We start from the raw sequence: 141024 nt of genomic DNA, 5'->3' as shown, positions 1-141024 counted from the left end.
AAGCATGTCGTATGTTGTGCTGGCAGTGGCGTAACCAGAAATTAACCAGAAATCATTATTGTTTTTCTCATCTGTACAATTAAACTGGTAAGTGTGATGCACTTGCGCATTTAAGATGGATGTCAGACAGCAGCAAACTCTACCATCAAATAATCTTTCCATATTCATAATGTTGCCAAGAACTACATTTATGACACAGAAAAAGGTTAAAATTAAAATAATGTTAATAATAGGGGAAAATTACATCATCGAAGGTGGTAATTCAATAATTCAACGAGGGTGACCCTATAAATAGTACACCATCTTCAGTACTATTTTGACCAGACAGCTGTCATCCAATCCTCAAAGCAACTGTCCATCTGTTACTATGGGGCTCCCGTAGTCTAAGCACACACTGGCACACTGGGTAGTGGACATCATCACCTTGGCTTATAGATGTCCAGCCGCTGTGATATGTGACTGTAATCTCTTTCACATCGGCCTTATTTCGAGGCACACTGCTCCAGGAACTCTGGTGTTGTTACCTAGAAGTTACCATGCACTCTTTCCAGGTACAACAAGGTTAACATCACCCCTCCCATTGTTGTAATTGCAGGTGGTCATTCTAGAGCACCTTTTGGGGGAGTCCTAAGTATGTTAAGTATGTAAATGTGGGAACCTTGTGATTTGGAATCAGCACCACTTCTGAAAAGAAGGATTGAGAGAGAGGTGACTGCATCACAATCTTATTTACTGCGTATACTGAATCGTGCATCATTATGTGATTTTGCTGGAAGATCAAAGCAAAATTAAAGTAGTTAGCACCCTTTTTTTTTTTTTAAAACCAGAGTTTTGGTTCCATTTATCTTGTGCACATAATTATGATCTTCCTATGACACATCTATATTAATGATGTGCAGTTTTTGTTCTTTCTTTCTTTCTTTCTTTTTTTTTTAATATTTAAATTGTACTGGTTGTACTGTCTAAAAGATTCTTTTGTCCAAGTTTAAAGGTTCGATTAAGATTTAGTCATTCCCACGCTGCTAGCAGCTAAAACTAAAACCTTCCATTACAGATGCATTTGTCTTCTCAAACATGGTACAGTTTTTCAGCACTTCAATTTAGCTAAAAAGTCTTTAGTACAGTATAAGACAGGAAACATGTGATACATGTTCAAACGGAAGGTAGATTTTACAAATACCAACTTTGTCACAACGTATTTATATTATAATTATTTGTAATTATAATGATGCCCATTATCATCACACAATCTATTGTATTTTTATATACACAAAAAGTATATAAAAATAACACAAAAAGATGGTCCACACAGTTTATTTTCTAATAATCATTTAAAATTATTTCAATTTTTATGTGCCCCTCCTCCCTCCATAAAGACCTGAAGAGCAGATCTCCAATCTGCGTACCTTTAAAGTCACAATCTCATTTCAGACAACTGAGTGCCAATGAAACTGCAAAAAAGGGGGAAAAAACAAAACAAAAGAATACTACCAAACCCCACATACTATGTACAGGCCTTAAGCAATTGTTTATACAATCAAGAAATAATCTTGCCTATCATTATTAAGAAGATCTTGGCAAGATCATTTGTAATAAAAGTATGTCTAGGTAGTGATCTGGGATTTAGCCACGGTTTCACTATTTAATGTAAGTCTGTTTGATGTTGTGGCAATTAAAAAAATGCAGGAAATAAAAAAAAAGGTTTAATAAGAAATTCAGGTCAGGCATCTCCCACATTTGATGAGGATGAAAACACAACCACTGGTGAAAAATCCATCATCTGGCAGTCTGTTCTTGACATTTTCAATATATACAATTGAATATTTCCATATCCTTTACTTCATCTTTTTATAACCAATTGAATATTTCCATATCCTTTACTTCATCCTTTTAGTAGTTTATTTATGAGACTTGCTTTAACTGGTCATTTTTATATAGAGTTTTTTCCTGTTCCTTTTCCTCTTAGATTGTTTTAGATTCCTTTTCTTTCAAATGTACCTTTGTTTTTTTTTTCCCTTGTCTTTCTCTTTACTGTAACCGAGAGTTGTGTGTAATGAGAGGAAGAAATCTGTATCCTGTCATCCTCTCATTTTACTCATTCCTCTGCTGGTGTAATATAAGTAGTATAGTAGTATTATAGAGTCTAGGGTGAAAGGCAAACAGCCTACAGGTATAAGTTCAGTGTAATTACATGTACCTAAATAATAGGTAGGATTCTTTTTTCATTAAAAAAAAAAAAGTTGTTTTAACAAAACATAAAACATGTGCTAGTTCTCACTTTCCAGAAGATGGCGCACAATCTCACAGGTCTGACTGACTGGCAAGAGGTGCAGTATTAAAAATAACTTAGAGATAATAGTTTTAGGCATTATTTTGTGACTGGAACTTTGTAAACATGTTAGAAAACAGCACTGACAGTGTTAATGTCTCCATTGTTATTCTAAATTTGTATGATTTTTATTTTATTTTAAACTAAAGCACTGTTAGATAGTGTGTCCAAATGTACAATTGTAAGAGGATGACAATTATAACAGGATAAATATTTTCTTTGTCAACAGTCATATTCACTGTGCTCATGTGATATTGTCCTTTCTGCGTATGAAGTATTTTGACTCCAAATTACATATTTGGGTAGTATGAGGGTAACACATGGTGCATTCTAAACCCATAGTGTAACATAATAAAACTATAGTTTAATATAATAAAGCCAAACTGTGTCATAGTAAGCCAGTGTGTTATAGTAAACCATAATGTGTCATAGTGAGACCAAAGTGTATAACAGAAAACCATAGTGTGTCATAGTAAAAGCATACTTTGTCAAAGTAAAACTCTGTGTCATAGTGAAACCATAGTGTGTCATAGACAAAAACATACTATGTCATAGTAAAAGCATAATGTGTCACAGTAAAATCATATTGTGTAATAATAAGATAATGTGTCGAATAATGAGTCGGAGTGAAACTGTACTGTGCCATAGTAAGGCTATACTGTCTCCACAGTGTGTCACAGTTACATCACAGTGTGTTATAGCTAAACCACAGTGTCAGAGTTAAACCCGAGTGTGTCATAATGAAGGCATAGTGTATATAGTGTCATAATAAAACTATAGTGTATCATAGTAAAAACACAGTGTGTTATGGTAAAAGAACAGTGTGTCATAGTAAAAGCATAATGTATCATAGTAAAAACATAGCGTGTCATAGTACAGGCATAGTGTAACATAGTAAAGCACGGTGTCACACTAAAAACATAGTGTATCATAGTAAAGCACGGTGTCACACTAAAAACATAGTGTATCATAGTAAAGCACGGTGTCACACTAAAAACATAGTGTATCATAGTAAAGCACGGTGTCACACTAAAAACATAGTGTATCATAGTAAAGCACAGTGTCACACTAAAAACATAGTGTATCATAGTAAAAGCATTGTGTATCAGTAAAAGCACAGTGTGTCATAGTTAGAGCATTGTGTATCATAGTAAAAGCACAGTGTGTCATACTAAAAGCATAATGCATTATAGTAAAAGCATAGTGTATCACAGATAAACCATAGTGTGTTATAGTAAAGTCATAGTGTGTCATAGTAAAGACATAGTGTGTCATAGTAAAGTCATAGTGTGTCATAGTAAAGACATAGTGTGCCATACTTAAACCATAGTGTGTCATAGTAAAGACATAGTGTGCCATAGTTAAACCATAGTGTGTCATAGTTAAACCATAGTGTGTCATAGTAAAGACATAGTGTGTCATAGTTAAACCATAGTGTGTCATAGTAAAGACATAGTCTGCCATAGTTAAACCATAGTGTGTCATAGTTAAACCATAGTGTGTCATAGTTAAACCATAGTGTGTCATAGTTAAACCATAGTGTGTCATAGTAAAGACATAGTGTGTCATAGTTAAACCATAGTGTGTCATAGTAAAGACATAGTCTGCCATAGTTAAACCATAGTGTGCCATAGTTAAACCATAGTGTGTCATAGTTAAACCATAGTGTGTCATAGTAAAGACATAGTGTGTCATAGTTAAACCATAGTGTGTCATAGTAAAGACATAGTCTGCCATAGTTAAACCATAGTGTGTCATAGTAAAGACATAGTGTGCCATAGTTAAACCATAGTGTGTCATAGTTAAACCATAGTGTGCCATAGTTAAACCATAGTGTGTCATAGTAAAGACATAGTGTGCCATAGTTAAACCATAGTGTGTCATAGTTAAACCATAGTGTGTCATAGTTAAACCATAGTGTGTCATAGTAAAGACATAGTGTGCCATAGTTAAACCATTGTGTGTCATAGTAAAGACATAGTGTGCCATAGTTAAACCATTGTGTGTCATAGTTAAACCATAGTGTGCCATAGTTAAACCATAGTGTGCCATAGTTGAACCATAGTGTGTCATAGTTAAACCATAGTGTGCCATAGTTAAACCATAGTGTGTCATAGTAAAGACATAGTGTGCCATAGTTAAACCATAGTGTGTCATAGTAAAGACATAGTGTGCCATAGTTGAACCATAGTGTGTCATAGTTAAACCATAGTGTGCCATAGTTAAACCATAGTGTGCCATAGTAAAGACATAGTGTGCCGTAGTTAAACCATAGTGTGCCATAGTAAAGACATAGTGTGCCATAGTTAAACCATAGTGTGCCATAGTAAAGACATAGTGTGCCGTAGTTAAACCATAGTGTGCCATAGTAAAGACATAGTGTGCCATAGTTAAACCATAGTGTGCCATAGTAAAGACATAGTGTGCCATAGTTAAACCATAGTGTGTCATAGTAAAGACATAGTGTGCCATAGTTAAACCATTGTGTGTCATAGTAAAGACATAGTGTGCCATAGTTAAACCATAGTGTGTCATAGTTAAACCATAGTGTGTCATAGTTAAACCATAGTGTGCCATAGTTAAACCATAGTGTGTCATAGTAAAGACATAGTGTGTCATAGTTAAACCATAGTGTGCCATAGTTAAACCATAGTGTGCCATAGTAAAGACATAGTGTGCCATAGTTAAACCATAGTGTGCCATAGTTAAACCATAGTGTGCCATAGTAAAGACATAGTGTGCCATAGTTAAACCATAGTGTGTCATAGTAAAGACATAGTGTGCCATAGTTAAACCATTGTGTGTCATAGTAAAGACATAGTGTGTCACAGTTAAACCATTGTGTGTCATAGTAAAGACATAGTGTGTCATAGTTAAACCATTGTGTGTCATAGTAAAGACATAGTGTGTCACAGTTAAACCATTGTGTGTCATAGTAAAGACATAGTGTGTCATAGTTAAACCATTGTGTGTCATAGTAAAGACATAGTGTGTCACAGTTAAACCATTGTGTGTCATAGTAAAGACATAGTGTGCCATAGTTAAACCATTGTGTGTCATAGTAAAGACATAGTGTGCCATAGTTAAACCATTGTGTGTCATAGTAAAGACATAGTGTGTCACAGTTAAACTATTGTGTGTCATAGTAAAGACATAGTGTGCCATAGTTAAACCATAGTGTGTCATAGTAAAGACATAGTGTGCCATAGTTAAACCATTGTGTGTCATAGTTAAACCATAGTGTGCCATAGTATAGGTAATGTGTCATAGTAAGAGTATAGTGTATCATAGTGAATACATAGTGTACTATAAAAAAGCACAGTGTGTCATAGTAAAACATTATTCTATCACAGTGTGCATAGTGCATCATAATAAATATATCCTAGTGAAACTGTAGTGTACTTAAACCACAGTGTATTACAGTAAAACTATACTGTATCATAGGAAACCCACAGTGTGTCATAATAAAACCTTAGTATGGGATCCTACGATACTGTAGTGGATTTTGTCCAAGGGAAATCCCTCGCGTGCATGCGGTTACATTACGGAGCTCGGTGCAATAGAACTGTCGCCGCACTTCCTCTGCTGAAATACACGCGTGTCCGCTGCGTCATAATTCAGTTCTGCGCGCGGCCCAATAACGTGAGTTAGTGCGCGTGCGAGTGGGCGAGGGGGAGGGAGAGAGAGAGAGAGAGAGAGAGAGGGGAGAGAGGGGAGGGAGGAGGAGGAGGAGGGGGGATTCTGCCGTTCCGTTGCGCACAGCCGCACTGCTTTATACCGCATCACCACTAAACCACTGACTGATCCCGCTGCTCGCATTCACTCACGCGCCGTGTTTCTCCCGCATCCTCACTTCTAGCGTTTCCTAAGCTTCCAAAACCAAAAAGAAATCAGTGCACTCAGGGGAGCGCAAGGAGAGGAGAAGAGGGGACGACAATAAGAACCACAACAAACTATCATCTCTGCAGAACTCAACTGCACATTTTCCAGCATGAGCGAGGTGAGTGGGAATAATAGGAGAAAGAGAGATAGATAAAGAAAAAAAAAAAAAAATCTATGACTCAGTAGATGAGCCAAATCTAGAGATGCTTACTTGAATGGAGTTCCCAGACTCCCCATGCACAGTTACCACCACTGTATCCTGTTGATATGACATAGAGTCAGAGTGACTGTAAACCTGCATGGCATCCAGGAAGCCAAGGCAGGATTGCACTAAGTGAAACAACTGTGTTAACTTAAAAAAAAAAAAAAAAAAAAGCTTATGTATGACATAATTGCATAAAAGTGTATGGATATGATGTAACCTATAGCTACAGCTGCACAGCGTTTAGTGGGCTACTTTGCGACCTTTGCGCTTGTGCATCTCCTCCTCCACTGCATGATTCAAGGTGCAGTGTAAAGCTGTGGAAATCTCTCTCATCCCTCAAATGCATGAAGGTGTTGCAGTGAAATGCGGAGAAATTCTGCCAGTGCACTCTGTTACACAATCTGCATGAGGTGCAGCAAAAGATCCCAGCTGGTAATGCACGCTTTGCCATCTTTTCTCCTGCACACTGTTAGTTTCTAATCTGCCACAGGCTGTAAGTTATTATGCTTTACTTGGAGATCAGACAGCCTGCTTTGTGCAAATTCTATAAATGAAATTTTATGTTATTTTTTATTCTAGCATCAATTCTCCACAAGCACAAGTATCTCACTTGTAAATTCCCTATTTGTCCTACTCTGTTTATATAAGAAGTTATTAGGGTTATTAGGGTTAGGGGCATGGTTAACATTAAATGTAAGTATTTTTACTTATAAAACATCTGAAATTGAAAACATATAAAATCGTGATCTAGCCATATCACCCTTGCTTGTTGAAATTCGCAAACATTTCTCATTAGATCAGATTGGACATAAATAGCTGCCTAAGAAATGCTTCAATTTCACATGCAGTATTCTGCCTATGGTATGTAACTACAATAGAGAGTTTAGTTTAGGCAGTTTTTCACTTTTTCTCCCAATACGTCAAATATTTACAATCTCAATTTCAATCTAGATTCAAGATTCAAGATTTTATTTATCACATACGCAGTTACACAGTATACTGTATAACTTGTAGTGAAATGAAAACCTGGCCTATTTCAACTGTGCATGTAAATAATAAAGTTAAAAAAAAACAGAAGTGAATAAAACAATTTAAGAAATAAGAAATAATAAGAAATACATCTCTCTCATGCTTGCAAAGCATTCTCAACTATTTGCAGTACTGAATTCAAATGGAAAGTTGAGTTTAAGGTTAACAGTTAAGGTTTTTGTACCATTTCTTATAACGTATAAATTGCTTGAAAATAAATATTTGCTCAGTTTGCTGATTAGACTAACATGCTGCTTCTGAGGCAATGCGGTCTTACACTTGCAAATTTGAAGCAAGGTGTGTGAAAATATCTTAGAGTTCAGGTTAGGGTGAGTGGAGGGGTGATCATTGTACGTTTTTTTTTTACACCTTCAACTGCATCAAATTGAACAAAACCCGACCCCCTTGTCTGTTCAATTGTGTACAAATGCTTCCTAATTAAATGAGGTTGCAAGATACATAAGCCAGCCAGTGCGTCTTATTGAAGTGCTCATGTAATGTCATAATGCAGCTGAAATGCAGAATGCATGCTGGAAGGACAGTGCTAACTGCTCTCTTGCCAATATAAGAGCTAACAGAAACCCACAACTGGATAATGTTGCTCTGATTGACAGCAGAGAGAAAGAGAAGGGCCAGTTATGTTCTCTTGTGGAAACCTTGCATCAGACCACTGTGGCCTCAGCAGGAATTAAGCTTGCAATGATAAGGTGAATTTTTAGCCGTTGACACAATTTTGCCAATATTTTCAGTCTCTCCACTGAATCACGAATAAGTTATTAAGAATACTTTGGTTCAGTGTGGTGTGTTATTACCGAACAGCTTCAACCAGCCAGTCATTAAGTAAGGAATAAAACATATCAGGGTGTGCTGTTATAGGAAAATAATCAATGATGGCGTGGTGTGATGCAGCCACATTTGAAGCAGTGTTTCTGTTACCAACCCAATCAAGGATTAATTATTTTCCTATAACAGCACACCCTGAAATGTTTGTTTGAACTATTACAATTTTTTATTTATTCATCAGTGTTGTACATTTGAACCTTTTAAAGTTACTTTTAATGTTGCAGAACATCCTTGCGACAAGTTAGAGCATAAACAGCCTTTCCCTCACCAGCCGCTTTTATTTCTGATTTATTTTTGAATAAGACAAAAAGAAAACCATCTTGTCATGTGATGGAGAACCAGAAAACACACTCTGGAAACATCCTCTGTCCTGAAGATTTTCCTGTGACAGAAACAACCTGACATCTGGCTCTTACGAGACACTAAAACTGTCCAAGAGATGGTGTTGTAGAAAATTAATCAGCACCTTCTGAGCCATTATAATCAAGTATTCAACAGTAAAATGCAAAATAAACCCTGACAGGGTTATGAGAGGGTGTATTGTTCTGAAGTGATTTATTTTGAGATAACAACTGGCTGGCTCTACATTGTTTTGTTTATGACATAGCAGAGAAGTCACTAATTTGATGCAGAATATTAATTTGAAATGACCTTATTAGCAGTTACAAGCTTATGCTACAATAAATTATGGCATTTTTGTGACATGCTTTAAGTGCTTATTAAAAAAATGCTAATTCAAATATGGGTGGCATGGGTGGCATCTCACAGCTCACAGCTCCAGGGTCCCCGGTTCTATCCTGAGCTTGGGCTACTATTTGTGCATGGATATGAATGTTCTCCCTATGTGTGCATGGGTTTCCTCTGGGCTCTCCGGTTTCCTCCCACAGGCTGAAAACTTTCCAGCAGGTAAATTGGCTATCGAAATTGCTCCAAGGTGTGTATCCATGTGTCAGTGTGTGTGTGTGTGCATGGTGCCCTGCGATGGACTGGCATCCCATCCAGGGTGTAATCTGGTTCCCAAGATGGATCCACCATGGCTACTGAAGATGAATGAATGAATAACTCAAATATTATTTGCAATTGGAATTCCCTTATAAGAAGATAATCTGAGACATAATTCAAATTCAAAGTCTATTTGATATTTTCAATACTAAAACTGGTATGCTTCTGCCATACTGAAAAATTAACAACAATCTCTTCGTGTGATGTTGCACTTTTTCATCATCACACATCAACTCGGCAAAAAATAAAACACTTTTGCATTTTTAATTTGAAATATTAGTTTCCCAAATAATAGTAATAATAATAATAATAATAATAATAATAATAATAATAAATTAATAGAGTTAATAAATAAAGTTAATGCAAATAACAGTGTAACTATTTTTTTTTATGTTTGTAAAAATGTAAATAGTTTATTTTGTAGAATTAGCTACTGTGAACAAATATATGTAAAATCTTGGGTGTAATGATTAAAGCGAATACTGGATTAGCATAACTAATTAATGCTGATGTCAACAGGTGTATTGTTTTTGTTGATGATGACTAATAGGTTGTGTCTTTGTTCCAAGAAGATGCTATGTGGTGGCACACGATATAACATCAGCGTATTTTTGTCAGTCTACAGTATTCGTGGAAGCGGTGTGTTACATTACTGAATATTTGTTACACTGTAATATTACAGAGTGAAGTGCTATGATTGATTTTATATTTTGTTTTTGTTAATGACTTGCTTCTCTAAATAAACCTTGAACCTTGAACCTGGATAAATAATAGTACTGTACACATGGTACACATTCGGGTTTTTTTGGCATCATTTTCATATGTATTGAGTATGATATGCTTGTATCATATTTATTTAGCAAGAAATCTGATTGCTGACTGACTCATGTAAACCCAGAGCTTGCCATTATCTCAATACATAAAAGCATAAGTAAATGGAAGACATGTTGGATGAATTATTGGAGCGGTGGTATAGGAGTCACTAATCTATACCGTCTGGAGCAGATTGTGAAAAATAATATCATATTATAGGTTAATTGAATTGTCTCCCTGTCTGTGCATGCAGGGTGACGCTGCTGAAGATCTCTAAAGGCAGGAAAAAGTCAATGCATTTTGATGAAATATTACAGAACATGAAGCGTTTATTTATTTTATTTATAAAGTATCACCTGAACATTTGTTCGTTTTGATCTCTTGTCATATTCCGTCTCTGCGCTAAACTTATATAGGACTATGCAAACACAGATCTGATGCTGAGTACTGGTACTGTGGCTGCTCCTGGGCTGACATGCTGGGTCTGCTGACGTATTTTATGGTGTGAATGCATGTTATACAGGTGTCAACATCTACGATTTAGCCGTAACATTTACAATTTTTGACTTGTTGCTATGCTGATATGGGAGACACCCGAAAACTACATTTTTAAAAAAAATTTTTTACCTAAAGCAGCGCTCAAACCACACAAGGATAAAATTCCCCTGACAGAAAAGCCTATTCACTGAAGGGGAAAGGACGCAGAATGTGAAAAACTATTATTTGTTTCTAATAGCAGTACCTTCACTTCACACAAATTAATGAGCTCCGGTCTTGAAGTGAAGTGAATTGACTTGTGGCCAAGTATGGTGACCCATACTCTGAATTTGTGCTCTGCATTTAACCCATCCAAGTGCACACACACAGTAGTGAACACACACACACACCGTGAGCACACACCCGGAGCAGTGGGCAGCCTTTTTTGCTGCGGCGCCTGAGGAGCAGTTGGGGGTTCGGTGCCTTGCTCAAGGGTCTCACCTCAGTCATGGTATTGAGGGTGGGAGAGAGCGCTGGTCATTCACTCCCCCCACCTACAATCCCTGCCGGACCCGAGACTCGAATTCACAACCTTCAGGTTCACCTTCGGGTTGCAAGTCAGACTCTCTAGCCATTAGGCCACGACTGTCTCCCTTGTGAGCTAATAGAAAACACAAAGGTGAAAAAAGCCTTGCTGTTTTTGTACTGTTGCTCGGTGCACATCTGAAAAAACAACCAACCAAACAAACAAACAAAAAAAAAAACAATTAGCCACCTTGTTCACTGACATGGGCTAGGGATTTGTTTTTTTTTTCTCTCTCTCAGCTCCGCTAAGATTTTCTTGTAGCAATGTTGTCACCTCTGATGTTATGTTGCCTGATATGACACCGCAAATGAACGTAATATGCAAATTGTCTTAAAGCACTTTGTCATCGCACCTCTGAGGCTTCGTTTACACGACAACGATGTAGTCAAATACAAAAAAGTTTTCAAAACGATTTGCATTTACACATATCCGCGATACCGGCCAAAAACGCTGTATTACGTATGCCAGGCCAGTAGTTGGCGCTGTCACCTTGTTAGTAAACAGTACCTGTAGGAAAGTGACGATTAGCTCTTTGTGGGCGGGAGTTCCGTCACTAAAATCACCAAACCTACTGTTGCTCTAGTCCTCATTCATAGAGATAGCAGCTAGCCTTTTTAAGACTTGTCGTCAGCGCTGATGTGTATTTAGAATTTGTTGCGTGTATATGATGCGTCTCCGCTGTCGGTTGTAATATTGGTGAAGTAAATCCACACTTTGCTGAAGAAGCGTTAGCAAACTTTTGCGCAGCAACAACACTACCATGTACTCCGCCATTGTCGTGTATGTTTGTTTACGCTTGCCTTTACAATAGACACGTACTGCGCATGTCTACATACCTAACACGTACTACACACGCGCATGACGTCACCATTTTCAAAGATTCCCGTATTGGGTGTTTACATGGAGACGATAACGGCGGCGTTTTCAAAAACTTGCACTTTGAAACCCGTTTTCAAAAATATGCGTTTTCAGTCCCCAAAATGCCGTTGTCGTGTAAACGAACAGGCAGAACGCAGAAAAAGTTTCCCATTTTTGGCTGAAAACGTTGTCGTGTAAACGGCCCCTGAGACTTCATCTTCACTGGCAAGAGAACTTGCAAATGTTCGGTTCCTGTTCGGATATCACTATCAGATCAGTATCGAGTATTGGCTGAATATCTCTGGTACTGATATTGTATCAGAATGGAAAAATCAAATCAGTGCATCCCTATTCATGTGTGATTTCTTGGGCACAAAACAAAAGATTCATCCTGAACAGCTTGCAGATTAATTTTTATAATTAACATGTGATTGTCAGTGCCATCCAAGACTTATTTTGTAATGGAATTCTGAGTTTACTTTTTTAATTTAAACAACTTCTCATCGACATGCTGCCCGATTTTTACTTTGATTATCAGTTTCCTGCCATTCGACTGCCTGATGATAGGGGCACCAGTAGGAATTCATTTCTACCTAAACAGAGCAATGCAGCAGCACTTTAATCCTTTGCAGGAAATGTCCGCTGCATGCGAATTCAGTGGGGAGTAGTGAAAAATGCATGAGGGATTGTGGTATAGCAAGCAACAAGAACTTCAGTCGTGGAGCAGAAAGACAAGTTGAGCTGGATCCAATTTTGTGCAAATTACAAGCGACTGCCATCTTTCCTTCTAGCCAACATGGATAAAAAATGAATAACCACACTGAACTGAGCTGTGCGGACGTGTCGATTGCTAACCAGCAGAGCCGAGTCTTCGCTATAATTCAGCGCAACTGCGTCATATAGCAGCACTTCATTCTGGAACATAGAGATGAGAGCATTTACTGTTTCCGCTACTTCTAATCTGGATATTCATTAATATGACAATTAATGTTGTGGGGAAATGCTACGTGATAAAAGAAGCCCTTATTCTTTTGTCTTTTGGAGCTAAAAGCAAAACCTGACCTTTATCTTTACCTTTATGTTATGTTTGAGGTTGTTGATATTTCTTCTCTTATTAAACTCCTGTGTACATCAGCACAACAATCTCTAACTTCTTATGGGAATAACACGAATACAGCACCAACCAACAAATTAGTACCTGAATCATGCCAAATATTTCAATATAAACATATTTAATGTGTTTCAGGATGGATGTTTCCTTTATGGTAGGGATATCAGCCATAGTAGTTTTTTTTTTTTTTTTTTCGACATGTAGGAAACTGATTGGTTCTGAGCATTTTTCATTATTCTGTCGATAAGGAATGAATACTGATGTCACTGTTTAGGGAAGAGCAGTTCATAATGGATCAGGAAGCTGAGCTCCATCTGTTGCAGGAGAGATGCAAGTGTCTGAAAGCAGAGAGTGTAACAGGAGCTAGAAAAAAAAAAAAAGTGGCCTGGAGGGGTGTTGCAGTGCCTAACCATAAACTACGGTTAGAAAATTACAGTGTGCTTCAGTGGCAAGTTTAACTTGGGTAACACTTCTCTCTCTCTCTCTCTCTCTCTCTCTCTCTCTCCCCCTCTCTCTCTCCTTCTTCTCATCACCTACAGCAGCTCCCCAGGGCAGGCAGTTAAATACTGCAATCTGTCTCTGTCTCTCTGTCTTGGAAATGCTCTCTCTCTCTCTCTCTCTCTCTCGCTGTCTTTATCTGTTCACCCATGCCCCCCCTTTCTTTCTCTGTCTTTTTCTCTCCCACTCTATCCATTTTTCTTTCCATCTGCTCCCCTCACCTCCGTTCACCTGTTCATCTGCTGCAGTACTCAGAACATGAAACAAGACAGATCGTTATAATGAAACCATCAAAGAGATGGAAAACTTGAAGGTGGGAGGGAGGGAGGAAATAGATAAAAAAGAGCGAAAGAGAACAAAATGGGATGTAAAAGCTTTAGAGAGCGAGGGAGCAAGAGAATGGGCCTAAGGCAGCGTGTGAATGCGTTAATTGCGTGGGCTTCTTTTTTGCTTTTTTATTCTGCTCTTCTTTCTCTTTCTCTTCATGACCTTGCTTCTTTCCTCCCTCCCTCCCTTCTCAGAGCTTCCTCTCTTTCTCCTGTCATTCATCTCATCTTTCTGCCCCCTCTCTCTTTCTCCAAACACAGATGTCTGTTTTTCTTCTCACTCTCTCAGCCCTTTGTGGACGTCATTTGCACTTCCTTACTGAAAAGATAGGGAAGGAAGGAATAAGCAGAAAATGGAGGGGTGATTCTGCTGACAGTACAGAGAGCATGGAAGGTAGAGGAGTGAGAGAGAGTCTGGGGGGTTTGGAGAAAAGGACAGAGTTGTCTGTTCTTCCATGTCAGCATTTTATAGTCTTTACTGAGGGCTGCAAGAAGCTGATTTGACAAGCACTATCGCTCAAGATGTTGCTGCTCTGACATGGCAGTGTTATACGGATTTCTCTATCTCTTTTTTCATCACTCTCCCTCACTTCCGCTCTCTTTTTTCTGCAGAGCTATTCAACAAGAAAAAGTGTTTTTTTACTGCAAAGCATACTTAAACATGTAGAATTTTTGTGTCATGCTCTGATATGGATTGTTCTGATCACTGGCTATTTCATCCATGGATTAGTGAAGGGAATTGAGTTATGCAGGATTACACACACACACACACACATATACACCCATCAGCCATAATATTAAAAGCACCTGTCTAATATTGTGTACATGTCCCTTCTGCTGCCAGAACAGCTCTGTCCTGTCGAGGCATGGACTCCACAAGACCTCTGAAGGTGTGCTGGCACTTAGCAGCAGATCCTTTAAGTCCTGTAAGTTGTGAGGTGGGGCCTCCATGGATCGGACTTGATGGCCAGCACATCCCACAGATACTCGATCGGATTGAGATCTGGGGAATTTGGAGGTCAAGTCAACACAAAGTCTTTGTCATGTTCCTCAAACCATTCCTGAACATTTTTTGCAGTGTGGCAGGACGCATTATCCTGCAGAAAGAGGCCACTGCCATTAGGGAATACCATTGCCATGAAGGGGTGTACTTGGTCTGGAACAATGTTTAGGTAGGTGGTACGTGTCAAAGTAACATCCACATGAATGCCAGGACCCAAGGTTTCCCAGCAGAATATTGCCCAGAGCATCACACTGCCTTCTTCCCATAGTGCATCCTGGTGCCATCTCTTCCCCAGGTAAGCAACATACACGCACCCGGCTGTCCACATGATGTAAAAGAAAATGTGATTCATCAGACCAGGCCACCTTCTTCCGTTGCTCCATAGTCCAGTTCTGACACTTTCGGAGGCGGACGAGGCTCAGCACAGGCACTCTGACCTGTCTTCGGCTACACAGCCCCATACACAACAAGCTGCGATGCACTGTGTGTTCTGACACCTTTCTATCATAGCCAGCATTAACTTTTTCAGCAGTTTGTGCTACAGGAGCTCTTTTGTGGATCGGTCCAGATGGGCTAGCCTTCACTCCCCACGCGCATCAGTGAGCCTTGGGTGCCCATGACCCTGTCGCCGTTTCACTGGCTGTCCTTCCTTGGACCACTTTTGGTAGGTACTAACCATACCAGGAACACACCACAAGACCTGCCGTATTGGAGATGCTCTGACCCAGTCGTCTAGACATCCAAAATTGGCCCTTGTCAGAGTCACTCAGATCCTTACGCTTGACCTTTTTTCCTGCTTCCAACACGTCAATTTTAAAAACTGACTGTTCGCTTGTTGCCTAATATATCCCACTTGACAGGTGCCATTGTACCGAGATAATCAATGTTATTTACTTCGCCTGTCACTGGTTTTAATGTTATAGCTGATGTTATAGCACACACACACACACACACACACACACACACACACGTTTGCTGTACCATCCTTATGAGGACCTTCCATTAACATATTGATTAATCCAGCTAATTAATGCCATGCCTGCACCCAAATCTAACCTTATCTTTAACCTCAGTAACCAAAAGGAAACCTTTTAGCTCTTAGTTTTTGTTTTCTTAAATAAAAGCTGCAGTAAAAGCAGTTTTCCTTCTGGGGACCAGCCAGATATCCGCATAAGGTCAGAAGTGTCGGAAATTTCTATTCAGATGTCCACACCAAGATGTAAAAGCATGTACACAAATACACACTGAATGCACTTACGCTTACAGCCCCATAAAGACAGGAAGATGCGCTTTGCAATGTGGCATTTTACAGTATGCATTATTCATGGATAAAAGCATCAGCAGATACAGTCAGGAAGACAGGTGAGTGGAAAGTAAGACGGTAAGACTGAGATGGAAAAGTGAGTGGAATGAAAAAATCCAGACAGGACTGAAACAGAGCGAGACAGCAAAAGAGAGATTATAAATTTAGGTCAGTTGTCACACAGGAATTGGCTGGCCATCATGGCTCTTATGGAATCCCTAAGCTCATGCGTGTGTGTTCTGGATGAATCTGTGACTCTGTGTATGTGTGTGTGTGAGGTAGATTAGCAGTTTGGTCCCTTGAGTCTACTCTGGCTAATAGCTCTGCTTTACAGGGAGACGGAATCATTCTCAATATGCTTCAAGCTCTATTACCTCTTCTCTCGATGTTACGATTATGGAGTACGCTCAAGACACAAACACATCTAACATATAGCCTATGTTGAAATGAATGTAGTTTAGAGTTGGATTAGCAGGGGACCCCATAATGTAATGGTAATGGGAGAAGATCTCCTGCCGGGGAAGAAGATAAACTGCGCCACAGCAAACTTTGGCGTCGAGATTGAACTAAATCACATCACACTGAGCAGCGATGTTCCTCGCCGCATGGCTTCGTTCCACTTCAGATATAATATACTAAACCCTCATCTTTCTTCCCCACTAATGTATTCGTGTTTATGCTTAGGAGAAGTGTGAAGGGGTGTAATTTTATTTGTGAGGAACAGCACGGGCTTGCAGTTAAGCTAAACGGCATATTTATCACGCATTAATGCAACTATGCATATTATCCTAATAACGAACGTGAAGGGAAATGATGATATATTTGCCTGATTTTCCTGTTTCGATCATTCTAATTAGACGGTATTTTATCCATTAGTCTACTATGAATCAAATCAAACTTTCTAGTTGTTAACATTATTTATGTAATTACCTTTTTCTATGCAATGATTACCTAAGATTGTAGGAATGCCTTGTGTTGAAGCTTTGGTGAGCTTTTTTTTTAAACAGTGCAGTCCTTCCATTAACTGTCTGAAAATGAACATCAGCAGGGGTGGACAAATCATAAATGCATTAGCTAGCTCACCAGGCAAGAAAAAGCTCCAGTGTGCTACCAAACTACCCTTCGTTTTGGTTGCCTGGATACATAATTGACTAGGCTAATGCAGTATGGTAACTAGTTAAGTGCATTAAGCAAGACTAAGACAGATGAATGAGTATATGATCATGTAGTACATCACATTTGCTTCCTCAAAAAAAAAAAAAAAAAAAAAGGCCAATGTTTTGGCTATAAGCTGTGATGCTGGCTTTATTTTGCTCAGTTTTGTGAGTCTGACAACATGCTTCTGATTCAGAAAAATCTGTAAACTGCATGTTAATTAAGCCTTCTAGTAAATATAGGCTCCCTTGGCCTATGTGTTAAGCTCAGCAGGTGGCGGGATTTGGAAGCACACACTACAGTTAAAGCATCGAGGTGTAACACAATAATCCAGATCTTAGAGACAACTCAGTGTGTTTCAACCATCCAGCCTTTTCATGAAGGGTACCATTTTGAGAAATCCATTTTATGATATTTACTTCACAATATTATGAGCCTTCTACCACTAAAACAACTGGGCACAAATTTATTAGGTCGTCTATCAAACACTCTTATACTAAAAGATGAAACGATAAAGATCTAAAAGGTGAAATGAATTTGCTCAGGAGAAGATCCCTCAGAAGGTTAAAGTGTATTTAAAGTTTGCCTTTTCACTTCTTTTGCTCTTAAGGTCAATCGCTTTCTTGTTTTGCTGAAAAAATCTCAATGTAGATGTTCCTTCTGAGCTTTTAAAGCATTGTTATTAAAGCTAGTAATGTAGAAGCAGCTCTGTGAGGCCTAGAAGAAGCTGTGTGTGTTGGTTTTGATTTCTCTCTTATTTCTCTTCCAGCCTACGCCCACAGGGAACCCAGACAGCAGCCAAACACCCGCCTCAGACACCAAAGGTGAGTGTGTGTCTATGGCTCTAACTTGTCTACTTGTCTCTCTCTGCTTGACCCTTTAGTTTGTTGTGTATTAACTGCTCTTATACCACAGTGATGTTGTTTGCTCGAGTCTGACTGGACAGAAGGTATTGATTATTTTTCTCTAACAGCAGATCTGACAGCAGTTACAGCTGCAAGGTTTATACTTATAAACTCGTTCTAATACGTTATCATTTCACAAGTTGTAGTAACAACGTACACAGAGACTTGTATAGCAATGTTCATAAATGTATCAAAACTACTTTTCTGCGAGAAAGGAGTCTTTAGTGTCACGGCTTTGTAACAGTCAGAGGTACAGCTGAAAACGTAAAGTTTTCAGACACAGAGAACTTTGTGCTTTGCGGTAACATGATAAGCTTCAAGAGAGAGAAAAAAACGAGAGGCTGGTAAGGAAATGACTGTTTTAATGACGACATTAAACGTAACTGTAAACAATGAAAAAGTAGGACATCATTCCTTAATTAAAAAAACACATTGTTAACACTGAAATTGCTGTAGTATAAGAGGAATAAACTACTTAAATAAAACACACCACATTACATCACCATGCTGTTGATTATCGTCCTATAACATCATGCCCCAGCGTGTTTAAGTCCTTACTTAAACACTTTATCAGTAATGATGCCTTGGACTGATTTTGTATAACAGTCATTTTTGAGTGTTATCTGTTATGGATGTCTCTTCAGTAATTTATCCAATTTGCTGCTTCATATATTTTTGGTGAACGATTGCTTAAACACTACAAGTGACGGCAGAGGCTTCACCATGTACGCAATATGTGCTAACCTTAAAATTTACACCATTGAATTAATATATAGTATTTATATTAATAGTTTATTAGCAATCTATTTGTTTAATGTTACATGTTGTGTGTTTTATTAGTGTTCGACCATGGCTGGTCAACAGTTTCAGACGAGAAGTCGAACTTTTACATGGCTTGATATCTGTAGCACTAAATTAGAGGTGTGTGTATCAAGACTGGGATCCCAAATGACCCATAAATAAGTCAGGAGAGTGGGCAGTTTTTACTTTCGTGCAGGCCAGAATGCATGAGAGCATCAAATATGAAGCTTGCGGTACAACGAAATGCCACGTTGATTAACTTGGGAGCATTTTGGACGTGGTGAGTTGTTCTTGGTAAACGGCATTTATTCACTCATGTTCAGTAAATGCTTATTCTGGTCAGGGGCGCTTTAGTTTAAATTGCTAATTTGTCTATATTTTGAAAGATAGAACCAACTGAGTTCCTTAAAAAAATATTACGGGCAGGTACAAACAAAAACAATAACTGCAGGAGGTGAAAGGATTGGTTAGAATTCTTTTGAGAGTGGGTGGAAGTGGGATTAAAAACAAACAGTCTTGTGCACTGACGTTACTCTACTGTGTACTGAACAATCTGTACCAAACGTGTATTCTGGTGCCCTAAAGTCTGTTTACTTGGTTAAGAAATGATTTGGTTAAAAGTCACTGTGCTTATTTAAACCTGATCTGTTTATTCAGTGATTTATTGTCTATACACTCATTCGTATTTCGACTGATTTTTATTATAGGAAAGGCGTCTGCCACAGCAGGGAAGCCGGAGCAGGAGGAGGAGATCGATATTGATCTGGAGGCACCCGAGACGGAGAAAGCAGCTCTTGCTATCCAAAACCAGTTCAGGCGTTTCCAGAAGAAAAAGAAGTAGATCCTTAATCCAACAACTGTAATAAATTAAACAAATCTTAACAGGAATAAGACATAGAAAGAAAGTGGTGGTAGAAGTTTATTTATTTTTAAAAAAAGTACATAGTAAGAAGAAAAACAATAAGATTTCTTCTGCATGTTGTGGAGAGATTATTCGGCGAGGGGAAACAAATATAGACAGGAAGTGGAGTTTATAATCTAGCATGAAAGTAGTCAGTCAGCCATTTGCTTTCCCCTAAAACTTTAAACTCATAAATTACGCAGGAATTGCACAGAGCTCTAACATACATCCCCACAAAATGATCAAAAACTGAAATTCCTGTGTCTCAAAATGGCCCCAAACCCAACATCAGGCCTTGAAATGAATATAGAAACCACCAATATGCCTGAAACTTAAACACTGTGCTTAAATGTGTCCAAATTCAGTGTTCAAAATCATAGACCAACTGAAGTCCCTGCACTGAAAAGGAAGCCATTTGACAAACAAAATTATATTCTCCATCCACAGAGCAAGCACACGATACAAAAGAGCACATGTCTCGTTCAAAAGAGCACATTAGCATTTTCCAGCTCCCACTTCTTGACTTCCTTTTTATTTCTTTCCTGCTCTTCCCTGTGGCATTGATGACAACTTGGGCACAGTCTGCAATTTTGTTCTCGTTTTTGGTTCTGTAGCAGAAACTAGAGGGAAAGTGTGTATCATGTTCCCAGGTAACGTTATAGCTATCCCTGAGGTTGCACTATGCAGTCACACTCGTAGAGGAACAGGCCAGTTAGAGGGATATTCACTGCATCCCCATGGTATGCTGTTTCCATGCCAACCTGAATTATTGATACACCTTTGGTTGCACAACAGCATGCCCAACTGATCAAAAAGCCAAGAACATTTAAGGTGAGAAAGAAATAAGCAGGAAGACAACCGTGGGGGGAAATTATATGAATTAAATTAGCAAGAGAATCCATCAGTACGGAGACCTTAATACAATAGACCTCGACTAAGTAACTCCATTGAGTAACTCCATGAAAAACAAATGAAACAGTATGCTTCATCTGAGGTGCCAGAGATGCAAGTTGTACACACCATCACAAATTAATAGCACTAGACCTAATTTAGACCTTACTTCCCAGTAGCTTACATCCCAACATAGGGGCACGAAATACAGATTGAGGAATAGAATTAGGACAGAGAGGAAATGGAGAGCATAAAAACCAATTGGAACTGAACAATATGCCCAATTTAAACCGACCCCTTGAGCAATGAGCTATTTATAATAATTCTAAGTATATTCTTGTCATTTTTACCACAGACAAGCACAAACACACTTTTTTGTTGGCACGAAAAGGTAAAGTCTGTAAAGTACATAAAACATTGACCTGCTCTGGAAAAGCAGAGCTCTAACTAATTAATACTCTATTACTGGAATGTAACCTCTTTTTCTATTTAAAGGGCTGAGGCACAATTAGCACATTCAACACGTGCTCATTACGCATGGTGAGATATCCCTAAAGCACTACATGAAAGGAGTCTGTAGTCTTATGGATCTTGTTTTCATCATATAGCCATAACAACATTTAAAACCAGATCCCCTTGATGAAACTCAGCTAACTGCAACTGGTTGATTGACCTGTTTGGAGTGAAAATAGTGTTAACTGTTTGAAAGTTTACACATCGTGAGTGTTAACATTCAAATCGTTGAGTGGCAATAAGTTATTCATTTTATTTCACTCTCCCTCCTCGTGTGGCCCTCACCCATTTCTCCCACTGTTACACTTTATGGCCCATTTTAGGCATGACCTCCTTTCACTTTGCCTCAAGGCATCTCAATCTTGGATCTCCCATACATGGCATGCCGGCTACGCTGTTTGAAAGCCAGTTTTAGAGTTCTGTATAATACTCAGTGCAGTTGTGGTTTGTACTTATATCTTAGCAGTTACAATTAAAGTTAAGTACTGTATATCCAATGTGAAGTACTGTATATCCAACCCACTCTATACCTTGGATACTATATATGCTATGTCAATACTCTATTATATTAATACACTTGGGAATAACGTTTTAAAATTCGCCTGGTCTTAGCACTTTCATACCTCCCTTTCCCCATCCCTAATCCAGACTTTTCTAATTTGCTGCATTAAAGCAATGTGGCTTTGCTTAAAATGGAGTTACCACCACTATGTTGCTTTTATGCCTCAAAATAGTACAAAACCATGGGAGAGGAGGAAATCTTTACCAATAGCCATGATACTGAGAGCAAGGATGAGAGCACAAGTCAAGCAACACTGGCAAGGTGCCAGAGCCACAACCTGACCTCAAAACCCTCTTCAGGTGACCTTTTTAAACGGACCGAATTACATCACTTCCTGTCTGTTGAGTACTGATGTGAGCCCAATCAAGAGATGCGGTGCTTCTGATTTCTTTAATTGCGCCTCCTCGCTTCGTTTCCTTGCTTCCCGTCCTCGCTTCTTAGCTCCTCCCTCAGAGGAAGTGGAGAAAGCGGGCATGAAAAGGAACCAAGGACAGGAGGAATCAAGAACCAATGAGATGTTCTTGCTCACTGAATGGTTACCTTGAAGCGACTTTAGCGAATTCATTTATTGATGACATGTTTCCCTGCTGTATTAGCTATAGAACAGTATATACAGTACAGTGATTACACACTAAATTATCCTTACTTAAAACATTATTGCATGTGTACATCACACGCTTAAATGTTGATGTTTTAGCCTAAACAAGATCACCTGACTTCTCTACTTTTAAAGCTAGTGATATTAATTGATTTTCCTGCAAAGGTTTTATTTGTATTATTGTTTACTTAATTAAGATTATTATGTAAATTTTGTATTTGTGATTCTTTATTGGAATTGGATATTTTTGGGAGAGGTGGAGCATTTGTACCATAGGCTTATATCATGCTCTACAACAAGAAGTACTCAAGCATAAGAAACATCTGTGTAGCCTCGCTCTCTGCTTGATTCCTCATGAATTAGTACATCCTTAAAGATGGCAGACTTTGATTGAGTTCCGGCTCATGGGCTGAAGGAAGTAGGATTGAGGAATCAAGGAGACATCAATTAGAGTTTTGGGAAGCACCCGTGGAATCTGTAGCTGCCTCCCACTGGGACACTGCAAAAAGATTTGACTGGATGATTGGTTATCAATAATAGAATCCCATATTAGTCCTTTTGGGGTACATCAAAATGTGGATTGAAATGAATGTGGATTGAATGTGGATATAAGTCACTGATTTCTCACTGAAGGAGGGCCCTAGGGAGGGGCATACGGATGCTTTGGATTGGGACCTGTCCTCTGTAGGGCTTATGTAGTTACTGACCACATTTTTTCCATGTTACCTAGAGAGGGAATATGAAGATGGTTGTGACATCACACTGTGTTTTAGCACCACAGGTCCTGTTTTGTGTTAGGCATTTCAGACATACTTTATGTAATCCTGTGTGGCAGAGAAAGCGCATTCAAACATTCCTGATGTGTTGCTTTGAATTATACACAATTAAAATTTGCTGCAGATTGCTTAAGAAAACCACCTTGTGTTCTTTTTTTTAATGGGTTTTCCATTCACAGTGATTGTGCATAACAATACATTATAGATGACATGAAAAAGCATCAGAAGAAAATGTGCATTAAACGGTATTGACGGGACTTGATGTAAACTGCTGACCTAATTGGTTTTTTTGTTTGACATCACTTCCTGTGTGCTTTGTTGAATCGTCTGCGTCAACCCTGTATGCACAGCGGTATACTGAGAACTGTCATTTTGCTGCTGATTTCAGACCTGTTACATTTCTAATGTAATAATTAAGTGTAGCAATTAGTAGAGGCAAGCTGTTCTTGAATCAGCTGCTAAACAGAGAATTCCCAGAAGATTTCCGTTTCTGTGTTTTTCCTCCCATGGGCCTCACTCCATTCAACTGCTGAGGTGATGAGCCATGACTGAAGCTTCATTAGGACAGCTAGTCTCCTGAGGAAAAGGCTCACTGTCCACAGGCGGTCTCTATAGATAGTCCTCATGGTTAATGTGCGTAGGGTAATAGAGAGCTAAGGAAAGAACTCGCAGCATCACTTAGGGATGTAGGGAGATGCAAGGAAGCAGCAGGACCCAAAGGAAGCAGTGGATGAACAAAGGACATACAGGAACCTTGTGTTTCCATTAGGAGTGGAAAAAATGAAGGGCTCTTTCACGCTGATGTGTAGTGATAGACTGCAGGCTCTGCTCAGAAAGTCAATAAAGTAGTAGCAGTTGAGTTTTGGAAAAAGACAGATCACTCGATGTTTTATATAAGGAGTTATTGGGATTATATTCAGGAGATGACAAAGAGCACTTGAATTATATAATATATGACATGATTTGCGTAAATGGCATGGACAGCGTTTAAAAGAACCTTTGAAAGAGAACCCATTTGCACATTACTGCTTTAGTAATAGAGTTACTGCTATCTACTTAGTTTCCCAAATGACTAACCATAAAAGTTCCCACAGCCTTCAACAGGTAAAAAAAGGTTAACAATACAAGTAAAGTGGTAGACTACAATACAAGAGGTAATTAGAGAAAATGGGCCTATGCAATAACAATGTAGCTTTACAAAACTGTGCTTTAATTAATCCTTAAAAGTCTGTGACTGCAGCTTCACCATAAAAGATAATGTCTTACATATTGCTTAATAATGTAGGAGTTATTTGGTATAGAGACTTACTTTTTGCAAAGATCCTTAGCTTAACATGGGGGAAAAAATCGTGATTGCAAATCTACTCATAGTATCAGTTTATCTGAAAAATAACATTTTTGGTTTGGATTATAAACCAGCCCTCTGTTAAGATGTTGGATTTTTATTTATTCACTATTTGTTAGTAAGTTCGATACTCATCTATATGGTAGTAAGTACTGTAAACATCAGCTCTACAGCTTTCAAACAAGACATTTTAACTAATCAGGTTTTTTGTCATTCAATGCCTATATCAATCATAAGTCTGGCCAGTCTGACACACATCATTCATCAACTATGTGGCCAAAAGTTTGTGAACACCTGACCATCACACCCGTATGTGAGCCTTCTCCAAATTTTTATCAGTGCCTGTCTTTACTAAAGCTCTTGTAACTAAATGAGCACAAATCCCCACAACCACACTATAAAATCTAGGGGAAAGCCTGCCCCTAGTGGAAGGTGGAGGTTATTATAACAGCAAAGGGGGACTAAATCTGGAATGGGATCTTCAAAAAGCACATATGAGTGCTATAGTTAGGTGTCCACAAACTTTTGGCCATATAATGTATCCTTGCTAAAACAAATAATATAAAACAAAACATATTCATTTTTAAAAAGGGGGCATTTTATTGACTTAAACCTAGGAATCCAAATTGGGCAAACATAGGCATGGACTTCTGAGGGTTAAGGAAGGAGCTGCCAAATCAGTAAATATGATCCTGTGGCCTAAGCGAGGAACAAGCATGTCAATCTTGATTGGCAAATACACACTTACAGCAGAAAATAGTGGTTTGGTGGTTAGCTGCATGACCAACTTGCCCGGGGAAAACCAGCAGGGGAACAAAATCCATCAGGCTTCCTCTGGACAGTAAATATAAACAAACATAAAAGAATGGGCCAGTATATCAACCAGGCAACACATCTCTTTACTAGCAATAAACATTTAATCCAACAAAACAAGATACTCAACACTAAGATAACACACAACCACTTGGTCTATGAAAATGAACACCTGCTTTACAAAGGCACAGTGACATTACAGTACTGACACTACAGTATAGGGCTGTAGTCAAGACCATCATTGTATAGTCCAAGACAAGTACAAGACCAGGACTAGCTGAAGTTGAGTCAAGATCGAGTCTTATGTGGGTCCAGACAAAGTCAAAATTGAGTGCAAATGAAAGCAAGACCAAGTCAAGATCAAGACCGAAACCATCAAATCTTTTTCAAAGCCAAGCCATTACTTCAACTAGTTGGCTTCATTCTTGCATTGCATCAATGATTAGGCTGTTTTCCAGAAGAAGGATTTATTTCTTGCCAAACTGTGTGCAGGTGAAAAGAAAAGACAACACTAACATTATTTTTACAAACTCTTAGTTGAGACCATACGGTATTTAGCGAGCACAGTGCCCAAGACTGAAACAAGTCCAAGTCCAAATATCTGTCAATATAGAACATGTCAAGACAGGACAGTTTCATAACTTCCCAACTTTATTTTGATTTTATGATTTGCCAGTTGGTAAAAAGAATTTTAAAATGTAATTACAAAATTTTCTGATAATTTAAATTTGGCCTATTACTTTGTATTGACTTCCCCTTTGCAGTAGCACAACGGCCCATTGAAAGCTATTGTTCTAGAAAACACCATTAAAAACCATCAAAAATAATCATTAACTTATTTCAGAAATAAAGATTTTACATGGGTGAGAAAACCTAATGTAGTCCAAGAAGGTCCTGTAAACTGCCTGTTACATAAACAACACTGAACTGTTGTGGCAGGTTGGGTTTCTTCCAGGTTCTCCGGTTTCCTCCCATCTCCCAAAAACATGCCAGTGGGTGGACTGGTTACTTGCCTATATGTGTGAAAGAGTGTGTGAATGTGTGTGCATGGTGCCCTGCAATGGACTGGCATCCCATTCAGGTCTAATGTGACCCTGACCAGGATAAAGCAGTTACTGAAGTTGAACGAATGAAGTAATAAGTGTTGCTGTATGTAGGCAACTCCAGCATTAGATGGATTATTATTGCATTAATGTGTGAATCAATTTAACATCTCATGCTTGAAACATTCTTTTCCATGGTTCATCCATAATTGCTTATGCTAAAAATGTATGTTAGCTGTGTCCCACAACATTTACTCAACCAGACAACACACGAACACTTTCACCTCTATGAAAAGTTAGAAGTGTTCCACAAGTCACATGTTTAACAGAAGGTTGCATCATCTGAATTCCTTAAAGATCATGGGAAGAAGAAAAGTAAGTTCTCTCATTGTTGTTGTTCTTTATTTTCAGTCATACTGTGATATTGACTTGCAAATTTACAGATTTAAATTGAATTAATAATTAAATTCAAAAAGTAAATCAGTAGAATATCCTTAATGTCCTCATGTCATTAGCATGGATGATGGTTGACCACATTTTGTGTATTTGCTAATTCTATGCTATTCTATTGCCTGAGATTGGATTCTTTGATTTGATCTTGAAAAATGATTAAAAACCTATATTCATTGTTTTAGAGTGTTAAACTTCACCCCAACTGTGGAATCACCCATATAAACTCTTAATTTAGGGTGCCATACCACAGTTCTGGTATACAGTGTCACAACACTGTTTTCCTTTAACTCAACACCTAATTACCATGAAACTGTGTTGAAACTGAAACTATCCAGTTTTGGTGAATCTGTGCCCATTGTAGCCTCAGATTCTTGTTCATGGCTGACAGGGGTGGAACCTGATGTGGTCTTCAGCTGTTGTGGCCCATCCACCTCAAGGTTTGGCATGGTGTGCACCTCAATTGAATTGAGGGAAATTATATTATTATTGTGGCCTCTTCAAATTATTGTGGCCATCTGTGGTAGAAGGGGAAATACTTTGGCTGAGATGTTGGGACTGTCTTCAGTCAGCACCCAAGAAAATACTAGCTAGTCTATGTGTATATATGCAGAAGTGCCAATAATGCTAACAAGAAAATTATATCAGATAAAGATATAAAAACAGAATTTTAGAAAAACAAAGAAAAAAAAAACAAAGAAAAAACAGTATCAATAATTCTCAGGTCAAAGTTTACCTAGATAAAGTTGTCATGAAGAGGAGGTAAGTGCTACCACATCATGTGTCATTTTACTTTGTGCTTTTCCAACAGAAGACAAGGCAAAAAGGCAGAAAATTTAGATTTCAGGTCTACCGTATTGACTTAGCAAGGGGTCAAAAATCATAAGTGCTGCAGCCGTTCCATAGATTTGTGTATCCCTGTACATGATAAAAGAGACATAAGTCATAGCAAGTTACAGAAGTAACTCTAGGGCCAAAGTGGGGTCTGGGGACGTATTTTGTTACAGTGCTGGAAATCACAACCCACTATTATCGAAGTTATTCTGACTGTAAATAATGTCAACTGGAAACTAATGACATTCTTTGATGATCAGAAATTAAGAAGATTAGATTAGATTAGATTCAACTTTATTGTCATTGTTCAAAGTACATATACTAAGCCAATGAAATGCAGTTCGCATCTAACCAGAAGTGCATAAGTGGCATATTTACAATAAATTACAAATAAGGATCTATAGCTATGAGGGTGATATGTACAGGGGAATGGAAGACTTATGTACAGGAGGTGCAGTAAGTATTATAAATAGGGATAAATGTGATCTTTATACGTATGTACAGTGTACAGTGGTGAAGACATGTTAAGAATATAACAGGGATATGAACAGGATATACAATATATATACATCTGCTCACAGGAACCCATCAACCAAGGAATCTCATTAGTTGTACTGATTAAAAGATGAGGCTTTTTAAAAATTACATGTTGCTGCTCATTTTTGAACTCAAAACCTTCACATATAGAAGACAGGCTGCAACAGTTTCAAATCCTATTAAAACTGTTAAATCAACAGCAACACCATCAGCAGTAATTAAAGCGATGTGTATTGCCAGTTTGCACTGAGTATCATGTAATGGTTCTCCCTTGGACTGTTTTATGGCTGACAGCCTAAAGTGTTTCTCGAATCAGGAAAACCCTTATTCATGATGTAAGTGCTATGCTCAAAACCAATCAACTGAAAGAGAACACCTTTTGTATGTGTGCTTTTGTGTGTGTGTGTGTGTGTGTGTGTGTGTGTGCCGTAGCAGCAGTGCAAAGTGCTGTTATGTGGGGGTGGAGTGAGAAAGAGCAAGAAAGTGTGAGATGGAGTGAGTGAGAGAGAGAGAGAATGAAAGGGAGAAGGGGAGGAGAGTTATGTTTCTAATAATAAACCAGAGAGAGAACACAGTGATTGAGGTACAGAACATTGAGAGAGGGTCAGCAAATGCAAGCGAAGAGGAAGAACATCGGGAAAGGGGGGAGATAGGGAGGGGGCAGGGGCTGCAAAGAGCAAGAAAAGATTCGTTTCAGAGTACGGCGTGTTAAAAACGTGACTGTAATTTACACATTGTTAATTGAACACACACAAACTCTAAGGGTGCCAGAATTATAGCCATTTTGATGTTCACTGAAATGAATTTATTTCATTAACTTCCCAGGCAAGAGAAGAAAATGCAAACTGATTTATTATTAATAGTGTTGCTTTGAAGCTATTTTTAATTTTTAATGATGATGTCATGCTTTTTGGCTGACCAGAAAGCTTTATTCCTATGATGCTATCAAATTATAGCAGTGCCTCAAAATACATTTTAGCTGAGGTTGCATATTGTGGAAAGCATTTCAATCACCATAGAATTAATGTAAGGAAAAGGGAGTGTGGATGATTGGTGCGTATATTCTCAGTCCTCTGGGTGAATCATGACCCATTGTTTGACAGAAAGGGAAAGGCTTTGTGCCGTGGTGGAGCATTAAACAGTATCATTTACTGGATTGCGGCACTGCTGAAGCAGCAGCAATGCTTGCTGAAATCTTCCCTCTAGAGGCAGGAAGTGGGTAAACCACACAAGTTCAACACTGTATTAGTACATCTTTGGGTCTATTTTCCCATATATATATATATATACATGTCTTGCAAATGTATTAACCATTGAACTTTTCCACATTTTGTAGTGTTAAAATATCAGGATTCAGATGTGCAAAGCTGACAGAGATACATAGAGATGAGATGGTGGTTCAGTAGTTTCTGAAATTCTCTGACATCTGGCACTAATAGCCATGCCACGGTCAAAGTCACCGAGGTCATAATTTTCCCCATTCTGTTTGATGTTGGATTTGAACATTAGCTGAAGCTGTTGATGTGTATCTGCATGATTTTATGTGTTGCGCTTCTGCCACATGAATGGATAATGATTGGATATTGCATGCGGCTACAAGTGTTCTTATTAAAGTATCCAGTGAGTTATATATATATATAAGCACTGTGCACTGTTCGCCTGCTCATTTATGCAGTTATCTAAATCAGCCAATCATGTTGTAGCAGCACAATACATAAAATCATGCAGATACACATCAAGAGCTTCAGTTAATATTCACATCAAACATCAGAATGGGGAAAAAGTGTGATCTCTGTGACTTTAACACTGGCATGGTTGTTGGTGCCAGATGGGACGGTTTGAGTATTTCAGAAACTGCTGCTCTCCTGGGAATTTCACAACACAGAGTTTACACAGAATGGTACAAAAAACAAAAAACAGAGTGAGCGACAGGAGAGAGAGAGAGTATATATATTTTTATAAACTGTATATATATATATACACAGGGTGTCCCAGACGTCTCCATACGTAGGGGAAATTAACACTTTTCAGCAAAATGTCTTCCGAAATGTATCATACTTAGGTGATATTATATATTTTTTTCAGATAGCCTTTAAGAATGCCTTTGATAAAAGAAGAACGTATTGAAATCATTCTCGTGGCTGGATCGGAAGGCTGCTGCGAGGTTGCGATGGATGTGGCAGTTACATGCCTAACACCAGATGTGTTAACACGAGTTCATCATGAGTGGGAGAGACGAATCTGTGTGTGTTACAAAGACATTTTGCTAAAAAGTGTTTTTTCATTTCCCCTATGTATATTGTGCATTGCGCTTCTGCCACATGAATGGATAAGGATTGGATATTGCATGGGGGTACAAGTGTTCTTATTAAAGTATCCAGTGAGTTTATATATATATATATATATATATATATATATATATATATATATATATATATATATATATATATATATATATATATATGTATGTATAAAATGTATGTGTTCTCAATGTTTTTCCCCTTGTTTGTTTAATCATGTGATGCCGCTAGTGTATCACCACCCACAGCTTAGCCACACAAACCCAACCTCTGAAACTCACGCATCATTTTGCCACACCCAGAAAAAGGTAGGACGACTTTCTTCAAACAGTTTGCATTTATGTGTTTGCCTCTCGGAGAAAAGTGGAGAAACAGGTTTAAATCCCGTGTCTGCCTAGGAACAACTAAAAGCCACTAAAACAGAAGTGAAGAATTAACAGAGCACAAGACAACATATCACCATGCAGAGTAAGTCATCAAGACAAACTTGAATTTTCTGCCTGGTTTCTAGTTATTGCTGTTGCTTTTTTAAATTTTAAAGTGTAAATTGTGGTCTTAGATAGAGAAAATAGAGTAGGCTGTGGTTTGCTAGTGCCGGAGAGATGAATAATTTAATGAAACGACTTAATGAACATGGATTTTGTGGAATACACTTCACAACTTCATAACATTCCTTGCAGTTGTTGAGTTTTAATTAAGAATTGATTACCGTGCTTTATATTAAACACGTTAGATTTTTAGATGCTTCTAGAGAGAATCTTATTTTATACCACACTTAATATATTCAATGAATAAGAAGTTAGTCCCATGCCTTTTCCAAGAACTTGATGAATAAAGGCCAGTGTGAAAGGAATTTATTTTCATTTAGACGTTGACGTCTATCCTGAGCTGCTGCATTCCTAACATGACGTGCATTTCATGGTTATAAGAGGGTTATGATGTTTCAGCAATGAAGCTTGTTTTATTCGGTCTTTTTTAATGACTGTAATTTTTTATAGATATGTTATGTGAAAATGCATCGAGTGCAGGAAGTAGTAAAGGATATGTGTCTTTGAAGCCTCATTTTGTTAACTTTCTGACCATAGATCACTATCCTTTAGTGCTTTTCCGTGTAGGTCCCAGCACTGTACTTGTTTAGTGTTTTAAAAACAAAAAAAAAAGGAGAAAATTGAATTGAAATATGTAAACGAACTGAACTGATTAGGCTTGTGTTTGTATTGCTATGGCATGCAACTATCCAACAACTCATGCAACTATCCAACAGTAACAATAAGATGGGTTTTCCCAGACTGAGACACATTTTTTAACAAGTATCCATGTGCTTTGACAATAAAGAATAAAGTGTGTATCTCGTTCTCCCAGGCCTGGCGTCTAGAGGCCGCACATTGTCTGAAGAGCAGTTCTCATGCTCCATTTGTCTAGAGGTGTTTGTGGAGCCAGTCTCAACACCATGTGGACATAGCTTCTGCAAGGCTTGCCTACAGGGCTACTGGAATCACAGCAACAAGATTCTATGCCCCATGTGCAAGAAGACCTTCTCTAAAAAGCCCGAGCTATGCGTGAACCGTGTTCTTGCTGAGATCGCAGAGCAGTTCCAGGGCCTTTCTGTTGCTCAAGTAGGGGGTGCTGAAGGTGTGGCCTCACCAAGACCTGAAAAAAGAGACGAGGACAGCAGTGAGTTCGCCAAACCTGGTGACGTGGCCTGCGACGCCTGCATTGGAAGGAAGATGAAGGCCCTGAAGTCTTGCCTAAGTTGCCCGGGGTCCTTCTGCGAAGCCCACCTTCGGCATCACAAAAAAGTCAAGGCCATGGCCAAGCACAAGCTGGTGGAACCCATCCACCACCTGCAGGAGAAGCTGTGTAAAAAGCACGAGCGCCTCTTGGATGCCTACTGCCGCAAGGACCATGTGTGTGTGTGCCGCGAATGCGCTGAAGTTACACATAAGACACACAATATAATCTCAGTGGAGCGTGAATATAAGAAGCTATCGGTGAGTGGGTGGAATTGATTCTGATACTTTTGGTGTTCACAACACAACTTTAGATTTCCGTTCCAGACAAAGTTTTCAAACGCCTCTGTAATATATTCTGTACTAATATTATTCTCTGAATTTTGAATGCTAGTCCTAATTTTTTTTTTCCATAGCTCACTGGTCATACAAAAAGATTTTGTCTTTTGCAAAAGTAATCGCAATTACATTTTCTGCAGAGTCAACTGGGGACGAGACGATCTGAGCTGAAACATCTGATTAAAGAGAGAGCCAAGAAACTAGAAGAGATCAAGCAGTCCATTGCAGTTATCAAAGTGAGTCCCAGATAATGCCATGAAAATGAAATAAGACCAAAGATGCAGTTTGTAATTTTAGAGCCATCTGCTGACTGGGGGGTGAATCACCACCCCTTCGGCTGAGACTCCATATGTCTTGTGGGTTGCTTTTTAACCCTGCATGTGATCTTTCTTTCTCTGCAGATACATTTATTAGATATTTTGATATACAATCAAAATATAACTAATAATTGTGCTATTTTTAATTGTAATTAAATAGGACCTTGGCAACAACATGTCTGCTGATATTATACATGATTTAAGTTAACTGGTTTGCTTTAGAATATGTTAGGCTGGAAAAACACTATTCAAACTTACCCACAATCCCTACAGAGATATTATTTAGTAAATCTGAAGCAATACTTTGCCACAAAGAATTTTCCCTACAAAACCAAAAAAAAAAAAACAGCTAATGTTTCACAGCAGGAATTTGCCACTTTGCATCATTTCTCATTTGCATAAAATCTATTTGCAAAACTTTATCACAATGCCCAGTAATGTTGTCCAACTCACTAACAAATTGTTAGTCTGAAACAGAGAATCAGTCAACAGTTTCACAATTCATCACTAGCAAACTTTGAGTTGGATTTACACGATGTTAGGATTATTGATCGAAGAGTTCTAGTACAATTCTAACAATCTAACAATGTAACCTTATTAAATTGTAACACAAAACAGTATTTTGTGTAACAGTTTAATAAAGCTATGTTGTAAGATTGTTAAAAATTGATAAAAATTCTTTATTCACTTATTTATTTATTTTAGAGTTTTTATCCTGAAAGTGGACTAATGGCCTACTGGCTTCCTGTTTATGCTATGTTCTGGGTACTGGGGAAATAGAAACGAACAGATAGAGAGCTGACAACGCACACAGGTTAAACCGGTAAATGACTGCATCTACTCACTCTGTGAACGACAAATTTTCATCAGCCATGTTTAACTAAAGGAGCTGACAACGTCATCAAATGTCATCACTTTGACTGGGGCAAATATCACTAAACTCAATCACCAGTCATACCAGTTGGATGAATTGATTGATCATGTTTGCTAGTATGACACTAGTAAATAGTTTGCTGTAAAGGTGCTAGGCTAAGTAAGAATAAAACACAATGGGGTTTGCCTGAAGCAAAGTTATTGTTGCCACAACAAATTTAATTATTTTCCTATTACTGCACATCCAGTTTTATTCCTCTTATGGCCCAGCAGTTTGCCAACAATTACAATGAACAACATTTCATACTATTTTTTTGTTTATAGTTACATTTAATGTAGTGAAAGTTTGGGAAGCAAGTTAGTTCCTGTTATCACTTAACTTCTATAAACTGTCACTCCTTCACGAGCTTTTTCTTTTTTTCTCTCTTGAAGTTAAAAAGACAAAAAATGATGCTTGTCATGTTTCTGAGAAAACGCAAAGAGCAAAGTCCTGAAGACTTTCCTGTGTCTGAAAACTTAAAGCTGTACTTCTAAAGGTTACAAAACACTGACACTGGAGACTCATTCCAAAAAATGCGAAATAAAATGCCAAAGAAAATTTCACCATATCAAACATTATAAACAATTCTTAAAAATGTGTGCATGTGGAACATCTGCCATGCAAACCTTGCAGCAATGCTGTTATAGAAAGTTAATCAACACCCTCTGACCAATTAGAATTCACTTACAGCACTGTGGTATAGTCTATAGCAGTCTATGACAAATATTAAACACAGTCATATTTCACAAGCCTTATGATTTCTTTATGTTTATGCCAAGAGTCTTAAATTCATAACCATGGACCAAAGTTGGAAAGCTTGAGGCCCTTAATAAAGATACTACACAGCAAAAATTATAAGGGTGTACACTACCAGTATTTTTATTATTGGGTGTTGTTTAGCTACACTGTTGATAGACTATTATAAATAAAAAAAAAAGAGTGTATGTGTAAGAGCTTACACACACACGTACATGGACTAGACTTTTATTTGGCACAAAGTGAATTTGGTCAATTCAGTTATTTCTCTGGGAAAAACCTAAAATTGGTCAAATCAGACATTTGATTCGTTTAAACAGACATTTCAAAAGGACTAAATCAAACTTCCGTTCACTAATGTCCAGCCAGCCGACTTCACTTAGCCATTACATCCTGTCACGATAACTGGGCAACTCTCATTAAAAATGAATGACTCCCGGTGGCTAGAGTGAGGACAGAGTAAGGAAAAAGGTCAGCTCTATTCCAGCTGGAGCTCACTTCCTGGCCAGAAACATTTAAACAGCAGCATGAGGTGAAGAAACTAGGGAGATCCATTTGCTTGGCAATAAGGTGCTTTTTTTATATTATGTGAATATTAAAGGTCTAGAGAAACTTTACAAACTGCACCTTTAATATTTTAATGGATTCAAATGTAATGTTTAGTGGGATGTAATTCAGAAGTGATATCAGTCCATCACAAAATGAGTCTCTAGAGTTCATCTCTTAAATTCTGTTAGAGATGTAGTAGAGCTTAACACTCTATATACAGGTGTACATCTGAAACAACAACAGATCTTTCAGGAACAGAAGCTCATTTCTGAGGGTTAAGCTCTACTCTAATAGAATTTAACCCTTAGAAATAATGAAAGAATGATGGATCTTTGATGTAAAGAAGCTCATTTCTGTCGGATCGTAGCTAAGGTTCTTTTACTGAATGCGTCTGTTTGTGCAAACACATGGCTTTCATAATCTGACTTGCCTAACCAGTAGGACTGCTTCAAATATTTACTTTCCACACCCTACCTTAGTGCCTTCAGAAGACTGTGGGAAGTTAGATAAGTCAAATTTTGCATGAGAAGCATAAATGACACTAAATACAGTATGGAAATTTAGACTTTCCAACCGAACCTGTTTCAGGTCATGCCTGTATTAGTTCTATATAACAGGTATTTTTCCTTTAGACAAAACAAGTTTAATGCTATATTGTGTCAATAATGCGCTGAGGTTAGTGTGGCAGCTGTAACCTGGTGTTGCGACCAAATTGCAAGCTGTTAATGGAGCCCTGCTGGAGCTGTATTCAAAAATACAAGGATAATGAAGTTGCGCAGGGAGGCTAATCCAAAAAAAAAAAAAAAAATCCCTCCAGCAAAGTCTATTACTACAGGGATGTTCACTCTTACACGTGCTGTAATTTTCGAGCCGAAAATTGCAAATTATAGGGAAGTGATTGTGTACACGAAAGCAATAGCACTGTAGATTTGATTATGTTCATAGCCTAAGGAAGCCATGGTGTGTTTATTACACTTTCTTTTTAAACCAGTCAGACCAGTCACTGCCAAACTCATGAGCAAGGTACTGGAGGACAGCTTGTAACCATGTTGTGCTCTAACATAATGCACCACTCACAAATCAATGTAAATCATATCGCTACATAAACGATTTGATAAAACTGTAAACTTCAGTAAACCTAATGAGTCATCTATGGCAAACACAGGGGTGGAGAAGTCATAAATTCACATGCTCACTGGAAAAGTGAGAGCTCCAGTCCCTTTTTTCGGTTGGTTTAAACCCAAATGACTAGGCTAAAATGTACAAGCTAACATAATATAATGCAGAAATATGGTGAGCTAGGTAAGGCATTGCTATAAACCAAGGGAAACAAATAGGATATGAATTCCTGTGTAGCAAGAGTACTCATCCTCTTCGAATCGAATTACTAACGTAGCACATTATTTGCACCGTCAACAAAAACTCGCTAAGCAATGAGATGTGATGTTTTCTTTCTGCATCTTTATGCATCTAATATTGAAGTGCCATGTCGTTTGTGAGGTTAAACATTAAGTCAAAACAAGATAATATGTTGAAATAAGGAGTTAAAATAATGAATATGTTGAAATAATGAGATATTAAGTCAAAATAATTAGATAATATATTGAAATAAGTTATTCAGTCAAAATAATGAGATTATAAGTCATTATTTCAACATATTATGTTAAAATAATGAGCTAATATGTAAATTTAAATAACAGGGTATGTCGAAATAATGGGTTAAGTCAAAATAATCTAATATGTTGAAATAAGTTATTAATTTGAAATGATAAGACAATGTATTGAAAAGTTATTCAGTCAAAATAATGAGATGTGTTGAAATAATGACTTGTAATGTTAAAATAATGAGCTAATATGTAAAAATGTTCTGTGCGTTTGTAGTTAAACAGTCAGCGAGACCTCAAGGATTGTTGGGAAATAGATGAACACAACACAAGGTCACAAGGTCATTACGACTAACAATGTGTGTGCATGTATGTTGTAGACGAGCAGTCAGCGGGAGATCGAGGAGAGCTGGGCTGTGTATGCTGAGCTGCAGAGGCTGCTGGAGCAGAGTCAGGCCCAGCTGGTGGAGCAAATCACGTTCCGGCAGAAGCTGGCCGAGGAGCAGGCACGAGATTTGGCCAGCCGTCTGGAGCATGAGCTTAACATGCTCAAAAACAGGAGCTGTGACCTGGACGTCCTCGCAAATACCCAGGACAAAGTGCTCTTCCTCCAGGTATGTGTGTATACAATTACTGTGGAATACTTGAATCTGATTGGTCAGAAGGTGTTGATTAATTTTCTATAACAGCAGCTTTAACAGAGGTGCTGGCTGTAATTCAATTCTCATTCGAATACATTATTGTTTCTATAGTAACAGCCATACAGGGACTTGTATGCAAATGCTTGACATAATCTAAGGCTAATAATAAACTGTAACTGTCCCAGTGAATTTTTTCAAAGGTGCAAAATCACAAAATAATTTTAGGGGAGAGTCCCTCAACTGAAAACGACAAAAACACAAAAACAAGGTGTTTATATAATAAAAGGAATCCACAGATCGCTACAGCATATGCACGAAAAACAGTCAATAAAGTCTTTTTTGAGTGCAAAACAACCCGTTGCGTTTATCATTTAGCAAAATAAAGGGGAAAAAACTTATCTGGTGGAATGAATGTTCGCCTCTAAGCCAAGGTATGCACTGAATCCGAATACTGAAGTCCTCGATGATGATGATAGAAGGTGAAAAAAATCCAATCGTCCGACAGCAAGAGTATCACAAACAATCGGCAATCCGAGTTTCCTTAAAACATGGCGTGCGTTGCAGTTCTTTTTTTCTGATTTGTCCCGTGTTGAACACAGTTTTGATGAAGTTACTTCTTAGTCCATTGATGAGAAGTCAGGGTAAAGAAGAAAACGGAGAGACAGAAACAAAAAGAGTTCTTATGATTGAGCTGAAAACCTTAGTTTCTCAATCATTTGCAGTGAGGTTATGTAAGTGAGAGCCATGCTTGCTCTTAACCAAACAGGTATATCTTATTCTACTGCCGCACTATGGTCAGTTACAAAACCGACTAACAAATAACTTGTTGTTATTTCACAAAGAAAAACATATGTGTTGGTATGGGGAAGTTTTCCGTTAAGGAGGAATTTCATTAGCGTAGTTCCTTTAAAGCTGTTCCTTTAAGTTCTCCTTCAAGGACAGATGACTTTGCATTTTGCAGTTTCTCAGTAACATGACATTTCCTATTATCTTGAAAAGAAAGTGAAGGAACAACTATTTAAAGCTGCTGTAATGTAAGTGAACAGAAAATAACACGTTTTCCACAACATTAATGGTAACTATGAATGGTTAAAATGTATGATGTGTTGTTCTTTAATAAACACAAACTGCTAGTGTTGGCAAATTACTTTGTTAAAAGAGAAATAAAACACTTACTTGAATGAGTGCATTAATATAAGATGTTCTGACCAATCAGATTCAAGAATTCAGTAGTGCCGGTGTATGCCATATAAATAGAACAGTCAGTAATAATAAATGATTACAGTGAGCAGTGTCCTAAATATTATGCCTTAAATGGTACAGAGTGCTCATGAATACACTATGGTAAAAGGCCAAATAATCATTGTAAAATGTAATATATATAATATGTAATATAAGCATCCACCTAGTTGTGGATGTACAGTCTGTGTGTATTTCTCATGTCTGTGTTTGTATTTAAGTCTGACGTGCGATCTTTTTGTCGTAGCTCTTGCCCGCTCTCCCTCCCCCGCCCGAACCAACTGATTGGACAGGTGTGTCCGTGAACACAGACTTGTACCTTGGCACTATCAGAAAGTCTGTCTCTGCGCTCAGTGAGAAATTCCAGGAAGAAATGAAGCGCCTCTATGGGAAAGGTAACATCTTTAATCAGAAAAAAAAATCATGCTGGCTGACACGAATGAGTCATATCTCAATAAAACATACACAGTAATTTGTTTTATTGTTTTATGTTGATGGTTACTCTCAATAACTCTGACTATTCTTTTTACAGAGCTGAGAAAGATGCAGAATTATGCAAGTAAGTGCTATTTTCACTAAATTCGCTACTTAGAAATGGACATTCCACTGACCTAAGTCGTTTCTTTTGATGAACAGCAATACAATTCTACAATTTATTTATCATATTTTAAAACTCCCAACATATCATATTAATTATTAGCTATTTATATCATTCACAGGGACTTGTATGGCAAAAGCTACCTATGAGTTTTTTTAACTCTAAAAAACAGATTTTTAAAAAATGTTGAATTGTATTGAATGTAAGATTTTTATAAGTGATTGTTTATTGGAATGAACATGAAATTGAGCCAATTCCGATTGAGGATATTCCATGACGTAAACAACATTTTTAGAATTGATGCACTTTTAGAAAAGGAAATTAAAATGCGTTATTTTAACCTAAACAGTTGAGCAGCATGTAAGCATCATCAGTTAAATTTCAACAAAACTTCAAAATTTATCAAGTGACTGACTGTAGTGTGTTTTTTCTTTTCTTTTCATTCTCTATAATGTCTTCATAAAGGCGAGGTGCTTATGGACCCATCCACAGCACAGAGAAACCTGGTTGTTTCCGAGGATGGCCGGCAGGTTCATTATGAAGAGGGCCGTAAAGCCTCATCCCAGTCAGACAACCCGCGTCGCTTCAGCCCGGCTCTGTTTGTTCTCGCTCGTGAAGGCCTCTCCTCCGGCAGGCACTACTGGGAAGTGGACTTGGGACGGAAGACAGCATGGACCCTAGGAGTGGCTCGGGGATCTGCGCGTCGCAAAGGAGACATTCGACTCAATCCTGAAGGTGGTTTCTGGTGCTTATGGCTGAAAAACAACGAGGTAAAAGCTCTGGCCTCCAGCAGGATTCCCCTCCAGTTGCCCACGCAGCCACAGAAGGTGGGTGTCTACCTGGACCACGAGGGAGGACAGGTGTCCTTCTATGATGTGAAGGCACAGTCTCACCTCTACACATTCATGGACACGTTCGACGAGAATGTGTACCCCATCTTCAGCCCATGTGCCAATCAAGAGGGAACGAATGCAGCACCGCTGTCCATCACATCTGTGAAACACAGCTAATGCAGCATGGTTGTTTGTTAACTATGTTTAAAAAGCTGCCTGATTCTCAAATATATTACTCAAGAAAGTGTGTATATATATCACAATTTTAATCATTGTTGGATAAGAGAAAATGAAATTCTATATAAACAGCGATAATACTACATGATTCATGTATTTTGATTAATACTACAGTTTATTAATACTCTCTAGTCAAGAACTACCTTTCTGCCGAAATTACTATAGATGAATTTTGGAAGACTGGAAAATATTATGAAAAAATTGGGTTTTGAACAAAAAAAAAAAAAAAAGAAAAAAGAAAAAAAAAATTTCCTGCCAGTAATATATTTTGACATCTCTATTTTAAGAAAACATAAATATATTTTACCAAATTTCCAAATATATTTTTCTAGCTAAGTGTGATTTTCTTACAGTTTAACCATGTGAAGGGTTTTCTCAGGCCGCTGCACAAAATAAAGATGCTGTGGCAATATGAATTTCATTTCTGACATGGACTGAACATAAACATGCTTCATTTTTGAAGTGGGTGATAATGTGCACCCAAGATTACATTAAGTGGAAAGGACTACGACACAAACACATTATTCACGCTTGTACGTTTTGTATTTGCAAATGCATTGTATTTACAGTTTTTTTTTATTGTGGTATGGTTAAATACAATTACTTATTAGGTTGAAAAATGAATAAAAAAAATTGACAATGGACAATGATGGTAGTATGTTATCATGTTCAGACTACTGAAATTAAACTTACATACGTATATTCTTTCTACCACTTGTACTTTGTATGAAGTAATTTTGAACACTTGAACTTTGAGACTTTTGAATAAAAAAAATCAGTGGCATCAATGACATTATTTTCTCTTTCTTCACATGACCAGACCACTTTAAAATCTTTATCAACTGTACATTGCTCATAGAAATACAGAAGTATAAAGCAAGTAGCATGTAAGGGGTTAACTGTTTTTCTTTATGTCTAGAGGGACCCACTAGCCTGGAAGTTCAAATACTAAACAAGGCTAATGGAAAGGGGAGGGGTTGATATTTTTGAGCAGGGAGTCAGCTGTGTCGCATGTCACTGCTGTCTATAGTAGAACGATCACTTCATACAGGGACTCTCAGCAGTTCCAGCTCACTGGTGAGTCTCCATTTTAAATCTTCATCTAACATTATTATTCTATGAAAAATAACACATACATACTGCTAAAACAAACATAAGTAACTATTTTCATTTCATAATTGGAAGTCATGATTTACTGACAGGTACACCATGCTTGGTAGTCAGTTTTGCATGCTGCCAAAACATCAGCACTTTGCATCAGAATACTAATCAAAATCTCAAATTGTGCACAGTCCACATATAAAGCTCTATTCTGGAATGAAGTTATAGATATGAAATGCTCATTTATGAGTAGAGAGGTGAAGCAGGGCAGTGACTAGACTAGTATATTTGGAAATGTTAATCTTGGAAATCTATGAATAGACAGGCCTTGCCTTTCTGCTCTGCCTCTAAAGCTGTGGCATGCTGTTAAGAGCATATGCCAAGAGGCACAACAGCAGGATTGCTAATCAACTGAACATGCCTAGTTGCACAAGTGTTGCATTATGGTACAGTGCTGTGCTTAAGTATTCACCCACCTTGAGCTTTTCCACTTTTTGTAGTATTACCACCTGAAACTGAAAAGGCATTAACTGGGATATGTCATTAATCTAGCCCATAAAGTTGACATGGAGGTGACATGGATACAAATTCAAAAAGTTGTGATTGCATAAGCATTCACTCCTGTTGCTGTGAAATCCCCAAACTAGTTCCTGCACAATCCGTCGCCATCGGAAGTCAAATAATTGGTTGGAAAAGTCCAACTCTGTGCAATTAGTCTCACATTTTCTCAATAAAAATGCCTGTTCCAGTAAAGCCAGAGTTTGTTAGAGAACACACCTATACAAATAGCATCATGAAGACCAAGGAGCTATCTGGGACAAAGTTCTGGAAAAGTCTCAATCAGGGTTTGGTTATAAAAAATATATATATCCCCAACATAGAAACCCAGACCAGCGAATAAATAACAAATAACAAATATCTGCTTTTTTAAAATTGACTTAAAAATGTACTTTTCTACCTTCATGTACAAATGTTACACATACTGTGTAAATTAAATGTCAAAATTCCAGTCCATTTAAATTCCAGGGAGGTCGGGGTTGGGGGGCTCATACTTATGCAAAGCACTGTACTAACAATACAGTCTAAATGCCAGAGCCCACTACCAACATTTTTTAAAATTATTTAATCAGTTATGAAAGTATTTTTTTTTTACATGTCTGTAATACCTGTAGTTCCATATAAATTATACAGGCAACTGTAATATAACTACTGAGGATGTGTGTACTGTAACAGATTAATTACAGCAGCACATCTTATGTTAATACACATATATCAACAGTTTTGACTGAGTTTGTCTGAGTACACATCTCGATATCAGGGCTCTCTCAGGTGTAACAGGGTGGAGGGGAATTACATTTGTGTGAACTGCTGAATTTGCAGTAAGATTTTCTTTCTAATCATGACAGTATCTGCATACTGACTACACAGGAACACATTTTAAAGCACAATGTTATACAGAAGACATGGAAAGTCCAGTGTAGTTAGGATTTTACCCAGCTGATTCCATTGCGTTTGAATGTTATAATGCATATATGGTGCAGGAATTATAGAAAGTAGACTTTAATATTTTCAGCTGTACTTGTGTACTTGAATTATATATATATATATATATATATATATATATATATATATATATATATATATATATATATATATATATATATATATATATATATATATATATATATATATATATATAGACATAAGATGGGCTGCTGTAACAGTGTACATGCCCAGTACAACAATGTTGTCAGTATAGTTTACACTATATGGCCAAAGGTTTGTGGACACCTGACCATCACACCCGTATGTGATCCTTCCCTAAACTGTTGCCACAAAGTTGGAACAATTGTATTGTCTTTCTATGCTGTAGCATTACAATGTCCCATCACTGGAACTAAGAGGCCCAAACATGTTCCAGCATGACAATGCCCATGAATCCTGACTTCAACACCACTGAACACCTTTGGGATTAATTGGAACGCTGGCATTTATGACTATTACTGTGACTAAGACTATGAGTGTTATGGTCAGCGTCCACAATCTTTTGGCCATATAGTGGATATGGAATTACATAGGTATTAGAGACATTTAATATAAAGTGGGGTCATCTTTATTTGTCAAACCAGATTACATAATTCTTTACTAATGTAAGATTTTAAAACAGCTAAATAGTTACTGGAATTATTCAAACGTTAGCTCAGTCAGTATTAGCTATTGGTTATTGTAACATGTGGGAAAATAAGGCAGGATGCAAGTGCTGGTGGTAGATGTGTGCTTTTTTTAGTGCAAATCTACGAATTGTTGTCAGTGTCTGTTGCGGGGGTCTAAATACATGCAGGCAGAGTTAGGAATAATGAGTAATCAATGTCAAAAACAAGAACTAAGACAGGACTGCAATGCTTCAAAGAAATAGCAGGGTATACTATATATACATACTAATGAAGCAGTAACATAGAACAGGTGGACACACTCAGGTAACAAGGAGACGGGACCAAAACAGAAACAACAACATAAGCACTTGACACTCGGGAACCACAGGAACTGCGTGGTGAAGAGGGAATCTGTGACAGTTGTCAAAAGATGAGAACAATAGCCACAGTGTTTATACTTAAAAAGACACAGGTAAACAATTCCAAATTGTAAAGAGGAACAGGCAAAAGGTCAGGCGATCAGCAAACAGAATAACATGGGCAAATCCAAAATCCAAAAACATAGCAACAGGGCACAATCAAAAACCAGAAATGCGAGACACAATATGCAAGGCTTGGTAAGTCAGGTAAACGTACACTGAGCGTTACTTTGCAAAGAGTCTTGGTGAGGGTCCATGTATATATAGGTTGTGTGTGATTGGGAACAGGTGTGCATTGTTAGAATTCAGGTGAGTGTGAACGTGCCGGTGGAGTGTCGTGCTGAGGATAGTAGTTTGTAGGCCGCAATGTGTTCTGGGAAGTGGAGTTTCGGGTGAATTGTAGCGCTGGGGTGACATTTGCCTATTTGGAGTGTCAATACAACAACAATTTTAAAATAATATACCTCTAAAGCAATCTTGAAGCATCCTATGTAGTAGCTACTAATAGGAAAGGTGTAATTATAAGCATGGGGAATGTAAGGAAGTTTTGAAAAAGAAAAAAAAAAAACAAAAAAAAAAAACATACAAATCAGAAAATTTCCCATTTCTTCAGGAATGGCGTCACCTACAAACATGCTAGCAGAAGAGCAGGTCCATTGTTCCATCTGTTTGGATGTCTTCACCAATCCAGTGTCTATCCCCTGTGGCCACAACTTTTGCATGGCCTGCATTGGTGGCTACTGGAAGACCAGCTCCCTCTTCATGTGCCCCATGTGCAAGAAAACTTTTTTCAAGCAGCCGGACATTAGTATCAACACGGTGCTGCGTGAGATTGCAGAGCAGTTCAAGGAAATGAGAATCAAGCCTGTCCTGAAGCAACAGCAGTCCCAGCAACAACATGAGCCAGAGAAACTACTGGAAGATCTGCCCTTGGAAATACCAGAATTGATTCCACCGAGTGGGCCTTTGATCGAGGGAGTGTGTTGCGACGTCTGTACTGGACCTCAGCAACGGGCTGTGAAGTCGTGCCTGGTGTGCCTTACTTCATACTGTGAGGAACATCTAAAGACACACACTGCAAGATTCACTAAACACAAACTGATCGAGCCGGTGCAGAATCTGGAAGACCGCATGTGCAAAAAGCACGAGAGGCTGCTGGAACTATTTTGTAAGAAAGATCAGATCATGGTGTGTGTCCTCTGCACAGAGATGGACCACAGGGCACACTATACTGTGCCGGTCGAACGAGAATGGAGTGAGAAAAAGGTAAAAAGACAAAAAAAAGATTTGTCAGTCCTTGTCTTGGTGTATCCCTGCTTTGCAAATTTTAGTGCTTTCCCTGTTCAAGTAGACCGACTGAATCGGCCAACTAATTCGCAAGCTCTTTTCAAGCTGCATTAGCTGTGTAAAGCCAGTTCTAGACTGTGCAACTGCAGCAGTCTTTTAAGATTATTACTTGTCACACTGTAAGACATGCACAGTGTACACACATGTAACAGACTGCACAGTAACATGTGTTCTCCATGTTAGATTATATAATGATGATCCTCTAATGACACTTAGACAGTCAAGCCTGTGATTAAAGAAAATTACTACATTTTGCTTAATCAGTGTGATCAGGGCTTATGCAGAAAATGGGGTTGCATAAAAAGAAACATTCTTCAAGTGAGCATGAGGTAATAAAAATATTTTTCTGTCCATTAATATGTTTTCATTTACATTTTGCCATTCCCACGATCGTATATGTAGCTGTCCCATGAATGTTGGCCTCCTATTGGTGGCTTTTAGATGAGCGTTATAGCAGCGGTCAGGAGAAGATTTTAATAAAAAGATTCTTCCACTGGCAGAACCTTTTGGTCACAGTGGCACTAAATCAGCCACCAGGGAACATATCATTTGACACATCCTAATACTCCCAATCTTACTCAAGACCAACGAATTCTTTTCATGATGTATGGTTTTTGTCTGCAACAGAAAAATTGGGCCATAAATTGTACAGTGTAAAGCTGACTTTAGCGCAGAGAAAACCCTAAAAATGTGCAGTATTACAAAATCAAATGTAAGAGACAGAGAGTCTTTGATGAGTGTATTAAATGGCAATTAACAGGCTCTGCTAAGAAAAACAGAGGCAGAGGTCCAGCAGATGATCCAGGAACGACTCAAGAAGGTGGAAGACATCAAACACTCTGTCGAACTGAATAAAGTAAGTTTGAATCATCAGCGTACTGTTTATGTTTTATAAGCTGGCATTGCTAATCATCCTATAATGCTGGATAGAAAGCTAGGCAAACTTGATTGATAACGTCACCCTCTTTCATGCAAACGCACATATGCATTTTCTCTTCTTCCTGTCTTGCTCTCTTCAGCACAGCGCTCTTAGGGAGATTGAGGACAGTATGCAGGTGTTCTCAAACTTGGTCCGTATGGTTCAAAAAGCCCAGGCTGAGCTCGTTCTTGCCATAGAAGAGAAGCAGAGGAAAACAGCTCGCTGGGCTCAAGGACTCATCGAGGAACTAGAACGGGAGATTGCCATGCTGAAGACGAGGAACAGTGAGATAGATCATCTTGCTCGCACTGATGACCACATTTACTTTCTTCAGGTGGAGTCTTACAGTAAAATTTTAAAAGAAAGAGACACAGGATGCACAAGTTAACAAATTAACTTGTGTCAAATTAATTTGGTCGTTTTACTAGTTCGTTGTTCATATTCTTGCAGTCTTCTGCCATGACCTTTAAGTTTTACATGTTTACCATTCAAGAATAGTTAAGATTAGGACATTTGACATCTAATCTAAATGTACATCTCTAGAATCTCCCATCTCTAATCATCCATCCACAAACTAAAGACTGGTCTGAGGCCCATGTGCCCACAGATCAGTGTCTGGGGACAATCAGGAGAGCTGTGTCCAAACTGGAGGAAACCCTGACAGAAGAGATAGAGAAACTTGCAGAAACTGGTGGGTCCTGGATTCTTTGAAATGACAATTGTACTCCAAGGGTGCTTTCCTTCCTATTAGTCTCTTTGCTGAGTCTGAATCAAAGGAAAATTCGTGATTCTGGTTGTTATTTGGTTTGGTTTGCTTTCACACTGCACATAAGTAAAATATTCTACAAATATTTTGCCTGTGGGTGTTCAATCCTGAAAACTCTTTGATTCATTGGTCAGAATTGCATTGCTGTGAAAGCTCCTGAATATATATAATGAAACCCAACATGTATTTTTTTTTCTTTCCTACAGAGCTGAAGACTGTTCAGAAGTACTCAAGTACGGTTTGTGTGTGATTTCCCATACAAATGAAATGTCTATCAAAATATTGTGATTCCTTGTTACATCCGAGTTTGTTGGGTTTTTTTTCTCTTTTGTAAAGTGGACGTGACCCTTGATCCTGACACAGCCAATCCTTGGCTGCAACTCTCCGAGGACAGACGACAGTTGCGTCATCTGGGGGCATGGCAAGACCTGCCTGACACACCAGAGCGTTTTGACACAGTGGTCATCACCCTGGGCCGTGAAGGTTTCACCTCTGGCCGCCATTACTGGGAGGTCCAAGTGGGTGAAAAGGACGACTGGTACCTGGGTGTTGCCAGAGCGTCTGTCAACAGGAAAGGGCGCATTGCTATAAGCACGACTCAAGGCTATTGGGCATTGGCTATGAAGAAGGGACAGGAGTACAGAGTCTCCTCATCCCCACCTGTTATTCTTTCTGTCAACCCCAAGCTGAAGAGAGTGGGTGTGTACGTGGACTTTGAAGAAGGACAAGTGTCATTTTATGATGCAATATCAAGAAGTCACGTCTACACCTTCATGGACTCATTCCAAGAGAAACTTCACCCGTTCTTCTACCTGTACTGCTGTGATAAGGCCTCAGACATACTAAGCATCCGTCCAGTGATGGAGTTAACACACAACAAACAGTGCTGAGCACTAATGCAAGGACAATAGGAACAAGTTTAAGTTGGATTTTTTAAAGACCTGCTCAGTGATTGTCTTTTTTGTGTTATGTAACAGTCAATATGATGTTCTGGTGCTTTAAACTGACACCTAGTGGCTGAAGTGTAGTGACGCATCTATGGAGATGCAATTTTTGTGCCTCAAAGTGTCAATAACTTAGTAGCTGACAGGGCTGTTTTTACAGCTAGGTTTTTAATATTACACTAATAAAAGGTCTTAAATGTAAATGTTACCACAGTGTAACTGGTTTGGGGGTCTATGATTTGGAAGGTTTAGAGAAATTTTAATGAGTTAATATATTTGCCAAATTTATCTAACATTTAAATAGTTGTATTAAATTACTAAAACAAATTTGTGCTGCAATTAAATTAGATTACTTGACTAAAATGAAATCCTCTGTCTAGTCATTTGTCATTTATATGTACAGCATTTGGCAGATGCCATTACAGAGAGCAACTTACAGCAGTGTTTTGTAGTGTCTATCAAAAACCTGTCCTAATGCTAGTACAAATAGTTCAGGGACTAAGAATACTATTAAACTGGAACAAATTACTATGAGGCTACAAACTAAGCATCTTGTGGCCATGACTTTGAGACTTCCATTTGCTTGAAAAAGGTTGTGACATTTTTTTCACACATAACAGGATGGTTTCACAGGCCACCCATCTGAAACATCACAGTGAAAACACAACATGTTAAAAACTGCATATAATTTGCTGAACCGTTACATTTGGGAAAGGTTTTAAGGCTAAGTGTTTAAGCAATGACGATGCTTCCTTGCTGTGTACACTCCTATTCCACTAATTAATATTCTGCAATAAACTAATATAATTGCATACATTGCTATACATGTAAATCATGGATTATTATTATCTTTATGTTTTTCAGAAATGTAAGTAATAGGACTACTCAAAGCCATGTCTGAAGGCATGTTATTTATATTCCCTTAGTTATTGATTTACTCTCATATTTTTGATGTACATGAACACGGTGTTCCATAATCAGTTAAATGTTTCTCAGTGTCACCAAGACAATATTTTGTGGCATCTATAACATCATGCCAGGAACATCATCACTGTGATTAAAGGTAATAAAGGGATCTCATTTGTAAACCATTAGTAAAACCATATAACACCAATGGAATGTTGTTACTTGTAAATGTAATGCTCATAGTGGAACTATGACAGTCAGTGCAGGCTATATATTACTTTGTCTGAAACAAAACATGGCATTAGGTGGAAAAAAGTATATGGCCCCAATGTTCTCCATTTAAACAATCAAATATGACAGACTGAAAGACAACTGAGTGTATGTGTCAGCTGATAATTGAGTGGTTTTTATTCATGTTTTATTTTTCCATGAGGAAGCTGGCACTGTAGTTGCAAATCTAGTTGCAAAACTTAACTTGACCCAGAAACGAAAACCGAAACTTACCGAGAAGTTCATGAAAACACATGCAAACACACACACACACACACACACACACACACACAGTGCTAAGGAAAACATTTGAATAAAAGGACGTGTAGTTTAGATGAAATGAAACTCAGATAGTGCACTAATACAGACGAGTGTGGTCAGAATAAGGAAGGACAGGTTGTCAGAGACGAGGAAAGGATCAGAACTTCACCGAGGTAACTCTGAATTTTATTTTTTTTATTGCCCAATATGGGCCCAATATGACTTTAAAAGCTGCTTGTCTAACTATTTAACTATTAATATGAATATTTAATTGCTGTGTAGATAAACTAAAAAAAAATTAAATAAAAGCACAGAAATCTATCTATCTGGCTAGTGATCCAGGAAATTAACTGCACTAATTAAGAATATGCTCCATATATTAAAAAAATACCTTACAGTAAAACATGCTGTAAATATAAATATAAATATAAATATTTGATAATAAAATAATATCAATAATAATTTTAAGTTATTTCTAGTCAGTGCTAAATTTTCCAAATATTAAATAACTTCCCTAATTCAAACCGTAGACCTGTATATTACTAGTAGCTAACTAGACCCTTAAATTTACATTATGTTGGCACAAAAACTAATTAAAGCATAATAGTAGAAACTAAAAAGCAGAGTTTTTAAGAGATTATGGGTCTGCTTACTCTCTAGGATTGTTCCTCAGGTTGTCCCCACCGTTAACACTGTTAACACAATGCTAAAATAAAATCAGTGCTAATATAAAATTGGCCTTACAAAATCCCTGCACATTCCAAAACCCACCAACCAGCCAAACAAACAAACAAAAACAATCAAACATGCCAATCGTGTATGTGGGATAGCCTTTGCACTATATTTAATAGTGTCATATAGAGATCTCATTTGTAAACCATTAGTAAAACCACATAACACCAATGGAATGTTGTTACTCATAAATGTAATGCTCATAGTGGAATTATGACAATAAATGCACGCTATATACTACTTTGTCTGTATCAAAACACGGCGTTATGTGAAAAAAATATTATAGTACCAATGTTCTCCATTGAAACAATCAAATACGACAGACTGAAAAGCAACTGAGTGTGTACATCAGCTGATAACTGAATGGTTGTATTCATGTATTAATTTTCCATGAGGAAGCTGGCACTGTAGTTGCAAATCTTGTTGCACAACTTAACTTGACCCAGAAATGAAAAAAGAAACTAACCCAGAAGTTCATAAAACTTGTGCAAACAGACAGACAGACACACACACACACACCCCCACACACACAAGGAAAACATTTGAGCAAAGGGGTGTGTAGTTTAGATGAAATGAAACTCAGATAGTGCACTAATACAGACGAGTGTGGTCAGAATAAGGAAGGACAGGTTGTCAGAGACGTGGAAAGGATCAGAACTTCACCGAGGTAACTCTGAATTTTATTTTTTTTATTGCCCAATATGGGCTCAATATGACTTTAGAAGCTGCTTGTCTAACTATTTAACTATTAAGTTATGAAAATTTAATTGCTGTGTAGATAAAATAAAAAGTGAAAGCTCAGAAATCTATCTGGCCGTTCATCCAGGAAATTAACTGCACTAATTAAGAATGTGCACCCTATATACAATACCTTACAGTAAAACATGCTGTAAATATAAATATAAATATACGGTAATGAAATATCAGTAATAATTAATTTTAAGTTATATCTAGTCAAGGCTAAATAAACAAAAAACAAACAAACAGTATGCAGGATAGCCATTGCACTATATATAGCAGTGTCATATATGTAAACTAATATAAATACATATTCATATATATTCAAAAGGTGGCAGGGACAAAATCAGCCACTGAAAACAGATAAAAAATGGAGGACACAGTTCATTCTGCCTATGTTAAGCCATATAAAACCTATTATACTTTAAGTGTTTTGCCTCAAATGGGATGCCAAATATAACAAAATTACCAGCCTGTACCAATTATCAACAGATAACATGGATTCAGCCATGAGTTCCTTCGCATCCCTCACATCTTCCTTCACTTCTCTTCGAGACACTCCTGTATCCATCTTGCAACACCTCAAATGTTCCATTTGCATTGACTTGCTGAATGAGCCTGTCACTACCGCCTGTGGTCACACCTTCTGCAGTGCCTGCCTAAGCTGCCACATGACTATCAATGACCTAGTCTGCCCATTATGCAAGCAGCATCTAAAGATAAAACCAAAGATCAACATTGCCTTTAGAGATATTCTGAAGGACTTCCTTGAATCCCAAAAGCCAAGACAGGATGAGTTCACTGGACAGTCGGGGGAGGTCCCCTGCGACATCTGCCCTGATAATAGCAAATATAAAGCAGTCAAGTCCTGTCTGATGTGCTTGTTGTCATACTGCGATAGACATCTTAAAAGGCATCACAACAAGTTACGTTCCAAAGGGCATAAGCTGGTGGCACCTCTGAATGAACTGGATCAGCGGGCGTGCATGGTCCACGGCAGGCCTCTGGAGCTCTATTCAGTCAGCGAGGGAAAGTTAATCTGCAGTCTCTGTGTGCAAGGAGGCACAAATGTGGTGTCTGTGGAGGAAGAAAGAGACAGAAGGCAGGTAAAAAAAAAATCCATGCTCTGGTTCTTCTTGCTAGAATGTGGTCAGGTGTCTATATTTGTTTTTGAATTTTGGTGTAGAATGAATGCTCAGAAATGCAAAAAAGCATTAATAAAGCTCATTTAAATATGATTTATGAGTTTAAGCAATAAGAACTTTTCAGGTAAGGGTGTTCTTAGGCATGACACTATGTGCAGTGCCTAAAACCCTCATAGAATGACAACAAATGTTGAGAAATGTTGAATCCAGAGTTCACTACATAATTTAGTTTATTATTAATAATATTTGCAATATACAATTCTTCTGCCACACAATGTAGTCTGTTAACAGGAAGATTTCATTGCAAAAAAAACATAACAGGCAAAGAGTAGGCCATTCTGTGATTCTAAAAATCTATGGTCTAACTGACCTATTGGTTCATACAGAATTTAATTACTGATGCAGTCACAGGTGTGAGTATATCAAAGATTTTACAATGGCTTTGAACATTTACAATGGCTTTGAACCCACTACCAGTTATGTCTCACAACACTGGCACAACCCTGTTAGCTGAACATATTCACTTCTAGGAAATATACAAAATATTCCAAAAGTCACAGGCTGCATTATCCCAATTTCCTGAAGATCATGGGAAGAATGAAAAAACCATTTATTTATTTATTTATTTATAATGATATTGACTGACAAGGTCATTTGGAAAGCACAGCCCTTTACCCAATTCTAATTATACGCTTAAAAAAAAAAACATTTTTACTCATATAATAGAGAAATGTAGTGAAAATTAGATACTGTGTTTTTTTTTTGTTTTTTTTTTGATTCGGTTAATGTATTTTTAGAACGCCATTTTTACAATTTTGGAAAGTGATCAAAAAAATAAAGTTTAATTTTACGAAGGAATAAATGGCACCCCAATTGTGGAAGCGCTGTTGATGTGTACAGATATATTTCCTCACAGGCAGAGCTGGACACTGTTATAAGCGAGCTCAAACAGAAAATACAAAAGAGAGAGGAGAAAGTGCAGGAGTTGGACAATTCTGCAACAAACTGCCTGGTGAGTCTCCATAACTAACCTACAACTCAGCAAAACAGCTTAATCGAACTCACAACTACACTTTAAACTGAATTACCATAATATACTGTAATGAATTATAGCTGTGTTTTCATCTACAAGATGACCTGATAGCAGCAAAATCACCACTTGGCAGCAATCTAAACAGTTTTACTCGCACTTAAGCTATCTGTTAATGGGAAAATCCAGTGCTTTTTAAATACCAAATATACAACAAGTAGACAATATACTAATAATAAATAACACATTTATTATTAGTCTTAGATTATGCGGATTATGTACAATATTTGGATCAGTGCATTAATATAAATATCATTTGAACTATCACCTGATAGTACTGTCAGAGATGCACTGTTATAGAAAATTAATCAGCACCTTCTGACTAATCAGATTACAACAGTGCTGTGGTTTAATAATCAGAGAATAATCGACAGCAAATAAACCCTGAAAAAGGAAAGCTACCGTTCACAAGCATATTTAAGAAACAACACTGATGCCGTCCATTGGTTAACTCTTTACAGGCTCTGATTGACCAGGAGACAAAGGAAATTAAAAAGATTTTCAATGCCATAAAGAAGGCAGTTCAGAAGGCAGAAGACGAGGTGCTGAGCCCTTTAGAAGACCGGAGGAGGCAAGTGGAGCAGGAGGCAGAGAAGCTGAAAAAGGATTTGCAGAGAAAGATCTCCACATTGAGTGAAACCATTTCAGATCTACAAATATTGGGGGATGAAGAAGACCCTGTGTTCTTCCTACAGGTCAGCAGGTTTTTAGTTTGAGAAATTCTCAGATTTCTCAGATGTCCCTAATGTCAAATTAATATTTCTATATGTCTACATTTACCCACTTACTACTGCTGTCTATTCATTATGCATTACAGTCACTATGTCCTTCAGTAAATAAAAGCAACTGAGCAAAATAAAGTTGTGAGCAGAGGAATAAAGCTACTTTTAAAATTTTCACATATCTTTCATTCATATATCATGGTATTCCACAGCCATTTGCCAACAGTTACATTTTTTTCATTTATTAATGGGCCACTCTTTATGCTTTTGTCCATCTATAGTAAGATTGTTATGTTAAAACTGTTACATTACAACTGTTATAAATTGTTATCCCTTATCAGCATTTCTTTTTTTCCCCTCTCTCTTGAAGTTAATCTGAGAAAAAAAATGCAGCGTTTCCTGTTACAGAGAAACTGAAAAGCGAAAACTCCTCTATCTTGAAGTCACATGGCAGGAAACTTATTTTTTTCTTTTTTTTTTTTTTTTAAGAGTTATCCCTCCGTCACAATGGTAGATAATGGCAGTGACGGGACTTCTGTTTTCTTGGATACTGATTTGAGCTTTGGCACAATAAGGAGCCTGGCGGTGACCATGATGGCTGATATTGAGGAAGAGTTTGAGAAACTCTCCAGAATTGGTGAGGGAAATGGCTTTTACTGGCTTCCAGTCAAATGTATTACGTACTTGTTTTGTCATCTGTGTGAGAGCCATTTATTTATTTAGTTTCTCACTTGCCTTATAGAAACTGCAAGGATTAAGAAATTTGGAGGTAAGTACAAGATGTTACTGTAATATCAATTATAATGCCTAGGACTGACATATTGAGATATATAGTTAGATAAAAATCTAATAAGTATTACAAGTATACGTACAATAATTACTGCATGAAATAAAATGAGTCCTTCATGGCGGATTCAGACCTTTGGACCCTGCTGTAAGACTAGTGGGGCTTGAAAACTCTATCTCTACTTAGCCAAGCAACTGATTTCATCTATTAATCTGTAATTGTTATACATTATGTTAATCATCATAAGGTTTGAGGATGATTGGTACAGGTTTAGATATCAGCAGTCTGACTGACAGTTGTAGATAACTGATAGCTGTAGATCACTGCTGTACAACGGCATGCTGTAACGCCAGGCAGATCCACCAGAGGGTGCACAATGCCTTACATTTTGTGGCACAGAAGCATGCAAAATAAAGAAAGAAACAATTTGTGGACATTTTGTTAACATCTGAACATTTTGTAAATGGTCACTGATTAGTTTTAACAACTGTAATCTGGCATGGCATACAATTGCTATACTATTGTTGTTAAACACATCTTTAACTTTGGAGCACAAAGCTGATACAATAGCTAATGGTGATCATGTTAAAGCAAATAAATAAATAAATAAATAAATAAATAAATAAATAAATAACAGCAGTTGATAGCTATGATCCGCAACAAGTAGGTTCGGTGATTCATCTCATTCATGATTTCTGATCTTTCAGTGGATGTGACTCTGGATCCAGAAACTGCTAATGCTCAACTCCTAATCTCTGATGACCTGAGAGAGGTGCGAAGCTCTATGGAGACAAGGGATGCATCTGATAACCCTGAGAGTTTTGATCTGTTCGGCAGCATTTTGGGACAGAACTGGCTGACCGATGGCAGGGCCTTCTGGGTAGTGGAGGTTGGGAACAAACAAGGCTGGGATATTGGGGTGGCAAGAGAGGAGGCCAACAGGAAGGGCGCAATCTCCCTCAAACCAAGCCAAGGATACTGGGCCATTGTGCATTATAACAGCGACAATTATGCAGCTCTGGAAGACCCTCCCACCCTGCTGTCTCTTTCAAACAAACCCCGCAAAGTAGGAGTGTTTGTTGATTTCAACGAGGCATTGGTCTCCTTCTATGACATGGAAGCAGAGACTCACATTTACTCATTTACTGACTGTGCATTCGGAGAAGTAATTAGGCCCTACTTTAGCCCCCACCTTAACCACGATGACCCGTTGGTCATCTGCCCTGTTAATCCCAGTGAAATGGGAAATGGGATTTTTGGGCAACTGTAAATCCAAATCAATGCTGTACAATCAATTTCATAGACCCTTATGCAAGAACAGTGAATGACATATTCACTAGAATATACTGTATTCATACATTTATGAAAGAAAGCATTTAAAGATATGAACTTAATTCTGTGTAATACTGTGATTTTACTGGCAATTTATATATAAGCAAATATATATATATATATATATATATATATCACCAGGACTGGTTACTTGCACATAAACAGTCAAAATTTTCAAAAGTCACTTTATAATCCTAAGGGTCCTAAGGCATTTAAGATGGCCGTTACTGTAGTGCAATGTACTGTGCATTGAAATGTCAATGATTTGCAAACCATAATGAAAGAATCATTCTTTTCTATATTAAGCTAGAGTTTGTAGGTCTGACATTTGTTGTGATAATTGATGATTTAGGGGATCATTAAAAATGCATATATATATATATATATATATATATATATATATATATATATATATATATATATATATATATATATATAAACCTAAAAACAATTAAAAAAAAAACATTCAAAAGTATCCAGGGTGCAAGTTGTTCCTAAATACGGTATTTTACCTTGAAATGTCATTATTAAACTATTAATAATTTTATACATTATACTTTATAACATAGCATATGTGTTTCTGTTCAAACACATAAACATGTCTTTCAATTCTTTTGACCTTCAGACCCTAGTTACACTGGAAAGCTCATTACATGTGGCTTGCTAATGTGAGCAGTATTTAATGCTAACTACAATATCCATATTTATACATTGTAAAAACAATAAACCAAAAAAAAAAACTCTCATTGAGCATATGTAGAACATCTACAGCTAAAACTGTAAAACTCTTGAGTCAAGAGGCTATCACATATTGTCCTGGCTACTATCTGGTGAATTTTTAGAGCAACCTGTTTTTTTTTGTTTGTTTTTTTTTTACTGCAGTTGAGGGTGAAAACATAGTCATTCAGCATACATTCAGAGGTGGGTAGAGTATCCAAAATCTGTACTCAAGTAAAAGTACAAGTACTTATGGAAATATTTACTCAAGTAAAAGTAAAAGTAACAATCTTAATAGTTACTTGAGTAAGAGTAAAAAAGTATCTGATGAAAAAACTACTCAAGTAGCTAGTTACTAGTTACTTCGGATCTGATTGATATGAAGCGAAAACCCTGAATTTCAAACTACTTGGAGAGCTTTCACACACCTCTCCTTGAAAGTCTCTCTGTTCTACTTATATAAAACCTAGGTTGAAGTAAAGTAGCCTATCTCAGTCCTGTGATGGGCACATTAACATCACATAACCTGTCATTTGCAATAAAATCTCAAACACACCCAGATGTTTTTCTAACAGTTAACTCTGTCTATATTTTCACATTCACAACACAAACCTGTCAGCATCTGCATTTAAACAAGCTAACAGAGAACAAAAGAGAAGGTGTGTGTGCAGAGTGTGTGTTTGTTATTATGTTTGTGTATGAACTTGTTTATGTGTGTTTGCGCTTCAGTATGTGAATGTTTATTTGGTCATATGTTCTTTCTTGAACAATCTGTTTTTACAGAATTTTACTTTTGAACTTCAGTAGTGCCCATAGTTACCAAATTACCGTTAATAGGGTTCAAATAGGCGTAATTTTGACACTTACCGCTACGTGTTTTTTCAGGTTGGAGTTCGTGCACACAACATGCATCGCATTATGAAACTATTCTTTTTGACATCTTGGAGTGAAAACATAGACTGAACTTGAGGTCACGGGTCTCGCGCACGTCTTCCTCTGCTTCAGCCATCACCTTCCAACTAAACGCGCGCTAAACGTAAGCGGGAAATGCGTAGCAGCCTCTCCAACGTCTCGCGAGACTTGCGAACAAGTCATATAAACTAATTCTTTAACAAATCTCATATTTATTACCATTTGACAGTAACGGAGGAACGCAGCCAAATGTAGCGAAGTAAAAGTAAAAATTTTTCACTAAAAATGTACTTGAGTAAGAGTAAAAGTACACATCTTTAAATATACTGTAAAAGTACAAGTTACCCAAAACATTTACTCAAGTAAATGTAACGAAGTAAATGTAATTCGTTACTACCCACCTCTGCATACAGACTAGCAGCTCATTTTGAGTGGTTTAAGATGTACCTTTGTTTAATTGTGTTTGATGCAGCAGTTGTGTTTCTTTTGTGCGAAATGTACACAGAGGAACTAATATCATAAACCAACAACAGACAGTCATACAGCATACGGTTCGTCAGCTGGTTTTGAGCTGTTTTAGACTTACCTTTGTTCAGCTATGTTCAAGGTAATATCCAGGTTTTAACCAGGGTTTAAATGTTTTAGAAAAATTACCCAAATACATATAAAAAAAAGCCCAACTACATATCAAAAACCATACAAGTAGACCTAAAACAAGCTCAAAACATTTGGGCATTGAAATGGGAGACTTTTTGTTTGCATATATTTCTCATGTACAGACAATAGGCCTCATTTATCAATATTTCAGTAAAGTTGTGTGTAAATGACAAACCGAACTAAAATCTTCCTCCAGATTGACAAATGTTTTGGAAAGGATGACATGTATTTGCGTGCATATATAACATGCAAAGCACGCTCCCAACACAGCTCATTTGCTTGTAGTGATGCCCACAAAACTCCATAAAAGGTCAAACGCACAGACAGCTGGGAGCACGAAATGAATGATCAGGGTAAAGGCTAAAAGACAGAAGTGGAAGTTTTTTGACTCATGTCTACGCCAATAAAAATATTTAATAATATATAATATTAATAACAATAAGCGAGCCTGTAATGATATTCCGCCTTCTGTAAACCTTACCAGGATAGCACACTTGGACACCAGTGACGATCATATGTTAATTATAAGGACATGTAAGACTTTTTCCTTTAATGCAACTGATCCTGCATAAAGGAACCAGCTGGAAGGCCTTATAAGTAAAACCTAATTAATAAAAAACTGAACAGGGATTGATAAACATATACCACAGATGAAACCAGAAACTATTATTTTATTATCAAATACCAAATACTTTTTATCCATTAAAGCATTTGTATTTTTTTCCTGGTGACAAATAAACCAACGAATAGGATTTATTTATTGATTAATTTATTACTTACTAATTACATACTACTCACACCATGTTTGCCACATCACATGTCACTCTTGAAGCCACAAAGTCACTCCCCCGATCAGGACTACAAACAATGTGTCATGACCGATCACACACACATCCTCAGACTTCAAATCAAGCACATCTGTTCCTAATCATACACAGTTCTTATTACCTGAACTCACAACAGTGATGCCAAAATCAAGCTTTCTGAAGCAATGAAGCTTTCCTCCCAGATGTATCAAAAAAAGGTTTATTACTCAAAGCTTTTCAATACAGTGGCTCTCATCTGGAGGCATCTGGTGGTTGAAATGATGAAGTGCAGCTCCTAATGCATCATGCAGCTGTGTTTTGGGTTCCAGCTTTATTTATTTATTTGTGGCATAGGCAAAGGTAAACTCTTATACATCATCAATACAAATTTCTTATAAATAGACAACCTTAATTGTTATATGAGTTGAAATTTTTCCTGAACTTCAGAATGCCCTCATTTTCTTGTTGGTTCCATAACTACAAAATATTTCTATATCAATAATCAGCATAAATAACACACAGCTCTTGACTTTTGACTTTCTTCTTGAGCGCCAGGATTCGCTTGTCTTCTAAATCAATTTCAAAGCAGTGTGCCAAAACGAAGCTTCAGACATCATTGATCACATATTTTTTGGCAGAACAAATCGAGCAAAGGGTTGTGTGTTTTGACACACACCTTGGATTTCAGGATCAAGGGTGACATCAGTAACTCATAACAGATCATTGCAAAGTCTTGTTCTTGCCTTCTGACAATGAAGTCATTAAGTTTTATTGTTTTATGTCTTGTGTTTACTAGTTTATCTTATCGCAGTCCTGCTGGCTGGTCACTTTACTCATTGCCTGTTTCATGGTTTTGAATATTGTTATGCCCTTTGGTTCTGCCTGCCTGCACTTAATAACAGCAAAATGAAGCTTCACAAAGCAGTGAACCTTTCCAAACAACTGTTTTGTTTCATGAAGCTTTATGTGTCCAATAGGGGGCTCCAGTGGTTAAAAAAATATAGGCCTGTATACGTGCCACTTGTACACGCCAAAAAGAAATAACTTCCTGTATCACCTTGATGTACTGATGTATTGCTTTTTAGGTAATTGATAATCATGTCCATAAGATTAGAAGCTACAAAAGAATAGTGTGCTTCGAATAGAGCAGTGATAGGTTTTCTTTAAATGGGCAGTGAATAGGGTGTTGAGATTGCATGTGCTTGTACATGGTTGGAGTATGGCCTTCTCGAAACATCTGACCAAAACTGTGGCTTTGAGTTATTATTGATGACATCATTAACAGAAATCAACACAATCACTGATACAGAGTTTCACCTGAAAGTGCCCTACCTTGACACCCATTTTGAAGCTCAATACTGAATCCTATATATAAAGAGCAATTTAAAATGCTTGTATCTGTCACATTACCTGTCACTGCTGAAGCCATAAATGCCAACTCCCATGATCAGAACTACAAACATGTCACGTTACACATATCACATGGTACATCTTTCTCTCTCTCTCTCTCTCTCTCTCTCTCTCTCACTCACCTTGAAAGTATCCTGCAGAGCCCACCAGTGAAGGACAGGAGCTACTGATGAGATGCTCCACAGCGGAAACAGCCATGAGACTGGTTGACAATGTTCCCAATACCCCAGAACACAGGTGCTTCTTCTGGTCCACCATTCTAGGGCAGGCATACCAGTTCAAAGTTCTGCCAGTTCTGCCAGTTTTTTTTTTTGAGATGCATAAAGACTGCCTTGTCATCTCTGAATCCCAGAGATGTCAAAATCCTATTGGATTCTGGGGGGGTTGGAGGTTGTATTGATCCACAATAAAAGTCAGAACAAATCAACCTACTAGAATTTAGGGTGGTCTGGCCGGCCCTCAGGTTCTTCCTACCTGTTCTGAGAAACCTTCACATTTTGCCATTGGGTCCACTCGATCTGCAAACTCCTCAAGTGGGCTCACTAGTGGCTAGCCTTACTGAAAGAAACTTACCTACTTGTCTCTGACAACAAGCTGAGTCATTGTCGAGCGTATTCTCTAGATAGAGGCATTGTCATCCTGGAAGGGACCACTCCAATCAGGATATTAATGTTTTATCATAGAGTAATATTTTGTATGTAACACGTTACCAATATTGAAATATGTTATGTGGAACAGACTGAAGCATATGCATTTTTACAAGTTATTTTTACAAAATAATTTAAATATTTTTTAAATTAATATTTAAAGACATTTTCATGGATATAGGGATTTTTGTATTGATTTATTAATAAATAAAAAAAAATGATTGATTTAATACATTATCTATAACCTGTTTGTCATGTGGTCTGTTCAAAGTGCTTTGAGGCAGCAAATACACCTCACATTTGGCTAAATGCCAAAAATGGCACACCTGTGTGTACTTGTGAGTGGATTAAGAATGGCTCGATTGTCTTAATATAGATTCACAGAGAATGTTGAGAGACGAGTCTACCACAGGAACTTAGACAAGGACAAAAGGTACAGTATGTACAGTATGTTAAAACTGCTTCATGAGTCATGTCCTACGTAGCATTCACTATTTACCAAGAACTTGTAAAATAGATTAAAATAACTGTTAACGCTAGCCAACTTCCCAGACCTTGAATTGTACACTTCTTGGTTATCTGACATCTGACAAACTTTTGCACCTAACTATGTCTTCCAATCTGTATCTTCTGATGAATATTTATGTTTTGAAATGTAAAAAATTATAGTAAAAACATATATTTTCCTTAGCTGTTCAATGAACCACTGCATAAGGATCTGCACATGGACGACCCATATTCGCCTACTTTTTTCTCCATTCTGCTGAAAATCCACTGTGACTGCATCTTAATGCGCAGTATTAAGGAGCTTTCAGACTGCACACAGTTATTTTTTTCTGCTCGAAAAAAGAAAAACTTAGCAAAAGAAAATGGCATCGCAGTCCTTTCATGGTCTGCCATGCATCGTGACCCCATGGCGGTGGGTAAGGAGCAAAACCCTGCCATAATATGTGTGTGGAAGCCTGGGAAAACCCTTCACATGGTCAAATTCTGACCAATCCATTTTTACTATATTGTCTCTAGCTCTGGAAACTATATGTTTTCCTGAACTGAATTATTTTCTCCTTTTGTATGTGAAAAGAGAGAAAACTGCATGTCAAGATTTCATTCACTTCCACTTATTAAAATAAAACAACTCAATTTGGGTCAAAACCCTTTTTTTTTGTTATTTTTGGCTGTTTGCCAGACATCTGCAAATTGCAGATTCCTCTTAAAGCAGAGAATATACAAGAGTTAGGGCAAGGCCTAATCATCCCAAATATCAACACTTCACATCCCAGTAAAACTTTGCTAATTGTGCCATGCTAATCAAATTAACTTTGTGAAACCAGTGTGATATTGAGATGCCATTCTCTGCAGCAAGACCCACCCTAGAGCCAGTAAACGGTGCCAGTAAAAGGTGTTACTATTTTAATTGCAACAATTACAGTAAGGCATCACTTTATTTTGTTAAAGCCCTTCATTCACTTCAGTATGAATCACTGAATCAAATGTGACACCACACTTCTAGCAATAGTGGGTGATATTTAATCAAATAATTAGACATCACATCCTCAAGAGAAGTAACTGGAAGATATTTGAAATGCATTATCGTATGTTAAAGAGTTTTTGTGGAATGTGCAAGACCATGATACAGTTACTGTAAATTAGAAGATTGTAGAAGCTTCTTTGCTGGCACTGGGCTGTCGTAAAAACTGAAAAAGGTGCATACTGGAGTGTAATATACGGGGCAACTTCATTTGTTATGGCTCTGTTATGATATAGCATTTTGCTGCCATGGGTTTGCTCCACTCGAGCCCTTAGAGGGAACTGTCACTGCAAATGAGTACAAAGTTATTCTGACTAGTCACCTTTATCCTATAATTAAACCGTTTTATCCTAATGCGAGTGGTCTCTTCCATAAGCACCCTGCCCATATCCACAGGGCACGAGGTCTCACTGAATAGGTAATTAAATATGAAAATGATATATAATAACAAATAACATTCACCCCAATTGAACACCTTTTAGAGATTTTGGAGTGACTTGTTAGACAGCACTGTTCATCACTATCATCAAATCACTGAATGAGGAACTATCTTTTGGAAGAATGGTGTTCTATCTCTCCACTACCATTCCAGAGACTTGTAGAATCTATGGCAAGGTACACTGAAGCTGTTCTGGTGGCTTATGGTGGCCCAACACTGTACTAACACACTTTATGTCAATTATAGAGATCCTGACTTACTGAGCCAGCAAGGTAAGGTAAAAGTAGAGTTACAAAATTGCTAGCTTACGATTAAATATTTAAAAAAGGTCATCTTGGAAATCACCTACATATAGACATTTGGGAGAACTTTATTAAGATTGTCACTTCAAAGGAGGAATGATATTAGACCCATGTTTGTATCATCTTCCAACTTATCCATCCTGTTGTGCATTACATCTTGCTTTTTTTGTAATGTGCCTGTAATGTTAACTTCTGTTTGTATTGAGTGTGTTATATCATGTATAAGGAAAACCAATCAAATTGGAAAAAAGGTGATCTTATTCCCCTTTTTTTTAACCACCATCGTATTTGCACTCCCACAAGGTTGGCTGTAAAGGCATTTTGTGTGTCTATTTCTATAAATGTTATTTACTTTGCTGGGATCAGCTGAGATTGACATAATATTGGGTATGTTAAAATTATAATAATTATTAATTACTATAATTAATTTAATATAGTCATTAAAATTAAACTGTATTGTTGTAGAAGAAATGGCCTAGATCAATTGAACATCCATTGCCAATTATTGAACAGAACATGAGGAGAAACTTCTAACAAGTGGCATCTCTTTTAACTTGCTAACTGCAATAGTGGAATTTTCCTTTAAATATCTGACCTGGTATCAACTTCGATTTTGCTTTTGGATGCCAAATTGTACCTGTGTATAAATAAGCCAGCATATGCTGCCTTTCTGTGTCTAGATGAGGTTTCTGATTACATAAGTGAGAAAAACACCTGTTTTGATATTGATGCCTTCAGTGCCAATATGTGTGGGCACTGATTGCACAACTGTCCTTCATCCACAGATGGCTCATAAGTTTCTTTTATATATTTATTTATTTATTTATTTAAAATATGCACAAATTTTCCCCTATTATCATAAAGTCTGCAGGCAATGAGTCACTCCAATTAAATGTATTGAAAAATATGCTTCATTCGAGCAACTCATTGCCTGTGGTCTTTATGATAATTTAGAAAATTAATTAAACAAAAAGGCACAATCCTGTCTTACATAAAAATCATTATACACTATTATTTTTTATGTATTTCGGTAAGAACTCTTAAGATGCCTTCTTCTTGAGTTCATAAACATTTCATAAAGACTATCAGAAAAGCAGACTTCATTCCATGAACTTGAAAATTATCTTTATTTGCTAGCTGTGTTTTTTCCCATACGAACTCACAGCCACATTGCCAGAGTGGTCAATAAGTAACGCAAGACAGCGGGTACCTGTGTGTGTGTGTGTGTGGGTGTGGGTGTGCGCACCTGTGTGTATTTAAAAAGCTACTTTCTTTGTGCTGTTCATTTCTCCTGTCTCCCTATCACTTCCAGAAGCGTAATGTCTCCCAGCATGTTTTATCTCTTCCTTCTGCCTGCTTTCGCTCTGTCTGAGGTTACTACTTTTGCAAAGTGTCCTCAGTTCTTTTCTGTAGGAATTCCCACAGTATTGCAAGATCCATCGGACAACAATCGTTACAAACAGATATGTCAGTGCCTTCTGGACCAAAATGAGAAGCCGCAATATTTCTACGCCACTCTTTATGACACCAAGAACAAAATCCCCGTTTACTCGGCCTACGAGTTCCGCCGTGCAGATGTTAAAAGGGTTGATCGCTGGTATGTGGAACCACAGGTAAGAACATTGATGAAAAAGCTGATTTTATCTTCTCCTGAAAGCCTGCCAATATGGTTCAAATGTTGCCTTTAAGAATGTTATTTTGAAATGTAGCTTTATATTATACCTGTACTTTAATTAATGTTTGCATTTTGGGCCATCTTTAATAGGCTGCTGTAATAATATTCCCTCTATAGGCATATACAGATGTGTAGTTAGTGATGTTTATCAGCAGCTTAGGGATGTAACTAAATATGGATACATTAACCCGGCCTGAACAGATAATGGGTTCTAAACACATACAAACACAAATACGAATAGGAGAGAGAAGGTTTGCCAGAAATGTTCACAGGGTATGTAATTGAGACTAGAGGTGTGCATCAGGACTGGGATTACATGGAATGTAACAAGATAACCACAAAACAGGTTGTGCACAGTTGTGCAGGCAGGGTTTTTTTCTTTTTCTTTCATACCAGTTCAAGTGAGTGCTCAGATATGAAGCTTACGGAACAAACAATGACCTCTACCTCTGCCCATAACCCCATTCATGTTTAATCAGAATGTGAAAATAGATATAGATATAGAGAAAATAGAGATACAGATGTAGATATTTGGAGCACTAAACATCACATCGCCTGCCAATTTAGGTTAATTTCAAAAATTAAACAGTGGGGAGCACTTCCAAAAGATGTCCTGCAGTGTGAAGTGAAGTGACTTGTGGCCAAGTATGGTGACCCATACTCAGAGTTTGTGCTCTGCATTTAACCCATCCAAGTGCACACACACAGTAGTGAGCACACACACACACACACAGAGCAGTGGGCAGCCTTTTTTTTTTTTTTTTTTGTTCTCACCTCAGTCATGGTATTGAGGGTGGGAGAGAGCACTGGTCACTCACTCCCCCCACCTACAATCCCTGCCGGACCTGAGACTCAAACCCACGACCTTCAGGTTCACCTTCGGGTTGCAAGTCCGACTCTCTATCCACTAGGCCACGACTGCCCCCACTGTCTGATAAACTCAGCATTTGGAGGTAATGAAAACTTGCTGTATCATAGTGATATCTTTGACAGTGATAATCATTACTCTGTAACACCATTTAATATTTCAATATTTCAATGTCATTTAATATTCAATTCAATTCAATACAATTTTATTTGTATGGCGCTTTTAACAATGGACATTGTCACAAAGCAGCTTTACAGAAATAAATGGATTCACAAAAATAAATTGTAAATATGTGAATTTATCCCTAATGAGCAAGCCAGTGGCGACGGTGGCAAGGAAAAACTCCCTAAGATGATATGAGGAAGAAACCTTGAGAGGAACCAGGCTCAAAAGGGAACCCATCCTCATCTGGGTGCAACGGATAATGCGATTATAAATAAATCCCTTCTATTATTGTGTACTATAAGGACAAATAGTGCAATTGTGCAAATTCATCACAGTGTTAAAATCTATCCATTGTCCACTGATGGAGTCCTGAGTACGAAGCTGCTCGTGGCAACCGCACGAGCCATCTCCACAGCCCCCACGTGGCGCCATCCCCAGCAATCCAAACAGTTCTTCAGGCCATCCATATGGGGCCACCCCCAGCAGCAGTGAGCGAACTCAACTGATGAGAACTCCAACCAGAAGATATAATATATATGTATATAGAAAAAATTGAATTGTTTAAAATAAGCATTATAAATTTTGTTGTCATGAAACCTTATGAGCACTGTCCCTACTGTTAACCTACATTCTTTCTCAACTTAGCAAATGACGTTCACAACATTCCTACCAAATACACTATATTACCTTTCTACACTATATGGCCAAAAGTTTGTGGACACCAGACCGTCACACCTATATGTGAGCCTTCCCCAAACAAACTGTTGCCAAATGTTGCACACAATTGCATAGAATGTCTTTGTATGCTGTAGCATCACTACGGGGCCTAGGATAAAAATGTTGCAGCATGACAATGCCCCTGCTCACAAAGCGAGGTTAATAAGGACATGAGTGGAAGAACTCGAGTGACCTGCACAGAGCCCAGACCTCAACCCCACTGAACACCTTTGGGCTGAACTGGAATGGCAACTGCACACCAGGCCTTCTCGCTGGATGAGAATAAATCCCCACAGCCATGCTCCAAAATCTAGTGGAAAGCTAGAACCATGGAGGTTATCATAACAGCAAAGGGGTGACTAAATGTTATAATGTGTATATAAACAGGAACTAATGTTGTAACGAGGTATACAATGGGCTCATTATAACTTACTGTACAGATACCATCAGAGTCTGTGTTATACATGGTGTATAGTTAATTACAGCATTAATATCTAGCATATTCTTTTCATTCATTCATCTTCACTAACTGCTCCTGCTCACCTTAACCTACATTATTATAGCAAATGTCATGTTTGACATTCCTACCAAATAAAATTTGATTTTACAAACTGGAATTCTCTATTCCAGTCTTATAAATAGATTATCTGACATTATGAAATCATGCTTTAAGCACAGGCTTGATAAAATTGTTATGCATATGACTGTAACTATTGAGCATTTACACAAGCATATCCCAGACAAAAATGCTACACATCTCACCTTTATTTTAATATATTATTTAAATATTTCCACACACTGCTAATAGCATTTATCCACTTTTTTCTAACTATTCAGTAAATTAGAGTTTAAAATAATTATTGTGTAATAGCATAAGATAGTTAATAGTGGAACTATAATAATAATAATAATAATAATAATTATAATAATCATAATACATTATAATACAAAGTGAAATAATAATGAAACCTCTGCATGTTAATTGCATCTAGTAGTAGAGAATTGATGGTATGCAAAGATAAGGAAATCAGGAAATATTTATTTCATTATTAATATGCTATGCTGCTCTAGTTGGCATTACAAAAAATGTTTTCTAAAGAGTATTTTTTAAAGATCGCACAAAATTGTATATCTGTATACTGATGGCTATGAAGCCATTCTCCAAACCAACAAAAATACCTTAAAAAAACTGATGTTGGGTGGTACAATTAATAAACCATGATTTTATTGTATATAACCTTTTTATATGGTACATAAACTATACCTTAAACTAGCAGCTCCTCTTTGTCTTTACTTTTGAAGCTAGATGGAGCAAACCTTGCGTGTATGGCATCTCAGGGCAACATCCCATCAACAAATCGAGGGCAGCGACAGGCTCTTAACACTGATTATGAAGGCTCTGACTATGACAGGGGCCACCTATTCCCTGTTTACCACACACACAATGAAGAGACCATGCTAGCCACCTCCACGTTGACCAACGCGGCTCCACAAGATCCTAGCTTCAACCGTGGTCAGTGGAAAAAGCACGAGGAAGACATGGCCACAGTGGTGCAACAGAACTGTAACAGGGCTTACATTGTCACGGGTGTAGTCCCTGGGAATCAGGTGATTGGAAATAATGTAAGGGTGGCCAAGTATTACTGGAGTGCTTACTGCTGCTTTGGAAATAGTGGTGCACTAAGCTCAGCGGGCTTCATCGGCCCTGATAACAATGGCCGCGTTCAGCAGCACAGTGTGATGTTGCTGGAAGCTGAGCTGAGCAAGAATTATGGATCTGCCTTTAGTATCTTCCAAGGCTTATGCTAATGCTAATACTAACCACCAAATGTAGTCACTGTGAAATGAATCTGCTATAGATGTGTGTTTCATTTCAATATTTAATATTAATTAAACTGATTTTGGTTTTGACACTTATCACGAAGGCTATTAAATACATAGGTAGGATTATATGGGCTTTGTTCATGGGCCCAATAGTGGTAATTAGATGGCAACATACTTGTTGCCAAATTAAAAACAATACTGTGATTCTGACTGGCAAGCCTTTAGTATCAAACCATTACTTTTTTAACATTCAACAACCAAGCTACCCCAATTCTATTACATAGCATTAAATTACATATACATTATGTGCACACAATAGCACATCACCTACCAAAGTCAGTATTATTAACTGCTATTTGAAAACTGAGGACAAGTTATTAAATGACAGGAATAAGGTTTGGCCCCTGCTGGGAATCAGGTGTGGTCCCATTGGGTACTTTTATGATAAATTGTTATTAAGTTACTTAAACAGTCATCAATCCCAAAACACAAACTGATCTAATAATTAGTTCCAGCAAGTGTGTAAAGTGAATATGTTTCCTACATCCGTCTTGTCTCCACTATAGCAAAACAAGAATAACCTGTGATCACTAAAGTAAATCATTCAGATCAAATGTTCACTGATTCATGGTTTTAAGCACTGTAATGTTTGTGTATTTTTATAAGCATGTGTACAATAATCACCCAGACCATGTGATGCGTATGTTTCTCACACCGACTGTAATTAGTATCACCTTTTCATTGTTTCCAAGTTCCTTGTTTGGCACCTAGTCTTTGCAAAGGCTTGCATATGTTCTGTAATTCTACACTGTAAAGAATTTCTATAATTTCTACAATAAAATACTGGATATAAATCAGTATAGTATTTAAATTTGTTTTACAAATTTGTACAACAATCTACAAAAGTGTAGCCTGTTGTCATGTGAACACTGGAACTGGCAACCAAAAACACACACACACACACACACAATAAATAAGCCATTCACAAACCACCACACACTGTGAAAACTGTAAACCCTGGTTAATGATATTAGCTCGGCCAAGTTGAACAAAGCTAAGTCTAAAACAGCTCAAAAAAGCTGCTATATTGTATGCTGCATGACTTAATTCTCAACTGCCTATTACAGGGTTGCTCTAAAAAATTACTAGACTGTGATTTTGCTAGATTGTGATTGTGCTAGTAGTTTGATAGCCTCTTGATGTCATTGTAAAACTCTAAAGCGCTCTATCCACTCTCATTCTTCGGCCAGTGAACCAGTTGATAAAGTAGGTTAGCTACCTACCCCGTGACATTTTTGTGATTTTCTCATTGTTCAGTTTAGTAGTTTCTTATTATATAATCGTGAGTTTTAGTGGTTTCATATTTTGTAAATTGATTGCTTTTTTTTCTGGTTCTTATTGAGCAATTTGATATGTTTGTTATTAGGTAACCTGAGATGAAATTATTGATTTAATAAACACATCTTTGTCACTCTTTTACATTTATTTAAGATGTACATTTGACAGTGAAAGAGCTCAACAACAATATCAATAAACATTTAGCAATGTTTTTAAAGTAATATGCTGTTATCAGTATGTAGTACAGTAATGTGCTTTTACTATAAGAAAGCTGTAAAAACATTACACTAAGAAACTGTATATATTAATTAATCAGTTATTGTAAATTTTTAAGTGATTAAAGGACTTTTTCACAGTGTAAGTAGCGCTTCCATAATATAGCTTAATGGCTACTTCCTTGGTTTTCCATAAATCCAATATAATGCAATAACATCTATTTAAAAATTGTACACAGTACACACTTAGAATCATTGTTTCAATGACTGATGTTTAAACATGACGGTAAAATTTTACAGAATGTTTCAATTGAATCTTAATTCAATTAGATTTTTCTGGTGACATTTCCGATAAAAAAGTTTCTTCATATTTGCATCAGATATTTTCTATGTGGAAAGATCATTTCTTTGTATATATACTGAAAGGCAGCATAAACGAACTATTTAGAAGTATAGTTAAGATTTTTTTCTTTTAAATATGTATAACCCAAGCTATCATCTATATAATATAACTAAATCAGGAGCCAGAGCAGCCACACACAAACACACACACACACACACACACACACACATACATATATACATATATATTATGTGTCATTTTATATATATATATATATATATATATATATATATATATTTGTATATATATATATGATACATACAGTACATTCACAGGCAGTACTTAGGTGTAAAATAATAGAACATATTAAAAACAAAACATATTAATGTACCTAAAAATATAAAAATATCACATTATAACTTCACTGTCAACCATGTACAGAGTCTGAAAAGGCCTGTTATGGTTACATCATTTGTGTGATTTTTTTCAGTTCATTAATCAGAGATCAGTTGAACGACAAGAAGTTGTTCGCATTTACTGACATGGAGTAGCCGTTGTTATTCAGGTGTCCCCATTGTCCTGTCATTCTCTGCTCTTCTATTCCAGTGTGAAAGTGAGAAATCACATCCTCCTCCGTCTCATCCCGCTTCCTCCAGAATTGTTCAAGTTCACGTTTCATTTCAAGGACTTGCTTTCTCTCCTGATCCATCTCTGCTTTCTGTTTTTCTAAAAGGTCCCACTCCCTCCTCAGCTTCTCCTTCTCTTTTTCCACTTGCTTTTCTTTGCTTTCCAGCTCTCTCCACCTCTCTTCTAGATTGTCCTCCTGTATAAGGTGCACTAATTGGTCATTTTCTTTATCCAGTTCACACATCTGAAGCACTCGGTCTTTTTCTGCAAAGGAAAACATCGGGAGAGTCTCTGGTTAAAAATCTAGTATAAATACATCAAACACAGGCATAGTCAAGGGTTATTATATAACATAAATTCATTAGCTAAGCCATCAGGCAAATCTTCCAGTGTGTTTGAACAGTCCTATATTTTGGTAAGACAATGTAATAACATATTGCCAGCGTTTATATATATATATATATATATATATATATATATATATATATATATGTGTGTGTGTGTGTGTGTGTGTGTGTGTGTGTGTATAGACAGTACTGTGCAAAAGTCTTAGCCACATGCAAAGAAATGCTATATTGCAAAGATGCCTTCAAAAATAATGAAATTAAATGGTTCCACATTAAAAAAATACTATAAAGAGCAGTAACCAGTAATAAATGAAACAAAGTCAATATTTGGTGTGACGATCCTTCGCTTTAAAAAAAAAATAGTAGTCTCAGGTACAGTTTGTGCAGTTTTATAAGGAAATGAGCTGTAAGTGTTACTGAGCATCTTGCAGAAGCAGCCACAGTTCTTCTGGAGAATTTCACTGTCACACTTGCTTCTTATTTTTGCAGCGAAATCCAGCAGCCTTCATTATGTTTTTTTTTTAAGTGTCTTTCATGTAATCTGCTGCTTTCTTTACTGACATACAAACATTTTTCTGTAAAATTTAATTTTGTGCTGGAAAACTAATGTTTGGAAATCTAAAAAGTTTTTGTACTGAATCAGTAATGTAGAAGTCATAAAATAAAAATCTGTGACAAAGTTTGTACTAAAATAGGGTGCCTAAGACTTTTGCACAGTACTGTATATCACTTGGGGGAAACTTCACATAGCCCTAGTCCTGGTTGTTGACCAGGTGATGTGCGTGGTGCAGCAGGTGGTGAAATTCAGAATAAGGAGCTTCTGCTATAGTTACAGCATTGAGGTGTGTTGCAGGACCATAAAGCTTATTAAGTTTAAACATACTGTAGCTATGTAGCAAAGCATGCCAAATAAAAAAAAAAAGTTTTGTTAAAGTACATATGGCGTTTTATTTACTTAAACTGAATTTTCCTCCAGGCGAGCACGAATAAAAAAAAAATAGACTACTGGTTTGTCTGGCCTTGAATTATGTTTCCTTTCATGATGATTATGCAAGTCATGCAATGTATTCACTTATCATCACAAGTGCAAAATCAGTGGAAATGAAAGAGGAATGTCTGAGACAAAAAACATGAAACATAGATTTAAAATATAAAAATTTCCACATAGAATCACAGAATCATAGAATTGCAGTATATTCATCATAAAGAACAACAAAAAAAATCTTACTATGGGGATGTAGTAATACTGCAATTTACTGTATTTAAGTTATTTTAATTGTATTTGGATAGCACTCTTAACACTTGACATTGTCACACAACCACTTTTCAGAAAGTTTAAATGAAGATGGGAGTAATTCTTCTGATACATCTGAGAAACTAGAAGAGGAACGTGACAAACGGTGCTCACTAAAGCACACAGTTAACCATTTTCTTTACCAATACTGATGCTCATTATTCTTTTAATTGCTTTGAATGCACTAATTTAAACCCAGCATTTAAATATAAAACAGAAATTACTGAAATTTCAATCAGAAAAATGTGAAATGGAAATTAAAACAAAATTTTGGGAAAGGAAAAAACACCCAACAAACGAATCTTCAACCTGAAATGCGTTTGACACTGATAAGCCATAAATAAATGGATGGTCACTAAATGCTCTTTAAGAACCTGTGTTCAGAAATGTTTTATAATTCTTAATTCAAGTCCAACAAAGGAAAGCAGCTGCAGGGCTGACTGACCTAGCTCACGGTACAGTAAAGGCTCACAGTGGAAAAGCGCATTGTAGAACCCGTCGCTCTGTTTCATCCCTTGCTGCTCCAAAACTTGGAACATGGCGTACATCCTTGCTTCGCTTCCTTCCTCTTCACACACCTGGAAGTACTCTTCTTCCGTGATCAGGCCCTGGGTGAGCATTCGGTTGGCCACTGGCTCCACTTGCCTCACTGACTGAATGAGCTTCTGCCTCATCACATGCACATATACGGCATGCTCTGAATGGGAGAAACAGCAGTATGTGAGTGATTTTCAATAACCAAGTCCACTTTAAGCATGAATTTAGCTCAAACCGAGGATTCTGTAACTGAGATACCGTAAAGAAAGAGTGCTTAGTAAAAAAAGTTTTATCAAATAGAAATACCATGTTAATAATACTGTTATAATCCTCACTTGACAGTTTATCTAACTATGCTATATATTTGATGATTCATTAATATATATATATATATATATATATATATATATATATATATATATATATATATATATATATATATATATATGTATATATATATATATATATATATATATATATATATATATATATATATATATATATATATATACACACACACAGTACTGTGCAATGCAAAAGTCTTAGACATTTTTCAGACAAAAAAACATAATAATTTGTTTCATTTATTACTGTTTACTGCTCTTTAGAGTATTTTTTTTAATGTAGAACCATTTAATGTCATTATTATTGAAGGCATCTTTGCTCTACAGCATTTCTTTGCATGTGCCTAAGACTTTTGCACAGTACTGTATATATATATATATATATATATATATATATATATATATATATATATATATATATATATATATATATGTAGGTGAACAAGGAAATGGATTAAGAGCTATTAAACTGCAATGTTTGGTATGAACAGAATGCTCTGAGAAATTCCATACAGTAGAAGATAGAGAAATACAGCATACCCATCTGCAGAGTAAGCTCAGGCTCATGTTCTTGTAGTAGTCTGTAAAGGGCATTTCTCCCCTGTTGTCCTTTGCTAGACAGAGCATGCAAGAGCTGCTTCATTCTATCCTGAGAGCTTGGAGCTGCTACAATGGTCCGGTACCTGTCCTCACTCAGCAGACCCTGGTTCAGCAAATCTTTACATATCCGCCGTGTCTCATTCACATTCTCAACCAGCTCATCCATACAGCTCATTACCAAATCTGCACACACAGACATAGGATAACACATTATAACCGGAGTAATGGTCCTGTGGAGTAATGCCATTGAATTTCTCAAGAAAGGAGGGTGAGGAACGTGTCTTAGGTCATGTAAGGTTCCTTACTAATCTGCTTGAGTCAAAAATAAAAATGTAAAAATGCCAGATGTGATTTCTTAAACATAAATGCTTTAAAGTACAGTCTCCTCCAAAAGTATTGGAACGGCAAGGCAATTAGACAATTCTTTTGTTTTTGCTGCACAACTGAAGACATGTGGGTTTGAGTTTATGAAGATGAATATGACACTTTCATAATATGAGAATATGAGAATTTCAGCTTTCATCTCCTAGCGAAAGGAAATCTTAACGTTACAGCATACAAAGACATTATAGACAATTGTGTTTTTCCAGATTTTGATCATTGTAAAATTATTGTTATACTGTAGATGTATTGGCACATGATCATTAATAGAAGAAGGAGAAGAAGTAGTGGTGTAACTATGATTTCTAGGTCTTCGTAGGTACCAGGATGAAGATACAAGCAAAGACAGTCTGCTAGAAATGGGTCATGTTATGAAGATTTTTCTAACATACTAGCATGACTAACATACATTTGAATATCATGGGTTAGGTTTAGTTTCAAACAAAAGTGTACTTTAAACTCCATATTCAGGAGCTATAGCAATCACATTTAATCGGGATTTAATCTTAAATCTTGTTAATCTAATAACAGGGTAACAGTACTTTTTATGCAGTTGACATTCTTTTAAATGTTTTTATTTTTAAAAAAATAATGTGTAATCTCTGTAATGTGTCTGTGGTTAAATATTATTTCAGTGAAGCAAATGGTCATATGTGAATTATGTTCAAATCGTTAAGATCGGAAGGTACTGTTTACTTCTGTGGGAAGAACATCTACAGAAACTATGTGCTGGTTGAATGAAATGTGGGTATTTTTCTTGCACATTGGTTGAATGCTCCTTTTGTTTTGTCTTGCGTCACCAAAAACATGCACCGTCACACATGTTCTTGCTCTCTGCTGTTCTGGAACACTGCTATACATTGTTTTAATGTTTCACAATGTACTGTGCTTTTTTTAGTCTTTTCGTCATTTAACCAACACCTCGCCTGAACTTCCATCAGCTTTGTTACACTATATTTACAGCTATAGGATTTGTATTAAGAAAGCACAGTATGATGAATGTACAATACATCATCATTTGTACTTTTATGTGAGGATAAAACTAAACTTTATAGAATAAGAACAAGAATTTAGATGATTTCGGTAGGGAAACTACTAGTTTATTTATTAAAGCAGATTAAAACTATGCAGAAAAGCCTCTGATTGTCACCTGGACTTTTGTACAAAACTTCCCAAAAATAAACATTAACTGTTAGCATAAAAAATATTTCTGATGTCCTGTTTATATTACTGTGCATGCCCTTAAATATATTGCACCAATTTGTTTCTTAATACATTTTGACTAAATATAAAAAGAGTGGACGTAAGTTGTTTGGCTGGTAATACTCTGACGAACATCTTAGGTAAATGTTATTATTGTTTGAGGAACAGTTGAAAGATGAATGGATTAGCCATTACTTTTCTGCATTACCAAATTTAGAGAATGATTGGTACATTAGCCATGCTATTCTGCTATTCACTTAACTTACCCTGAGGTCTTGCTATGTTCATTCCTGGATACATGATACCTGTTGGAAAACAAAGAAGAACATGTCACTCATATGCAAAACAAAGACTAGTACTAGTATTTCATTACGTGCCATGATGAAATGTTCACTGAGTAATCGGATTACACACACACACACACACACACACACACGCTGTCATTTTACTATTTGTGAGGACCGTAATTTTAATAACCAAAAGTTTGTCTCTTTTGTTGCTTTATTAAATAATTTATTAGATAATTAATTGTAATTATAGAACTTATTAATGCATTACAGAACTTATTAAATACATTGAAAATTTTACTGTAAAATTTACAATAATTTACTGGCAGCGTTACTTTAATAGCAGCAATACTTTACATTGACAGTAAATAACTAACATTTACAGTAAATAACTAATAGCAGCAATTCTTTACATTTACCGTAAATAACTGTAAAACATATTTACAGTAAAGTACTGTGATATCTTTACAGATAATTCCTGTTCTTTTTTATAGTATATTAATATATGTTTTCGGTAATACACTGCAAATGTTGCAAGTAAAAATAGTTGTAAATATAATTATAATATAAAATAAAGAAAAAACAGTACATTTGGCTGATCCAGGATACAACTGAGAAGATAGAAAAAGGTCTTGCTCAAGGGCCCAACAATGGAAACTGGTCAGTGCTGGGATTTGAACACGATATCCTGATCTGTAATGCAAAACCTTAACCACTGAGCCACCACAGCGAGTGCAGAGAGACTGCACAGATTCACCCAGCTCTATCACTGAATTTTTTCTTTTTTACCAGCATAGAAAGTTAAACTGACTGACGTATACAGAGCCAGATTCCCGCGCAGAGCCACCAACATCATACAGGACTGCTCATAAGAGCTAAACACCTGATGCTGGGGATGTGCAATACAATGTCTTCTTGCCGTTTCATCTTATTTATTTCATCTTATTTATTACTATTGAGTTGTTTGTTGTGTGTTTTATTCTGTTTTATTCTGTTACCTTAGACCACAGAGGAGATGACTTTTTAAATTTCGTTGTACTATGTGCAATGACAATAACAGCATTCTATTCTATTCTATTCTAAACTCAAGGTCAACACAAGGAGAATTTTTTACCATTCTCACCCCTTGCAAAAACGTAAGATATCCCACTATGCATTGCATTTTCTGGTATTTTACTCTAAACCAATACACTGCTCTAAGCGCCTAATCGTTTACAGTACAATCCTGTAACACAATAAAACAGTATTTTGCTCTAAAATAAAGACTGGAAATGTACAGCATTTTTTTTTACAGTGTATAGAAAAAAGAAGTTCATTAATTAGTTAATTAATTATTCAAGCTTATATTGTATTTTTAAATCAATCAATTGCTTGACAGAAAATATAACTTAATTAGTTAGCAAATGTATTTATTAATTATAGAACATATTAATAAATATATGAGCAGAACTAAAATGATAAGTACATTAAATAATTAAAGTTATATGTTGCATTAAACAACTTTATTTTAGGTTTAAGATAGATTTTTAAAGTTATTTTGGTTAATTCATTTTTTAATTAAATATTGTTACTTTTTATTTACTTCATTACTTCATTAATTAATTAACCTTAAAATCTCTAAATGTATTTCTATATAGGAATATTTTTAATATTGCAACATTCCACTTTTCATGTAATAATGTAAAAGCTCTAATATGCTACTATTTACACCCTATTGTTTTTGTTGTGATTTTTTTACTCATAACAAAATGACATTAAAATTAAAATCTACTTTTATTAAAGACAGATTTGATTTATAGTAGTTAAGTAGCCTTAAATCTACTTAAGGAAGCCCAAATGTTTAATTGATAGAATAATTTGTACCTGTCACGTTCTTCTCTTGAGCTGTTCTGCTTGCAGTTGGTTGTGGCACTTTAAGCTGCTTCTGTGTCTCTAAGTCTGCAGAAAGTCAGTTTTCTGATTTCTGTTGTGTGCCTGGCTTACATACCCAGAGCAGTGACATTTCTGGGCTTGTAGTCATTTAGCTTGAATTTCCCAGAGACATGATAATTATCTTTATGACAAGCTGATGTACCGACTGTAGCTTGATTTTCCGGTTTCTTGTTATTCCTGTACAGATGTCTGTACAAGTTTCATCACCTTTGTTTGATTTTTAAAGTGAAATGACGTAAACACAATCTCTGCAGCAAACAATTTTAACAAATAACATTTTTTTGCACACGTTAATGGACAGTTACTTTATATTTGAAGGACTTTTAAAAAGAAAAAAAAAACAGTAATTGTGGCAGGTGAAAAAAATTTGTACACCCTACTATGTCGGTAATTAGTAACACCACCCTTTGGCAAATATCATAGCTTGCGTATTTTTTTTGCTGCCAGCTTGGAGATTTTCTAGTAGTATTGTTTTAGGATGTTTCAGTCACTATTCCTGGCAGAACGTTACTAGTTCTGAGATATCCTTGGGCCATTTTGCGTGCACGGCATGTTTAAGACCTATCCTCAGACTTCTGATGATGTTCAAGTCAAGAGAACGTGGGGGCCTTTCCAAAAGCTTCAGCTTGCGTTTTTTATTGAAGTAGATGATGGTGGATTTTGAGGTATGTTTTAGATCATTGTCCTGGTGTAGAAACCAGTCTCACTCTCAGCTTCATTTTCTCGACTGACTGTATCACATTAGCTTCCAGAATTTGCTGATATTTACTGGAATCCATTCTTCCATCTACCCATGCAGTGTTTTCTATGCCACTGGCTGCTACACGGCCCAAAGTATAAAACATTCACCCCCTTAATCATACTTAACAAATGCTGCTCCTTTTTTTTTTTTTTTTTTTTTTTTTTACATACATACCTTTGGAATTCGATTTTTAATTTGTCGTTCCACACCACTTCCAAAAGGCTTATTTAGATGTTTCGCATACATTTTGCATAAACCTTCCTATATGTCCTTGCTGTCATTTGGGGTTTTGCTTTATCTTTCTGCCAAGCAGTCCTATCCGAGCATTTCCTTGGCCTTCCAAATATTGCCTTGACTTCCACAGGTCTCCTTAACTGCCATTTCTTAAAGACAATTCAGACAGTGGAAAGCTGGAGGCTCTTGGATATCTTTTCAACGCCTTCCTGCTTTGTAGGCATTAATTAGCTTCAGTTTCAGCTCCTCAGTCAGCTGCTTCGAGGAGGCCATGGCTGTTGAGTGTTAGCACAATGTTTGAGTCAGAGAATTTATGTCCTGCAATTATCATTAGCTGACAATTCCTAATGACAATTCTTGACCTGCCCAATGAGTCATAAGTAAATTAAGGCCTAAGAAGTTAATCAAGTTCTGAAACTTTACTACTGGAATGTTGTCCAAACATTTGCACATGCTATAATTACCTTTTAATTTTTCTTCTATCTTTTTAAGTTCATCATATATAAAGTAACTGCTCCTTAACATTTGTAGAAAATATATTTTAATACTTTGCTGCTTAGTTCGTGTTTACTTCTTACTTATTTCAAAAATCTCATTATGTGTGTTTATATTTCTCTCACACTCTTACAAACACTCACATACATTGAAATGAAGACCACAGAAAACTGTTTTTGTTTCTCGTTCTTCTTGTCTTTACATGTTTCCAACATTGGACAAAATCTGCTCTTTTACTTCTGTTGTACATCTACTTCTTTCCACAAGAAATGGTCAAATTAAGACATTTTCGTGAATACAGCCTCGTTCCTCCTGAAAAAATAACAAAAATAATGCTAATAATAATATTTTTTTGGTTTAGTATATGTTCACTTTAGTATATTGAAATCGAAAATTTCACCCAATCAAAATAGCTTCTTCTTAAAAAATGGCAGGGTAAGAAACCCACCTCCATGGCAAAGAAATATTAACCTCATAAGGGTGCACATATAAAAAGACAATGCATATACACATAATATTACTAAAACTTTGTAGCTATGTAGCTCTTTTAGACAGCTGAATAACCTCAGGCTTGTCCCCCTTTTTTTTTATTTCAGAGAATGCTCTTAAATAAGCATCAACAAGCAACATTGAGAATTTGGACTTGGACAAGAAGATAATCTACAAAGTTAGGGAACACCACAAGGGCATTATAAAAAGACCAGTCAAATAATGCTGATGAGCCCCTGAAGTGTCAAGGGATTCAGATGGATTCCTGCCTTAGAAAGGCAAAAAGCTTCCAAAACCAGGAAGTGATGACCGTGATGTGTGGACGCTGAAGCCTTAGATCTGAACTTCACATTCACGGTCATTAAAGTATTCGGGCTAGTGCCAGTCAACATGGTGAAATCCCTGAGATGATGGAAGGAATTTATTCATCGTCGTCATCGTCGTCGTCGTCATCATCATCATCATCATCATCATCGTCGTCGTCATCATCATCATCATCATCGTCATCGTCGTTGTCGTCATCGTCGTCGTCATCGTCATCGTCATCGTCGTCGTCATCGTCGTCGTCATCGTCGTCATCATCGTCGTCGTCATCGTCGTCGTCATCATCGTCATCATCGTCGTCGTCGTCGTCGTCGTCATCGTCGTCATCGTCGTCGTCATCATCATCATCGTCGTCATCGTCGTCATCATCGTCATCATCGTCGTCGTCATCATCATCATCTTCATCAGGGTCAATTTTGCCCGCCAGCACATCCTCAATCCAGGTGTCCAACTCATATGAAGTAGGCATGTCCTCTTCATCATCCATCTCCATCCAAACACTGTCAGCCTGTACAACACATATAAAAGAGAGAATTTGAGAAAGACAAAATGGGGAGAAAAAGATGACGTTTTTTTTTTTTTTAGTCTGAAGCACATACAGCAAGGGATCTAAACTCCAGTTCTTGGGACCCCCTGCCCTGCACAGTTTGAAGTTTTCTCCACTGCTAACGTGCCTTGATCCATCTCATCAGTTAATCATTAAGGTTTTAATGAGTTGGGCCTGTTGTGTTAAGGGTAGGGAGAACTTCAAACTGTGCAGGGCAGGGGGTCCTGAGGACTGGAGTTAAGAACTTATATGGCATACATGTTTAAGAAATGGCATGCTGAGATTTTAGGAAAAATCATCTTCAGAAGCATTAAAACCCAGCAAACCAAAGTAACGGCGAAATAGAACTTTTATTGCTAATATAAAAGGGTATAGCATTAATGAGCCAAGAGAAGCAAGTTAGACAAGTTAAAAAATAGATAAAAACAAGCTAAAATAGAATCGCAGGAAAAGAGAAAGCTAGAGAGAGAGAGAAATTCAGGCGAGTAGGCAGGCAGGCAGGCCAGGAGATACACTCTGACGGTTTCAGACTCAGGTAGTCAACTTAAAGGCAACACTCACGAACTCTTACAGAACACAGCCGAGCATTTCAGGCATTGGACAGGCATCTTATCACAGCCCTTCAGGCAACAGACTGGCTTGTTAACATAGGCGATGATCTTACATCCTCCACATCCACCACACCAAATTGTGGAGAGGAAAGGTCAATGCCAAAAGTGTTTTCCCAGTAGGGCACCAACTGAATGAAAGAGACATGGGAAAAATATTAAGATCTTCATGCATTCATGAGACTTGTATAATTCAATATACAGGCTATAAAATGTCTGAGTTAAGATAACAGTAATGTTGAAGAATATGTGGATAGGTTGCCATATTATTCTGTTATGCACATTAAAGCATGAATATTCAGTTATGCATAGTAAAGCATGAATACTGATATGAATTATTTAGTAACTACATAGGAATAGAGGGTTATGTAGTTATGAGAGTGAGGAATGTAGTTGTGGACTGACAATGGGTCCTGGGAGTTTCACTAAAACTCCTAAATGTTTTAAAATCTATATTCGTTATACAACCAGCCTCTGTTCATACAGTGATCACTGTTTAACCTTGTCAGTCACTTCAATGGTTGAGGAAAACATAATTATGCACCTCTTCAGAGGACTGTAATCGAGTTTAGGGTCAGTGTCAAGGATAAGGGTCCAGGGTTCAGGGTTCAGGGTTCAGGGTCAGTATTAGTTTTATGGAGACTCTCACCAGGGGGAAGTCGTCTGGGTCGATCCAGATAATGCTCAGATCAGGGTTTTCTGTGTTCTCACGGGCTACCTCCTTCAGAATCTCCAGGAATTCAAAACCATCTAAATAGAGGTTAAAAGTTAATCATAAGACAATAGAAAACTATTGAAAGATACATGTATGCTGTCTCTCAAATTTGAGAATTAACACATGTTTATTATTCTAACTAGAAGAACAGTGTATTTAATGCTAGTATGCATAAAATCTGTCTTAACATCTGAAAATTTTTCTTTTCAAGTGGTAAAAGGTTTGCATGTGTGAAAACATATGCACAAATGATAATACCCACAAAAAATTTATGTAAGCTAATTAGTAACAGGTCGGAACATTGTGTCTTTCAATAGGAGCAGAATTAGCACGCAAGAGTTTCATGCATACACAACTTATGAAAAGAACATTCATCTTTGACACGTCTCACCGCCCTTAATAGCCAGAGTATTAGTTTCACTTGACTGTTCCAGGTGTGCCTTAGAGATCTAAACTTACCAAAGCTAGTAGCACAAGCAAAAGTGGTAAGGACAAGTAGCAGAAAACATTATTTATGAGTTGTTTCTACATATAATTGTAGCTGCTTATAATGTCACAATGTTATGAGATGTGATCTTCTAGCTACGCTTCTTAGTGATGCATGATATATTTCCTGTATGTACACTCTCTACGCTGTATGCTTCTTACTCTTACGCTGTATCTTCTCTAAAAAGCAGCTTTTCTCTTCTGTAAGAATGCTTCTTATACACTGTAAGAAGACTTAACTGTCTTTAGATCTTACCCACTTGCATGCATTCAGCTTACCAGGGTCTGATTCCTCAGCAAAGGCTACAATGTGTTGCCCATTAATGTCATCCTCCTGAAAATAAATAAATAAATAAGCATCATCAATCTAAAAGACACGAGGCATAATAAGATGTGTGCATGTTTTCTGGCTATGAAAGCTTACCCAGGTCTCATACATGCTGTGGGGTTCGAGTTTTCTTAGAGTTGGTCTGGAGAAAAGAGAAGCAACACAGATTTCCACTTACAGCTAGATTAAATACTAAATAAAAAATTAACGCTCTTACAGGACCAAATTAATGGTCTTACAGGACTTCCTCATATCCTCCTCAGATGAATAAGGCATATTAAAGGAGAGTACAGATTAATCTGTACAGTCACCTTGCTTTAACACTGCTCCTGGAACAGTCCATAAAACTTAATGAATCCCACAAAATAAGTAATCAGGTCTATTCCTGAAATAATAATGTTATATAGTCCTGTCATATAATCCTACTTTGCCATATTATAAAAAGATGCCCCCGTTATTAGGCCTTACCTTTCATGCTCCTCGATGTAGTCAACCAGCTCAGCCTCAGTGTAAGGTTTGCCTGGGATTGTGGTAGGCTCACTCATGAAGGGCTCATAAAAATCAACCTCATTCATTTCCAGTTTTAGTTGTTGGGCAATCTGCACAGATGCAGTAGTCAGGACAGTGAGGAAGCACTCAGAATTCAGATAGAGGTACACTGTGGATGGTCCAGACCAAGCAGACCCTGACTATTTTCATACTATTTTCGACTGGGTATGTTAGATTCTCTGGCTTTGTTGACACTGTGGTCCACATTACATGTAAGTGAAAGGTACGATTTTCTCCAAGTAGATCCATGCAAATAAGGAAATCATTTCGATGACGTTTTCAGTGGATTTGATTGATGTTAACTATTCATTTCATTCATATTCATTTTTGTTGTGTTTACCAGTGGCTGTCGTTGTCACTTCTGTGGAAAAGTCATGATCATTATGAAGGTTAGGGTTTGTCCTATTTGGACAAAATTTGGACAGAATTTAGGACCTGTGTTGTGTCAAGCTGGGATTGAATGTCTCTGGGTAGTGGTTGAATTATCAAAAATGATCAAGCACACTGGAATTAATTTAATTCAACAACTAAAAATAGCAAATTAAATGCATGACAAAGGAGCTTATATCCCATTCAGATTATGATTATGATTTCATTGCCTCAGTTACTCTGAATATAACTAACTTCCTTAACACAACTTTTGGACTTAAACAACCAACTCGCTGCAAAAATGAAATATGCTTTAATGTATTGAGCAATGCATCTTGTATTTTAATGTATTGAGCAATGCATCTTGTATTTTAATGTATTGAGCAATGCATCTTGTTTTTTAATATACTGTATGTTATAGAGCTTATATTTGAGTATGATGGAAAGAGGTATTTTACAGGCTGGTGCTTGTCTGTTGCCGTACACAATTTGTCAACCTCTCTACTGCCTCCCAGTGGAAAAGAACCACAATAGAACCACCTCTGACGTTAGTTAGGTTGTGTATCCATTCTCAGCACCCTGCCGTGACACCTAGAGTGACACTGATATGGTGGATCTGGAAAGATGTATTGGTATCAGAAGGAATCGGAATGATGGGAATAGCATTGATTCTATTGATGTAGTTTTACTAACCTCTTGATTACACCTGATTAAATACTCAACCTAATGCAAAATCTTCACATTTGTAAAATATTCTTAACGGAAACTATCAAAATTTTATATTGTTAAGTCACAAAGGGTCAAGATTCTTATAAACCATAAATAAATCAAGAACAAAACCTCAAAACCACAACAGTAACCAATGTTTGTGTAGTAAAGAACCACAATTACGGAGAAGATTTTGGGTGAGATAGACTTCTGTTACTTTTCAACTACATACATTCCTCATAGCTTCAACGCAAAACTATAGAAGTAGCCATCAGATAGTAAACATATCTGGGGTAAAGGAATTTGCTCTGACATGGATTTTTTTCAAGACACGCCAACATTGTTAGTCCACGACACGTGATTGTGTTAATCATCCTCTAGCCCTAGTTTCTGCCTTGACAGTAGTATTTAAAATTCCTTAGCAGTGACATGAATATTTAAAAACCTCATCAACACTACTATACGTGATGTTACACACACATCAACATGCCACTACCATACCACTGTAACTGCTGTGCTGAAAATGATCCACCATCCAAATAATACCTGGTCAGTAGTGTTCCTACTGTGGTACCTTACTACTGATATCGTAGATAGAAGTTATGGTAGTAGATATTATTTTTAGACTGTCTCTTTTTTCCCAATACATTATTTGGAATTAATTTGTCATGGCTGAGTATTAACTAAAATATTTTGCAATATTTTTCAATATAAAAAAAGACAAAAACAGCAATACAATGGAATGTTTAGGTTTTGCTTACTTTTGAATTGAAAGTGGCAAAGAACTTGATGAAGGGATGGAACTCTTCAGCGGCATCATCATATTCAATAAAGTCTGAAAAATGAAGAACATGTGGGATATAGGACCCAGTACATACAGTATCAAACACTGGAGTAATTACACAGCACAGGAAATACAGTACAGCCACTGGGCAATACTTACGTCGGGAATTCTCATTCTTAAAGTATCCCACCAACTTGATATCCTCTTCTAGGTTAAAAAAGCCTCTTAGCTCTCCTTCATTGTCAATGATCTCCACTGGATCCTCGATAACCTGAGAGGACAGAGAACAAAACATCTCTCAGTAACCTGTGAAGGTTTTGAAGAAATTTACTTCCACTTGACTTATTCATGGTCTCATCACATGGTCTAACCATTGGCTTTAACATGAAACATGAAATTACTTCTTATAACTTGGAAGTGAAAGGGGTTTAGCAAGAAATGCATTCTTCATTTGAAATGTATTAACCCTTGGCAGCAAAGGTATGATTTATATGGTTTAATTCTTTTAAATTATGTCATATTAGTGTAATATCTGCTTAGTAACTATATAGCTACTAGCCAGAATCCTCAATAGCTATTTTTCCTACTAGCTAGCAGAATAAAGTAATAACACTACATCAACTGTCCTTTACAGCTAGAATACTATATAAAACCAAATTTGACTTTTTTTGTTGCAGTTTCAAATTGGTATGACCTTAAGTGATGTCTATGGGACAAAGTGATAAGGGCTTATTTTAAATACTACTGGAACACAAGGATATACACACATAGTGGATGTTGTATTGGGATTTTAGTACATCATTCTGTCACAGATAGGAATAACAGGTCAAGTATAATAAAAAAAAGGAATTAAGTGAAATAAAACACAACAGGCTGTGCTGTTATGGGAAATTAACTTAACAACATGGTGAGGATTGTAGCCTGAAGCTAAGTGGGAAGTTCATTATTTTCCAGTAAAGTGTTTTATTCATCTTATACCAAACCAATATGCCAACACCACTTTATACTTTTGTCCTTTTACAGTTATGTTTATTGTTGTGGATCATCCATGAAACAAGTTAGCTCCTGTTATCACTTACATCATAGCAGCTGTAAACAGTTGTTCCCTCACCAGTCTCTCTTTTTCGGTTAATAAGACAAAAAAATGCAATTCTTGTTACAAAGTGCAATGCCCTGAAAATTTTCCTGACCAATCAGAATCAAGAACTCGGCGACACTATGGTATAAATGCAGATTATTGCTTTGGCCATACATAATTGGTATTATGTTACAAGCTAAGATCAGCATGACTCACATCATAGAGGAATTCCACCAATGTTTCTGCAGCCATCTCTCCATCATACTCAATGATCTCGTCATCAGCAAAGATGTAAATGCTGTCGACTTCATCCAAACCTGTCCAAAATCAGGGATAGTAGCAGAGTTATGACTTACACAAAAATAATACTAAAAGCATGGTGTACACCTTTCATGATATTTCCGTCTGTATTCCTCTGATGTTCTCCAATTTAAGCAATCAGTAACAAAGTTTTAAATGTAAAATTTGCTCTACATACATTTATTCCAGGACTGAGTTCTGAACTGGTTTTGTGTTGAAGAAACGGTGCCACATTTAAATACAATCATTACAATGGAAAATGTGAAATATAATGCATCCAATCTTATGCCAAATCATGAAAAGACCCTAATAAAACCACTCTCTGGCACCTGTCAAATTCTCTTCTTAGCTGATACACACATCACAGCATGATTTTATAGAGTCAGAGCCAGTTGTAGGGGGAAGAAACAATGGTCAGTCCAGGATAAAATTCTTTAAAGATATCAATCCGGGTTTGGTTATAAAATATCCTAAAATCTAACCCAAACAATTCTTCCAAAGCTACACTTGAGCGGTTCCCAACCAGGAAGTTGGGTGTTTGTGTGTTACAAAGGCCCAGCAAAGCTCAGACCTCAAGCCGATTCAGAATCTATGTCAAGACTTCTGGCAAAACTGCTGTGCAGCAACGGTCTCCATGCTGGGATGGCATGCATTTGTAGGCATCTTTGAGCTCATGTACTGTATATGGAAGAGGGCAGATAGCACTTTCCTCAGAGTGTGTTACACTGCTCTGGTTGGCTGGCTTCATGTGTCTCTGATGAAACATATATAGTAGCTTTCACACTCCCTGGTTGGTAGATGTCATGTGATAGGGGAAGGCTGGGTGATACTTATAAAATAGTCATACAAGGCATTGTGTGTATTTGTACTACGTGAATATCTATGATTAGACATGACGACACATTTGTCATTAGATATGAAAGAAAGGGAAAATTAAGACCAACATATTTTAGATATTGTGAAAAGCACTCTTTGGATGTATTGACCTTACAAACATTGGGCCTCACTTATCAACAAATTTATTAGTAAATCATTCATAGGAACATTTACACAAGAGGTTTCCTGAGTATATAGTAAATTTATGCAGAAGAAGATGAACTAATCTAATATTTGGCTTCAAATCATATCGTTTGCATGGATTATTGCACTTTTATATACAGCTTACACTGGGGTTCCTGGAGGACTAGTAGGCCTTGGTGCTCTCACTGCTGCAGCCTGGCACCCAGTCATTTATACCAATCGCATTAATTAAAGAAATATTACATATTAAAAAATGAAAGAAAGAAAAATCTATAAATTACGTCGAATAAGACCAGTCATTCAGTTAAGAAGAAACGCTGTATAAAAGGAGGGTGGGCTGTAACGGCTCAGCGTACAAGTCAGTTCCATTTGCCATGGCACCTTCTTTTAATGCTGTGCAACAGTTTATTAGAACCAGCAGCAAGTGACCCATAATGACAGATCTGGTATGTCTCAAGCTGCAAAGTGCCATGTACTCCCTAGTGTGCTGTGTACCAACATCAGGCTTCTGATGCCCTCCTGCTTTTCCAGCATCAGGGAGGGCACGTTAGTGTGTGAGGGATATCTGGCTGACAGTTGACAAGACACTTTGAATTAAAAAAAAAAAAAGCAGTTTCCCTGTGTGATGTGCTTGGGGTCCATGATTACTTGGATACAGTAGATATACTGTATATTTTTTGTTTTCATGTCAAACCATTTTCTTTTCACCTCACTTAAATCACATTGAATCTACATTTTCTATAATTTGGCTCCAAACTTTGGTCTTCTCAGGTGCTGTTAAATAATATATATTTTTATTGACATAGACTTGTCTCAAAATAACTTCCATTTCTTCATCTAAAAAAATCTTTTTTTTTTGTCTAAAAAAATTTTCTTTGTCATTTCAGTCCTGTGGATTTTGCCTTTTATGGAGTTTTGTGGGTGTCACCAAATGTAGATCAGCTGTGATGGTGACTAATATTCATCAACATATGCATGTGAGTATGAAAAAAAAATCAGCGTTTCCCAAATTTTCGTAAATCTAGAGGAATTTTTTAGTTCATTTTGGCTTATGCTAACATTTACACACAACTTTATAAAAGATTGATAAATTAAGCCCTTTGTAAGAAGTCAAAATCTTGAATCTTTTCTAATAAGAAAAAAATAATAAAAAATTAAGAATGAAACAAGGAATTTAGGTCAGAATTGAATATATCCCACCAGGTATTGACTGTGTAGTGTTGTAAATTGAAAATTTTTTTTTTTAAATCCTAAATAGTTCATTGTATATCTCCTCAATCAACAGCGTAGGGATAATCTTGGTCCTCTGAGGAATTCCAACGTGTGGCTGAGTGATTAGTCCATAATGGAGAACAAGCTTGTCTTCTGAGGATTGTCTTACTTTGAATGGCAAGACTGAATGTGCTGCTTGTCCTACCCTGGAGACATGCACTACTGACAAGTAGGATAAGAATAAGATTATAATGACATTTGGAGAAATGCAATAAGGTACTTGACATTTAGTTTTGCCTCACTTGAGGCAGCACTCAATCAAATGCAATATAGCTGAGTGGATTACATTTTACATTATGTTCTACAGCAGCAGTTCTCAAACCAGTCCTCAGGGCCCCGCAGACTTTCCACAGGTTTGTTCTATGCTTGTGTCGTGTGAGTAGAAATAGTGCAAAAGTGTGGACTGTCTGGCAGGCCCTAAGGTTTGAGAACCACTGATCTACTCATATTTTTAATGCATGCATGATATATAATAATTTTAACAGTTTTCAGCTTATAAACTAGACAAACTAGTCAAATAGTCAAGACATTGCTGTCCTGCTCCTGGTTGAAGTATAGACATGCTGTGTTGAGTCACTCTGCCACTAGAGGGTGGTATACTGCTTTGAGCTGAACTTAATGACTCTGTATATACAAACTGTACAGCCCTATTTATACAGAGGCTTGCATAAATATTCACCCCCCTTGAACATTTTGTACTGTTACACCTTGGAACTGAAATGGACTAAATTGTGATCATATGTCATAAATCGACACAAAACAGACTCCACAAATTTGTGTAAAACCTGATGATCCCTGTTAGATCAAATCCATTGGTGTGTCACCAGAACACTTCCTGGAAGGATAAGACTCAAGGAGCATCTGACCTTGTTAAATCCTGTACAAAGGAATTAACATGGTCAATATCATGAATTTGCTTACATTTAAATAATGACCTAGAAATAGTGCAGAATACTGAAAAGTGCAAATTCATTTTCTCTTATTTGTTACAATTTTTTCAAAATTCTACAATTTCCAGTAAAAAAAAAAAATCCCATAATTTTGGAACACACTGTATAAACCTAAATAACTCAGTTCCTGTTTGTAACACTACAAAAAAAAAGTGCAAGGCACTGTAATAGAGCACTGTATATCAGCACTTTAATTTTTGGAAATGTTCAAAGGTTCAAGAGTGATTCCTTTAATATTGTTGTTATATTTTAGTATTCACCCTGAGAGGAAAGGGTAATAGTGACTGAGTACTTAAATGGGTAATAGTATAATTGTGTTGGGGATAAGTGGATCTGGTAGGAGCACATTACCCAACTTCTTGGCAACAGCAACATTCTTCTTCGCATCTACCAGCCCAAATCCAATATCCTCATCATTGAAGTCATCAAGCACCTGGGCGGCAAGCTGCACAAAAACAGAGAGTTAATGTAGAATTGACACATGGGTAGACACACACACACACACACACACACACACACACACACACACTTACAAAGAGAGAAACAGAACACTAACAACTCATATGCAGAACCTGTTTTACAGGAGAGACATCTTATTACTGAGCTACTCAAGATTGTGTTCATGTGCATTTCTGAATGTTTCTCCTGAAATATTTCACGGCAGAAAGTATAATGCTTGGTTTTTTCAACCTTTAATATCAAGGGCCTTTAGAGCAAACAGCATTTTTTACATGATGCCTATACACACAGCCCAATCATAGCATTTTGGGATGACCACACATGCCCCATGGTCACTGTAAAGACAGCAGCACACCCAACACCACCTATATGTAATGACATGCTGCCTTCCTAAAAACCAGAGTGACACCATGCCATAATAAACTCAACACTAAGACCAAGGCAGTGCGTTTTCAATTATTACTCCGATGTAGGACGCATCGAGGCAAATACTGTCTGCCTGCACTGTGAAATTAGAGCCATTAATGGACAGCTGCTCTGACCAATACCAGAGCCTCTGGGGCAAGGCTTGTTTGAAGGTGTTGAAGGCTAGAGACATGGAGACAGGTGGACAAGGGATAATGTGTAGCTTGTGGAAAGTACACACATATAGGCATGTATGTATGATACAAACAAACATATCATCTGGACTGAACATGCTGCACAGCAATAGATTTATTACTAACCCTCTTTTTTTGCCTCAGCAACCTTTGTCCTGTTTTTTTTTCCTCATATTACAGAAGCTTTTATTCATTTAATACCTATTTTGTCTTGTTTTTCAATGCAACTCAGTCCCCTGAAGACACACGTCAATGTTCATTGCATACAGAATTTATTTCATAGCAGCGTTTTCCTGTGTGATGTTGTCATCTACTCACTTCAGCCAAAGAAACCACAGCATCACGAGGACTCCCAGCTTAAATTCATCATATAAAAAACAAATCTGATCTTGTCTCCCTTCTCGGTTTAAATTTGTAACATATTTGCATCTCTCAGTTCAAATAAAAAGTTATGAAGGTTAGGGTTAGGAGTGGGGTTAGTGGTCGATTTGTATGAAATCCTACAAATTTGCTCTTGCTCATTTGAATTCTTGGACAGTTCATGAGAGGTCAGACAATTTAAGATTTTAAGCAAGGAATAAAACCTGACGGGATGTGCTGCTATAGAAAAATAATCAATGATGAAGTCACCCTTTGGGGTCTCCCTATTATTTTGGGGTCGCCCTATTATTTTCCAATAACAGCATGGCCCAAAGTGTTTTATTCCTCTTATACCACAGCAATTTGCCAATATTTACAATTTTTTGTTCATTAAAGAATGGGAAGTTGTACATTTTAACGTTAAGTTTGTAGTTATGCTTAATGTTGTGGAATGTCTGACAAACAAGTTAGTTCCTGCTATACAGCCTCTATTTGAAGTTCATAAGACAAACAGTCACATCTAAAAATGTAAAGTAATATAGTAGTTTTATCTCTGACTGTTACAATGCACTGACACTGGAGACTCCTTCCAGAAATATGCTAAAATTACCTCACTATATCAACAATTACCCACATTTTTAATCCATTTATGTGGAGCATCTGACATACAATTCCCTGTGTAAGTCATTACTATAAAAACGAAAACTTATTAGAATTAACACATTAATATAATCCTGTGTTTTTCCTTGCAGCCAGAATTACTGAGAATTGAGAATTCTACAGCTCTGTGGTATAATACAAATTTAATTGCTACCAATATATCCATCTCAAACTAGTGGTAATGGGCCAATAGAAGTTGAAATGCATAAATGTGTAAATTAATAGATGGATGGATTGATGGATGGAGGGAGGGATGGATGGATGGATTTATTGGTTAACAATGACATATTTTGGCTTCTTTTTTTATGATGTTCCAGAAGCCACATTCAAAAAATCTACAATAGCATCACTCTCCGTTTCTTTCCATATTTCACAACTACATAATGCATCAGAAAATACCTGAACAGATGAAAGTAGTCCGAATAAAGCATTCCTAGACAGAAAGGAAGGATGCCATTCAGATTTTTTTTCTCAGATCAGGATTTAGTGTTTGGCCAGGCTTTAAGAAAATTAATTTAAAAAATCAGAGAAATTTGGAAAAAAGGAAAAGGAGAACAGGATGAGGGCCTGGACATACCTGGTAGGTGAGGGCGGCGGGGCTTGTTAGCAACTGCAGAGAGAAGTTAGGGGACTCTTTAGAGTAGGACAACCAACAAAACAGTCATTTAACGCCAAAGAACAGACAGGCGCAGTCAGCATAACACAGAATTATTCAATTCAGGACACCGCAGCTCAAGGTAACCAAGTGAACTGAGACAGCGAACATGGCCCACAACGCAGCCAAGAACAAGCAGGATTGTTGAAGCAAAAATGCACACTGTAGTTACTTTGACAAGGCTATGCAAGTACAGTATATGCAGCCCACATCCATGAGCCTTTGCATTCAATTTAGTTACAAAATGAATTAATATGACCAGATACACAGTGAGACAAATCATTCCACATATAAAATGTTTTCCACAGCTTGGCACAGCACACGTGTCAATGAGACCAGTAACAAGGAGGGTACATGCAGGATTTATGGCAAATTTTAGCAACAGCAGCAAAGTGATTTCATTTCTTCTAAACTCTTCCGCTGAAATGTGTCCTTAAAACTAATATGTATGCAACAACAATCTACGCACAAAATAATAGCGCGCATATTTGCATAATTGTGGCTCGCTAGCTACAATATAGTTTCATGTTTAGGAAAGTATCTGGCATTGATTTCTCACTGTGAATTGAGTGGAAATTATAGTGCCGTAAGCATGACAGACGCATGGTTTACTCGATCCATCTAAACAAGAATATTACATTTACTCACCACTAACTTCTTTAATAAAAGAAAAGGAAAAAAAAACTCTGGAATACCTTTTTTCAATCCACTGACTATATCTTGCTCCAAAAAGCTGGTGCATGTTTGTACACATACACAGAATTGCAGCTAGGCATCAGATTATGATTAACTTTAAGATTATAAAAGATGGCCTGAAATGATTATAGCTCTGTTCACAGTGTGTCTGAGGCTAAGACTAGTGATAAAATAAGTGTAATTGAGTTAAGCTTCACTGAACATTTACCGTGGAAAGTTTCCATGTGAACACATACCATAATACAGCATTTAAAAAAATGGCTTTTTTGCACAGTACTGTATTTTCATTAGATAATGCTTCATTGGAAATAATTGCAATTCATACTGAATATAAAAAAATTAGCAGCCCTATAAAGCATGATTTAAGGAATGTAGTTATTTATTTTAGTTATGTAGTTAATTATTATTTATGCTGCTCAGACTTTGATGCAACGCTTTTAAATTTTCATGACTTTACAGTCCAAATCAGGTAGTTTATGTATTTAAGTGTTGTGCATTTACATAGTTTCACATTACCACATTAACAAGATAAATTTGGTTATGAAAAATTAAAAATAGCACTTTCTTGAAGTTTGGTTCTAATCAGTTTTGAACAAACCAACTGGTTGTTGATTTGAAGTTAGATTTGGTTGGTTAGGGCACTAGAAAAAATGACGACAGATGAAATGACTCAGACATGAGCAACAGCCACCAGCATGCATTCAGCAAGCGACAGAGAAACACAGACCATCTGTTTTAGACACTGCCTACAAAGCGAGAAAACAGCACTTGTCTGTCTAAACGTTTAATAAGGGCAGTAAATTTTCTGTTCACTGTCTCCCAGAAAAAAAAGGAAATGAAATGAATGTCAAAAAGGAAATGAATGTAGCTCTGCCTGTGGATGAATGTGTGAGGATGACTCACTCATGACCCTTGCCTGATCTTCCTATAAAAAGGCCTCTTGACAGGTACAAATATTAAAATTAACATCATTTTAAATTGGAACGTCTCACTGAATGTTTTAGTGGAGGGGGAAAATGAAAACCCTAAAGGTCTGCTATAAAGGACATTTATTAAATGCTTGAAAGCATCCAAAAGGTCAGGGCTGTTTCAGATCTCAATGGTTTGAAGTGGACAGTTTTTATTTAGTGCTTTTCATGTGGACAATTCACGATACTTGGCCACTGTCATTGTGAGGGGTATGACTTAATTACATTTGAAATATTTACACCTTAAATTTATGTACTCAGGTAGGCCTTGATGTTATAGTTTCCTGTCACTGTTCTTAAAAAGCTGTAAGAGGTTATAAGAAGCTAGTAGCACTTATGATTGGCTTAACTACATAACAGTGCACCTGTTTGCATGTGTGTATACATTTAGGTTAGTGCTTATATGTCTAGATATCACAACTTATATGCGTATTAAAGTGAAAGGGGGAGGTTTAGTATCTGGTTATGCAGCCCATTCTCCATATTCAGCTTGGAAACCCACTGTTAGTGTTAGGTAGATGTATGATTCACACATGAACAAACAAGATCCACCATCCTCAACACTGCTTTGAGTTACACTTTTTTTTTTTTTTTTAATTATTATTATTTGTAGGACTGTGAGTACTAGCACCTCATGTTTAGTCATGGCTCTCCCTATTCTTCCTACAACTCATGTGTGCATGTTTCTGGTCCACTGGTGGAAGCTTTCTAACATGATGGAACCCTCCCACTAAAGCATGGCTCCTGAAGTGCAACCTATAGTCACGGGGGGTTCTGGGCCATCAGGCAAAGCGTCCATCCACTGATGGAGGCTCACTGGCCAAGGAAGTCCAAAATGAGTGATACCCCAGGCAGAGCATACCAGAAGAGCGGTGTCCGCCACTAAGTATTGAGGCTTTACTAAGTCTTCAGCGGAGCTAAGGGCTGGTGCAACGGCCACAGTGGTGCCAGAAGGTGGAGCGACGTCCACTGTAAACACCCTCCATGAAGCCAAAGGGGGGATCGATGCCCTCACTGAAGCCAGATGGGGGAGCAATGGTCTCCGTGAATTGAGGGGGGGAGCAACGTACAGTGTAAAGTGAGGGGCAGGAGAGATGTCCTCAGTGGAGCAGAGAACTGGAGTGCTGTCCTCAATGGAGTAGGGAGGCGGAGTGACGTCCTCAGCAGAGCTGGGAAGTGGAGTGATGACCTCGGCAGAGCCAGGAACTGGAGTGATGTCCTCAGCAGAGCCAGGCAGCATACAGACATCCTCAGCATAGCCATAGAGTGGAGTGATGTCCTTAGCAGAACCAAGAAGCCTGGTTACGTCCTCTGCAGAGCAGAGGGACAGAGAGACATCTTCTGCAGAGCTGCAAAGAAGAGCAATGACCTCTGCGGGGTAGGGAGGTGAGGAGACAACCTCTGCAGTGTCCTCCACAGGGTAGGGAGGAGCCATTGTCGTTGGGGAGTCATTCCAGGAGTCAGCGAATTCATAGTCGGATGCAAGTGCAAGGGGTTTATTTAAAAATGAAACGCAAACAAACAAAAACAATACAGAAACTAGGAGGCTAAACACGAGCTATGGATACAAAACAAACTATGCAAACGAGGCAAGCAACACACAGCAGGTAACATAGGACAAACACTAGACAAAGGAAAATACAAAAACCAGGATTAAATACAGTGCTCATTAGGTGCAATCAGAAACAGGTGTATATGATCAGTGGGGTCATATGATGTGCATATGGGGATGATGGGTAGTGTAGCTAACATGACACTCTGCATTGACTTTAACAGCCAAGTGCTTGGATTGTTTCCTGCCTTGCTTGTAAGTGTCTGTCAATGAATAAATATATAAATGTAAATATTTTCTTGTTTTGATTCCAGACATTTATCAAGCTTCCCTTACGGTACACATTTTCATCATGTTTTCTTAACCCCACCACCATCCAGTTACGCACATGACTCATCCGTCTCTGGCATCATCTCAGCTCCAGCTTGCTGCTGCCTCTCTATCTGACTCAAAGGACCATGTTTTATGATGGTAGCACTGCTATACATTGATTTATTCCTGATGTTTTACCATTCCTGTCTCTCAAAATGATATTGCAGCGATCAAGGACATGGGAAATTCTTGCCTTCACTTTACAGAATCTGACCTGAGAATTTTGCTCGAGGTCTGCAAACGATGATGTGAAAGTTCAGGAACTACTACTGTTAATAACATTTCCTTACAAATTAAATATAAAACCTCTGCACCATTAAATTAGTATTTTCATCCACCTATCAAGCATGTCAAATGTTCAGCTCTTGCATTTTAAACTGTTGTTTAACAATGAAACTGTTCAACTGAAAGCTGAGAGAACATTTTAAAAGCATTAACTAATAATCACTCTGAGTCATTACAGTACTATTGAAGATCTGAACCATCAATAGCATATGCCTGTTTTTTACAATTCATTTTTGCCTGCAATTGTGATCTATTATTACAGTTCTCACATGTATGTCCAACTGTATCCACCTCCTTGTGACAAAGAGCCTTTCTATTGAGATGGAAACAGCCAGTCACCGAGAACTGGATAGTCATCATGAATCTGAGCTTTGCAAAGCAGTCAAAGAGCAACTGCTCAGGGATCATCAGCAAGAACTTGTCCATCTCAGAGGAGATACTCCATTATGGAGGAGATATTGAAGCATCTTTAACAACTCATTATTTCAACAACACAGAGGATGGAGGTGATAAGATAGTGCACTTTGCCAAGGCACAAATCAAGCTACTGATTAGATCTTAAGTTTCTGCACCATTGCAACCTGAAGTGAATGGAATAAGCCCACTGTCTGTGCCCTTTAAGAACCTTCAGGTTGATGTTCAAAGAAAACTGTTAGGTCTCCATCAAATCAGATAACCTGCTTAGTTAGTAGATGCATCAGATACAGAGAATAACCAATGCAGTTGGGCTCATCACAGTCGCACCCTAAGAAATGATAAACAAGGAAAAGACTGAGTATTTGCACTTATTGGCTGGTCATTTCCTAGAGAATGACGTAAACGGTCCTCTTTCTAGGATTTCAATAATAAACACACTGGAGTAAGCTCTTCTCCATTTTCACTCTCTAGGTGATAAATTCATTGATCATCACAATGGTCATTTTGATTTCTCTCCATTCTATACTCAGATACAGTGCAGAGTTTCATAGCTCCAGAGCTAGCGAACGTGCTGCAAACATCCATCCATCCATTGCACTTCTCCACAGATGTTTATACATTGGAGAGGACTCCATAACCAATTCCACAGACAGTGAAAAGTGCCACCCACCATTCATCCTCATTCATTCCCCAACATATCAAATCATCCTTGGTTTACCCTAGTTGCAATAGCACAATCCCACTATAGATTGGGAGCACAAAGCCATTGTTTCTTGGGCCAAGTCCTGCAGAGGAAGATGCCTACGCATACCAATCAGCATTCCATGTTCCTCCATTCTATTGAAAGTCCAGATTCCTCCCATGAAATTGTTGTATTACACAACTCAGTGAAGTATTCAGGAAAACTGAGCCACTGAAGTCCTGCCACATCAGTCTGGGAATTGCGCATTTGCATTTTTAGAGGGTACTACTCCACCCAGAAATCAAAGAGATGGATGACTTGCAACAAGGTTTCATCCATTCACCTACATCTCCAGCATCAGCAGGGATTTTCTTCATGATGATGAAGCAGGGTGGCATTTGTCCACAGTCAAATACACTCCTGAGCAAAAAACAAAAATTAGGCCAAGCCCAAAATAGCAAACTATTAAGCTTTTAATGGTCTTAACAACAAATGATTGGTCAGAAAAATTGCAAGAATTAAATTAATTAATTGTTTACTTTTGCTGCAGTGAACTGTTTGGGGAAAAGCTAGAAACAGGGAAATTCACTTATATAGTCTTCTTGTATGTAAAGGTAAAATTAAAAGTTTAAAATTCAAACTAACATGTATGGGTGTACAAAATTTTCCAAAAATATCTTCTGGAATGTTTTTTTTTTTTTCCCTTAAAAGATTAATCATTATCTGCCACACCTAATGCAGGGCATCAAGGGCCTCATAACAAGCTCATAAATGCAACCAGGATTGATAGAGCAGAGAAAGATCTACAGTATTTGTTTAATTCTTGCTAATTTCCTGACCAATGATTTGTTGCTAATACCATTAAAGCTTAATATTTTGCCATTTTAGGCTTGGCCCATTTTTTGCCCAGGAATGTAAAGATATACCATTCCTTTAGTCCCCTTGGCCATCAAACATCTCTGAACCTCGATCTGTGAAGTGCTTGGGGAGGTTGATGAATAGGAGATGTGCTTTTCCAACTCCATGGAACACTATGAATACTTGATGTCATAGGGTTTGGTTAATGCTCCTCCATGTCCCAGGCATAAATCATGTTTTCTGTGACTTGTAACAAACAGGTAATAGTGTACATAGATATACTAGATAGATTTCCTGCTACCTTGTCAGAACATATTCAGCATGTTTGTAAGGTGCTGAAAGGATTGGTTGAGAACCAGTAAGGAATCTATCTATTCTTGTTTAATGAATTTTCACCCACTATTCCTTGCTGGATGCTTTTATTTCTGAGATATTCTCCAGACATTTGAATCATTGTCATTGTAGAATCTCTTTTCAGCTTCAGTTTCTTGACTGACTGTGTTGCATTTGCTCCAGAATTTGCTAATAGTTCTTCCGCCTATCCATGCAATGTTTCCTGCATGACTGGCTGCCACACAAGCCCAAAGCATAATACTTCCACCCATAACAGTTGACAAAGTTTTATTTTCATCAAATGTTGCTTCCTTTTTCCACAAACATACTTTTGCTTATTTTGGCCAAAAAGTTCAATTTTTACTTCATTAGTCCACAGTACTTGTTTCGAAAATGCTTTCTGGCTTGTGCAGATATTGTTTTGCATACATCAGACATTCTCTTTTGTTCCATCTGATGACTCTTCCATGCAGATCATGTTTGTGCAAGCAACACCGCACAGTAGAATGGTGCACTGTTGATACACTCATGTATCAGCTAAACTTCCTGCAGGTCCCTAGTGTCATTTGGGGATTTTGCTTGCCTTTCTGGCCAGCATTTTGCAGTTCTATCTGAGAGTTTTTCTTGGCCTTCCAGCTCTTGCCTTGACATCCACAGTTACTTCATCAAATGTTGCTTCCTTTTTTGCCATTATTAATGACATTTTGGACAGTGGAAATTGTGAGCAAGAAGCACATTGATATCTTAATCGCCATCCTCTGCTTTGTAGACATCAATGTGGCTTAATTTTTAGATTCTTAGACAGCAGCTCAGAGAAACCCATGGTTGTTGGTTGTTAGCACAAGGTTTAAAGAGTTTAAATAATCCCTGCTTATTAAGTGAGTCATTAAGTTCTGACACTTCAGGATGGACTGGAAGGGTTTTTAAACCTTTGCACATGTCATAATTACTATTATATCAGACATTCACTTTTATTATTATTTTTTATGTTCATTAAATATAAACTGCAAATATAAATTGCATTAATATACACTCCTGGGCAAAACAAAAATGAGCCAAGCCCAAAATAGCAAAATATTAAGATTTTAATGGTATTAACAACAAATCACTGGTCAGGAAATTAGCAAGAATTAAACCAATACAGCAGATCTCTCCCTGCTCTATCAATCCTGGTTCCATTTATGAGCTTGTTATCAGGCCCTTGATGGGCTGCATCAGGTGTGGCAGATAACCAAATAATGACTAATGACAAATAATGACAAATAATCTTTTAAGGAAAAAAAAACATTCCAGAAGATATTTTTGGAAAATTTTGTACACCCAGACATGTGTTAGTTTGAATTTTACATCAAACATTTTAATCATTATCATGATTTTACCTTTGCAAAAGTTTTGCCATTTTGGGCTTGGCCCATTTTTTTGCCTAGGAGTGTATGCAGCAGTTGTGTTTACTTCTTTTTACTTCAAAACCCAATAAATTATGTAATTGGCCAGGGGTGCCTAAACATTTGCATAAAATTGTATATCAGTGTAAGCGTTGCCCAATACAAAATTGCCATTTGAGCATGTTTTCCAACAAGTTTACTAGAAGACATTGTTACTGATTGTCATCAGTAGCTGGGGATATTTTTGAGGAGTCACTGCCATAGCTACCAAGCCACCAAATGGGTTCTTTTCATGGGATGAATATGCCCAGAATTCTCTGTGTCACTCATCTACTGGTCTAATGCTATTTCAGTGTGTTCTAGGTTACCAACCATCATTGTTACCATGGAATCTGACCCAATCAGAGGCTCCTGCTGTGGATGAGTGGTTCCAACAAGCAGTATGAGAGAGAGCTCACACTCACCTCCAATATACTTTTGACTTTCTGTCATTAAAGTGCTCACAATTGTATCCAATTTCTACTGCCTCTTCAGGACAGCATAAGCTATGCTGGGACCCAACAACTCTATTCCTGCCCTCACCAAGGTATTTAGGTGAATTTATGGGTTATGGCATAATAATATTGTATTAAAATTTAACCTGATGTATTTTGCTCATTATCTTTTGCAAAGGGTATACTACAACAACCAAAAATATAAAAGGTGCTTTATCCACTTGACCATTCATCTGTATTCCAAATTATGTATTTAAAATTAAAGTCATGTTGCTTGATGCATCCCAGAAGTAACTGAGTGTTTCTATAAAACTAAAAACAAATTAGTTAATAAAACATCTTCGAAATTTAATTTTCTTCTAACAGGGAAATGTGAGTCAGTCTGGCTGCACTGATGCTTCCAGTGATACTGAATAAGCTTGCTTTTATATCTGGCTATGAGCAGAAATAAAGAGAGCTGCATACTTTACAGCTTCATACATCTGAAACACCATCATTATCAGCAACAATTTCCTTTACATTAGCACTGCGTAATTCCATTTTAGCAGCAATAACCCCTGTTCCTTAAATACAAAAACATGATTGTGTATATTTACATATTTACGCCACAAGAAAAAATTCACTTAATGGTTAATCACACTGGTTTCATAACAGTAAGGGTAATCACAAGGTATATGATTATAATGCTAATTAACACTATATAAAATTTCTACCCAGTAGTGTATGGCATGGACTTACAGTTTATGATTTGGACACATAGTAGTAATATTACAAAGTTAGGCTGTAATAATATTATGATTTTTAGATTTTAAGATACAAGGCCTATATATGACTGCAGTTATCATGCAGCACTATGGACACTCAGGCTTTTGACAGTAGGACATCATGTCCTTGAAAGCATACTTGAGTCCACTGCTGCTATCATAGATGGTGTGTCATAGATGGTGGGAGAGACCAGGGGAGTGGAGAAGCCTGGATAATGACTTTGGGCTGTGCACTCATATATATGGTCATTGATGACGCACATTTGATGTGAACAGGACAAAATAATGTACTGAGCCACAGCAGTCTAGCTGATTAAAGAACATTGTTGTCTGCTGTTTGGTTCCCTGTCAGCTTAATTTCAGGAAACACATATCTATTTTATTTTATGAAATATGAGACAAAGAATTATTTCATCTCCTTTAGTAACAGGTAGGTGAATCTGTGACTTTTTTATGAGTGATTACATTTTCTTCTTACAATTAAACAATGAAATAATTAATGAATGAGTTTGTTGGGAAAAGCAAATTTACACAAATGGCCAAACATAGCGTAGATATTTTTATAACTGAAAAAAAAAAAAAACCATGAGGAAATGTGCATTAGATCTGCATACCTTTAACCAGGCATGCTTAGATTTGCACTTTGTCCCAAACTAATATCTATTTCTAATAAATCTCAGGTGTTCTCAGAAAAGGTTAACAAATATTATGTTTGTAATTAGTGAGGGGAAAGAAATAGGATGTTGGCCTAACTGTAGACCTAATGCATGATCATGCACACTGCACTCAAATGCTGAGCTCAGGTGTGTATCTGATGCAGAGTGTGTGCATTCCCATCCGAGATCAAGGCTCAGGCTCTCATCACAGCTGGGACCAAGTGAGCACTGGCTGAATGAGGAACAAGGTGGGAGTCAAGAGTCTTTTAGAGCATTGAATGGCTATGTGAAATCGGTCCCATAATAACAATAATAATAATAATAATAATAATAATAATAATAATAATAAAAAACTACAGCACAAACACAGATGGCTAGAATTTTGCTACATTATTTTTTTAAACATGACACATAGGTTTAAAGAAACTATATGCTCTTACTTTGTCATTATAGCTTCTTTGCTACTGATTGTTCCATTGTTTGAAATTGACCTTCAGCAGGAAACCCAAAATGATAGCTACTTCATGATACATTTGCTCCTCTCACATTTCCATGAAATTTTTTAACATGGCTAAGAGATATTAATATGTACATCCATATTACTAGCAGCAGGCTAGGTATTAATCATCGCACACCTTGCCATTTTGAGTTGACTCAGTTTTTTTGATGGTAAAGGTGTATTCCATTCCATCATGTCATCTGTGATTTTGTTTTCCACTCACTCTTCTCATAGAGCAGTGGAGGGTTCATATTATAAAATGAAGTGGTTGCTTATGTAATAAACAGCACACACACACACACACACACACACACACACACACTTCTTTGTTGTTTCAAGGTGACCATCGCATTTGATCATGTCAGATTATGGTTTCAACCCCATGTGAACTATAAATTACAAGCAGTTTGAAGAATTTGCTAGTATTTTTTTTTCTGTACTGTTTCTGATTACATAATGGAATCTCTATGTTAAACAAATCCCAAGGGGTTTTCTAGTGGGGAAAATTCTAGCGCAATGATAAATACCACACACACACACACTTCACTGGTAAATCAATTTTCATGGTAATCAGGAAATATCTGACAGACAACAAAAACTGGCATAATTGTTTCTCTAAAGCTTATAAATGTACAGCCTATTTTCATTTATCAAACAATCTCCCCATCTTGTAAAAGAGAAAGAGCTACTAAAAAATTGAGTCCTCAAAATCAGAATTTATTCATTTTTTTTTATTATATCACAGCCCTGGTGAATTCTGGAGTCTAATTGGACAGAAGATGTAAATAAATGTTCTATAACTTTTCCATTTTTCTGTCATTTAACTTCATTAGTAAGAAAAAAAAACCTGAAGGAATGACTGTAGCTGCTATAGCATAAGTGATAACAGGAACTAACTTGTCTCACAGATATTCTACAACATTAAATGTTAAATTAAATGGCTACAAATTCTGATGTGTTATTCATTACTAGATTTATACAGTGTAATCTGTGGCAAACTGCTGTGTCATAAGATGAATAAAACACTTCGTGACATGCTTTTACTGGAAAATAATCAGCTTTGTGGTGGTAACAGTAACTCCACTTCACACTGTGACCCCTCTCCACTCCCATATCACACCCTCACCCTATCTTTGATTATTTTCCTTTAACATAACAGCATGTTGTGCTGATTCTTTACTCAGACAATGAATATTTCACTTACAAGAAATTTTCCTTGGCTGTGAAATCATAGCAAGACCCAGGCTAACAGAAACAGCCAGCTTAGTCCCAATACTGGTATATAACATGTGCTGGCATAGGATTAAAAAGACTATGGGCTTTGCTAAAGACATAATTGTCCACAGTAGAAGGTACACAGTGGAGGAATGTCAGGGGTTTTGGAAAGGTGGTAATAGAGGCTAAAATTAGTGGCTAACAGACAGTCACCAGGCTATGTCCAGCAGGAGCTATTCTGGCATGTAGAAGTATTTTGGCAGCTCTTGAAACCTGCTGACATCCACAACAAGTCACAATTTCTCCTCAACAAGCACTGCAGAATTATGGGAGGAAAAGCACATTCATCACCACACTAAATCCTATGAATGTTTATGATTTTAAAGCATAGGCTTGGACAATTGTTAGCCAGTCTTCCTTGTCAAATGTTCTCTAGATGTGTTAGGTGACTTTCCACAGGGTCACTAGGTTTAATGTTTTAATGCAGCAGCAGGAGTATCAAACTCAGGTCCTGGAGTTTAGCCATAACCCTGAGATTTGTGTGTTCCCTCTTTTTAAAGCCTTGGTAATTAGCTAATGAGTAAATCAGGTGTGCTAAATAGGGTAGATAAATTCTGTGCAATGCTATGTGCCTCTCTGGGGGTCTGACACCACTGTACTTATGTATTAAATTATATGAGTCTACATAATACATCTGCATGATCTATTTCTCAAGGAGGTTCCATAATTGCACCTTCTATTCATGCTGAATTATTTATTATCAATGATTAACATTACTTTCCTCTGAGGAACAACATTAACTGATAGATACAGGGGTTGGCTCTGAATCTTTTTATGGTACCACATAATTCTCTGGAAGCTAAAATTAGCTGTTAACATGCCTTGTGGCATAAATAAATTGTATGATTCTAGCAGCTGACTTTTTTTTCTCCACAAGGTTGTAGCTATATACAGTATGCACCCAAACCCTTTCTAGCTTTTACACTGTGCCAATCACTTGCTTGTCCTCCTGCTCAGCCAATTAGAAACTTCACTCATTGTACAGTATGTTTGTAGTTTTCATATAAATCTGGGAATTTGTTATTCTTTCTCATCAAATATCTCCTTTCTGTACAAACCTTAAGTACAGAGACAGCCAACGGGCACACTAAAACAGTCAGGAAGTGGTCTGCAGAAATAAACAATGTACTAAGGGACTGTTTTTGAATGGAGTGTACTCTGTGAGTACCATGTTGAGGACAACACAACAACTGTATCACAGATTATATCAACTTCTGTTGGTATACTGCAGTGGACTTCTGATGGATACTGCAGTACCATCTAAGACTGTATACTGCTACCAGAATAATCAACCTTAAGGTAGGTGACAAAGGGGAAGTGAAGTGTGTGCAATGGGAGCTGAAGGTTAAAATCAGAGAAATTAAAAAGGCCTATAGAAGGAAATTGGAGGGCAATCTGAAAAGGGGCATGGTCAAAGAGGTTTGGAAGTGGATGAGGAAAATCTCAGGTTACAAATTGCAATGTGACCAACAAACAGAGTAGAATTTGGGAAGGCAAATATGGCCCCCCTTTCACCCATTATCTTCCAGGGAACCTCTGCTACACACCCCCTCAACTGGCCTACAGCTGCCACCTATCCACCCACCCCCAGGGCAGTCCCTCAGTACTACTCCACTGGTCCATCAACATCACCACCAGCACACAGCGATGAGAACCCTCCACTGCTCCCCCCTCTGCTCCTTCCCCCAGTATGGTCATCACAAGTGTCCAGATGAGGAGACAGCCGAGGAGACACACAGAGAAGGTAGCAGGGCCTGATGGTGTCAGCTCTAATGTGCTGAAGACCTGCCCAGACCAGTTATGCAGAGCGCTACAGAACATGTACAACCTGAGTCTAAGACCAGAAAGGGTCTTGAGGCTGTGTAACATCCTGCGTGGTACCTGTGTCTAAGAAAAAGAATCCAAAGGATCACAACAATGGACTCCCTACAATTGGCCACATGTGGGGGTGGAGGATGCTGGAATTTTCCTGCTACACAGAGCTTTCTCCCACTTGGAGAACACCGAAAGTACTGTGAGAATCATGTTCTTTGACTTTTCAAGTTTGTTTAACACCATTCACCCCACACTTCTGAGGGACAAGCTGAGTGCTGCACAGGTGGACATTGCTCAGGTACAATGGATCATGGACTTCCCAACTTGCACACCTCAACATGTATGGCTACAGAACTGTTTCTCAGAACAGATTATTTGCAGCACAGGTGCTCCACTTGTTCTGGCTCCATTCATCTTCACTTTTTCACCACAGATTTCAGGTACAACTCTTAGACATGCCATCTACAAAGGTCCTCATATGACATGGCTGTGGTGGGACATATTAAAGAGGGGAGAGAGGAGGAATACAGGAGTGTGATCAACAGCTGTGTGGAATGGTGTCAGGAGTGGTTCATTTTTAGCTGAAAGCAAGAAAAACAAAAACAAAAAAATATTGTGGTGGACTTCTGCAGGATGAAATTATCTCCAGCACCAGTCGCCATACAGGGTGAGGATATTGAAATGCTACAGACCTACAAATACCTGGGTACACACCTGGCTGGAATGCTGGGATAGTTGGGGGAAAGACAGTCAGTCTTTTCAGAAAGGGGCAGAGCCAACTCTAGTCTCTGAGGAGTCTGTGGTCCTTTGGTGTACGTGGCAATCTACTACATGCTTTTATGAGTCTGTGGTGCCAAGTATCATCTTATATGTAGCTGTGTGCTGGGGTATCAGCTTAAATGGTAAAGACACGAACAGAGTTATCTGGAAGGGGGGCTCAGTCTGGACTCACAGTGTAGATGGTGGTTGAGATGAGAATGCTGACCAAACTCTCAGTCATCAGAAATGAACTCACCCAACCACTCCGTGCTGAAATTATTGCTCTAACCAGCAGGTTCCTTTTGCGTTAGTGCAGAAGTGAACACTTTCACAGGTGCTTCCTCCCAGCAGCTATCAGACTGCACAACTCTCATCATCTTGTTAGCTTCTTACCAGCACAGACTTCTGCACTTTTCTTAGTCCAAGTCTACACAACAACATTTTATTTCATGCTATTATATCTTATCATAATCTACCTCATCTTGCATATACAGCTATAGTTATATAGACAGCAGTTGAGGATTAAGGGCATTGCTCAATGGCCCAGCAGGGGCAGCACTGGGATTTGAATACACAACCTTCTGACCATTAGGCCAATATTTTACTGGCTGAGCTACCTTTGCCCTCCACTTTTGGGCAGGCATATTTTGGTGGTGCTGAGATTTGAACTCACAACCTTCTGCACAGTAGTCCAACATTTTAATCTAACATTTTAGTCCAACTGAGCTATCACTGCCCTCCCATTTTTGCACCATTCTATGTAAACTCTAGAGACTGTTGCATGTGAAATTCCCAGGAGAACAGCAGTTTTTGAAATACTCAAACCAGCCCAGCTGGCACCAACATCCATGCCACGATCAAAGCCACAGAGATCACACTTTTTCTTCATTCTGATGTTTGATGTGAACATTAACTGAAGCTCTTGACCTGTATCTGCAGGATTCTTTGCATTGTGCTGCTGCCGTGATTGGCTGATTAGAAAACTGCATGAACGTGTAAGCATACAGGTGCTCCTAAAAAGTACATACACATACATACACACACACACACACACACACACACACACACACACACACACACACACACACACACACACAGAGTGTAGTAGTACTTCCTGGTTTTGAATCTAACTGTTTTTACCATGTTATGAATATGGATTATCATAGTTTGTTGCTATTTGTATGTGTTCTGATCCCTGCATTGGACTTTGAAAAGGATTCTTGGATCCTTTGGAAGGGACATTGCATATATTTTCATTTGTAACATTCCACAGATTATGATTATCTTTTCTGATGTTTTTATAGTATTGCCAATTTTAAGATTAGCTTAGATACACGTTATTCAAGCCATTTTTAATAAGTGGTTAAATAAACATCCTTTTTTTCTAATTGTTTGATCTCTGTGTTCTGCTGCCTCATGGCATCTAATAAAAGTCTGCCAGAAAATGAAGTCTCTGGTGCCTTGTAGAGAGAGAACATTAGCATAGAGCTACCATATAATCATGTTGTGGTTACCATGACAGGTCTGCAATAGCTTAAGGGACTTCCTTTATGGGACTTCTTTACACAAGTAATGAGAAGGCAAATCAAATAGATTAGACAATAAAACCTGAGACTGGCTGTAACTCCAGCAATGAGAGGCAGCAAACACACTGATGATGGCTTGTGGAGGTTGGTTTGAATGTTGCTGTTTTACTTTGGGCTGTAGTTTAATTCTGGTAATATAACATGAAACTAGTAAAGCTTCTTGTTGGCTGAGTAGAAAGTCTGGTAAGAGTTCAAATGAATAAAGTCTAATCAGAGAAACTGATTTCCACACTTATAGAACTATTTAGGTAATGCTAGGTTAATTACAGGACATTTTATTTTTCAATTTGAACAACAAATTATCTTAAGGTGTCAAATAGTTATGATAAAAGTAATGATGTAATGTGTAATGATAACTATGGGGTTCTGTTTGTTTGGAGGTCTGGGAAAACCCATCAGATTAATTAATATTGAGGTTTTTCTGCCAATAATATACACTGACATCTCTACTTTAAGAATAACACAAATATATTTTCCCAAAAGGATTTTTTACATAGGCTACTTTCTAACCTTGCCTTGATATCTTCCTGAAAAGATTATGTTTGGTAATAAAGCAGTTTAACAAATGCAGCAGAAAAATTCAGTCAGTTTGTCTAAAGATGTCTAAAACCTTCTAGTCAATTGTGCCTTTCTCATGCAATGAATATCATGCTTTAATTAAGTTTTTGGAAGGTTGCATGCCATAGTGAAAGGGACATAAGCCTAACAAATTCAGCCTGTTATCAGATATCGGCTGTCAAAATGAGAAGAGTGCTTATACACTCTGTACAGATGACAGTTTTAAAATGTTTAAATGATCTAATAAAAAGACATTAATAAAAATAAATTCAGTCAAATTCAGAATGGAACTGACTTTTATCTCAGGTGATGAGAATGAACTGAGGTGGATGATACTGATAATCAGAGTGAGAACTGATTTTGCATTGTAAACTTATAATTTTTTAAAATTTGGCAGAAAGGCTTCTATAAGCAGATTTGGTTATAAATAAAGATGTAGCTGAGGCATCTCACAACAAAAAAACAGAAAATATAAAAAAAATAAACATTGATATGTTACAATGTCAGGCTCTTAGGGTTCTACAGTACTGAACTAACATTGAGTTGTGTGGAAATGCGCTTCAAGATGCTGACACTTAACAGGGAGGTTCTGTAACCTTGGTCTAACATTGCTATCATTAGCAACTCCACATAGCATGCTCTAAGTTTCTCACATGTTTGACTTTCAGCTGAGGTGTAGGTATTCTGAAGACGTCAGCACGTATCACCATTTCGCTCGGTATTCAGGAGATAATGCCCTTGCCACTAGGCAGGAGACGAATGATTAAAGTGATTTGTGATGACTGTACGACATGAGGCATCTGTTGAGCACTTTGTAGTGCAACTACATTGACAGTTTTTGCTCAACAGTGTTTCAGCCATTCAGTTTCAGTGCTGAATGGAATTACAGTTAAAGCTTGGGTTATACAACCCAAAAACAACTTTGATCAATACACCAAGGCAAGATTTTAGCTGATATGCTTGTTGCAATACACATATAGATACATAGATAACTCCAAAGCCCAATGTTCACAAATTCCAGTTCTGTCAGAGTGGCTACTAGATGTCAGATAATCCATTAGATTAGCTGTTGTATCAATAATCTAATGCCAGTATTGGAGTTCTAAGATCACCTCAAACCAATCCTTGCTAACCATCTAACAATCTAACCATGCTAACAATGATCTTTGTGTTATGTTCTTTCTGACAATTTGGGATTAAATTGGCAAACCGCTTGCAAAAAAAATGAATTGCACTGTTGTATATACGTAGTTATGTAGTATATAGTATGTATGAGGGGTATTGAGCTAAAATTTGTAAAGGTCCAGCTACAATAAGTGTAAACATTCTTGCTTACAAAGGCCAGGAATGGTGCCAACAATTACTTTTTAATGCTCAATCATTAACAATTAGCTTAAGGCTAAAAATAAGTTTGAAGTGGTCATATATCTGCTTCACATTACCACCACTGACTAGGGCCATGGACTCTGAACAGATAAGACATCTAATTTGAAATCGATGCATTGAGATTGCAAACTCTTTTGTCCATTTATTAATTATCTTCAAACATTATATTTCTGAAGTTCATTTTTTTCAACATGTTGTCAGTTTGCTGGCCAGAGAAGATAAATCAAATGAAAACTCAGTGAAAGTCTGAGCACTCTATCCTTTCTGAGTCTCTGGTCTGATGAACACCCTTCAGCTAAATATTTTACATGCTTGTTTTTGGATAAGCGTCAAGAGAGTTCTGTTCCAGACACTGAGCTGGTTAATGTTTGGAAAACTGAAGTCACTGAACTTCAGCCAGGCTTTCATAAGTTTATCGACTCTGCTACAGTATTTTTTTTTTCAAAATACTTGGTCTTGGTCAGCTGAAATATTTTGCTGGGTTTGCATTCAGTTGATGACCCTTGATATATAGAATATAGTACAATCATTTTCTCAAACCTTTGTGAAGATCCATTCTACCAAAGAGAATTTAGAATGTGTTTTTGCCAACTCAAGGCTACTTAGCTTCTGTGCATATCTGTTTCAGTTGATGTGAAAGATGGAAATGGTAGCTTTTTGCAAAGCCATCAGTTTATAGACAGCAGGAGTGCTGTTGCTATGAGCCCAGAGCTCAAATTGGAAGTGAGTTAAATCAATAAGATCTAAAAACAACAAAATTGATTTGATTCAAAAAGGCAGACATAAATGCTGGTGATTTATGGCATCGATTCCTGCAGTAAGTGCAGGATGTTTGAGAGAGAAAGGGTTGGAATAAGACTGGGTGAGTTGCAACTCTTATCCTCCAAGTTTGGTCTCTGTACTGTTGTCCAGAGCAATTTGCTGAGGTTACCACAGCTAGCCTAGCCTGTAAGAGGACACTACTTCTGTCCAACTTTTCACTCAACTGTCATATTGCCTGGGAAAAAAAACATTCACTTTAGGTGACCTTACCTAGATTCACCATTCATATGTAGGTCTAGTTCGTATGACATTCAACTACTTGGTCTCAAAACAATCAAAACCCAGCAAATCAAGCTTATACCATGAACTTGCTGGTATACCATAAACTTGCTGGTTTGGTTAGAATAGAGCAACTTGAGGACAAACCAGCAAATTACATTCTTTCACTGACTGGAATGGACAGGCTCCAATTCATCCTTTAATATTCATTAAAACATTCACTGGAATATCGGACTTCATTTCTCTGTCATCACTAAACACATATCTTGCAAGTTAAGAGGCTTATTTGAGCGACAGACTATCTGGTTGAACTTAAAGGTTAGGCAGGACTTTCTGCTGACAGGCTAGCAATGAGAGCCATCACAAACTATACCAGATAGCCATCTGGTAAAGACACTACATACATAGACAAGTTCCTCTTAAAACCACTTGGATCTTATTTCAGCCTTGTCGGGGTATGGCATGGAAATGTGAAACGGAACACTGGATGGATTCCACTATTCCACCATATTGGTCATCAACTGTAACGTGAACTGCTAACATCTTGATCTCCTCTTTGCTGAAACATGATGCATTCTTGCCTTTTAAGGGCCAATCTAGTGAAACCTCGATATTTATTTTTGACTAAATATCCATCTGCTTAATTCTTTTAGTCGATTCTTTTTCCTTTCTTTCTACCAAATATAATGTAGCCTTTGAACACACCTCCAAAGCGAGCTCTTCCACTTCAAACTGCTTCTTGGCCATGTGGTTTTCCCCAACAGCTTTGTGATAGTAGATCACCATGACATCGTACTTCTTCATCACAGCCTTGTAGTTTTTGTTGGTCAGTATATGGACTCGATCCTTGCCATCATACTCAGGGATATCCAGGATCTTTACTCCCCAACACAGAATTCCACAGGTGAGGAGAACGACTCCAAGCCACAAGCCCCACTTCATGTTCCCGACACTTCAATCAGAACTAAAAATCAAAATAGTTTCCTTATTTTTTTCTTTATTTTTGCTTTGTTCCTAACGGCAGGTCACATAAACAGTTAGGAACAAGGTCCAGTCCGTGTGTCTGCCGCCCTGAAAAGAGCAGGACTGCTAATTCACACGTCCTTTTAAACACACACATACACACAAATCTTGCTGATGACTCTGGGAGGGGGTGAGGGTGAGGGGGTGGGTAGCATGGGGTAAATTTGTTGGAGTGAAGTTGGACCTGCATAGGCAACATGATAGAAGCAGTGGAAGAAGGTAGTAGCAGCATAAAATCAGACCAAGATGTGATTGGATAACTTAAACAGGGAAGGGGTGGGATAAGTCAGAGAAGGTGGGACCAAATCTGAGCACCTGTTTCAATCAGCAGAGGGGTAGTGGGGTAGTGAGATGGACACTGATATGGTCCCTCAAAGAGAGATAGGTACAGTTGAGCCAGAGAGCAAGGCAATAAGATTCCATTTCCATATTAAGTTTTGATGAGGGCTTCAACCCTCACTAAAAATAAGAGCTTGCTTGGACAGTGAAAACAGGGAAGTCTGTGGTTCTCCTGCTTGTGCTGATCATACATTCATTTGGCTCACAAATTCATTTGGCTCTATTCCCATTGTAATACACCAAAAATATGCATATTTTAAATTTCAATTAAACTTACTAATCCAAAGCTTAAACATGGAGTATTTGTGTACGTGAGCGTGAGCCACAAAAAATGTATATAGACAGCTAGAGAGCTCAGAGAGCTAGATCAGGCAGTGTCATATTTACAGAGTGTAACTGGAGACTAGAGTTATTAATAAGTTTGACATATGACCTCTGTTCTTTTATTCTGTTGACTCAAACAGATCATAGCATTTGGAGAGGTCAGACAGGGAAAGAGGTGGACTGTAGCCAGAGGTGGGTAAAGTAGCCAAAAACTTACTTTATTCAATTATAAGAAGATGAGGGATATGGAATAAGGTACTGTATGCTTCTGTGAGCGCAATGCTCATATACTCACATTCTCTATTAAAGATATGATAAAAGCCATAACAGTGGAACGTGTGAAGATATGATTCCTTACCTTTTTTCCCACCTGTATTTTGACAGATCTCATTTAGATCAGTGGTTCTCAAAGTGAGGTCCATGAAGCATCGCCAGGGGATCTGTGTTTGTTTATTTATTTACTTATTTATTTATTATTTTTATTTTAAATCTGGCTAAAGTGCCAACCCACCATTATTCAAGTTGTATTTATCACTGAGCTCATATACTGTAGATATTAGCTTATTTGACTGGTCACTTAAATTGAATGGTTTAATTAATGGGTATAATTAACCTTATAACTTTACTATTATAACACGTAACTTAAAAATAACTAGGCCTATAAATAATATAAATTATTTCAACTTTAAATAATGTCAACTTGGACCTAATGTTTTTTTTCAGTGGACATTTGAATAATTTGTCCAACATTTGAATAGTTAATAATATTAACATAAAATGAAAACTGTACTGAGGGGGACTGTGAATTTTTTTTTTTTTTTTTTTTTTTTTTTTTGACATTAAGGGGTTCCTTGGCTGCACAAGAGTTTGAGAACCCTCGTTTAGAAGATATTCATAGGCGTAGGAAGATGGGGAGTAGCTTTAAAAAGGTTGTGGCAAACATACAGTATATTTTTTAATTATTTATTAAATGAATTTGTTGAGTAAATGTATAATTTGAACAATACATTTGGCACCAATCAAGGATGTTTACACTACAGCTTCAAAAGCAGAGACGCTGCCCAAAAATACGAACAAGCAGAAAATCAGATTTCATTTCGAGTCACATTTCAAAGAAAACTCAAATTAATAACACAATACTAATGTTATTGAGGACAAGGATAAAAACCAAACCAACAGAGACTACAGCTAGCCCCAGTTATTATTTGTTTATTCAGCACCTGTAATAGCAGGTAGGTTAATATTGATGGGTATGTTAGTGGCACTGAGCCACTATCTTCTAATGGGCCTGAGGATATTTTTCTCCATTTTACACAGCTTCTCAACTTCCCAGTCATCAGAATGGTTGATTAGGAACTACTACCATGTCCTCACACAGGAGGTGCTAATAATCAGAATATTGGTGGGATAAAATAATGCAGTAAAAGAGTTCATTCATAGCCATCTTCTCCAAGTTTACTGATAGAGTGCAAATCCACACTTTGTGTAAACCACTACCTAGAGTACAGTATGGTGAGACATTAGCGCAACAGCACCACCAATGGACATTATGAAAAATACACAGAATTGTATGAAGAAGCGAGGCTGGGGCTGATTTTTTTTCCTAGCCCCTGCTGTACATTCATGCAGCCTTTCCATGCCAGTCATGTACACAGAGTGAAACGCTCCTTAAATTTGAGTTCAAATTTGATTTTCAGTAGCAGTGATTAAGAAGATTAAGAAAGCAGATGTGAAACACAGTCGCAGATGCAATGAATGCGAATTAGGTGGATTATATAATATGTCATCCTTTGTAGATAGTCTGAGCACACATTATCTAGTCAAAGTACAAATTACATGTTTAGTAGGTTTGGTATTTGGAGGTAACACAGCAGTCAGGCTTAAGGACTTGAAAAACATCTAGAAAGTAAATCATTAGTCTGGCTACTTATCTCATTTTATCAAAAAAACAAAAAAAACAGCAGTAACAGTGGATCGGAAAGCGGAATTTAAATCCCATGATTCATCTGCTGTACAATGTTTACATGTTTATAAATATGCTGCATACAAAAAAAATCTGATTTCACAATCTTACACCCACATGCCATGCATCATGTAGTGTGTTGTAAAAAAAAAAAAAAGGAAATTAAAAAAAAGAAAAAGATGAGTAGGGGTGATGGAAACAAGGTCTGGATATCAATCTCCTATGTACTATGCATGAAGAAGAATCAAGGATCAAGGTAACTACAGTGCACTTCAGTAATAATTTGGAAACATGCAACAAGCAGGCCCACGCTACAGCGCCCTCACATGGTAGAGTCCGAAACAAACCACTTTCCATCTTGTATTTGTGTATCTGTGTATCTGATTTTGTGTGTGTGTGAGTGTGTGTGTGTGCGCACACGTTTGAGAGTAGGTGGCTATGTGGGTGTTGTGTTTTCTTGTGTGCAGCATTTTTCATCTCTTAATCCCTGTTTATGCTTGAAACCAGCACTTTTCTGAAGCTGCATATAGACTGAACTGTGTGAACTGACTAAAGCCAAATAGCACCAAAGCAATGAAAATTACTGTACCTGACTGCAGGTGCAGAGGAAGAGTGAGTGAGCAAAAGAGAGAGAGAGAGAGAGAGAGAGGGAGTGAGAGAGAGAGAGAGAGAGAATAAATCGCACACCTAGAATCCAAAGAGCTTATTAAGCGAATCAATAGTCGTGACCATGATGTTGCATTTGAGCTCCTGCTTGCTTCTGTTTGTACCAGAATGTTCTCTCTTATATTTTTGAGTTTATAAAATATCAAATACATAGATATATTAAAATGCTTATCAATAAATAAATATCAAATAATATTATTATGACGTTTACCATACTTTTATTTAAAGTTTTTCTATCCTTAATGTATCCAGGAAAATCCACCAGATCCGTGGTAAACCTTTACCGCAGGCTGCAGTTATTAAAGTGAGAACCCACCTGTCCACTGGAAAGCATCAAAGTGCAACACTGCACTGACTTTTCTAAAGTCCTCTGGACCAGTTCAACTTGGAAACTAGGACCACAGGGCTGCTCCAATCTCTATGGAGCTCCTCGATTGCCCCATGTCAGTCATACCCTGGAGCTTTTCCTGAACCACATTTTTTGTAGGGGTGGCTGCGTACAATCTACCAGGTAGAAAAGATATCAGAAAACTCTGTTTGATGGTGAGCGCTGGTCTCCACCATTTGTCCCAAGCTGTCCCAAGCTACACCTCCAGTCTTCTGGAAAGGCTTTTCACTAGATTTTTGTGGCAACAGTTTGGGAAAGGCCTACATATAAGTCTGATGGTCAGAGTCCACAAACCTCTGGGCCATATAGTGTATATTTGGAGTGTGTTTCATCAATTTGTTTGTCATACTTCATAGTCAACTTCTCTGACTTCCAGTGTGATCACAAAGGGCACTTGTAACTTGGTGACTAATTTAGAACTTGATGTGGGCAGTAAAGTGAGTACTCTATCTCACAGTACAAACACTTGAAGATAAACACCCCTGTTATGCAGCCGGGAATGATGTATCTGGGTCTGTAGCATGTTCTGAGTTAAATGACCTAATGTGTGGAGTTTTGCCCTCAGGTCCAGAGTATAGTGAATGTAGTTTTTGCTGTGTGAAGATTCATTCTCCCAATGTCTTATTCCAGTTTCTAGCATCATCATGAACAAACTTGCAGACCATCATTTTTGACGGCCTGATTAAACCAAGTCATCCATCTCCAAAGTTATTCATTTTAGTTTAGCCATTTGTATTACTGCTGTTATTTTCCCACATAGCTTTCTCCCTAATGTGTTGTCAGTTCTGTTCCATCACCACTAAACCTGATTGAGTGATCTCTGAGTGACTGGTATATATCATATAATGCTTCTGTGGTCTATTACTAAGGGAAGATGATAGCTGCACCCACACAGCTAGGCTGCCAAATTGTAGCTTCAATGTTTTACTTCTGCTCAAATAAAAGCCACTACCACTAAGAAATGGCCAGCCAAAAAATGAAAGCATGTCACTTCTACTACCCTTATTTCACTCTCTGGTACACTTCTGCTCTGAACCAAGCTGCAGGGGGGAAGAGGCACTTGCACATGGCAGCAGTACATGTTGGGGCTTGTTGATGTCTGAAATGTCTCATGGTACCTGGCGTTCATCCTTGCTCACCCTCTGCCAGTCTGTGGGATCATTGTGGAGACACACACCATCGCCCACTGGCCTTATGAGAGCCAAACAGGCGCTAAGAGATGTCTTGGGTGCTCAGTGTTTGGGGCCTGGACAAGCTGTTGACAGGCTTTGGTGCCAGGAAGAGAGAGATATGGGCTGAAAAAGCAGCAAAAAAAAAAAAAGCTTTCAGAAGGTTTTGCATTGCATACTTAATCTAAGATAAGTGTGCTCATTTCTGCTTATAATTCTTTGTCGGTATTTCAGGAATAATCCTGTTGCCAAGCAACAGCAGCCCTAATAGATGACAGTCTATGGGCGATGAATCAATGTGGAGTTTTTTTTTATTATGTTTTTTAACTTGCTTGTGTTTACAGATTTGTATAGCTACTTCAAATAGGTACATCAAATCTGTCCCAATCTATCTGTCCCACTTTACAAGCCTCAATCTTGGGCTTCCAGTAGCTATGTCAATATGATGTGATTTTTCATTATTGTTGAAAAATTGTTTGCATGCAGAATACAGCTATTTTGAAAGTAAATGTGAGTAACAACTGTTATGGCCGCCATTTTGCTCATTGTCCATATAGCTCAGTGAGCCTAAGAGCAGGGTGCCAGAGCAAAGCACCATGGCTTCACAATCTAATTGGCTTAGTATGACATGAATCCAGAGAAGATATAATTAACTAGAGGTTGGTAAAGGCCATTAATTAGCCTATTAGGATGGCAAGATGGTACAGGAAGACCTGCTTGCTTGCTTTTAGGTGTGATCATTGGAGGACATACCTGAAAAGCCTATTTACAATAGGATACACTCATAAGGCTAGCACGCATACACACATACTGTATACAGTATATGAATGTAACAAACCAGGCTCAGCGTAGTTGTTAGGACCTATGTGCAGAGTTTTATTAATTCACGGTCCAGAACTGTAATCTTTAAGCAGGCAGTGGTCATACACAATAATGGCATCAAACATCAAACCAACAAGGTGAATCCAAAGAGTAATGAAACAGGTTGTAGTAAAATAGTCAAGGCACAGGAAACAAACAAGAAAGCAAGGCTTAGAACTCACCCAACTTGAGAGAAAGGCAAGACTTCGCATTTAACCACTGCACGACTGGGCTTTATATAATACAGTCCCCTCTGAAAGTATTGGAAAGGCAAGGCCAATTCTTTTGTTTTTTGTTACACACTGAAGACAGTTTGCTTTGAGATCAAAAGATGAATATGAGACGATAAGAATTTCAGCTTTCATTTCCTTTATATCTAGATGTGTTAAACAACTTGGAACGTGGCAGACCACCCAATTTTTAGGTGATCAAAAGTATTGAAACAGATAGTCTTAAAGTAAATAACACTTAATATTTGGTTACATATGCCTTGCTTGCAATAACTGCATCAAGCTGGCAACTGACTGACAACTGTTGCATTCTTCTTTTGTGATGCTTTTCCAGGCTTGTAAGTACTGCAGCTTCTTTCAGTTGTTGTTTGTTTGGGGGGTTTCTCCCTTCAGTCTCCTGAAATGCATGCTCAGTTGGGTTAATGTCGGGTGATTGACTCGGCTAGTCTAAAACCCCACCCCACCCCACCCCCACCGATTAAGTCCTTTGTTGTGTTAGCAGTGAGTTTTGTGTTATTGTCTTGCTGCATGATGAAGCTCCTCCCACTTAGATTAGACATTACAGTAGACATTGAGAGCTATTAATTGTTAACAATCAATCGGGGCACACCTGGACAACAAGAAACACCTTTCAGTCACATGTACCAATGTGTTTGATCACTTGAAAAATGGGTAGGTTCAAACAAAAGGGTCCATGTTCTAAGTTGTTTAACACATCTGGATGTAAATATCAGGAAATGAAAGGTAAAATTCTAATCTATCGTCTCATATTCATATTTTGAGGTCAAACCCAAATGTCTTCAGTGTATAGCAAAAACAAAGAACTGGCCTTGCCGTTCCAAAACTTTCGGAGAGGACAGTAAATGAACTAGGAAGTAGACAGGAAATGAACAAATGACTAGAATTCAGGAAATGGTGACTGTCTTGGGCTGTTGTGACAATGAACATATACACATTTCTTTGTAACAGCTCATTTCTGATTACACCTACAGTATGAGATGTGGCTGGTGTTGGTGTGATGGTGTTTCCATATTGATGTAAAATATAAATCAACGTTTGGATAAGACGTGGATGTTTTTATGAGTTATCAAAATTTAAATAAAAGATTCACATTGTAGCAACTATGAAACACCTCATATTGTGAAGACAAACATGGTGCTAAATCACATTCATCATGTGACTCCGCTTCTTTGCATCGCTCCGTTGGGTGTCAGGAAGTGAGAGCTGCACTAGCAGCAGACAAAGAGGGTTTGAAATGACTCTGCATTTTCTTTGTTGCTTTTTCAGTTGATTCACTCCCCATTCACACACACACACACACACACACACACACACACACACACACACACAAACATTTCCACTTCCACTGAAATGCGTAACTATTGATGCAGCTAATTAACTCTGTGCCTAACTTTAACCTCAGTAACGGAAAAGAAAGCACCTTTTGGTGCTTTTTTTAAAAAAGAAAATCTGCAGTTTGGGTGGGGAAACAACAGTCTCATGGGGACCAACCAAATGTCCCCACAAGGTCAAAACTGTCAGATATTTCTATCTTTGTGGGGACATTTGATATAAGATATACAAATTACTATTAATGTTGCTATTAACCTAAAATCTCTACCCAAATCATTTAGCTCTTTTAGTCATTTAAAGCTTATTATTTTGAAACAGCTCCCATGTCAATCAAACTTCCATGTAATCCTTTCACCATGGACACATTTTTGGTAGAGAGAGAGAGAGAGAGAGAGAGAGAGAGATTCATTCCTGCACACAACAAGCAGCTCTTTCAGATAAAGCGACATCACAGAGTGTGTGCAAGGCAGAGGAACATTCCAGAACATCAGATGACACACAGGCATGTGCTCTCACTCTCTTTCTCTTTTGCCCCATCCCAATTTCTTTCCCTTCTTTCTCATAAATTGTGAATAAACACACATTCACACACACAAAAAAAAAAATCCCTATTTATCTTTGAAGATAGTCTCAACCAGGAATATGAATGCTGTTTTTCATGTTTTCTTCTCCTTGCCAGCTTTTTTTCTTAAGTTCTTTCTTCTACTTTCTGCCAGTTATATGATCTTGTGATGGAGAGGAAATAACTTATAATCTCCCCCATTATGATCTCATGATCTCTCCTGTCTGGTTTTCTTACAGGAGGGTTCCTAATTTTGAGGTATGCAAACTTTTGTACATATTTTTGGGCTTAGGTTACTCTTCTTTGGTCTTGTACCTACAAATGAGAGCAAGCTTTGATTGCTTCACTTCCAGCATAGTGAAGCAATCAAATATTTCTGAATGTGGTATCAATGTGAATGATTTTCCACCTGTCTCTAAAGACTTCCAGGTGTGGTGCTAGATTTTTTTGTGCTCTATGAAGTGTCAGTATTTTCTCTTTCAGGCCTTCTGGTGGCTGTTTTCCTGATCCCATTGTTTCTTGACTGCTCACAGCAAAACACTTGAGAGCCTATAAGCCTGTTTGAACTTTTCAAACCTTAAATAATACTTTAATACTACACATAAACACACACACACATACGCACACATATACACACTCGTGGAGCGTGAAATTGAACCTTGAACTTGAACCAGGTGAAAGCTGCAAGCTAATGATGACCCCTTTTCTGTTGGGTTGTTTTTTGTTTGAGGTTTTGAAAATGCACTGAAAAGCAGAGTGGAAAATAAACCTGAGAATGAAGCTTTGTCAAAGGTCACCTGTTTCCCAAGTCCTCCTTCCTACTCACACTCCAAGGTTCTACAATGTCATGCTTTTTATCTGTTTATAGTTACAGTTAACATTTGGAACATCCGCAAAGTCTCGTTATCACTTCTTCTTCTAAGAAGAAACCTTTATTTGTCACATGTACATTAACGCACAGTGAAATTCTTTCTTTTTGCCCAGGAAGCTGGAGTCAGAGCACAGGGTCATGCACCATGATACAGTGCCCCTGGAGTAGATAGGGTTAAGGGCCTTGCTCAAGAGCCCAAAAGTGGCACTACTGGGGCTTAAACCCCTGATCACCAGAGCCTTAACCGTCGAGCCACCACAGCCCAAATTTTCACATATCCCAGCTTGTTGGAAAGCTTGGGTCAGAGCACAGGGTCAGCCATGATACAGCACCTGTGGATCAGATAGGGGTAAGGGTCTTACTCAAGGGCCCAACAGTGGCAGTATGGCAGCACTGGGGCTTGAACCCCAACCTTCTGACCAGTAACCCAGAACCTTAACTGTCAAGCCACCACAGTCTGAATTGTCACATACCCCAGCTTGTTGGAAAGCTTGGGTCAGAGCAGAGAGTCAGCCATGATACAGTGCTTGATAGATTCTAGCAGCTCAAAACAGTCATTCCCTCACCAGCCTCTCTGTTTATTTCTCTCTCTTCAAGCTTTTCATGTTACAGAGAAAAAAGCTATCTGTCCTGTCCTGTGTTACGCACTAACACTGGAGGCTCCTTCCAAAAATTCTACATAAATGTCTCATCACAGAAAACATCACCAAATCAACAGTTACACACGTTTTTAATCAGTTTGTTTTAATCAGTTAGCATTAATATAAGCCTTGCAGCCGTAATTATTGTCAGAGCTGCTGTTATAGAAAATGAATCAACACCTTCTGGCCAATCAGAATTGAGCCTCCAACAGCACTGCGCTATAATGATATTAACTTAATAGTTCAAATTGTTCCAAAATTGTACATTACAGTAAATATGTTAATGTTAATGTTAACATGTTAACCCAGTTTACTTAGGAGCTATGTTTTATTTAATGAGTATTATTGCTGTTTTATTAGAAAAGAAGTGCAGTAGCATTCGTGACTATGCCTGTTTAATTGCACAGCATAAAAAAAAAGAAAATTTCTACATTAATATATGTTCAGTGACTGCCGGTTACATTCAAATGCGTCAAACAGAGTATTATTCTTTCTTTGTTTCCTGTGCTTGTCCTTGACCTCTTGGTTCTTGACGTGTGTGTGTGTGTGTGTGTGTGTGTGTGTTATTATAACCAACCAAACCAAAGCATGACAATAATGGCTTAGTAGTGCAGCCGAAAAAGCTGCACTACACACTTAATAAGACACATGGTCAAAACCTGGAGCTGTGTATTTTATATAGTTGCACAACGGCAACAGCTCTCATTTGCTGAGTGCCTCAAGGGCTTCAATTAATCAGCATTACAACAGTCAAATCCCTTCACCTTCCCTGAGAGCTACACTTCATTAAATGCAACCCAGAGAAACACAAGCACACACAAATCTCAGTCTATCGCTCACTCTAGTCAGATAGAAAAACAACAGTTAGCAGTTCCATTTTATCATTTGCATATAACCGACATAGTGGTATTCAAATCTACAGTATCTGATCTTAAGATTACAATGCAAAGCTATCCCTATTTCACTTTCTGCCTGTCCCTACATTTCCTCTCGGTGTGCATCCCTCTGTCTTTCTTTCTTTCTCTGTGCAGATCATATGAAGTAAGAATAGCTTTCTAAAGGAGGCTTAAATTTCAAGGAGGCATGTATGTTAACAAATATCCCTCTTACATTCTTATAACCATGAGATCTGGGCCTGGAAAATGCTAAATGGATTGAACTGAATGATGTACTCTGTATCTTCCTATCTCTGCAAAAAAGAGCTGAGCCCCTACTATTATTATTTCGCTGCCAAAATCCACACAATTTTATATTTTGTTTGATCTCACAGCAATTTCTTTTGCTCTCATATACAGATCCATGCGCTCACTTAAAATTGATCGTGTTTGCATGTGAATTTGTTGTGCATAAGCAAAAATTTATTTGCACTCTCAATTTATGCTGCTGTCATACAAATTTACTCTTTTTGCATTTATCCATACACTTGCCTAAATTGATTTTAATTGCACACGAACTTTTTGTGGGGGTACAAGGTAGGAGTGTCACCCACACTTATTGTATTGTAATGTACTATAGTACATTACACAATATTCTTGCACAATACTTATGCAATTGGGACTATTTACCTTGTGTTTCCAAATGTGCTCTGCAATAACACTAAAATCTCTGAATAGTCAAATATATGAAGCGTGAGTAGTTGATGTGGGAAGTAGAATAAGCTCTGCACTGCACTTGATCAATAAAATGAAATGAGTGACACTGAGTAGTAACAAACAAGATTAAATCCCTATTGCTTTGACTGGAAAGTTAACAATATTGCAACATTCATATTTGCCACACTTTGTATTTTTAATACATACGAGTTATTAGAGTTTGCTAGGAAATAATAGCTGTATTGCATTGACAACTCTATTGCATCTGTGAGTGAATGATTTTTCAGTAGTATAACAGAAATTCGTTTTCCGCAGATGAGATGTCATTTCAGACATAACCTTGCTAGCTCACTAGATTTTTTTTTTTATCAAAGTAACAAATAAATAACCAAAGCTATTCTCCTATCCCTCCATGTTTGAACCTACCATCCAACCTAACCTGAGCAGAAATGGACAGGAAATTCTGCTACAGTGACTCTCAATCATGCATGTTTAAACAAAGTTGCAGATATAGCTTTCACCCAAAAGCATGAACTCTACAATGAAATACAACCAATGAAATTATAACTCGTACATATACTAATAGCATTGCACCAGCCAAACGAGAGACTGTATTAAGGTTTGAGCAAGATAGATTACAGTGTGGGTGTATATTTCTGCATGAAATCTGCATGAGACCAGAAGGAATCCTGCTCACTAATTAAACTATTGTGCTCATCAATTTTGGCACTAATGTAACAGCATACTTTATCACCTTCTGTACTAGAACAAGCTGAGATTGAAAAGTCCAGTTCAAACCACTCAGATCTTCTGAGTACAACTGTTGCATTGTGAAGGTGAAAACATGCTCACATCATGTGTAGAATACGGCGGGACCGTGTGCCTTATGCTGTTTTGAGGTTGTTGGTCCAAGCCACAGTGTTATCTGTGGTATTTTTATAGACGTTGGAGTGGTAGTAGTATCGGTAAGCATGTCATCCCCAGACTGTCAGCAAGCTATGAGTTAAGTTCCTAGGTTAATTTTGAATATCTATATTCAATCATTTTGAAAATTGGAATGGAAATGGGATTTGAAATTTCACACTGCATTTGCAAACTACTGCAAGGAGTAAAATATAGAGACAATTAATTATTGACCAAATGCCTGTGGCTACATACCAAATAGGATCGTAATGCAGGATAGAGTATGTCAGAATATTAACTATGGTAACATGTTGGTGGTCTCTTTTTTTTTGATACAGTATCAACCCTGTTATTCATCTACAGCATATACACTATAGTCTATTTCCATCCAATCGTTTTGCAAAGTTTACACATACACAAGATACAAGATCACATACACTCTGAAGGAGGGAGGGAGGGAGGGAGAGAGAGAGAGAGAGAGAGAGAGAGTCACACACACACTCCGAGGGAGGGAGGGAGAGAGAGAGAGAAAATCACACACACGCCGAGCAAGAGAGAGAGAGGGAGAGAGAGAGAGAGAGAATCACACTCACTCAGAGGGAGGGAGAGAGCGAGAGAGAGAGAGAGAGAGAGTCACACACACTCAGAGGGAGGGAGGGAGAGAGAGAGAGTCACACACACTCCGAAGGAGGGGGGGAGGGAGGGAGAGAGAGAGAGGCGGTTTCCATTCGCAAACCGGCGAGACGGCGGATGCGCGCGCGGACGCAGTAACTTCGCCGGCCCGGAAAAAACGCATTGATATTTTCGCTGTTTACGGCTTTAATCGACCTTTTTGTTTTCATGCTTTGCCCCTGTGGGTTATTTTAATTATTTGGACTTTGGTACTTGCCATTCATTCCCAGCTTTCCCCTTCTACTCCAGCAGTAAAGAAGTGAGAGGAGAGCGATCATCTCCATCCAGTCTCTCTCTGTGACTCAGTGCTACAGCCAGAGTAAGTACAGGATGCCAATATTATTTCCTTCCACTTGTTTAGTGTGTAACCTGATTTCTTTCATTCCAGTGTCCTCATGTTGAGATGATTACATGTTGAGATTCCACAGAATGATCATAACTTGGCATCCCAGTGCCACAATCTGGGCGTGCTTTTGACCCATTAGTCAGCTGGAGAAGTTAATCATCAGATGAACCATATACCATATTGGACCATATGGACCATATTTGATATAAATATATATATCAAAGTAGCTTGAACTTGACACCTGAGTTATTGAACTAATACCTAGAGAGTTGAATTCATAGCACCAGGGTTGCTTTAACATCAGCTGTGTAGTAATAATTCATTCAGCACATTCGGTACATTCTGTTTTCACTGAACATTTCGGATAAAGATGTATGCAATGTGAGTATGCAAATAAAAATATTTATACAATAAATTCCATTAGGAGCAAAAGTAAGCACCACAATATGACAGAGCCAAAGAGATGGAGATTAAAACAGAGCAGTCATGATTAGAGGCTCCGTATCGACTCACTAAAGCCGGCTTTGACACTGTCCATTTTATTTCTCAGTCACGCCAGAAACCTGAAACCTGAGATTGCACAGAATTATCATAACTTGGCATTTTAGTGCCACGATCTTGGTGTATTTTTAATGCGTTATTCGGGTTTAAAGGTTAATTATCAGATGGATCTTGTGGCTATATATTGTGAAGTAGCTTAAACTTGACACCTGAGGTATTACATTAATACCCAGAGAGTTGAATAAATACCATCATGTTCATTCACCACTATTACTAGCTACAGTGCCCAAGTACGTCCAAATGTACTGTCAGTCTGTAGTAGTTCATTCACACAGTACGTCCTATTTTAATGACACTTCCGATGAAGATGAGAACACACAGTTGATAATATTCATACAATAAATCCCAAAAGAAGCAGGTAAGTACCGCACTGTCCAGAATCAAGATGGAATTTGATCTAAATGAGATTAAAACAGAGCACAGTCATGCTTAAAGGTGCCCTGTCCGGATTTTTCCATATCGACTGACTAAGAGAGGGACAAGAAACTAGGTTCTGTAAAAAGCATCCTGACTCAAGCTTCTCGGAATGCTGGCCATGAACTAGACCAGTGTGGAATAAAACCGGCCAAAATTAAAACGTTGGTCAAAGTGGTAGGTATGTAAGTGTTTGTTTCATGGTCTCTTGCCTATTGCAGTGATTCTGTTTTGTCTCTACTGAAAAGAAAAGGCAGCAGAGCACAAACTGCTTCTCTTCATCCACTTCCTGGCTCAGTGTGTGTGTGTGTGTGTGTGTGTGTGTGTTGTGGTTTCAGGCAAGGATTCAAGCAGTTGCTGAAAACCGTCTTGAAGTATTAAACCAAAAAAGTCTCTCCGCATCTCTTTTTTTTGTTTTTTTTTTACTTTGATAAAGACTTGTCAAAAGTGCGAAAACTGCACTTTTCCAACTCCTTCCTCTTAGATTCCGCTGTTTTCCTTTTTCTTTTACTTGGCATTTGTTTTCATTGGATTTGCTACTTTGTCAGATCCGTAAACCCTGTCTGCCTTGCTGTCCCAACCCTGCTCTTTGTTTCTCAGTGAGCTTCCCCCTCCTGCACAATGTAATTTCCGCTGGTCTGTCATTCACATTGTGCATCCTTCATTATGTATCAAATAGCAGCAGAATCTCTCGGTGCAAAGGCAACAGATGTTTTTTTGTGTGTTTTGGGACAAAGCAGAATGATAGCACTTGATAAGATAGGTAAGGAAATATAATATAAAAACATGCCATGCTTTAGAGCGGTTATGTAAGAATTCTTTTGGGGCGGCGGTTTTGTCCTGGATTTGGCTCTGAGTGTGTGTGTGTGTGTGTGTGTGTGTGTGTGTGTGTGTGTGTTCCGGACTTCCTTTCTAGACGTGCTCTATTAAAATATTGGTGCCAAATTGCAGGCCTCTTGAGTAGCACAGATTTTGGAAAAGTTGATGTCCAAAATGAGATCACATATCGCATGGTCCTCTGCTGTGGGAAACAAAGAGTTCCAGCTTTTTTCCACTAGCTAGGAGACTTACTGATGATTTTAGGTAAATGTTCAGTATGTGCAGGAGAACATTTATCTAGCTGGCTCTAAGTGGTGGTGTTATCATGAGCACTACAAATGATCAAGATTTGCGTGTGTATGTGTGTGTGTCTGAGAATCAGAGTTATTCACCTATAAGCCATCAGTTATTTGTCCCCTTGCTCGTCCCTCACGGTTATCACGCTGCCATTTTAAGAAATGTATCAGCATTGATTTTCAGTGACTTTCCCACTCCACATGGAATCAGCATCAAAGGTAATTGGTTCTGATATGCGAACCTTTGAAGGAGTGTTTTTATGTCATCCAGCATCGATATTCCACATGAAAGCTCAGGATGTTCACTGAAGTGAAAACACGCAGGCAGTGGAAAAAATCATGTAGCAGATTTTCTGCATAATAATTTTTATAAAATTAAATTTTTTGTGAACAGTAGTAATGCTGGCTAGCATGAAGTGATATTGTTGCATTGTTCATATATTAAAAAATGCAATTTATTACAAAATACCAATTAAAAACAAAATAATAAAATATAATTAAAAATGCATTATATTAAACAAATGAAATTTCTCCATCCGTCACTGAAGCATAAAGTCACTCATGCGTTCTTTTCTTGACCTGCTTATCTTTCTTGCTATACATCTTCTTGTTCTTTTCAATTAGTTTGAGGCCTGTATGCTGCTATTCCTTTGTTTAATTTTAGGCTAGCTCTGCAATATCCTCTAAAATTTGTCAAAGATAATCATTTTTGTGTGGTATGTGCTGCTTGGACAAAGAAACTTGACAATTCACTACAGTTGAACAACACATCCTGAGCTTATTGTGCGAATCATGAATATTTTAACGTATTTAAATGATAGAAATTTGTATCCAGTCATGCATAAATTGTATCAGCGGAACCTCGTCGGCTTATTATTTAGCGAATTATAGGATAGGTGATGTCAGATCTACCATATTATAGATTTTGACATCTACTTCCATTAGCTCCTCCCTTTTACCACAGACACACTATCTGAGGTGACTTCTTTCTTGCTCACTTGGCTTTTTTGTCTTTGAGCAAACCTGCACCTAGAAGCATTTTTTTTTTAAGATTTTCTCCCTAATTTAGTTCTAGACAATTCCCACCCATCAGGCAGCTCTCCCCATCAAACAAGAGCTACCAACACATGCTTCCTCCAAGGCACATCTTTTCGAACTGCTGCTCATTCAATGTCAGGGGGAAGTGTAACATGCAGGAGCTCACAGATGATTGGCTAGTGTCCCTGTGATTGATAGGGGAGAGGGAGAGAGAGAGAGAGAGAGAGACCCCTCCCTCCATGAGAGCACGACCAATTTTGCTCTCTTGGGCTCCTGGCCATGGATGGCTATAGCATCATTAGGATTCAAACTCGCAATCTTCAGATGATAGTGCCAATGCTTTTCTGTTGCTCCACCCGGGAATCCCATTTTTTTTTTTTTTTTTTTTTAGCATTTTAAATGTTATATGTTTGTTCTTTGAAAAGGTAGTCCTGTAAGATATTTCATGTCCCAGGGTTCGGGATGTAACAGAATAGGTGTTACAGATACCGATAGATACAGATAGAAATATGTTTTTCCCCATTTTCTCCCTAATTTGGTCACCGAATTGGTCATCCAGATAGCACGGCCAGATTAGGACTCCCGGCAATGGATAGCTGTAATGTCACTGGGATTTAAACTACACTTTTACATGCTGTCCATAAGGGTATAAAAATGACTGCTTGACTACTCCTTGTGTGAATCATGCACATGCACATAAACTTTAGCAAGAATACAAGCACAGATGAATGAGGACATCGAGAACATAACATCTTGCTCTTTGCTCATAGACATAGTCATAACCTAACCAGTGTGAAGCCATCAGCCCACAACCCATCTGACTCATCTAGACTCACACACAAACTACATTACCCATGACCCCCCCTGATTGGTGTCAACACCATTCGGTCAAACAGGTGTGCCCTGTCTGGGGATCTGGCCAGTGTCCAGAGCCTGTTAGGCACAATTTACAGCATTCAGAATTCATGCAGAGCAATTAGCAGCAGTCAACAGCACTGAAAGCTTTTAGCACAGTAGTAGAGCGTTAATGAATGCTCAATTTTGCTTGGTCCGAAGGTGTTGATTAATTTTCTATAACAGTAGCTATGACAGTAGTTCTGGCTGCAAGGTTTATATTATTGTGCTCATGACTTACATAGAAACTTGCATGGTCGGTGCACGAGATAAATAAATATTTTTCTTTTGATATGGTGATGTTTTCTGTAAGGAGATGTTTATTTAGCATTTTTGGAAGGAGTCTCCAGTGTCAGTACTATGCAACTGGCTGTAACTTTAGTTTTTCTAACATGGGGAAGTCTTCAGGATGGAGGCTATCCAGTTTCTTGGTAACACGACAACCTGCGTTTTGGTTTTTGGTCTTTTTAAGTTTCACGAGAGATAAAAAAACAAGAGATGTGGGTGAGAGAACGGCTTTTACGCTATACACCGTGTTGTTCTTAAATGCAAAATTGTAATCAATTGCAAACTGTAAAATAAGATGAATACGACACTTCAGGGTGGTCACTGATTATTTTCCTGTAAGAGCATGAACTGTAGTGCTTTATTCTTTACATACATTACAGTATGCTGCAGTTACTGTTAGAACCTAACCCTAGTTTATGTCTTGTGTGATTTCTTCTGTTCAAATGAATGAGTTGTGGACATGAGTGTGAGTGAATGCAGTATTAGTGACTTTAAAATGTATCTTTAGTTTGTGCGTCTGTCATTTTTACTGTAGTCTATTTGGAAATGTGAAAATGACACATTTTACTGTTATGCTGATAGTTATTTTTAGTGTTTGTGTGAGCAGGGTCTGAAATTTACTGTACATTGAGACTGTCACTGTAGCAGGTAAACAGCAGTTTCACCACTCAAAATGTTTACCTTCCAATTGTGAAGTCCATGTGGAAAATCTGGTGTAAAATGTGTCACATTTGCTTATTTGCTGGCGTAAAATGTGGCATGCTTTAAAACTATCAGCACACAACACACATGTGACAGAAGGTAATGACAGAAAACACTGTGGATTGCTTGAGCAAATTTGTCAAGTCTCTACCAATACCAATCAAGAGTTTCAATCCAGTAGCAACCCTAATATCGACATATGACTCTGGATTGAAATGTTCCTACATTTTTTCCATCCAAATCAAAATTTTCAGCATCAACACTAGGGATGTATTCAAATATAAACGCATTACTCGGATTGAACACATCATATGTTCTAAATGAATACAGATACAAATTGGAGGCAGCCTATCGGGTTTTTTTTTCTTTCGTCGTTATTCTTTCTTTGTTTTTGAGTTTTTTTTTTAAAGAAAGCTTGCCAGAAAGGTTCACAGGGCATCTGGTTGAGATTAGCTGTGGGTTTTTAAGGTCATGCAGACACAAGCGAGCACTCAGATGTTTCTTGAGGAACAAAGAAAGACAACATTTGCATGATGCATTTAACATTTATAGTGTTTGTTTATGACATGCTGACACTACTGGCATTTCTACGTCTCGGTTTTTATCAGTGAAAAAAACAAACAAACAAAAAAAAACTTCTGGTAAACCACGCCCACTTCAGGTTTAAATCTGAATACAGCTATAGATATGAATATTTGGAGCAATAAACAGATAAAAATATTTTTTAATTGATCTTAACTGGTAATTGCAACATGGTTATTTCTTCCTCAACTCCCTGGTTTGTAGTAATAATGAAGTTTTTTTTTTTTTTTTTTTACTAATTCCCTGGACTGCCTTGTTTTCATATTGATCATGAAAATAACTCTTTTGTAGGAGAAAACTGGAACTATTTGAGGTGGCTCCTGAAGCAGCACCAGACCTTTTTTTTTAGGAAGAGTTTTTTTTTAATGAATCATGAAATGATTTCTCGTTGAGGTTCTTTAAACATTCAGGCAGCAAATATAAATTCTAATATGACAACATATGAGTAATAATGATGTTGCCGATTGTAATCACTTGTATTAAAGCATGCGATTAGTAATTAAACTGGAATGTGAACTGTAAATATGTTGTATGTTCCTTTTATCATCACTGTGATGGAAGTGATGATATCAGACCGTGTGTCATATCGGCAAAGTAATAGTGTAGTGTGGAGTACTGTACAGGTAGGCTGGGTGATGAATCATGTATTAAACCTCACAAAGTTCGATTCATTTAAAGCAGAATCAAATCTCTAAAATGAATCATGACTCAGCACTATTATCCTGTCAGTTGTTCAGTGTTTGGCGTAGAGGCAGAGTGGGCAAAATGGTTGAATGGATTTATTGTACTGATGCGCATGATAATTGGCCAAAAACTATTTTATACCATAGAGACATTCAGTACAAAAAAGAAAAAAAACACATAAGGTGGTAGATGGCATAACATGTTCACACACTACCACCTACATTTGTTTAAATTTTAGAGTCTTTGTGTGTGAGAGTGTAAGAAAGAGAGACAGTAATCAGAATTCAGAACATGTGCAAGTTTTGGTGTCTGTACAACTGTGTGTGTGTGTGTGTGTGTGTGTGTGTGTGTGTGTGTGTGTGTGTGTGTGTGTGTGTCCAGTCTGCAGCTGTGACCCTGGCTGAACACTGAGGTTAAGTCATCCTGTTCCGAGTTCCTCCTTCCTCTCTCTCTCCCTCCCTCTGTGTCTCTCTCTCACTCACTCAATCACACACACACACACACACATCCGCACAGCTTTTGTCTTTATCTGCAATGCACTGATAATGCCCACATCACTACCACAGTAGACCACTGTTTGTGTGTGTGTGTTTGTGTGTGTTGGTTTAGCTTGGTGTCAGAATGCAAAGCACTGAACATTCAGATAGATACTGCTGGGCTGAAGTGAAAGAGAGTGGAGGAGGAGAGGAATGAGAGAATAGGAAATGAAAGCTTTGACAAGCAGAGGAATGTGAGACTTCCTTTCTCTCCCTGTGTCTCTCAGTTTCTCTCAGGATCTTGTTAGCACCTGAAATGCAAGGTGTCACATTTTCACCATATTGCTCGGTAGGACTGATTGCTGCTTCATGCTGTACCGCAGTCTTTTATTAACACAGTACAATTCTGCTCATTTAAAGGAATGATTGACATAATATCCATCTACCACATATGTAGCGTATGAGTGGACCATATACATACATTCACTGGCCAGTTTATTTTGACCAAGTGTCAAAAATTCACTGTGTGAATGGTTTTCCCAGGCCACACATGTACAGTCAGGTCCATAAATATTTGGACAAAAACAAAGTTATTGGTATTTTAGCTGTCTACCACAGTATATTGGAGTTGAAATGAATATTTCAGTGTTATTTAAGTAATCTAAGGGCATTTACATCCAAATTAGGTGAACAGTGTAGAAATTACAGCACTTTTTATATGTCGTTCCCACTTTTTAACAGACTAAAAATAACTGGACGAACTAACAATCATAAAAATAAATTGTCATTTTTTAATACTTGGTAGCAAATCCTTGCATTCAATGACTGCCTGAAGTCTGGAACCCACAGACTTCACCAGACGCTGGGGTTCTTCCCTGTTGATGCTCTGCCAGGCCTTTACTGCAGCTGTCTTCAGTTTCTGCTAGTTCACGGTCCGTGTTGCCTACAGTTTTTCCTTCAGCAAGTGAAATGCATGCTCAAATGGATTCAGCACAGTTGATGGACTTGGTCATTGCAGAACATTCCTCTTTTTTGCCTTGTGTTGCTTTTAAAATATTCAGGTCATTGTCCATTGGCAGTGTGAAGCACCGTGTTTTGAAGCATTTGGCTGATTCTGAGCGAATAATACAGCCCTATACACTTCAGAATTCATTCTGCTGCTTTTTTCAGCTATCAATAAATACAAGGAAACCAGTTCCAGCCATACGAGATATAAGACGCACATGACATAAGATGAGGTGGTATGCTTTGGCTCATGAGCAGTTTCTTCCCCTCTCCATACTCTTCTCTTCCCATCATTCTGGTACAAGTTGATCTTTGTCTCATCTACTCATAGGATGTTGTTCCAGAACTGTACAGACTTTTCTGGATGTGTTTGGCAAACTCTAATCTGACTTTCAGTTTTTGAGGCTTAGAAATGTTTTACATCTTGTGGTAAACCCTCTGTATTTACTTCACTCTGGTGAAATCTTCTTTTGATTGTTCACATTGACACAGATACACCTACCTCCTGTTTTTGATCTAACAACTGTTGTGAAGGTGTTTTTCTTCACCAGGAAAAGAATTCATGTCACCTACCAAGGTTGTTTTCCATGGTCACCTGTGTACAACCTTATAACCTTTTGGTGTTCCAGAGCTCATTAATTAATTTCATCTCCAATATACTGTGGTAGATAGCTAAAATAACAATAACTATGTCAACGTCCAAATATTTATAGACCTGACTACAATTTGGCCATGTTTCTGAAAGAAACACTATTATTAACAGAGAATGAGTTCTATTAGAGTAAATGGGAATGATGTTTCTTGAGTAGAAAATATTAAACATTTGGCTCATTGTTTTGGAGAGTGCCAATAATTCTGGAGCTGATTGTAGATGTACTAATTAATCTGGCAATTGAGTGAATACAATTCCATTCAGAAGCTTTGTACAGAGTACAAAGGTGTGACTCTCTCGCATTCAAGCACTGCACGTCTCTCTCTCCTGAGGCACGGTGATATATTTATTCAGCACACTTCCTGAACGATAACGAAGTGAAAGCTGGGTTTGTGTGGCTTTTGTAGAGCGAAATTCAATCATTTTTTCTAGCATTATTCAAGGTAGATAATGAAATCATGAAGTCATCTTAATTCGTGCAGTTGTGTGTCATGAAATAATTTTTTTTAAGTGGATAAAGTGGAAAAAGTCTACACAACCCTGTTATAATTGCAGGTATTTGTGATGTAAAAAATGAAACCAAGATAAATTATGTCAGATATTTTTCCACCTATGGAGTACAGCAGCTAGATGGAAGCCCTTTCTCATGAAAAACAAACAAACAAACATCCAAGCCCACCTAAATTTTACCAGAACCACGTGGCAAAACGTTTGGTCTGAGACCAAAATAGTACTTTTTGTGAATAATTCAAAAATATATGTTTGGTGCAAAAACAAGACAGTTTATCACCCAAACAACACTATACACACTATGAAGCATGGTAGTGGTAGCATCATGCTATGGGGCTGCTTCTCTTCAGCTGGGACTGGCCTCTAGTCAAGAAAGAGGGAATCATGCATAGCTCCAAATACCAATCTATTTGGAAGGCCAAGACACATAACTGACTAGCAGCATGAGTGGCATCTGACTACTAATGACCTTTATTTACACGTTCATGTATTTCATATGCAGCCATTTGCTCTGTTTGTGTTGTGTGTGAACTGTGAGATTCAGAAAGTAGGTCAATGAAGTAGCTTCCTTCAGTGCTGTCTGTCCATTAAAGCAGAAATGATTTTACATTCCTCTGTACTGGATGCTTACGTAGTTTTAGGGGATGCTTGTGTGCACTTATGGAAGGTCAGCATCCTCTTTTTATTTTGAGGGGTTTTCGTATTATGACTTTTTAATGTATGATGTCCACACTATGATCTGTTAAACTGAGAATTATACTGGAAATAACTTCCACAATGTAACCACAATGTAAATGTAACCGATAAAAAATATGACCTGCCATTCATTAATAAATAAAAAGTTATAATTGTCTGCAAATTGCTGCTGTGTAAGAGGAATAAAACACTTGGGGGCGTGTTGTTATTGGAAAATAATCAGCTTCTGGTGGCAAGACACCACACCGTCGTTGTTTATTTTCCTGTGACAACTCACCCGTTGGGTTTTTCTTACTTAACAAAGTTTCAGTTCTCTTAAAAATTCCCAATAGTTTAAAACTCACATCCTGTAGGGGAAAATTAAAGAACCCTTTAAAACTTCTGGATGAGTCATCAAATAAGCTAGGATGAGTGTGTATAAGCCTCTGTGAGCTAATCTTGATTCATTTTTAACAATTAAGGTCATGCTTATTAAAACGCATTTGCCATAAAGTAAGCTATAACGATATAACTCTGTGTGTGTGTGTTTGTGTGTGTGTGTGCATGTGTGTGACCAAGAAAGAGGGGAAAAAAGTGAGAAAGTGTGTGAGTAATATGTGGTGAGTTCTCAGAAATCAACAAAGTAACAGATGACAAAATTGAAGAGAAGTGCTATTTTTCTTTTTGCTCCTGTCCACTGACCTACTTCTCTCTCTTGTCCTTTTTGTTTCCTCTTCTCTCTATTCTCTCGCTCTCTCATGCTTATAAATCTGCCCATCTGCTGTGGTGCAGAAGCCATGGTAAGGCATTTGCTAGTTAGGTCAAACAGAAAGTCATACGTATCTGTACACACACATTCTATTTATCTATCTGTGTATCAATCATGGGCAATATGTAAGGAATAAATCACTTAGACACTTCAGGACACGCTGTTATAGGAAAATAACCACTGTCTGGATGGTGTGATGCGGCCTGACACAAAGCAGAGTTAGTGTTACCACCCCAGACCACATTTTTTGTTAAGGAACAATTATTTGTAATAATGGATAGCTGCATTTAATCTTGTGGAACATCAAGACAAGTTAGTTCCTGTTATCACTTTGTGATAAAAGCTATAAAGAGTCATTCTGCACTGTAAGATAATTAGAATCAGCATGAATAATGCTGCTGAGAAAGATTGTATGGTCATGATTATATTGTTCTCTCTGATTTATCTATGGCTAAAAGCCTCCATTACACTCATCTAAGAAAAAGAGAGTTCTCAAGGAAGACAGAGACAGTGTGTGTGTGTGTGTGTGTGTGTGTGTGTGTGTGTGAGAGAGAGAGAGTGGAAATGATTAACGGGTGTCTTACTGTAACTCCAGTGTTCAGTCCAGCTGCTGTTATTTCCTCTGCCCTCTAAGTCCGGCCAGGAAGCGTTCCCATAGTAATGGCAGGAACTAAGTCTGGCCTGCCAATCACAGCTGAGTCTCCATGACGATTGGGCTGGACTCCAGCTCGAGAGAACAAATAGACGGAAAAAAGTAAACAGGTAGCGGGAAAAAAGGGGACACTAAAGAAGTAAAGCAATAAATGGAAGTAGAGTGTCCTTGCTCTAATGTCTTTTATTCTTCAGAATGTGTGCAGAATTCTGCAGAATGTGTGTGTGACTATATATTGTGTGTGTGTGTGCATTAATGTATGTAGATTGAAAAAAATATCTGCTGTTTTCAAATTATATGTTTGCCATGTTTCGATCTCAGTGCCTACTTACACTTACACACACACCATCGATAGCTCGATTTACCTCTGAACTTCAGCAATACTGTATCTGCTCTAAAGTTCAATATAGGAGGTGAACTGTAACCCAGAGTGCACTCAGGATTGAAGAGATTTCTGTGTGTGTGTGTGTGTGTGTGTGTGTGTGTGTGTGCATGTTGTAAGGACCATCTGGCTCCACAGTACTGAGGAATGTGAAGTAAACCAGATGTGAGATGAGTAAGTCTGAAACTATAAGGAAGCCAGACCCCCTAAAGATACGCACACAAACACACACATGTATTTCCTCTTTATTTGTCCTGTACCTCTGTATGTATGCGTGTGCCAGAGTGAGAGTGCGCGTCAGGATCAGCTGCGCCGATGTGACCTGATGTATCGTGACTCTGTACATTAAGCTCAGAGGATTTCTGAAAATAGAAAACTGACTGGCCTACATTTTCTCGCTCGTGCATTGGCACGGTGGTTGTGTTTTCATTTTGTGTGTCTGGATTGCACATGTTGTTGTATTTATGTGCGTTTATGTGCTAAAGGCTAAGACTGAGCCTCTTAAAAACTAATAATCAATGCAGTGTTATATCACTTTTAATGTGATAGTGTTTGAAAGCACAGCTGTGACTCGTCAGATGTTCTGCACAGGAAATTATTTTGCTTTGACATGTGTTGTGTTTGCAATGGTATTTCCATATGAATAAGTTCCATGTGGCCCACCCACGTGGGTATTCACGAGTATTCACAAAGTCGAACTTTTCTGCAGTGTGGATGTTTCTCAGTGCGGTTCTCAGTTCGGTTGTGGTCGATTGTGTGTCTTGGGTCCTATTGTGTGCCAGTAGCAAAAGCACCAGGTATACTTATTTGCGTTGGTTTGGTGTTTAACGTTGGCTGACAAACCTTCTGCACTCTGACGTTGTGTAGCCGGGCCACTACCAAACTAATTTGTCCTCATCAATGAGTCTACTCTCTGCCCTCTCATAGCCATGTTAGTAACGTAATGACCATATTGTTACATTTATACCAGTATTATTGTTTTATATTTTTTTTTACAACAGTGCGATTGAATTCTCAAATCTGAAGGTGTGGGTTAATTTTCTGTAACAGCAGCTCTGACAGTAGTTCCAGCTGTAACATAAATTATAGGTTTATATTAACGCGCTAGTTCCGATACGTCGTCGTTTTTATGTTAACAGCTCATTCACAGGGACTTGTATGGCAGACGCTCCGCTTTTAATAAACATAGAAATACATATAATCATTAATTATAGGGTGAAGATTTATGAGATCTGTAGTGAGTATTTATGGAAGGAGTCTCCACCGTAAGCCCGTTGTAATCACTGGTAGGTTTTCCAACAGAGAAGTTTATATTTTCTGTTTTTTCAGTAACACAACAAGCTATTTGTGTAATTAACTTCACAACAGGCAAAAAAAAAAAAAAAAGAGGCTGGTGAGGGAATGACTGTTTAAAGCTGTTACTACGTAAGTGATAACAGGAACTAACTTGTCTCATGGACGTTCCAGAACGTTAAATGTAACTATAAATTGTTAAAAAAAAAAAAAAAAATGTATTAACCATCACACGGCACTAAGACAGCACTGGAGATTCCTTCCAAACATGCTATATAAAGATCTTCTTACAGAAAACTATGATTATACATTTTTCTTTGTTAAATAAATGGAGCATCTGTCATACAAGTACCTGTGAATGTTAGTATAGAATTAGAGCTGTTACTATAGAAACAATAACGTATTAGCGTATTGACCAATCAGATTCGAGAATTCAACAGCACTGTATAAAAACATATACCCCTAACTTCTCCTTTACATAATGTTCACTTTCATTTTGTGTGTGCGTGTGTGTGTGTGTGTGTGTGTGTGTGTGTGTGTGTGTGTGTGTGCAGGCATGTTTTTAGCCCTTTGTGAGGATGAAAAAAGAATAAATGTCCTCACAGTGATAGGAAAGTTTCAAACATTTTCACGTTCATTATTTTACAAAATGCAGTTTTAATTTGAATGAAATAAAAAAGGGCCAAAAGGTTTCCTTTTGTCTACCGAGGTTAAAATTTAGGTTAGATTTAGATGTAGGAATAACAATAATTAGCTATTAGCAGTATTAAGTAGCTGTAATTATTATTAATGTCAATGGAATGTCCACACAAATATAGTAGGACCAATGTGTGTGTTGGGGTGGCATATTTAATGGAGAGAAATATTCAGATAATATTTGAATATTTGAAAAATAAGGATGGAAATAAGTTGGCACTTGGCAGTGAGTGAGCACAGTTTGAAAAGTGAAACATCAAGAGTGGAAACTTGACTGAAAACAATTAGACTAATTGTTAGAAAACATGTTTGTATTACATTATTATTTAAATCAGTTTATTTAAAGCACGCTGCTTAATTTAAAAGTTCATTACTTACACTCTTCGGTTAGGCTAATGAAATATTACAACAGCCTTTAAAATGGAGACTGGGATTTCCGCAAGGGGGAAATGATAAGGGGAAGTTAACAAAAGTGTGTTAAAATCCAGTGCATACAGCCAGGAATAGAAAACTGACACTATAGAAAAGATATATAATAACAATGATGATTGCATTCTATGTATAAGCTCCTTTCAGGGTACACAAGGACACTGTACAGTTACATCGCAGCATGTAATGCATCTTAACACACACACACACACACACACTCACACCCCGCAAAGTGACAAAAGCACATAATCAAAATATAATTCATTCCAATGCAGTATTCAGTATTCAGTATTATTTTAATAACTCTGCCATACAATCTCTTGAGTTAACCAGTCCATTTTCCCTTTTTCGTTTCTTTTTTTGAGCACCAGACCTGCATGAATGAAAGTAACTAATAGCCAGAGACCCTCTATATACAAGAAAGTGTCTGCAATTAGCCAAATTTTCAGTGCATGGGGAAACGCTTACAGTGAAAATGCAGCAGACTGAACCATTTTACAAAATAGGGGAAATATAGGGGAAGTACAGTTGATGTAAAGAGTCTACACATCCCAGGTTTTTGTGATGTAATACAAAAGAAACCAAGATAAACCATGTCAGATCTTTTTCCACCTTAAATGTGATATACCAACAAAATGCAAGTGAAAAACAAATAGATATGTTTTAGGGGGAAAACCACATGTGGACACCCTTTTATAAAGGGACATGTGACTGTGCCCAGAATTAACCAATCAAAGTCAAACTCAGGTTCAAGAGTAATTATCATAAACCTGTCATCAGTGAAGTGATTCTGATTAACCTCAAATAAAGATCAGGAGGTGGGGTGGCTATATGGAAGCCCTAGATGGAACCTAAAACATCCAAGCCTGCATAAATTTTGCCAAATTATGTGGCAAAATTTATTATGGTCTAATGATACCAAGGTAGAACATTTTGGGCATAATTCTAGAAGATATGTTAGGTGCAAAACCAAGACTCACCCAAAGTACACCATACACATGATGAAGCATGGTGGTGGCGGCATCGTGCTATGGAGCTGCCTGTCTTCAGCTTAAGCCAAGATAAAGAAAATCAGATTTTCTCTATTTTGGCACAAAACCTGCCGGCCTCTGTTAGACAGCTGATGATGAAGAAAAATTTCACCTTCCAGCACCTGCAATTTTAACAGGCATGTGTAGACATTTTATATCCACTGTATGATGACACGCAAATGACGCATAGGCTTACATTTGTTTGTTCAAATAAACATATTTTAGACAGTTTTATTCTGCATGTCAGTGGATTATTAAACTCTCCTGCACCCCTGATACATTCTGGGATCAGGACAGCTTCCTTGGCTGTCCCCCTGTGATTATAGGACTGATGGCATTGCTGATTTTAATTAGTAACTACCACAAAATTTTATAAAAGGCAAAGCTTAAAAAGCTGAAAACAGCACATTGATGACAAAGCAGTGAAAGAGCACCTCCTAAGCATAGCATGCACTAAATCTTCCAGCTCAGCCACTGCAGCGTGTCAGCTACCACAGACACACACTAACTCTATTTCCTCTTAGGATGGCATTTTTTTTTGTCTAATTGAATGGCTAGTCTTATATTTTTTGGAGTATTTTCTTTTAAATCATTAATATAAAATGACTGAATTTAACAAAGTCTAATTTAACAACGTTGGGACTGTTGGGAACGTTGGGGTTTAACAAACCGGACTTCTTGTGAAAACTGTGATGAATTTACTGGTTGCACAATTGCACTATTTGTCCATTTAGTATACCGTTATAGAGGGGATCTATTTATAATTACACTATCCATTAGCACCCAGATGAAGATGGGCTCATGTCGTCTCAGGGAGTTTTTCCTTACCACCTTCACCTCTGGCTTCCTCATTAGGGATAAATTCACATATTTACAATTTATTTTGGTTTAATTTAATTTGAATGTATTTATCTCTGTAAAGCTGCTTTGTGACAATGTCCATTGTTAAAAGCACTATACAAATTAAAT

At 37.6% G+C, this 141024-nt stretch overlaps 5 protein-coding genes across 8 annotated transcripts; 3 read left to right on the top strand and 2 right to left on the bottom strand.

The window, feature by feature from the left end:
* Positions 1-30953: 30953 nt before the first annotated feature.
* On the top strand, positions 30954-49313 carry btr12 (bloodthirsty-related gene family, member 12). The gene is made up of 14 exons (XM_026943240.3): positions 30954-31157; positions 32052-32680; positions 32899-32994; positions 37278-37511; positions 39025-39172; positions 39310-39336; positions 39841-40370; positions 41411-41522; positions 44732-45384; positions 46226-46321; positions 46485-46718; positions 46928-47075; positions 47357-47383; positions 47487-49313. Exons 1-14 carry the CDS (start codon positions 31151-31153, stop codon positions 48038-48040), a joined length of 3495 nt encoding a protein of 1164 aa, XP_026799041.3. The 5' UTR covers positions 30954-31150; the 3' UTR covers positions 48041-49313.
* Positions 49314-49526: 213 nt separating this feature from the next.
* Positions 49527-56455, top strand: LOC113544419 (E3 ubiquitin-protein ligase TRIM39). Of its 2 annotated transcripts, none has more exons than XM_026943241.3 (7): positions 49527-49704; positions 51494-52107; positions 53063-53158; positions 53698-53931; positions 54448-54595; positions 54701-54727; positions 55453-56455. In XM_026943241.3, exons 2-7 carry the CDS (start codon positions 51499-51501, stop codon positions 56013-56015), a joined length of 1677 nt encoding a protein of 558 aa, XP_026799042.3. In that variant the 5' UTR covers positions 49527-49704; positions 51494-51498; the 3' UTR covers positions 56016-56455. The 2 variants fall into 2 exon arrangements, with proteins under 2 accessions (XP_026799042.3, XP_053086855.1); XM_053230880.1 differs by lacking the exon at positions 49527-49704 and adding an exon at positions 50689-50930.
* Positions 56456-64734: 8279 nt separating this feature from the next.
* Positions 64735-69601, top strand: wu:fd46g04 (endonuclease domain-containing 1 protein). Its single transcript, XM_026942918.3, has 2 exons — positions 64735-65108; positions 68223-69601. Exons 1-2 carry the CDS (start codon positions 64815-64817, stop codon positions 68727-68729), a joined length of 801 nt encoding a protein of 266 aa, XP_026798719.3. The 5' UTR covers positions 64735-64814; the 3' UTR covers positions 68730-69601.
* Positions 69602-70208: 607 nt separating this feature from the next.
* LOC113544234 (uncharacterized) lies at positions 70209-79686 on the bottom strand. Of its 2 annotated transcripts, none has more exons than XM_053230882.1 (5): positions 79109-79686; positions 76240-76278; positions 74330-74572; positions 73354-73605; positions 70209-71531 (listed from the first exon to the last, which is right to left on the bottom strand). In XM_053230882.1, the coding sequence occupies exons 2-5, from the start codon at positions 76271-76273 to the stop codon at positions 71146-71148; spliced, it is 915 nt and encodes a 304-aa protein (XP_053086857.1). In that variant the 5' UTR covers positions 76274-76278; positions 79109-79686; the 3' UTR covers positions 70209-71145. The 2 variants fall into 2 exon arrangements, with proteins under 2 accessions (XP_053086857.1, XP_026798724.3); XM_026942923.3 differs by lacking the exon at positions 79109-79686 and adding an exon at positions 78124-79071.
* A 150-nt stretch (positions 79687-79836) lies between these two features.
* casq1b (calsequestrin 1b) lies at positions 79837-112401 on the bottom strand. Of its 2 annotated transcripts, XM_053230881.1 has the most exons (12): positions 112010-112401; positions 92846-92878; positions 90542-90635; positions 86865-86965; positions 85730-85841; positions 85548-85621; positions 83629-83759; positions 83257-83302; positions 83112-83166; positions 82281-82381; positions 81688-81762; positions 79837-80984 (listed from the first exon to the last, which is right to left on the bottom strand). In XM_053230881.1, the coding sequence occupies exons 1-12, from the start codon at positions 112244-112246 to the stop codon at positions 80574-80576; spliced, it is 1470 nt and encodes a 489-aa protein (XP_053086856.1). In that variant the 5' UTR covers positions 112247-112401; the 3' UTR covers positions 79837-80573. The 2 variants fall into 2 exon arrangements, with proteins under 2 accessions (XP_053086856.1, XP_026799026.3); XM_026943225.3 differs by lacking the exon at positions 92846-92878 and having other exon boundaries at positions 112010-112400.
* Between the last annotated feature and the right edge of the window lie 28623 nt (positions 112402-141024).

Source organism: Pangasianodon hypophthalmus, chromosome 28 (genome assembly GCF_027358585.1).
Source record: "Pangasianodon hypophthalmus isolate fPanHyp1 chromosome 28, fPanHyp1.pri, whole genome shotgun sequence".
In the NCBI taxonomy this organism is placed as follows: Eukaryota; Metazoa; Chordata; class Actinopteri; order Siluriformes; family Pangasiidae; genus Pangasianodon; species Pangasianodon hypophthalmus.
Note: the sequence above shows the minus strand (reverse complement) of the source record. Positions and strands in the feature narration are given on the sequence as shown.

Bases quoted from the DNA above. Each gene is read 5' to 3' on its own strand.
- btr12 (XM_026943240.3), top strand. The intron at 40,371-41,410 runs GTGAAACACAGC...CAAGGCTAATGG, and splicing joins CACCGCTGTCCATCACATCT to AAAGGGGAGGGGTTGATATT. The intron at 45,385-46,225 runs GTAAAAAGACAA...GGCAATTAACAG, and splicing joins GAGAATGGAGTGAGAAAAAG to GCTCTGCTAAGAAAAACAGA.
- LOC113544419 (XM_026943241.3), top strand. From the start codon at position 51,499: ATGGATTCAGCCATGAGTTCCTTCGCATCCCTCACATCTTCCTTCACT. The intron at 52,108-53,062 runs GTAAAAAAAAAA...ATTTCCTCACAG, and splicing joins AAGAAAGAGACAGAAGGCAG to GCAGAGCTGGACACTGTTAT. The intron at 53,932-54,447 runs GTCAGCAGGTTT...TTTTTTTTTAAG, and splicing joins ACCCTGTGTTCTTCCTACAG to AGTTATCCCTCCGTCACAAT.
- wu:fd46g04 (XM_026942918.3), top strand. From the start codon at position 64,815: ATGTCTCCCAGCATGTTTTATCTCTTCCTTCTGCCTGCTTTCGCTCTG. The intron at 65,109-68,222 runs GTAAGAACATTG...TTACTTTTGAAG, and splicing joins GCTGGTATGTGGAACCACAG to CTAGATGGAGCAAACCTTGC.
- LOC113544234 (XM_053230882.1), bottom strand. From the start codon at position 76,273: ATGTATCCAGGAATGAACATAGCAAGACCTCAGG. The intron at 73,606-74,329 runs GTATGCTGTATT...TCTCCCATTCAG, and splicing joins TGAGCTTACTCTGCAGATGG to AGCATGCCGTATATGTGCAT. The intron at 71,532-73,353 runs GTCAGTCAGCCC...TTTCCTTTGCAG, and splicing joins TTTACTGTACCGTGAGCTAG to AAAAAGACCGAGTGCTTCAG.
- casq1b (XM_053230881.1), bottom strand. From the start codon at position 112,246: ATGAAGTGGGGCTTGTGGCTTGGAGTCGTTCTCCTCACCTGTGGAATT. The intron at 92,879-112,009 runs GTGTGTTCAAAG...TTCTCTCTGCAG, and splicing joins TGGAAGAGCTCGCTTTGGAG to TTGCTAACAAGCCCCGCCGC. The intron at 85,842-86,864 runs GTGAGTCATGCT...CTGTCCTCTCAG, and splicing joins TGGTGGAATTCCTCTATGAT to GTTATCGAGGATCCAGTGGA.